Source organism: Sturnus vulgaris, chromosome 12, assembly GCF_052056855.1.
Source record: "Sturnus vulgaris isolate bStuVul1 chromosome 12, bStuVul1.hap1, whole genome shotgun sequence".
NCBI lineage: Eukaryota > Metazoa > Chordata > Aves > Passeriformes > Sturnidae > Sturnus > Sturnus vulgaris.
Window position 1 is genome coordinate 21,638,655 of NC_142254.1, and position 138,943 is coordinate 21,777,597.

General features: G+C 46.0%; 7 protein-coding genes and 6 long non-coding RNA genes across 45 annotated transcripts; 8 read left to right on the forward strand and 5 right to left on the reverse strand.

The window, feature by feature from the left end:
- Positions 1 to 2,331: 2,331 nt before the first annotated feature.
- Positions 2,332 to 4,512, reverse strand: TERF2IP (TERF2 interacting protein). 2 transcript variants are annotated; one of them, XM_014889520.2, is made up of 3 exons: positions 4,013 to 4,512; positions 3,823 to 3,899; positions 2,332 to 3,244 (listed from the first exon to the last, which is right to left on the reverse strand). In XM_014889520.2, exons 1-3 carry the CDS (start codon positions 4,503 to 4,505, stop codon positions 2,807 to 2,809), a joined length of 1,008 nt encoding a protein of 335 aa, XP_014745006.1. In that variant the 5' UTR covers positions 4,506 to 4,512; the 3' UTR covers positions 2,332 to 2,806. The 2 variants fall into 2 exon arrangements, with proteins under 2 accessions (XP_014745006.1, XP_088028335.1); XM_088172209.1 differs by having other exon boundaries at positions 2,332 to 3,240; positions 4,013 to 4,505.
- On the forward strand, positions 4,207 to 12,724 carry KARS1 (lysyl-tRNA synthetase 1). Of its 3 annotated transcripts, none has more exons than XM_014889568.2 (14): positions 4,207 to 4,611; positions 5,272 to 5,416; positions 5,621 to 5,786; positions 6,172 to 6,265; positions 6,556 to 6,742; positions 6,993 to 7,118; positions 7,871 to 7,990; positions 8,196 to 8,358; positions 8,456 to 8,629; positions 9,375 to 9,460; positions 10,256 to 10,341; positions 10,651 to 10,777; positions 12,191 to 12,334; positions 12,570 to 12,724. In XM_014889568.2, the coding sequence occupies exons 1-14, from the start codon at positions 4,550 to 4,552 to the stop codon at positions 12,645 to 12,647; spliced, it is 1,758 nt and encodes a 585-aa protein (XP_014745054.1). In that variant the 5' UTR covers positions 4,207 to 4,549; the 3' UTR covers positions 12,648 to 12,724. The 3 variants fall into 3 exon arrangements, 2 of the variants coding, with proteins under 2 accessions (XP_014745054.1, XP_014745052.1); XM_014889566.2 differs by having other exon boundaries at positions 4,488 to 4,808; XR_015806378.1 differs by having other exon boundaries at positions 4,605 to 4,808; positions 10,191 to 10,341.
- Positions 12,725 to 12,812: 88 nt separating this feature from the next.
- ADAT1 (adenosine deaminase tRNA specific 1) lies at positions 12,813 to 37,339 on the forward strand. Of its 11 annotated transcripts, none has more exons than XR_015806382.1 (11): positions 12,813 to 12,894; positions 13,341 to 13,532; positions 14,226 to 14,294; positions 15,974 to 16,028; positions 16,804 to 16,931; positions 18,489 to 19,107; positions 21,579 to 21,724; positions 23,982 to 24,081; positions 27,610 to 27,848; positions 32,166 to 32,726; positions 32,981 to 37,339. XR_015806382.1 is itself a non-coding variant. In XM_088172194.1 (11 exons), exons 2-10 carry the CDS (start codon positions 13,364 to 13,366, stop codon positions 30,600 to 30,602), a joined length of 1,410 nt encoding a protein of 469 aa, XP_088028320.1. In that variant the 5' UTR covers positions 12,813 to 12,894; positions 13,341 to 13,363; the 3' UTR covers positions 30,603 to 30,649; positions 32,166 to 37,339. The 11 variants fall into 11 exon arrangements, 7 of the variants coding, with proteins under 7 accessions (XP_088028320.1, XP_088028316.1, XP_014745027.2 ...); XM_088172194.1 differs by adding an exon at positions 30,566 to 30,649 and having other exon boundaries at positions 27,610 to 27,696; positions 32,166 to 37,339; XR_015806381.1 differs by having other exon boundaries at positions 32,166 to 37,339.
- On the reverse strand, positions 37,138 to 42,163 carry GABARAPL2 (GABA type A receptor associated protein like 2). The gene is made up of 4 exons (XM_014889545.2): positions 41,727 to 42,163; positions 41,361 to 41,416; positions 39,294 to 39,466; positions 37,138 to 37,721 (listed from the first exon to the last, which is right to left on the reverse strand). The coding sequence occupies exons 1-4, from the start codon at positions 41,758 to 41,760 to the stop codon at positions 37,631 to 37,633; spliced, it is 354 nt and encodes a 117-aa protein (XP_014745031.1). The 5' UTR covers positions 41,761 to 42,163; the 3' UTR covers positions 37,138 to 37,630.
- Positions 41,935 to 47,567, forward strand: TMEM231 (transmembrane protein 231). Its single transcript, XM_014889543.2, has 7 exons — positions 41,935 to 42,436; positions 42,513 to 42,682; positions 43,717 to 43,845; positions 45,203 to 45,346; positions 45,653 to 45,734; positions 45,863 to 45,968; positions 46,874 to 47,567. The coding sequence occupies exons 1-7, from the start codon at positions 42,295 to 42,297 to the stop codon at positions 47,061 to 47,063; spliced, it is 963 nt and encodes a 320-aa protein (XP_014745029.2). The 5' UTR covers positions 41,935 to 42,294; the 3' UTR covers positions 47,064 to 47,567.
- A 3,451-nt stretch (positions 47,568 to 51,018) lies between these two features.
- Positions 51,019 to 59,843, forward strand: LOC106861272 (carbohydrate sulfotransferase 5-like). 5 transcript variants are annotated; one of them, XM_088172211.1, is made up of 3 exons: positions 51,019 to 51,135; positions 51,638 to 51,790; positions 57,892 to 59,843. In XM_088172211.1, exon 3 carries the CDS (start codon positions 57,920 to 57,922, stop codon positions 59,099 to 59,101), a length of 1,182 nt encoding a protein of 393 aa, XP_088028337.1. In that variant the 5' UTR covers positions 51,019 to 51,135; positions 51,638 to 51,790; positions 57,892 to 57,919; the 3' UTR covers positions 59,102 to 59,843. The 5 variants fall into 5 exon arrangements, with proteins under 5 accessions (XP_088028337.1, XP_088028336.1, XP_088028338.1 ...); XM_088172210.1 differs by lacking the exon at positions 51,638 to 51,790 and adding an exon at positions 51,221 to 51,331 and having other exon boundaries at positions 51,020 to 51,135; XM_014889542.2 differs by lacking the exon at positions 51,019 to 51,135 and adding an exon at positions 51,161 to 51,331.
- Positions 59,844 to 59,989: 146 nt separating this feature from the next.
- Positions 59,990 to 69,824, forward strand: LOC106861262 (protein NDRG2-like). 14 transcript variants are annotated; one of them, XM_088172216.1, is made up of 7 exons: positions 60,219 to 61,963; positions 62,113 to 62,248; positions 66,980 to 67,096; positions 67,735 to 67,873; positions 68,577 to 68,770; positions 68,999 to 69,103; positions 69,468 to 69,824. In XM_088172216.1, exons 2-5 carry the CDS (start codon positions 62,186 to 62,188, stop codon positions 68,708 to 68,710), a joined length of 453 nt encoding a protein of 150 aa, XP_088028342.1. In that variant the 5' UTR covers positions 60,219 to 61,963; positions 62,113 to 62,185; the 3' UTR covers positions 68,711 to 68,770; positions 68,999 to 69,103; positions 69,468 to 69,824. The 14 variants fall into 14 exon arrangements, 11 of the variants coding, with proteins under 11 accessions (XP_088028349.1, XP_088028348.1, XP_088028342.1 ...); XM_088172217.1 differs by adding an exon at positions 62,065 to 62,112 and having other exon boundaries at positions 60,221 to 61,963; positions 62,213 to 62,248; positions 68,999 to 69,824; XR_015806388.1 differs by adding an exon at positions 66,780 to 66,886 and having other exon boundaries at positions 61,653 to 61,672; positions 62,213 to 62,248; positions 68,999 to 69,824.
- An 18,803-nt stretch (positions 69,825 to 88,627) lies between these two features.
- On the forward strand, positions 88,628 to 91,708 carry LOC148222436 (uncharacterized). The gene is made up of 3 exons (XR_015806392.1): positions 88,628 to 89,061; positions 89,724 to 89,822; positions 91,341 to 91,708. It is a non-coding gene; the product is annotated as an uncharacterized LOC148222436 (long non-coding RNA).
- Positions 90,165 to 92,845, reverse strand: LOC148222437 (uncharacterized). Of its 2 annotated transcripts, none has more exons than XR_015806390.1 (3): positions 92,255 to 92,845; positions 91,461 to 91,628; positions 90,165 to 91,134 (listed from the first exon to the last, which is right to left on the reverse strand). It is a non-coding gene; the product is annotated as an uncharacterized LOC148222437 (long non-coding RNA). The 2 variants fall into 2 exon arrangements; XR_015806391.1 differs by having other exon boundaries at positions 92,730 to 92,832.
- Positions 92,846 to 108,532: 15,687 nt separating this feature from the next.
- On the forward strand, positions 108,533 to 111,970 carry LOC148222438 (uncharacterized). The gene is made up of 3 exons (XR_015806395.1): positions 108,533 to 109,323; positions 109,986 to 110,084; positions 111,603 to 111,970. It is a non-coding gene; the product is annotated as an uncharacterized LOC148222438 (long non-coding RNA).
- On the reverse strand, positions 110,427 to 113,107 carry LOC148222439 (uncharacterized). 2 transcript variants are annotated; one of them, XR_015806394.1, is made up of 3 exons: positions 112,992 to 113,107; positions 111,723 to 111,890; positions 110,427 to 111,396 (listed from the first exon to the last, which is right to left on the reverse strand). It is a non-coding gene; the product is annotated as an uncharacterized LOC148222439 (long non-coding RNA). The 2 variants fall into 2 exon arrangements; XR_015806393.1 differs by having other exon boundaries at positions 112,517 to 113,107.
- Positions 113,108 to 127,452: 14,345 nt separating this feature from the next.
- LOC148222440 (uncharacterized) lies at positions 127,453 to 130,373 on the forward strand. Its single transcript, XR_015806397.1, has 3 exons — positions 127,453 to 127,886; positions 128,549 to 128,647; positions 130,157 to 130,373. It is a non-coding gene; the product is annotated as an uncharacterized LOC148222440 (long non-coding RNA).
- Positions 128,990 to 131,671, reverse strand: LOC148222441 (uncharacterized). Its single transcript, XR_015806396.1, has 3 exons — positions 131,546 to 131,671; positions 130,277 to 130,444; positions 128,990 to 129,959 (listed from the first exon to the last, which is right to left on the reverse strand). It is a non-coding gene; the product is annotated as an uncharacterized LOC148222441 (long non-coding RNA).
- Positions 131,672 to 138,943: the final 7,272 nt, after the last annotated feature.

Sequence of the window (138,943 nt, forward strand, 5' to 3'; positions counted from 1 at the left end):
AATCCATGCTGAGCAGGCAACACTGGCATCATGGTACTAAGTTCACTGAAAGCAAGGTATCTTCCTTTACACTGTGTTTATGCAAATTTAGGGCAGGCAAGCTGACAAAGGGAAGTGGGAGTTGCACTGTGCCAGTGCAACCGTTACCCTTTACAGTCCCTTTAAAATAGACCTTAATATATTCAGTTAAAGGAAGCTAAAAGCCCATTCTTAATGAAACTATAGTAAAGAGCTTCCTCCTATAAGTGCCAAGAAGCTGGATTCCGAGCAAAAATAGATTCTTTTCAGAACACTGCTAGTTATCTCATTAACCAATGTCAGCTTGAGTGGCTTAAGTTTTACTATGAATCCTTGTTTTCAGTGGATGCAATCAATTCTGTGTATCAAGTGTTTACCTGAATAAAAACTTTCAGTGTTTCCAGTCAGTAAAAAAATGATGTATGAAAAAAGTAACATACGATGCATTTCCCTAATGTACTGTTTGGAAAATTACTTTCATTTCTGCCTCCTAAGCTTAATCAGAGAAAATGCAGGATTGTTGATTTCAGTATATCTTTATTACAGTCCTTTAGGTATGTTTTCTCAATACAACAATTTGTAAAAATTGGAAACAGCAAAGTCTGCTGCCAGTCTGGTCACATGAAAATTTAAAGCTATCTTAATGTGATTAGCAAAGATAACTTAAAATACTTTTTGGAGGAGGAAAAAGAAAACTCAACAAAACCCCCTCCAAAATGTCAAGATGTTGATGATGACATGTAGAACTATGACTATGTCCTTTGGCATATGCAATAAAGATCACAGAAGTCTGTTTAGAAACAAACATTAAGTTTACATTGAACAAATTTAGAAGAGACAACTCTATATCAATGAAATGTAAGATGGAGAAGTCTCCAGTCAAAAGGAAATTTAAAAGCTGAGTCTGGTATTCCTGTTGCTCTTCAAACTGGTGCATACCAGTTTTCCTTAGTAACTCTAGTCGTGAGAGCACAGAAATTAATTGATTTTGATGAATGCTGGCTAACTCTAAAAGGAAGCAAATAGGAAATACCCAATTTCCAGACGATAGTTTGCAGACCCAGAACCTCTGGCTGTAGAATTGTCTTTAACTCAAAGTTCTTGTATGTGCATTGCCACTTTGCTCACTTTTCCAGGTATACAAATATGACTGCTCCAGGCAATACTAGAAAGAAACTTCTTTGAGCTACAAAAAGAACCTTCCTGACCTTTTGTGATAGTACAGAAACCTGATACGAATATGGAAACCCAAACTGTCTCCAGCATGTTGAAAGGAAGATAACTGTGTTGTAGGTAAGACAAAGCACAGAAAACGAGGATTTTTATCATGGGAAAAGATAGAACCAGAAGTAGAACCATATGATAAGGTGTCATCTCTGGGTCCTCCAGGTTTTACCCTGGTAAAGGACACCTAGACCTACGTGCAAGTCAATCTGTGGATAAGCAGTGCCTTTCAGGAGTTTGTAACAGATGAAAGAGGGCAACCTTGAGTAAACTGTGGTCTTTCCTACACCTACGGAGTGCACCAAGCACACATGGAAAGATTCCCAGCGTTAGACAATGCGTCCACATGGCTCTACAAAGGCAGAAACACGGTGTGTGGACTCAGAAGTTGGCACTCCACCTCAGACTAACTGCCCCAGTAAGACAACCTCACTCTTAAAATAAATGTTACTTAGAATTATAAAAGGTAGAGTAAATCTGACAATTTCATATTGCAGCTATTTAATGTGTTCTACCTCTCACTCTGAATTTTAGAGCAGTTTTGCTAAACAAGACCATTGCAACACTATGGTGCTGCTGAGATGTGTACACAGTCCAAGCTAGAAGGGGAATTTTCAGCTGTGAGAGGTGACAGCTGTTCATGAACCTGGTCATCAGCAATCTTGGATATCAAACCAAGCTGGTAACATTTCTAATAAAAAAAAAAAATATTACTTTATTTGCTATGTTGTCTTGCACTCTCTCATTAAGTGCTTGTCTGGCTTCCACATGAATCTCAAATAACTGTTCAAAGTCTGAATAGCATGACTATGTCAAATAATTCTCACTTTTCCAGTCCAGTGAAACACTGCATAGTGCTGTTTTAGCATTTATTTGGCTATGTTGATTAACTCCTCAAATAATCAGTAGGTGTTGCAGTGGCTTCCTAAAACAGTAGTCTCATTATATAGGTTTTATTTTCAGTATAATTTTAATTTGGCTTAACATCAGCCATTTCCCAATTCACCTTCATTTACTGAGTGCCACAGTGCAATATGCTAAAAACCCAAAATGTTAACTCTTTAGAGAGGTTTAAAAAAAAAAAAAATCTTCGTCTTTACCAGGCTATTTTATTTCACCAAAAGAAGGAATTCCAGATTTTGAGAACTCACTTCAAATAATATTAAAATAAGGGCCCAGAGCACAATTCCAGGCTAAAAGTACTGAGTTTTTCAGATTATGATTGTATCCGAGCAATGGTGTTCTTTGTCAACCACAAGTGAGGTGACAGATACATAACCTCTGATCATTCTCTCTTAACTTTCATTTCCTACTTCAGCTATTACTTATAGCCCTGAAAGCTGGTGTACTTTTCCCAACTAGAATATACAGCCTGGTACAAGCGTTACTTTGTTTGGATTAAAGCAGCTGCATCTCTTAGATCTGCAGAAATGCAAAATAGGCCTTTTAATATGAAAAAATTAAAGCATCTCTGAAACTTCAGAACTTTGATCAAATTTTCCCTCGTGTTTCTGAAATGACTATTAGACTCATGCAACTGTACTGGGTCAGTAACGTCCTCTTGTTAACACTCTCTAAACACTATCCGCTTTGCTACATTTTCAACTCCAAATTTGGCTATCAATTTATTTCTGACATGTTCATCATCCTTCTGCAATTCTAAATCATCCTCTCTGCTCCATACAGGGTACCCATCCAAGCGCTGCCCTGTCTGCAGGAAGTGTGAAGTAGCCTCCACATCGCCACTGTTTTTCAGAAAGGCCTGTGTAACAGTGAACAGGTCCACAGCAAACTTCTCCATGAAGTGCTCCATAGTTCTTACTACCTGTCCCACCACACTGGAAGAACAGGTGCTTTTTGGTCTTTCTTGACTTTGTAACTGAGTATCAGGGAAAGCAGAGTCCTCTGGCCCGGTTTTCAGATCAGATGCTGTTTCTCCTGGGGACCTTCCCACTCCATCTTGTGTAGAAAGTTCTGCAACATCTGAAGAGTCACTTTCTGACTAACAGTAAGAGAAGTGGAATCAGCAATTAGACACGGTATTTTTTGAGAAATCTTTTACCACTGCCACCAACCACCTTTTACTCTTACTCTACAGTATATTAAAATATATAATAGATATCAGAAATTACTAGGCATAGTACAAGTTAGTGACTGAGCAAAGCCATATGTGTTAATGAGACTGCACATGATCACAAAAATGCATGAACTATAAGGACAAATTTGAACAAACTAAGCATAAAAGGCGAAAGCGTTGATGCGACGGCAGCAACGTTTTCTGCCTGAGGTGAAAGAATGACTTCCGTTTACCAGTACAGCTTTTAACGTGACAACCCCCATCATATAAACTTCTTCGTGTTACCTTGGACAGGGAATCAAGAAAAAATGAACCAGTGAGGCGCCATTTATCGCAAACCGCGTAGGTGACAGCTCACAGGAAGCTCCAGTTTAGCTACAGCAGAAGATATCGCGGTGCAAACTCATTTCATGTGTTAATCGTGAGTTTCTATTGTGCCATCTGTGATAGCGGGGAAGGCCTGCCCCAAGCTGCGGCTCCCCAGGCTGGCCTCGGTCGCTCACCTCCGTGCTTTCGAACTCCCGATTAGCTGCCGCGAACAGGCCTCTGATCTGCGTGGGATCATCCGTCTGCGGGGGCTCTGCGGAAACACGCGGGCATCGTCTGCCGGGCCTCAGCGGGGCCCGCACCCGCGCGCGTCGCCGCCACCACGCTCCCTCGCAGCCCTGCCCCGCCGCTGAGGTCCCCGCTCACCCCAGAGCCGCGGCCGCAGGTGCCGCAGGTAGCGATCACGCATGGCCTGCCAGCTGTGCCGCGTCAGGCCGCTCCGCTCCAGCTCCATCCACAGCGCACAGCCGCTCACCCGCACCGTGCCCTGGCCGCGCACGGCCCGGAGCAGCGCCGCATCCTCCGCCTCTGTGAAGGCCAGGCGGCCGCGGGCGCCCAGCAGAAAGGGCTCCAGCGGCAGCCGCTGGCTGCGCTCCACGCACTCGGTCACGTACTCGGTTGAGACGGCCCCGTCGGGAGCCGCTTCGCCGGGCTGCGCCAGGAGCACGGCCCCCGGCTCCTGCACCCGGCACAACCGTCCGCCGCCCGCCAGCACTAGGGGCGCCAGGCGCAGCTTGGCCAGGCCGGGACGTAGGTAGAACCGCATAGGACGCCCATCATCCCACAGGAACAGCGATCGAGACCGCGCTGCCCCGGCCTGGCTGCCCGCCATCGCCGGCCCAGCTCCGCCCGCCGCCATCGCCGCGTGCGCAGGCGCACAAGGGCGGTGGCGGCAGCGGGGAGATGGCGGCAGCGGCGGCGCGCGAGTGCGACGCGGCGGAGATTGAGTCTCACCTCAGCAAAAAGTGAGGGTGGGCGGGTGGTCAGGTGGGGCTGGGCCGGGGAGGTGAAGGTGGAGTGTGTCCAGCTGACCCGGTGCGTGTCTCCGTCAAGGCGCCCGTCGGAGCGCCATGCTGAGCCCCGGCGCCGCGCGGCTCCGCAGCTGGGTCTGGAGGGCCGCGCCCGCGCTCCGATGGCAGCAGGCGCTTCATGACCAAAGCAGGTCGGTGCTTTGCGTCTGCCTGGGCCCGCTTCTTTCCCTATGGAGTCGTGCAAGGCGGGGTCAGAAGCGCGGCGGGAGGCCGACGGTCGGGGGGGAATGGACTGGACGGAACCCTTCGTTACTTGGGAGGGAGGTTGCCTTTTTTCACTTACGCTGCCTAGGGCTGATACTCTTACGGATAGAATGGAGTGCATCAAGTCCTTGAGCACGTAGGCGCGCGCCCTCAAGGTCTGTCTAAACTATGTTTAATTTCGCTTTCATTTTCTCTCTGTATCATAGGGGATGAACTGAAGAAGTTCAACGTAGAGAATATTTAAAAGTGTTTAAGAATTATTTTGACTATTGGGAAAAGTAGGAGAGGTGACCGGGTTATTTATAGTTAGATTTTGGTAGAATCCTGCCAGTTGTTTCCCTGTAGAAGTATCCGAGTACTTGTTGCATCCGGTTTCCTTCTCTTTTGCAGTGAGCTGAAGAGACGTCTAAAGGCTGAGAGAAAAACAGCTGAAAAAGAAGCAAAGCAAAAAGAGCAAAGTGAAAAGCATTCAAATAAGCCTTCTGTGACTTCTGAAGATAATGTTGGTACTGATGAGGAGAGCTTGGATCCAAATGTAAGCATCTGATCCCATGCTTATTAGATGTTCCGTGAATAAATCTTACTGACTTGCATTAGATTTTTTTTATTCGTGGATAATTAAATTGTTAAAAGGGGAGAGATGTATATTGCTACATTAGGGCAGCTGCATTTTAATTCACATATTGAATATTTTCAGATTCTAATAAAATCCTTTTATTTTGTTTATTTCTGGTGACAGCAATACTACAAGATCCGTAGCCATGCAGTCCAACAGCTTAAGGGCTCCAATGAAGATCCCTATCCCCACAAGTTCCATGTTGACTTATCTCTCTCAGATTTTATAGACAAGTACAGTCACCTGCAGCCAGGAGATCACCTGACAAACATTAAAGTGAGAGTGGCAGGTAAAAGTTTACCTGGGATACAGAAAAATGCAAAGTCTTAGCTGTTTTTATTGATGGGTTAGCCTTTTTTGAGTTTTGTTGATCTCTTACTCATTTGTGAAGCCTTGCAGCAGTGTTAAACTATTCAGGATGTACTTCTCAGACTGAGTGGGCCTGTGCAACATCCCTTGCAACTATAAGATCAGATTGTAACATGGGTTCCAGGACCCAAAGTTTTTATGGTCTTTTTTGCACTAGTTTTCATTTTGAGACTTAACTGCTTCTCTTTCATGGTTAGTAAATAGTGCAGAGCTGATGATTCTAAGTGATAGTACTGTGGCTTTTGCCCCTGTATCCTTTCTGCGAGGGATTCTTTTCCTGTTGTCTAGCATACTTTGTTATTTAGGTCGAATCCACGCAAAGCGTGCTGCTGGAGGGAAACTGATTTTCTATGATCTTCGTGGTGAAGGAGTCAAGTTGCAGGTCATGGCAAATTCCAGGTAAGTAGAGGTATTGCCAGTAGCATTTTAAACTGCACTGCATTCTGGGGGTCTAGATACCTGTATTTGTATATTGTGTTTCATCTGTGGTTTGGCTTAGGTAGCCAAGTAATGTTTGGCTTCAGATGTTGTGGTTGACTTCCTGTTAAAATAGCTTATATATATATATATATATATATATATATATATATGTTTAAATGGATTTTGTCATGTGAGACACTTGAGGACAGTTTGGAATATTGAATTTTGAATTTTAAACAAACGTGCTTACATTTGTTTTTCAATTCCAGCCTCTACAAATCCGAGGAAGAATATTTCCGTGTTAACAGCAAGCTCCGTCGTGGAGACATTATTGGTGTAGAGGGGAATCCTGGGAAAACAAAGAAAGGGGAACTGAGTATTATTCCTTACGAAATCACTCTCTTGTCTCCATGCCTGCACATGTTGCCTCATCTTCATTTTGGCCTCAAAGATAAGGTATTTGTCATACCTGTCAGTCTTGGAGGCAGTTTGACAGATTATAGAAAGGTTTGGGTTGGAAGGGACCTTCAAGGTAATTTAGTTCCAACACCCCTATCATGGACAAGAATGCCACAGATAGGTCTGAATAGATAGTGTTTGTTTCAGTCAACATCAGTCAACAAAGGAATAACAGTTTTGTTTTTGTATTTTTTCCTTTGACATGACATTTTATCTAGCTTGTTCTAAAGATACATGTTCTTTACAGGAAACCAGATATCGTCAGAGATACTTGGATTTAATTCTTAATGATTACGTGAGGCAGAAATTTATAACCCGTGCAAAGATCATAACTTACCTTCGTAGCTTCCTAGACGAGTTGGGCTTTCTTGAGGTAAGGCATGAGCGTTTGCTTCTCACTGCATACTGAATGTGTTTACAACTTGTTAGCTTCAAGGATGTTTCGTATTCAGGCTCCTGTACAAAGTTCTTACAGAACTGACAATAATTGCCTTGGCATGATGTGTTTTATCAGCTTAACGTATTGAGAGCAGTTCGTTTCCTCTCTTTGTAAAGTTAAGATTATTCATCAGTTGCTGAGTTTATGGCTTGGGAACCTTTTATCAAGGTAATGCTCCAAACTACTGCTATCCTTTCCATATTTCAGTAAATTACGGTGAAAACAACATCTTTGAAATGCTGTTTTGCCTCTGGAGATAAAAGCCAGTTCTATGTGCTGTAGGCAAAATTGGATTTTGTTGACCTAGGTGCAGGAAAATGCACTTGGCCTTGTGGAATTTAATTTCCTGCAGTGTAGAGAGAGGATTTTGTGATAATGCCACAGCACTGTTCCTGGTTTTGGTAACATGAACCCAGAAGGTTCGCATTTGTAGTAAATATGAATGACTCTTCAGAGCAACAGAAGAATTAAGTCATTTGTTATTATTGACTTCATGGAAAAAGTGCAGTTTTGTTCAGTGCACTTTAGTGCAGAATTGTTTTCATATACTGCCGTGCTGAACAATAAGTGAAATACAGATTTTTCATCAGAACTAGGTGTTTTGGTTGGTTTGTTTGTTTGATCCATGCATTTCTGGTTTGGAAGTGGATTTCACGAAAACAGGGAAATTTTTTTTGCTGTTACAGGTTGAAACTCCTATGATGAATGTAATTCCAGGCGGAGCTGTGGCAAAACCATTTATCACATACCACAATGAACTGGATATGAATTTATATATGAGAATTGCTCCAGAACTTTACCATAAGGTAAAATGCAAGTCTCGCATGGCTAAGCCTATATTCTTCAAACTGTATTAAGAAAAGCAAATGTAGCTAAAATGAGGATTATTTTTGAAGAAAGGTGCACTTGTGTCATGAATGAGATTTGTATGATTGTGTTGCAGTTGCATGTGTGTGAGCTCTCTTACATTCTTCTGAGGAAGTGTATTTACTAGAATTTAATTTTGTTTAGATGTTGGTGGTTGGTGGTCTGGACAGAGTATATGAAATTGGGCGTCAGTTCCGGAATGAAGGAATAGATTTGACTCACAACCCTGAGTTCACAACCTGTGAATTTTATATGGCTTATGCAGACTACCATGACTTAATGGAAATTACGGAGAAGTTGCTTTCAGGTGAAGTATGCAGTATTATTAAAAAATGAGTAAATCTCTGGAAGAATTGGCTATTACGTAGCATACTCTTCTTCTAAACACCATGTTCCTTTTGTAGGGATGGTGAAACATATTACTGGGAGTTACAAGATCACTTACCATCCAGATGGTCAAGATGGACAGGCTTATGAGATAGATTTTACTCCTCCCTTCCGGCGAATTAGCATGGTGTATGATCTGGAAAAGGTCCTAGGAGTGAAGTTTCCATCCACTGAGTGTTTTGAAACTGAAGGTTAGATTATAAGTATGAATGTCCTTCAATTCTTCTTTAATGGAAAGTGGCCAAAAGGTTGCAAGTTCTCAGGCTGCAGTTTGCCAGCTGCTTTTTTTGAAGTAGTACTAACACATGGGATTCCTTTTCCTCTGGTTTTATTGGTTTACCTGAGTCCAAAAAGAAGCCTTCATTCCTTGCCATCTTCGGCAGGATCTGACTCTTTTGCCTCTTTCTTTGTTGAGTGTATGTGAAAGGACATACTCAGGAGGCTTGGTGTAGGGAGTTCATGATCTGTTGAAGAGATCCAGGTTTTTGCTTCTTGTTTCTTCTCTCTTGTGCAGTTGAGTTTCCACACCTGCAGTTGTAGCTTGCGTGTATTATTCTTTGGGGCTTTCTTCAAAATGTGATTATGTGCTATTTTATTCTTGGAATTGAGAGACATAAGAAAACAAGTTCATATAATTTATAGTGATTGTTTTTTCTCCCCCAGTTCCCTTTTTTCTCCCCGCACAGCCCCCAAATAATAATGTCCAGCAGTTATGTGGTGTGTGCTTAACTGTTGTCAAATTTCTATTTCTATTGCTATTTTACTGTAAACAGTTAAAGGCAAACACTGTTTTTGTAGATGGACATTTAAGCTCATGTTTTCCATGATGTCAACTGTTGAGATCTTACAAGTCCATTCTAAGAAATGTTGAAGGATCTAGTAAGAACAAAAAATGGTTGTTGGGATGGCTGTTCTGATTTTTGTCTGCAATTTCAGAAACTCGCAGGTTCTTTGATAACCTTTGTGTGGAGAGAAACGTTGAATGTCCACCTCCCAGGACAACAGCCAGGCTTCTTGACAAAGTAAGTAAAGGTGCTATTTTTATAAGATTAATGTCTTTGAGGATCTCTCTTGATCAACAGAAGTCTCTTAGAAGAAAAGGTTTAGCTGCACCAGGAAAAACATGCTGCAATGCGCTTCAGCTTTAGTTGTATTTTGTATATTTTGTGAGAAAACTTGCTGTATCAAAATCTTCTTTCATGTCGTCTACACCAAAATGTAGTTTACTTATGTCTGCTTAACTTGAGCACTAGGGCATTTTAGTTGGATAACTGGTCTCCTTTGGTTAAAACAGATTTGCTTTATCTTAGGTCAGTTTTGTCTGTGACGTGTGCATCTGTATGTAGCTGACCAAAAGGATAGGAGTACCATGTAGTTCTTTCAGCTGTATATTCCTTTGTACCCAAATATGGTCTGGTAGCTGTTCTTTTGATGCTTTTCCTATTGGCCCGTAGTGTAATGTGCAAATTGAATTATTATACAGCTTTTGCTGCATCATTTCTCCTTACTAGGACATACTGTCTGTTGATGAAGACATTACCATAACCAGAAATACTTTGGAAACTCTTCAGATTTTTGGTACCTTCTTCAGTAGCAAAAGCGAGGAAATTAGGGTGCTTGGTGAAGGCAGTGCTAGGAAAGTGCATAATTGTACACTGCATAATCATTTCACTTTTGTTTTCCCAGTTAGTTAGTGAATTCCTGGAAGTCACTTGTATCCACCCTACATTGTTTCGTTTTTGTTTTCCCCAGTTAGTTGGTGAATTTCTGGAAATTACTTGTGTCAACCCTACATTGTTTTGCTTTTGTTTTCCCAGTTAGTTGGTGAATTCCTGGAAGTCACTTGTGTCAACCCTACATTCATCTGTGATCACCCACAGGTCATGAGTCCGCTTGCCAAATGGTAAGAGTATGACACACGGTCAGTGTGTAACTCAAATCTTCTACTTCATTAAAAAAAAAAGTTACATACGTGAAAACAGAGATTTTGATGTTGTGTACTAGTTTGGGAATTCTAGCACAAACCAAGATAGACATACGTTCCTGAGCTGTGAAACCTATCATCCAGGGAAGAGGTGTCGATGCTTAGTACTTTGAAATTTTGACAGCTGTTAGTGCTAAGTGTGAGCAATGCCCCTAAGTAATGTATGTGCTGTTTGCTTCTATAAGTATGATTATTTTAAGGTATGTCTTTTTTGTCTACTTCACATAGGCATCGCTCTCTTCCGGGCCTAACAGAACGCTTTGAGCTCTTTGTAATGAAGAAGGAAGTGTGCAATGCGTACACAGAACTCAACGATCCTTTCCGACAGCGTCAGCTTTTTGAGGATCAGGCCAAGGTATGGTGTCTTGCTGACAGTGAATGTAATACAGGCATGCAAGCAAGGACTACTTCCTATGTCTGTCCCAAATCTGCTGAAAAGAGTTGTTACCACTTTGAGTGTTTCTCACTCAAGTGAAAGCCTCTAATTAAAATGCAATTCCTTTTATAGGAACCTTGCTCTTTAAAGTAAACAACGTCAAACACCACTGTTGATCAGGTATTTTAGTGCAACTTTGTTTTGGAATATCTTCCCTTCTATTCCATTCAAAGTACTAACCTGAGAAAACACAAATGGGCAAAAAGTTTTTTGTGACTTTCCAAGGTTGAAAGGTGGTTTGTTTTTTTTTCCCCTGGTTAAGTATTTATGTAGTCATACAACATTATGTTTCTAGGTTCTTAAACAAATTTTCATGTCCAGTAAAAGTTTTAATGCTGTGTAAGAAATACCTTAATTTCCTGAAGAGAGTACTAATATTTTAGGTTGACTAACAGGATAGAGCTGCACAGTGGGAACTATTAGGCTTGCAGATTTATAATACTAGATTTCTCTATGTAAGCCTCCAAAAGCAGTGACTGAAACTAATTTTGTTACTAATTTGGTATACACATCCATGAATGCATGCTTGGCCACATGACTGAGGTCAAATGATGTGGTCTGCAGAAGTAGAGTTCCTGATCTTCATATTCTTTCTAATGGCTTCACAGTGCCTGAGAGGTTTAAACAATTGTCAAAACCAGGAAAATAAATTTATGTTAACTAACTTCATAGTAAATTTCAAAATGTTCAGTCAGAATTAATAATATTATCGATTTCTTTAATTTTTGGTCTGTTGTATATATGCTTGCTGCAGTTCTCTCATGATTATAGCCAGATTTTGCAGACATATGATTATAGCTATTGAATGAAAATTAGCCTCAAAATTTAATGTTAAGGTGGAGACTGAGATGAAGGATGACAGTTTGCATTTTAGGATTTCATGGAGAAAAATTTGCAGTAACAGTCTTTGCAAAGTCTTCCTTGAACATGTGAACAAAAATGTTTGCTATTGTTTTGACACTTTTTGGGGCTTTTTTTAAAATTCGAGATGGTTGGCTAATCTGTCTTTTCATTGTTAGGACTTTTGTCACTTGGAGGCTGTCAGGGTCAGGTGCATTAGTTACCATCTCAGTGTAGGGTTTTTTAGTCTTTCTACTTGAGGGGGAAAAAAGCCATCTAGAGCTATTTTGGGAGTACAGAGGACCTCCAGAATTCTCTGTGTGCTGAGGTATCTTCGTCTATTACTCATTTACATAGGTCTATCGGGCTTTGGTTTCATCAGTTACAGGGCTGCTACAAATAGCAGTACTCCTCCTTTTTGGTAGGGGTTAGCGGGAGTGCTAGTGTCTAGCTCTGTATAACTCACGTTTTAGTATTGATTTCCTCCTTTAGGCAAAAGCTGCAGGTGATGATGAAGCCATGTTTATTGATGAAAACTTCTGCACCGCACTGGAATACGGTCTTCCACCTACTGCTGGCTGGGGCATGGGAATTGATCGCTTGACCATGTTCCTTACAGATTCCACTAACATCAAGGTAAGGATAAGCAGTGGAAATGGGATTCAGCAAGGCTGGCCGTCTCTTCGACGGAACCAGTGCCTGACAATGCAGCTGTGGGAGATTTTTTAGGACGCAGAATCCCACCTGGGAAAATCTCCTTGGTGCCCGCGCGCAGCGCTGTGAGCGCGCGGCTAGGGCAGCTCTCGCGAGACCTGCGCGCGGGATGTGGTGTTGCTGGTCGGCGCGGCCGCTGACGCTCTCTGGTTTGCAGGAGGTGCTGCTCTTCCCCGCCATGAAACCGGAGGACAGCAAGAAGGAGGCGCAGCCCGCCGAGGGCACCTCTGTGTGAGGCTCCAGACTGCCGCGGGCACCTCCGCTTGAGCTTCGGAGCGGCGCAAACCTTCAATAAAGGCAGCTTTCTCTGCATCCGTCTCCGAGTCTTTGTGCGCTTGCGCAAGAGCTGCCGCTGCCGGCGCCTGCCGCGCGCGAGACGCAGCTGCGCGTGCGCGGGCGCTGGGGAGGCGCTTCCGCGGCCCCGGCGCTTCCGGTGCCGCCGCCCGTCCCAGCGAGGAGCAGCGGCGCCGGTGCCCCGGCGGGTAGGGAGGGGCCTGCAGGAACCGTAGCTGGGGTGGCGGGAGTTGCGCCCGAGCGCGGCGGCAGCGCCCCCGAAGCGTGGGCTGCCTCGGGTCTCGGCAAGGCAGAGGCCTCGAAGGGAGGCGAGTTGTGCCAGGCGCCTCAGGTGTGCTGCGGAAACCGCACCGGGACGGCGGCGTGGTGCATGCGGTTGATTGCTACGGAGTGGGAGCCTTGGGAACTCAGCAGCCCCACCTGCTGCTGTACTTAAGGATTCTGGCATTGTTTTTTTTTATTTCTTGCGATTTGGAAAATGTTATTTCCTATAAGTAGCCCTGAAAGGGATGATGCACTTAGGTCCTTGTTATCGAAAGGTGGTGCGGGAAAGCGTCATGCAGAACAAGATAGCAGGGTTTGAAGAGATGGGGATTGTTATTCAAATATTGTGATGGAATTCAATTCTGTGTAGAACCTGCACTTGAATCGAGAGCCATGTGGTCAGCTGATGAAATCGCTGGGTTATGTTACCTGCATTATAGGACCAGACTTCCTAAGCAGGGAAAGCCAGATCCAAACAGGGAATGGACTTCCCTGGCAGCTGTTGTCAAAGTGGAATCTGGAGCCCAAAGAGAGGTTCTTGATAGTCCAGGAAACTTGCAGGGTAAGAATGAGTTTTGGGGATACGGGAGGGAGATGGGCGGGGCAGAGAAGGTTCTCGATGCTTTCCTTTTATTCTCTTTTTTAAAGATGCCTTTTAAAAAACGCACACCCCTTCCTATTCCATTTCAGTCTCCACCCAAATTCTTAACTCTTTGTGATTGTAAACTTTGTGATTGTTGTGATTCACAACTTCTGTCTGGAAACAGGTAGTTTTAATGAAATGCTGTTCTTCCCAGGCTATAAACAAGACAGTGAAAGCCTTCATTTGGCTGGTCAATGCGTAGTGAAAGTCTACACAGGACCTGAGTTCCTAATATAAACTCTTGAAAAAAACGTGTTTAATTTGATAGCATCCTAGAAAGGTTTGCTTTCCTAGAACAGGTTGTGTTACTACATTTTGTGTTTCTGTTAATTCATCGTTATCTTCATTTCCCTTAGTGGCACTCAGTGTTGTCAGGCAGATTGTATCCCATGTTTATGATTCCTTACGTGCCTGAGGAATGCTATGGCAGTGTCTGCTGCGTGCTGTCTAGCGTATCAAGCCTGTATTAGCATTCCTCCTCTGCTGCCATGGACTTTTCCTAGCACTGATGCTTCTGCCTGCTGTACTCAATTCTCGATCTGATACTGTTTCCTTTCTGTAATTGCATGGTCTGCCTCTCAGTACATTTAGTTAATGTTGTTTCTTTTTCAGTAACTAAGGAAGTTGTTGCTATGGGAACTGGAACAAAATGTATTGGCCAAAACAAAATGCGAAAAACTGGTGAGTACGGTGTAAAATTCAAGAACAGACTGCCTATGCTACCTTCTTTCTTGCTGGTGTCATAGAACCAGTGAAAATGTCCAAGGCATTCTGCTCAGACTGTTCTGGATTGAAGCCAGAAGTGTAAGGCAGACCTTCCTTCATCAACAAGAGAGGAGTTTAGGGAGCCACAGTGGCTGCCAGGAAGCCATGCTGCACTTTCTGCCTCAAAGGTGAATTAAGTTTTTATATCTGGAAATGTATAGTTTAGGCCCTGAGTCTGCATACTCAAAGACTTCATAACTAAAAGCAAAACAAAACATAAGCAAAATAATCGTGCTTTGGTTTCCTGTTGCAGTCTCCTTTTGTTGGGATCTGATCCAAGAGGTACCACTGCTGGAGGTACTGATAGGGATTTTCTTCCTTACTGCATATTACTGCTAGTTAGCTTTAAGTGTTGTACAATAAATGTATGGGATAGATGCATGGCTTCTCACAACTACTGTTTCTTACTATATATTGTAGGAGAATTTTCTTGCTCTGTGTGTCCGTTTTTTAATTCATGATGTATCTGACTCGTCTGCTAGGACAGGGAAGAAGCCATAGTAATGATGAATGCTGAAAAGTGGCTAAGGGGAAAGAGTGTTCCTGCATACATAGGTACGGGGCTTTCTACCCTCTTTAGACTTCAGAGCAGGACTAGACTGAGATATGAGAAAGGGTTTTGCCTCTATCTGGTTTAGGCTGCGTCATGTTCTCTGTAACGTCCCTCATTTTGAAATTAATTAGTGGAGCAAAAGAGAAGAAATTAGATTCTGTATCTTAGATTTTTTTGGATGTTTCTTGTGATTTGGCCATCTCAGAGGAGTTTTGATACAGACATTTTTCTGACTGATTTAGGAGAATTGATTACACTGCTCTACCATTTACAGTCTAGATATTAAGGGGGTAAGTAGAAAATTGACTAGGAAAAAGTAACACTAGTTTGTTTTGCTGTTGTTTGTCTTCAGAGATCTCAAATTTAGAAAACCTTCTCCTCTTATGATGACATTTTTAACTTGCTCGTAGGTCATGTTAATGGTTATCTGTTAGACACTTGTAAACTTTTAAAACTTGTTAAAGAGGATTTCTATCACTTGGCCTTTTATCCCTGAAATAAAAGATGATCTACAGCTTCTGTTCCTTTACACAGCATAACAGGCAGATACTGCAGGAAAGCTGAATATGAGATGTTCAAACTTAGTAAATATCAGAATTATTTGCATGAAAAATAGTTTAAATTGTAGGACACAGTTAAAAAAACCAAAAAGTTCAACCAAAAGCTTAACAAACACTTGAAATTTTCTGGCAGAATGTGTTTAGAGAAATATCAAGGTTTACCCTTGTAAACAAAAGCCAGGAAGTTTCTGAAGGATGGTAGTGTTAATTCAACTCAAAAGGTTTCCAGTATCAGATGAGTTAAAATTGGGTATTCAAACAAATTTCTGACTTGCTGCAGACTGAGTACTTTTATTCTTCCTTTGTGTAGGCTGTTGACCTCCTTCGTGGTGATTAGAAATTTAAATATCTTGCAATACTCTAAGAACAATGGTAAACCTTCAGATACGAGCAAATATGGGGAACTGTCCTGTGTTGAATTCTATTTGTTTTGTCTTTTTTTTTAGTAATGATTTACTATGTGCATGTGGGTTTTGCTTTAGGAGACATTCTGAATGACAGCCATGCTGAAGTTGTGGCCAAGAGGAGCTTCCAGAGGTGAGGTGTGAATGAAGTTTTACTCAATGCTGTAATAGTGCTGTTACTCCATGCCACCTGAGGTTGTTGTGATAAAATCATTTTGATCTATTGCTGAAATAGCCAAATTTTGTAGCTGCAGATATGAGAATGGAGTGAAAGACTGCATTACTTCTGTGTGGGCAGAATCAGGTCCTGATGTCAGCAGTATTTTAGCCTAATTTTTATACTTCTAGGTAGTGTTAAGGCCTTTTCATGAAATCTTATTTCTTCCTTGTTCTTGGGGAGCCTTTGTATGAAGAATTAGGATCTGATTTCGTGGGACATAAATGCAGATCTGATGATCTATTATTCAAGGATAGAATTTTTGCTCTTTCCCACATGTCAGTGCTCTTGTTTACATGGGATAAACTGGTTCAGGGAACTGAGGCAAGAGAACAGTAATTCTGCAGAAATTAGTACGTTTGTAGCAATTTGATGCCACTAAACTGAGTCTCGTAGAATCAGATGAGTTGATAAAAACACACACAGTGGGAGGAGAGGACCTTATCTATACGGTTTGAAATGATTACCATTAACTCTGCTGAATCCAGCTCTTTGAGGTCTGTTATTAAAGTTCCAGTTATGTGTTCATATTTATTATGTTGGATGCCATCTCTCTGTAAAAGCATAACTGATTGGCTCATGATAGACTCCCATCAGGAAAGAACAGGCGCTAGAGGACATGTAAGTTTTTGTTGTTTTCTCGTGCATCAAAAATGAAGTTAATGTTTCATGAAAACTTTCTGCCTAACAGGTATCTTCTCCATCAGCTGTGGCTTGCAGCTTCCCATCAGCAATGTATCTTTAGTCCAGGAACTGAAACTGGGAAATGGAAACTCAAACCAAATATCATATTTATTTTCTTCTCCAGTCATACCCCATGTGAGTATGCTGGAGTGAACCAAGTACATTGCTTCCACTTGTAGAATATTTTCTGCCCCTTGCCTTTCTTTTGTCTCTCTTTGGTCTGGATTGAGAGTGAGGCAGTAATTTATGTTACTGATATGTGCACGAAGATGTGCTTGACTGGTCCTCCACAGATAGACTTGCCATTTTATCTCACTGGATGTGATTCATGAGAACTCAGTAAGTCTGATGTACTGCTCATTATACAGTGGAATGTTTCACTTTAAACAATAATAGCTATTATTTTCCTTTCCTGAAAATTACATACTTGTCAGAGGTCTGCCATATTGCCTAGTTGCTTTGCTTCAACCATTATCTCCTTGGATTAAAATTTTAGTAAAAAATAGTGACATTTACCACCATTCCTAAAAACAACCAAACAAAAGATGCCCCACACCCAACCAACAACCACCCCCAGCCCTGTGAAGTAAACTAAGAAATAAAACCCAAACGAACACCAACAAACAAACAGAAAAACCAAAACCAAGCAAAAAAGAAAAGCCAACAGTGACTCACACAAAACCCCCCAACAAACCAAAACCAAGCAAAAAAGAAAAACAAGGGAGAAAAGCCAACATTGACTCACACAAAACCCCTCAACAAACCAAAACCACACTCCTGAAAAAAAGGGGAAAAAAGCCCCATTCATGAAACGTCACTAGCTCCCCAACACAAAACTTCTTAGGGAATATAATGAAACTTCTGTCATGGAAAACATTGTTCTTGTGTTTAAAAAATCCAGCACCACAAAGATGAAGATTTGTTGACAGAATGAAGGAATGCAGCCTCATGGTCTACCACTGTATTGGGCATCTTGATGTTACCATGCTCTCTCACTGGTGTCTTCTGCAACTTGCTAGTCTGTTACAGAGCAAAGGAGTTTTAAGAACTCTCAAAACATGCCTCATCAGTACTTCACAGAGTGAGTTAGAGAATATGCAATATTATTTTTCCTCATTAGCGCATTTGAGAATAGAAATTACGTCTTCAAATTTAATAGAATAATTTCATCGCTTTCTTTTTCTCACATTGTGAGAAATTTCTCACATAAATCAGTAGGCCTGTCAGGCTTGCTTTACTTTGAACTGAACTTCAGAATTTTGGTTCTGAGCTTGTTTCAGTGATGCAAATTCAAGTTTTCACCGTTACTTGACAGATTTTTCTTTCATTATTCTTTTGAGGTTCATATTGTTTGGTTAGATCTGGCTGGTTTTCCTGTGAGTCTTCAGCACTGCTTGTAGTCTGTCAAATGCCATTGTTACCTTTTGCTTTATAGATCGCAAATGTTGCTGTCTTGATTATTTCTTACATAGAATGCAGAACTTGAAATGAAGCATATATTGGCTCACATTTCAATGAGATTTGATTCAGCATTGCACAGGACAATGTTGTTTCAAAAATGTGTTCTCATAGTTGAGTTTTCCTGAGTGCAGATCTGTGAAAGCTACTAGTAGTTGTAGTATTACTGGTATGGTGTGTTCCAGTCACAAGATGTTCTTTTGGCCAATTTTATGTTTTTTTCTTTTTTCCCAGGTGGAGATGCTTCTATTTTTCCAATCAGTGAACCAGAGAACCAGCTTTCTAAGCCAGTGACTGGAGGTCATGCAACTGGAAAATCAGCAGAATGTAGAAGTAACCATAATCACTTTTGTCCAGAAGATAAAAGGAAATCAGAGAAGATGGCAAGTAATCATCTAATCAAGAGAATGAAAACTGATGATGGTGTTTGTTTTTCCATAATCACTGAAGACCTGGCTGTTCAGCATGAATCTGTGGAACGAGAAGACAACACAAATCAAAAGAGCTGTGAATGTTCTGCAGAGATGCAAACAGCTAATAAGGATACTGGCTTAGTGAGACCAAAGGTAGTAGATGTTCATAGAACTGGAGCAAAATGTGTGCCTGGAGATCTGGACGATGCCCGAATACCTGGGCTGGGGTACCACTGTGTGGGATTATTACGAGTGAAGCCAGGTCGAGGAGACAGAACATGCTCTATGTCCTGCAGTGATAAACTGGCTCGCTGGAATGTGTTAGGGTGTCAAGGAGCACTTCTGATGCATTTTCTGCAGTATCCAGTGTATCTGTCAGCAATTATAGTGGGGAAGTGTCCATATAGCCAAGAAGCTATGCGGAGAGCAGTAATTGAAAGGTAAGTGCTCTCCTCAGATGGTGCATATAGAGACAGTGAGCTTTGGAGGACAACACGTGTCATGCCAATGTAACTTCAGTAAGGTTTTGATGATGTGTCTTGTAAGATCCTGATAGAGAATCTTTTGAAGTGTGAGCTGGATGAGCAGACACGTGGATTGAAAACTATCTCAATGACTGGGGCCAGAAGGTAGTGATCATTGGGCTGTGCAGTTAAAGGTGTAAGTAGCCATGTACCTCAGGGATCAACACTAGGTCCAAACTTATTAAATATCTTCATTAATCGGTCATTTGGATGATGGTGCAGACTGTGTGCCCAGATTGTTTGCTGAAGACTCAAGACTGAGAAGTGGTTGATCGGCCAGGGCGTTGTGCTGCCATCCAGAGTGACCTCAGCAGGCTTGAGAAAAGTAGGAACTTCATGAAATTCAGCAAGGGGAAGTGAAAACCTGCACCTGGGAAAGAACAGTCCCATGCACCGATATGTGCTGGGGGCTGCCTGGTTAGAAAGCAGCTTCACAGAAAAGGACTAGGGGTTCCTGCTAGACATGAAGTTGAAAATGAGCCAGTAGTGTGCTCTAGCAGCAAAGAGGGCTCATTAATGGTATCCTGGGCCACTTTAGGCAAAGTATCACAGCGGGTCCAGGGAGATGATCCTTCCCCTGGATTGACACTGGTAAGGTCACATCTGAAGGGCTGTGTCTAGTTCTGGGCCTCTCAGTACAAGAGGGATATGGACATACTGGAGAGAGGCCAGCACAGGGCCTTGAAGATGCATAATGGAGTTTTAGCATCTCTCATATGAGGAGAGCTGGGACTACTCAACCCGGAGAAGAGAAGGCTTGTGGGCATCTTATCAATTTGTATACGTACCTGAAGGGAGGTGGCAGAGGAAATGGAGCCAGGCTGTTTGCAGTGGTGTTGGTGATAGGACAAGACACAATGGGTACAAACTGAAGCACAGGAGGTTCCCTTGGAACATCAGGAAACACTTGTTTACTGTGAGGGTGATGGAGCACTGGCAGAGGTTGCTCTGAGAGGTTGTGGAATCTCACATCCTTGAGTTACTCAAAAGCGATCTGGATGCTGTCCTGAGCAGGTGGCTGTAGGTTGCCCGGCTTGGAGGAGGGGTAGTTGGACTAGATGACCTACAAGAGGTCCCCTCCCACCTCAGTTATTCTCTGAGTTACTGAGGTAGTTCAGGACATAGTATGCGACAGCTCGTACTGGTCAGCTGACAGAAGAAGACAGTTGTGTTACACTGGAGTGGCAAAGCTTATATGCATTTTCTTGGTGGCAAAAATTTGTCTAAAAATTTCTTTAATCTCAGTTACATCCAAGATCTGATCTTGCTGCTGTGAGTAGTAGAGCTTTCATAACACAGCCTGTCACCTCAGGGAGATGTGTGTGAGAGATGAAGTGCACTGCTGCAAAATGAGGAGTTATCTGTTCTGCACTGGCCTCCTTTCTCCTCAGATTCTTCAGTTGATGGAAACTATCCCAACAACAAGGATAGGAAATGGATACTTTTCTTACTTGGGAGGCTAAATCAGTAGAGTAGAGCAGTAGAGAAGAATAAGTAGATTTGGAGAGAGTGAAGGGAAAGGAGGGAAAGAAGAAAACTAGGGACCTGAGCCATTCTTTTTAAGCGGCAGTTACTAGACCCGTTCATATGAAAGGTTTGACTTTGTTTAGTAACTCCTTTTCTCTATACTCCTTCATCCTTCTAGGATGATTTTAAAAGAGGTCATAAGTCTGTTAATGGAGAAACTCTAGTGAGGTAACTGATGGAGCTTTCTGTGTAATCCTTTCCTCATTCTGAAACACGTAACAAGAATTTCCTAGCCTTGTTAGTCCTAGTGCAGTCAGGCACTTTTTCAGACTATTGGATCTGACAGTGTGAATCTCCTGCTCTCTAAGTCCTGCTCTGTGTAAATATTGTAGAGATTAAACACGTGCTGCTTCTTTCCACATATGACCCTGATGTCATTCAGTATGCAATGGTAATTTAAGGTAACAAAGATAAGATTATAGATGGAACTATAAGTATATTTTTTTATGTTTTTAGGCTTTGATTATAAACCTTTAGGCTTATAAAACAATTCCCGATGTAATGCAGTTGACTATGTAAATACTTTATGATTTTTTTCTTTGTGATTGCAGAAATATATTGCCGGGTTTGTCCTCCATATTTATTTGATTATAATACTAAACTAAACCTTCATCATAGGTTTTTTTCAGGGTGGACAAGGTCCTAATAAACTAGTGTGGCTGTGGGGTTTTATTTAATAAATATTTTTCTGAAGGAAAAAATGCCTCTAAACCTCCTTATCTCACCTATATAACTCATGTTCAGTTTAGTCCGAATATAAAATAAATGTATTTTAGATAATGAAGGAAAATTGTGCAAAATGATCTTGTTTGGGAAGAACATACTGAAAATCACTTGCATTTTTCCTGTGTTTACTTTAGGTGTCAGCACATTTCATCTTTACCAGATGGTTTTCTCACTCAGGAGGTTAAGCTGCTGCAGTCAGAACTTCAATTTGAACATAGCCGTCAGGCAATTCAGGGAGTTCAAACTAACAGCAAAACAAAACTTGTTCCTTGTAGTGCAGGTGAGTTAATTTGGGCTGGTTGCATAACTGTGTGCAAAAGTCCGACTAGAAATGAGATGGGTTTGGTTGTTTGGAATGGAGCATCATTCCTTGCCAGTATACTAGCAGCAAAGTATGAAAAGTATTAAATTAATTTCAGGCCATGACTTAATTGTTAATAATTAATAATATTTGTCTCAGCTCTAGTTTCCAGTAGGGAGTTTTCAGACTGAATAAATGCTTGGTTGATGTCATTAAGAATTTATAATCTAAACATAGACAGAAAATAACCGGGGGAAACAAAAGTTGACTACAAGAAGAAAATAAAAGACTTATTGTTTCAGTTAGTTTTGTATTCTCCTTGGTAATGAACAAAAGACTTGCCATGCTGAGTTATGTTTGTAATTGTTCCAAAAATCTGTGAATCAAGACAGAATACAAAGTAGTGTAATGTAAAAGTTGTATTTATAGATATTTTGGACATGGCAGTTTTTGTCGTGATAATGAATGAATGCTTAAATGTCAATGTGATTTAGTAACATGGTCTCATTTGGAAAAAAAAAAAGAAAAGGAACTGCCACTCTATGTGTATGGCTAAGCAGTTTCTTTAACTTGGATGTGCCTGCCTTCGTCTGTTGTATACTTTTCTGTCTGAACCAGAACTGGAAGGTTTTCTATTGCAATAGAGCTAATGATAAAATAGAATGGAAACAAAGGGTTCCTTCATGGAATGCACGTTCATTGAATTGAAGTTATTTACAAGTGCCAGGAAGGAAAATAATTTTGTGAGATAGGAAACAAATTAACAAATTTAGTCATTGAAAAATACTGCCAGTTGAGTTAGCAGAAAAGGCCTGAAAGCAGCTGTAACTAAATTCAGTGTATGTCTTTCTTGCAGGACACTTCTCAGTTCATTCTGTTAAATAAAGATGAAGGATGCCTTAGCACTTTTTTTTTTTGTGCCATGTGGTTTCTTTCCTTGAAGGAATAAAAATCAGAATAAACTCTAAATTTAGGGCTGTTACACAGAGTATTACAAGATGCTTGATAGGAACATTTCAGCTGTTATTTTAAGAAAATATCTGTTCTGCTTAGTGGTTTGAAGTTTAAGATAATTATGGAAAAGTGAAAGAATGGAAAATATTCTGAGTAACTTTGTATCTGCTTGTCAGAAACTGATATCCTCTAACCAGGTAATTTTTAGATAATTCACATGTGGAGAATTTAATACCAGTCATATGTATCTAATGTTATTTCATGTTACACAGGATTGTAATTTAGTAGAGTGATACAGCATTGTACTTGAAACACTGTGTAAGAATACAATTGTAGCATACAGCTGAACTGGAATACAAGGGTGAGTAGCATAAGCAGTCTTTGAGCATCTTGAATAACAAGATGGTCTTTAGAGCGAATGCACGTGCAACTATTTTGCCTGTTAGGGTCACAGAGAAGAGAGAGAATTTAGAAAACAGAAGCTGTATCATGGTAGTAGAAGTTGAAGAACCTGCTCTTATGCTACTGAGGGATAGATTGGACCTGTCAGTTTCTGTTGACACGCTGCTGATGCTTTGCTCATTACTTAGAAATTGTAAGATATTGTATGCAGAGTTTCAGCATACAATACAGCATACAGCAGAGTTTCAGAAGTTTACAGTCTGAGATGATTATAAAGTTCACAGACTTGGGGTAGCGTTTAAGGCTGTTGGCTGTTGCTATCTCTTTTGACAAATCATTTTTATTTGACTACTAGCTAATAGTGTTTTTCAAGTAAAGTTTCCAAATATTTGGTATATGTCAGTTATCAAACATGAAACTACTTAGAGTACGCAATAAAATAATAGCAGACAATAAAATGAGAAGGAAAACATAGAGTGACTGGTGCAAGTAGTTTAGGGCAGTATTTCAGAGCCTGATATAAAAATAAGCCATCTGACTTGGAAATTTCTTTCTGCATTTTCCAGACAGGATGCACAAAAGAAAGTAGAATGCCCCTAAGAAACAGAGAATTACAATGCTGAAGACCAGATCTTTAGAGGCATGGATTGTTAAATAATCTAGTTGAGATGAAAGCTCTGTGTGGGAGGGTGTGTGTTATCATTTTTTAAAATTAAACATTCTTTTAGATACTGGAATTCTGGGCCTAGAAAAACATGGTCCTCTTTCTAGTTTGAATTATTTTGTGAAGCCACACATGAACAAACAGAATGAAAGGACCTGTCAGGTTCTGCTTTTGTGATAAGAGCATCTGCCTTGTTCATAACAATTTCTTCTACAGCTATCAGTTGGAGTGCGGTCCCTGAGCAGCCTCTGGATGTCACTGCAGATGGCTTCCGCCAGGGAACAACAAAGAAGGGGATTGGGAGCCAGCAGAGCAGGTGCGGGAGTGTTGCAATGTCTGTGCTTTGTTTGTTAGCTTACATGCCTTCGTCAGCTCTTGTGATGTTGTCAGAGCAGGAGGAAATACAGAGAGTGGTGAAGAAGGGGAAAGGTAGAGAGCAGGGGAAGAGTCACTGTATAAGGGAGAGAGGGCAGTTGGAATAATGAAAGTTAAATGAGAATTAACAAGTTTATCCTATTTCTTTGTCACTGTTAAAAACATTGTAGATAATGGTGGTGAGGGACTGTGATTAGTTTTTATTAAAAGGATGTTTACTGTTGGAGGAAACAGAATTTTTGCTTTGTATGTTTTTTTGGTTGGTGACTGTGAAGGAAATGTGTGCATTGCATATTCTCTTTCTAGAGATTTCTTTTTCTTTAATAGTTAAGCCAGCTGTCCTGGATGTACGATCATTAAAAGTGTAGCTTTGAAACATGACTTTCTGCCTTAAAGTTTGAAAATGTGTTGACGTTATGGCAGCACACTCTTAACAGAACATGCCACCTTTCCAGCTGTCATCTTGGCACTGTGCTCTTTAAGAAATCGTCTATCAACAATCACAGTTTAAAGAAATAGTATTTTTCTTGAGGTTGAGAGGAATTACTCATAAGCATCTGCAGACAAATTTCTCCCTCTCTATGTTATCTTCATTTTAGGTGAGGTGGCCAAAATTATCATTGTTCTGTGGAAATTCAGCTTGAGGACTGGGGTTTGTGTTTTAGCTGTTGCCTGTTTTTACTACCAATTTATCAGTGGTCATATTGTTCATGTTTCCCAGACTTTTTGGGAGGATGATGACAATCCTGACAAGAGGTGAATAGCATAATAAGTACAGCTTAGACAATTCTTGTGGAGAATTTATTCACGTGCCTGCAAATTGCACATTCTGAGCTTCCTGAAGTTAGGCCTGATTTGACTGAAGTTTATCCTGTATATCGTAGTATTTCCAAAATTTCAGTGGAAAGAAGAGGACCAGGAACTCTGTGGTTTGTGATCAGCGTTGGTGTCTGGGGTATGGCTAACAGAGGTGACCTAGGTGACTTAGTGCATCTTTTAAGACAGGTTCCCTGTGCACTGTAGAATATTTATTTTTAATATGCAGTATGTAAGTATTCCAGAAGATACGTGAAAGATCAAACAAACCAGCTGACCCCTTTTTCTCAGTAGGCTTAAATTTGTCGCACAGCATTTGTGCATCTGCTCTAAACTTGAGAGTCATCTGCTAGCTGACAGCACTGAAGTGTAAGAACTCAATTATTGTTGAGAGATCCTCTTCTCAACATGTGCTTGAAATTCACTAAAGCTTTCAAAAGTTATTAGAGCCTACAAGACTGTGTGATTACAAACATCTTGTTTCCTTCGGAAATCAGGATTAAAAACAATGTCAAGGAACAAATAAACTATTTATGCCTTTAAAGTAAACAGTTACAAAAGGAGCTTTTATAATGAAAATAAGGAATTTACAGCCTTACTGTGACTGGTGGTACTTAATAATAAGCAAGACTTGTATTTCTACATTCTTTTTCCTCTCAAGGAGTCTCAGGGTGATTGCTGGGACGTGTTGTTTGAGGGTTTTGTCCCCTTTCAATATGCTAGATAACATTAAATATCAGGGAAGGCAAAGCTGACTGACTAAAAGGAATTTGTAGGTAAATATCTGGCATGTGCTTTTGTTAATGCTTAATTAACTAAACCACCAAAACTACAAGATGAAACTTTGACAGATTAACTTTAATATTAAATTTGCATGCCGTCATCATCGGGGGGTTCAGCAGGGCTCTGTTTTAGGGTCAGTGCTTTTCAGCATCCTAGTAAATTACTTGGATGAGGGACTCAAAGGTACACTAAGTAAGTTTGCCAGTGACACTAAATTCGGCGAAGCTGCTGATTCCCTTGAAAGAAGACAGGCCCCTCAGAAAGACCTCGACAAATAACAGGTTTAAGCCATCACCAAGCACATGAAGTTTAACAAAGTTTCTGCACATGGCACAGGGTGACTCTGCATGTATGGACAGGATGGGGGACGAGGGGCTGGAAAGCAGCGCCATGGAAAGGGCCCTATGGGTCCTGGTTAATGGCAAGTTGTGTATGACTCAGCAGTGCCCTGGCAACCAGGAGGGCCACTGACATCCTGGGGGGCATCAGGCCCAGCACTGCTGGCCAGGTGAGGCAGGGAATTGTCACGCTCTGCTCCGGCCTCACCTCCTGGGGGCAGTTTAGGGCACGGGAATATCAAAAGATGAAGCTCTGAGTGTCCACAGGGGTCATCAGGATGATGAAGGGTCTGGAGGGGGAGCCCTACAAGGACAACTGAGGTCGCTTGGTTTGTTTAGCCTGGAGAAGGGGAGACTGAAGGGAGCCCTCACAGCAGGCTACAACTTCCTCGTGAGGTGACCCTGAGGTGCAGGCACCGGTCTCTGCTCTCTCGTGACCACTGACAGGGCCCGAGGAATGGCTGCAGCTGTGTCAGGGGAGGTTTAGGCAGGATATCAGGAAAGGTTCTTCACCCAGAGTGTGGTCGGGTGCTGGAACAGACTCCCCAGAGCAGTGGTCACCGAGCTCAAGGAGCATTTGGACAATGCTCTCAGGCACATGCTGGGATTATTGGGGTTTTCCTGAGCCAGGAGTTGGACTCAATGATCCTTGTGGAGATTCTATGATACTATGCCATTTTTGATGTTCTTAAAATACATGCTAGCAACATAGGAAGATTTTTTTATTATTATTGATTTTGTTTTCAGTGCTTCTGGAGAATCAGCTTGCACTTGTTGGAGAACTTAATCAGTCATTGTTAAGACAAGTATGCAAAGATGATTAAATAGAGGAAACAGCTGGGCCATTCAGAACCAAACTACACCTTATAAACAGTGATTCTTTGGAGAAATAGAAGGGCTCAAAGCTGACTTATATATAGGAAAGCTGGATGTCTATAGTATCTTCTAAAGATCTTTCAAACTTTGACTCACTTTAGTTTTTAATGAGCCTCTTTGTATTTAACTGCCCTGCAGCTGTTGCTGAATGTGTCCTTGTCACCATTGTGAAAACATCAGCATTGTTCCAGATATTTCTGTTCCTTCTTTTATTTGTTTTGAATAATACAAAATTTAACAGTTTGAAAAAGCCTTTGGAGTCCTGTGCTTGTTTGATCTGTTCTGGGTCTACTCCTTCTGGCTAAACCTTACTGCAGTTGTGAACTGATGACAGTGCAGTTTCATGCAGATAACAGTGTGATAATAAAATGTTCGTTCTACAAACTGGTGAGTGCTGGCTGGGAGAATGGGGGCAATGCAGCTCTTTGTCAATATAACATTTAAAACTAAGGGAAAAGGCAAGCGGGCAGCTTGGATGGGGTAGGAAAACTTAAATGATAGGCAAGTTTTTACATTCTTTGAGAAATGAACATAATGCTTTCTATCAAAAATGTTTAGCTGGGATGTACTGCTGTGAGCTGTAAAGTGGAGCGAATTTATGATTTTTTTTTTTTTTTGCATCAGAATTTCTAATTTTTAATTTTTTTTAATATCAGATCCAAAATCTGTAAAGTGGAACTCTTCCATAAATTCCAAAAGCTGGTGACAAGTATTTCACAAGAGGATCTACCGGACACTCTACGGTAAAGACATTATCATTGCCTTTAGAAGAGTGAATTTATCCTAAGGAAACCGGAGAATACTGTGATGATACAGTATCTCATTTTATGGATCTCATTTTACATAAGTCCATTGTTAAACTTTGATACTTGAAAAACGTGGAAAGAGACACAAGGTGAGGAAGTAGTATCTTCTTTGAAGACATGAGCTATTACATCCACTACCTGCAGCTCTCTATCCTTGGTGGTATTCAAACCCAGTATCCCAAAATTCCCATGGAGTTTTTGATATCTAGTTGGTGTTCAGTAATTCTATCAAATTCCACTTCTTCGATTCACAAGAAAGGTTTGAATAAAAATCCCTTTTTTTCTTCTTTTTTTTTTTTTTTTTTAAGTCTAGGTTAAAATCAGTTTTCATCTTAGCATATGGTGGAGTAAGAGCTAGTAAGGTGAGATAGTGCTCTTTTTGCATTTTTCTCTCGTATGGTTAGTAAGGATAGATAGGGCTCTTTCTGCAATGCATATGTTGCATAAACAGAGACCTTCTGGGAAGAAAACAAAGCAGCTTTTGTCTGAGGAAGCCATAATTGGAATTTTCTTTTACATTATTTAAAACAAATTTGGTTTATCAGACTGGAGTTAATTACTTGCAGTAATCATCCAGTATGGTATAGCATTAGATGCATTATGTATTTGGTGGTATACTATAAAGTAAAGCATAGTTTCACATGTACAGAAACTTAGTTCTCTTTGGCTTAGAGACTCTGGGAATCCATTGCCATAGAAGGCTTTTTATCTTTTAGACTTCCTTCTACATACAATTTCACCAGCTTTAGGATGCAGTTATCCCAACTCTTGAGCCAGTTTAACTGTTTGTAGCTGCTGATGGGGATGGTCCCACAGTAGTTCACTGCTGCTACTGGCTGTTGATTCCTGTTTTCTCCTTTGTTTCATTAGCACATCTCCAATGAGCCAGGTCAACTAGGTAATGTGTCTGAAAACAATTTCCTTGTCTTCTGTGTTTTCCCTTGGACTAATGGACTTATTTGGCCAATGGAAATCTGACACAGATAAAACCCCGTGCCAAGGAAGGAGGAGGCATGTGTAACTGGAAGCAGGGGAGATAGGCCATTTCAGCCTTTCATGTTACTAAGGCAGTAGATATAATGAACTTAGCCAAAGTAAGTGCACTTTGTCCTTAAATCAGTTTGAAAGATAAAATTTTTAGCCTCTTTTGGAGGCTTTTTGGGTGGGAGTTTGTCCTCACTTGTTTAGCCATCATGATTTCCTCAAAACAGATCGTGAACTTGTGCACTGTTGTGTAGGTGACTCATGCTGATCACGTGCTGCTTACATAAAGTTACTTCACCTCAGGGCTTTTCTAGACCATTGGCTTTGTTGTTTGACTTTTTTGTCCTCTACTGTTTTTCTGTCTGGGCTTCTCCAGACAAAGTCCAGCTGATTCACAGATGTGACATTGGTTTTACCCTGCACAAACTCCATTTATACAGAGAAGGTTCGAGCTCATTAATCAGCTTGTGCAGCCGACTGCCTTTGAAGTCTTTTGTTTTTCCTCCTCTTCACTAAAAAAGCAAAATTAAAAAGTTTCTTCATGTTGCTGTTTCCTTCATCTTCCCTTTTCCTTTCTACACAGTATTCTGATGTTTTTATTTTTCTTTTCCCCTTGGAGTCTGAGTGAACTTCAGAGGAAATCCTACACTCTCAAATCGTTTATTTAAACTTCTGTGTATTTAACTGTTACCCAGTTTTGTATTTTCTTCACATTCAAATGTATCTTATTATCTCTTCCCACAAATGGTTGGCTCTAAGGCTGTGCTCTCACCCAGTTACCTTTTTCTGCTTTGACCCTAAGTTCCTTCCCTGACTCTTCTAATCCACTTCTGTGTCTCTTGCCTCCCATCTTTTCTGTTCCATCAAGGAATTCTCATTCATTTGCTGAACTGCTTGTTTTGTAGTTGCAGGGTATATTAAGACAAGGGTTATTCTTCACGTAACACTGCCTTTATTTACTGTTGTCCATTGTCAGACTTACGAGCCAGGGAATTTAAAGCTTTACATGGAACGGATTCTGATGTTCTTTTGTCGGTTTTGGGGATTTTTGTGGGATTATTTTGGTTTGGGTTTTTTTTGTTGTTGTTGTTGGTTTTTGGGTTGGTGTTTTTGTGTGTGTGTGTATCTAAAGCTGCTTCTCCTGCCTTTTGTGACTTTCTTATTCATTCTTCACACAGAGGATCTGTGTGGGTGCTGTTAAATTGGAACAGGTAGACAGCCTACTGGGGCCAGAACTTTGCTAGCTCTTCTAAAAGGCAAATTTAGGTAGTTATAGTAGTATAGCTTGTCTAGGATGTTAAGCATGGCATTCATTGATGTGGGTTTTTTTAGGATTTAGTTTATTTGTTTTCAGATGAGACTGAGAAGGAGGTGATGTTAGGCTTGCATGAGCTACTTCACCAGGAACCAGATAGTACTGTATTATGCTCTCCCACCTTCTTTCTTCCTTTGTGATAATTCTTATGATCTGTCTTCTGTGCCTTACTTAAACTCTCACTCATCTCTCTAGGTAGACTAACTCTAATGTTGTTTATTTATTACCTGTTACTGCCACCTATCATATCTAATTTTCTTCTGTTGATTCCCTCTCACATGTTATCATTTTGGAATTATTGCTACATAAGTCCATAATTTTTTTTTTTCTTTTCATGTTTTCCATGCTGACTGCCAAGGGAGTGGTAACACACCATTGGACAGTGCTATGCTATTGCCAATCTGAATTGTAACATAAAATGCTCTGCAGTATTGTTTGCAGATCGCTTGATGGTAATGTGGAAAATGAGATTTTTTGCATTACTGGAGTTTTTTTCCCTGCTGTTAGGAAAAAAATGTGCCTTAGTCACCACCTGGGGAAGTGAAAACCTTCTCTTGTCATACAGTGGCATCCACCATCGAGAGTCTCCAGGTACTGCTGTTTGTACAAGGTGTGTCTGGCTGTATAGCCTTTTGTCTGAATCTGAGGGAGACTTTGTAAAATAAACCTGCCCTGACTTTCTCGCTGGGCTTATTAAATGAATGATTAATCCTCTTTTCTCTTAAATTGAGCCATCACAATTTAAATTGTACTATTATTCTTCCTTCCTGCTCAATTCACAGTATGGAGGATTCCAGTTCCAGATCCAGTACTGATAATGGGATTCTGTGGCTATTCCACTGGCCAGGTGGGGGAGAGTTCTAGTGAGACCCTTACCTGGGACTTTTGAGAGCAGCTCAGAGATTAGTTTCACAGAGTATGATTAATGTGAAAGAGGTGGAGAAAGCAAAATGTACTGGCTGTGATAGGAGTGCAGGGCAGGTTTTTTAAGAGAGAATATATCTCCCATATTCAGCAATGGCATAGACAGGTTCTCTACTCTTGTACCTTTCTGAACACAAGGTTTCAAGGATAGATAATATGGCTTGCTTTGCATGTCACAGTGTTTTAGAAATAAATTTAGAGCAGCATGCTGAGTGCCTCAAACTCAGCTTCTGATGGTCTGCTGTTATGGTGGAGCTGTGGGGGTTTTTTTGGGGGTGTGATCATAATTGCCTTTGATCATGAAAGCCTGTTTTAGAAGTTAGTGCAGTGGCTCTCAGACCTCACAAATTAGGGTTCCTGTAGTAGTTTGGCTCTTCCTCTTTCTTGGTGAAGGTCATGTTGCCAATGATCTTCCCTTCATATTGGGTTTAATGTATAAACGTTGCATATCACATGTGACTGACATATGTTTTCGCAAAGGAAGATGAAAGAGGCTGGGAGTGGAATGCAAGGAAAGGAAAAAGAATCTTGATGAAATTATCTTACAGGCACTTGTATTCAGCTACTCTAGACCTGAATTTCCCTATTTTGAAGATCATTGGTATAATGTACTCAACAGAGTGACCAATTGTTCTGCTGAGCTTGTGGGGCATAGTTGCTACTTGAGGAAGGGGAATAACACCAAAACTGATGAGGTCTCTTTTGCTTTAGGGAAAGAAAAGAGATTATTTTCTCCTTTGTCTCATTCTTCCCTGTCAGTTTTTTTGTTGGAAAAGAAGAACTGTCCAGTTCATTCTGTCCTTTTCCTTTCTAGCCAGTTTTCTAGCACAGTAAGGCTACTTCAACCCAATTCAAAGCACCCTAGCCACCTTTGCAGCTTTGCTTCAGCGGTTTTTGCTGTCATGGAAGTTTTCTGTAACCTGTGGTCACACAGTCAAACACAGTCATTTCTAGTGCTAGAAGAATTGTTTTGCTTTCTTTTGTGAGACTGATGACGGTGTCTAGCTTTAGAGCCTGGGTGTCTCTAAGTCTTGCCTAGAAGAGAATTCCACTAAATAGCATGGAAGAGTTCATTTCATAGGAGATTGTCACGGTCTTAGATGTTTGATTTCTTTTTTCATTTTGTGACTTCATATTCAATAGGATCATACAATTGTTTTCATTTTTGTGCATTTTCTGTCAGGATGAAGACTCTAAAAACCTACTGGGACTACAAGGAAGCTGCATTAAATTATCAAGAAGCCTGGAGAGTGCTGCGTAGCCAAGCTCTGCTGGGTTGGGTCGAAAATGCCAAGGAATATCTGCACTTCACATGACAATCCATGGGACTGTGTGAATCCAGGAATAAGCTTTGGTCCACAGCAGATACCCCTGCAGCTCAAGGGCCAGAAAAAGATGCCCTCTAGTTTATGTGCTGTAAAGAGACAGGACTGAAAAGGAAGGCAATTTAGAGAATAGTTTTATTTTTACTGAGTTGAAGCCCCCTTTTTATTGAAATATAGAAAAGGATCATTGCTGACTTAAAATTCTGAGCTGCATGAAACAATATGCCTTCAAAAGAAAGGAAGCAGTGATGTGCTATCCTAGTATCTGAGGCTATGATCTACCAGCTATAGTCATTGCAGTGAAAGTAATGTCGACTGAAATTGAAGCAGTACTGTGGAAAATTTTCGTGCTGCTTTTTTCTTCCACTTCCCATAGTTTTGTGATTGTTTTTCTGTTGCTGGGACAACCCTCATGTATAGTAAGTAATACTTTCGTAACTCTGAGCTCTTGTTGTCTGGTGCATGTAAAAATTTTCTGTTCCCCCCAGCCCCTTTGCTTCTAACTGGAAAAACTAGTTCCATTAAGTGTCTTTTTTTTTTTCCTGGGAATCCTTCATATATGCTGCTATTTACTAAAAATAACCACAGATATCACCACAGCAGAAGCAAAAGCACTGGGGGGAGTGTGTGTCAAATAATACCACTTATGATATCCTGTGCATCTCAATTTCAGGACTTTTCTTTCCTGCCTACAGAAGCAAAGCAGTTGAAAGGTTATCTGGCAAACTCCTGAATGACTTGGTTCAAATTGGCCCATCCTGTGTAATTACAAGCAAACATTTACCTATTCAGTGTTTTGAGCACTATGTCCATCTCTTTGCCCCCCTGTGGGAAATGGTCAGTTAAAAGCAGAAATGCCTCAGCCATTTATGTCACTGTTCCTTGTGTTCATTAATAGCCTGGCAAAAGTGGAGATGCTTTGGGGAGTACTGAAAGTAGTCTCTGGCATGTCTCTTCTAGTCTCTTGCCATTATGCTTTATTACCAGCTAACATCTGCATGGCAAGACAGTCAACCTTGTGAGCAGTTGTGGGGGAAGCAGTGTGTAATCCTCCTTAAATCTTCTGTCCCACTTACTGCCTTTTGTGAGCAATTTCAGGACTGTGGAACTGCTACTGAGCACATTCCCCTTTTGTATTTTTCTATTGTAAACCACAATTCATAAAATACTTGGAAAAAAAAAGCAATGGGAGGATGAAAGAAGTGGATAATTTAGAACTTGAAGATTCTTTAGTGATTTGATTTTTATTTGTTCTTTGGTATCCTATAGTTTTGGATCTGAAAAATGGGCACAGCAGTTCTCCAAACAGCCTTTGCTGTCAACCTGCTGAGCTCCAAACAGTACACATAACATTCACAGTCTGAGAACTGACAGCAGCAAATCCTTTTTACTTTACACTTAGGTTGACTTGTCAAGTAAGAATAGTTCTCTTGTTGAAGAAATAACAACTTGAATTGTGATTCGCTCAAATCCAGCACTAACATGCAGAAAGACCAGTTGTACTGGTGATGGGGAAGTAAGTTTATGTGTTTGTAGAAGGCAAGGGATTATGGAGATTAGGGACTTGCAGTAGTCATCAGAGGAAAAAAAATGACCAGATGCCATTGCACATGGGCTACAGGGTAAACGGCTGAAGATAAATGGTAGCCGTTCCTGTAACTGAGCAAGTAGCATTCCAAGGGCAGAGTTCTATAGCGTACCTAAAGAGCTATCAGTAGATTTCCAGGTTCCTGAAATTTACCTTTTTTCTTTACTGAAATCTTGCAGAAACTATTAACTTACCATATCTAGCTTCCCACAGTTAATCAACAATGTCTGCAGTGAACCTGCTGACCAGACTGGAATGTTCCCATTTCCTATACAGCTGCAATATTAAAATGGCTTACATAAGACTAGTTTTGTAGTCTTGCATCAGTTTTCAGATAAGCGGTTATATGGTTTAAATTGTTTTAACTCTTTTTCTAAAATTTGAGCCTGGCTGTTAGGATTGTTTCTTGTCAGATTTTTTGTGCATTGCTAAAATACTTGTGAACACTAGACTGCTGGTTTTTTGTGATACTTGCCAGGTTTAAAAGCAGTTTTTGAGGTGCTGAACACTGATTCTAACCTCACTTTTTGGATGGAGTTGAGGACATATTTAAGCCTAGAGCAAGTCAGTAAATATGTGAAGAGAGGGAAGGAACTGAAGCAGAACAGCATTTAAAAGGCTGAGGGGCTAAGCCTGTGGGATCTCATCCTCAACTGATGGCATTTCTGTGATGGAATGACCTGGGATCATTGTCAGCAAGTCTTTCGAAGAATTGCTCCTGGAAAGTAACAGTTGACATGTTCCAAGCCTGTATCACTCCTTTGTGCTGAGATAGCTGACACCCCGAAAAACAAAGATAGGCAAGGCATGGTGAGTACAGTACAATGCAGAGAGACACTGCCACAGGAGAGCAGAGTTAGCAGGGAGGGAAGTAGAAGGAATGAAGTGCCCACTGTGCATGTTTAATGAGGACAAGCAAACAACCGGCAGTGGGAGCAGCAGAGCATAGGAGAGGCACCAAGAGTCCCACCGTGTGTGTAAAACGAGCACATCTTTATTACCCAGATAGGTCCTTGCCTGTCCCAAACTTGTTTGGGGACCAATGGCTCCGAATTGCCAGGACAAAGAAACTGTAATCATTGAGTGGGATGTCTTTAGCAGTGTCACTATTAGAGAGCTCATTCTGTTTTCAATCACAGTAAGAAGGCAGGACAGACTGCCTGCTTATCTTTAAGGAAGTCAAGACCAGAGCATAGAAACAAGTGGTTTTGTCCAAGGGTAGGAGTAATCAATCTGTTTGAGGCTGCAGTTCCATGAAACCAGATGCTAGCATCCCCCTGTTTTTGGAAAAGCAAGGTTTTGAACTTCACAGTGTGCTACCACTGCTCACCTTAACACAGGCTGGAAGGCTTACTTATCTCAATACATTCTGAATAAATTGAAGACTATTTAAGTTACTGTATTTATAGAAAAACAAACCATGAGCCCAAAACAAGATGTAGCCTTTCACTAGGAGTTAAAAGACCTCTGCAATTAATCCACTAAGCACTAGAGGAAAGGATAGAGCTAGGGTTGTGCTGCTGAGGGCAGGAGAATTCTGTTGGCAAGGAGAAGAAAGGTGTTGGAGTTTTCTCTCAGACTATCTGATAATGTCATAAAGAGGGCTGTAGCAATGATAGGTACATAATATATACAATTAACATATATACGTGTAGAAGCAAGATAATTTCTGAGGAAAGACCATCTAAATGGACTAAATCTGGCCTGAATACTCAATATTTACTGAATACTAAATTCATCCAGTGCTGGTTTAGTTATATTGGAGATGACATTTCGATTTAGCTTAAAGATAAGTGACACAGAGGTGTTGCTGTAGGAACGGTGAGGTATTTCTTCATTTCTTGTTCAGTGCATAAATTGAAGGGTTAACAGAAAATGAAGATCATATGGGATCAAATGCTTTATATAATTTTACGAGAGTGTACTATTCAAAGGGATGCATTTCACCGATGCATTTCAAAAGGAAATCTCTGGATGTTTTATTGCCATTTTAAGTGTACCTTCAGATGAAAAGTGAAGTTACTGCTGTAGAATATTTATCCTTACATTCTCTGGAACTACTTGCATGTCTGGGCTCCTAAATCTAAATTAATAAATACAGAGATGATAAAGAGAGCAGTGATGTGGGGGTTTTGGGAGCTTATGAAGGGTAATCCAAAAGTTACCTCAATCTTAACATCTTCTCTTGCTTTTAGATACATCTATTTGCTAGCATGCAATTAACTTTTTCTAGCATTTTAAAGTGTTTCTTACTCCTCTGTGAACAGCTAAGAAAACATATTACTTGATAACTGTAGAAAAACTGTAATGCTCCAGCATAAAAGAAACAGAACACTTTCCAGTCATAAAAGGTAATTTAAAAAATGACAGGTGAAACCACCTCCTTCATTCTGAATCAAAAATTCTGTTAAGAGTAAACATTAATGTGTGAAAAGGGTGTCAGAAGTAATTCAGGATGGAAGCACTGACAGAATGTTTCCTGAAGCAGTGGTTTACAATGCAGTGCTGTTCTGAATAATGAAAGGCTTACTGAGATCAACAGCCCATTTTCTGATGGCAGTAAGCACAGTAAGCACATGCATCACAGTTACTGTGACAAGCCTCAGTAACAGGGTAGTGTCAACATTTCACAGGCGCCTATGTTCACATTTTGGAGTCTTTCTGCCAGTACTTGTGAAGTACTGCAAAGCTAAACAATTCTAGGCAAAATGTATCTTCATGGGGATTTGAGTTAGTATGAATTTGATTTAAGTTTGGAAAGTGGTAAATTTCCACTGTAACTGGAAGCATTTTAAAAACTAAATTCTTAGGCACCATGTAGTGTGAAAACTGAATTAAAACTTTTAATAGGAATCTAAACTGTATTTAGTGTTTCCTTGCTGGCCTAGGAAGATCAAAGTGATGCTACTTCTTGAACTCAGCGTTATCCTTTAATATCAGAGTGTGATATCCAGCTCTGTGCAATTAGGTCAATTAGCTGGTTTTCCCACCCTCTTCCACACAATCCAAGCGTTTGCCTCTTTGTCTGTAAAAAGAAGGAGCTGTGAGATATGGTAGCTCTGAAGTTATTGGTTTTGAAACCTACAGAGAACTCGTTTCTTCCTGGTATCATCAGCCACACACTAAAGTTTGAGAAGCTGTACAATGTCGAGTAAGTAACAGAAGTAGCTGTGTAGCATCTAGTAAATGTGATGGGTAACTTTCTGGTGAAAACAGAGGTAAAGAAATGACAGCATTGCCTGTTTGTGACAGGAATTTTTATTGTACTTGTTTGTTAATTGAGAAAGAGGAACGTACTAGCTCAATTCAACACGATCAGCATCTTGCCCCTGGCTTTGGATAAGCTAGCAAATCTAGTGTTCCCAATAGTAACTTAATGTTTTTATTTTTCTTAAACTGACATCTCAAAACAGAATAAATGTGTGTTCTTCTCTTCCTGTTTTAGTTGCCCAACTACTCTGCTTTATTATTTAATCAATGTCATCAAGTGTATCCCCCCTAAAGAACTGAGGCTCTGGGAAGTCATAGCCATGAGAAAAAAAAATGCACAAAACCAACAAAACTTTCTTCTTATAATTTAACAGTCTAATAAAACAAGACCTAGCAATATATTAAGAAATAAATCCAGTTACAAATGCATGTATATAGAAGGAACTTCTGAGGATGTCAGAACAGAAAATGATCAGCTATTTACAAGATACACAGCAGGATGGTACAGTAGCCAAGACCCACCATTCAGAAACCAAATGTGTTCTCTCCACTGTAGGCAACATACAAGAATCCATCCTCATCCTTTTCCTTCTCATAAAGTTGTCCCATAGTTAAGCTTGAAAGGGAAAAAAGAGAAATGGTTTGCTTGGCTCCTGCAAGTTGCCAATGTTAACAGTTAGAACCTCATATAAACATGGAGTATTAAAAGCTAAAACTTGTAAGTCTGTGTATAGGTTAAAATACAAAAAATGAGGATAAATTAAAAGCAGTTGACACCTAAGTTAGAGAGATGATCCTGGACTTTCTCCAGAGCAAATTTTTTATATTTCTTCACAAATGCCTTTGTCAGAATGCTTCCTTATTTTGTTAGAAATTAGTCTCTATTTTGAAAACAAAAAGAAACCTTAGCAACTACTTTGCTGGTCAACTGCTCCAGCCATCTACTGCAAATGGCTGGAGCAGTAGACATCAGTCAGGTGCACAAATGAAGCTGCCTCAGCTCACCTTTCTCCGACTTCCAAAACTGAGAAAAGGCTAATGAACTGAAAGATGGAGACTGGATATGAGTGACAGGGAAAACAACGATGTCATTCTACCCAGGACAGGAGCTGGGAAGATTTGTAAGCAGTACTTGAAATGGAAGAGAATTGGTGAGTAGTAGGTAGATCACCAACCCTTGACATCCTTCTCTCTTCATACAAAAGTTTATTACATAAACTCAAGCCTGTGAGATAAGCGGAGCAATGAACAGATTGTAGTTTTGTTTATTGGTTAAGAAGTTGCCATTTTTACATTAATATTAAATGATCAAAGCCCTATTTTTCTAGCCGAGATGTGACATCTCATTATGAACACGTGAGAAGAGACAATGGATCTCTCGGTCCTGCTCCTAGCCATTCTATAGTACTGTTAGAAAGATAATATATAGGCAGTCTTAGTACTGTTAGAAAAAAACACGCAGAAAAGGATGGCTCTCGTGGGTCCCTAGTGTGCATCAGGTTACCTGGAGGGACTCTTTCTGTTACAATTAAGTGTGAAGAATAATATCACAGTTCAGGCGTGTAACCACATACTATTTCCTTAAATATTACTAAAGTATCTTGGGTAGAAAATTGTAGCAGCTGCTTCTGCTATACTGTGTATGCAGCAAAACACAATGCAACTTATTCCTATATTAAAGCCATGTAAAAAAACCTTTCTATTGCAATTATTATTTTCTTTATTGAAGAAAATAATTTTAAAAAAAGAACCAGCAACTAGTCTGTAATGTTATAATTTCTTTGTAAACTGACAGGTTACTGGGTTCTTTTCAGAATAATTTATGGCATTTGTTATTGAGTATTTAATGTGCAACTTTTTTTGTTATACTAAGAATCATTGTTTTTTTGACATTGATGATGTATGTGTTTTTGCACTCAACCAAGTGAAAGAAGATTGTAACTGCAAACCTCACCCTTTTGCCATGGAAGTAAATCATAGTATCTTTTTCAGTCACCTTTCCTTACGGCCTAGCTCAAGAAATAAGATGTTTATCAAACTCATGAGGAAAAAAAAAACTTTTAGTGAGATTAAGATGTGACAAACATCTCCTAAAATTACTAAATGAGCCTCAGAGTGGTGCTACTGACCCTCTAATATGCACAGGCTTGCTGATATGATTCTGAGTATCAAACGAATAGCCTCTCACCTGGATTGTGGGACAGTCTTGTCTACAAAGAGGAATATTGCCTTCTCAGATGGCAGTTGAATCCTCTTCCTGATGATCCACATGAACTGGGCCACGGTGATGTCAGACGGAACTAAGTACTTCCTCTTGTCAATATCAACAATCTGAGATCCTGAGACCTTCTCCACTATAACCTGTAAAGTGCAGGTGTGAAGGTCAGGCTGTTCAGGATTGGTATGAACAGACACCTTTGTTAGATCATTTGCTCATACAGGCTTACAATGACTAACAGAGGGGATGAACAAAAAGGGTTCCTGACCACAACCAAATCAGAGCTAGAACTGGCTCGGCACTATAAAACCTGATTTTACTGCTGCACTGAAACCTACAATTCATATACACAATGGCTTGTGCCTATGTTTGGTGCAGTCATGGGGCAAAAAAGGTGCATTATGCCTAAAAGACACTTGTGACAGGAAAGTGCACGCATCACTTAACCTTTTGTACACTGATGACATGAAATTACTGCCATGTGGACCCAAAGTTAAAAATGAACCAGCAGTGTACCGTGGACACAAGTAAGGCTAACAGTGCCCTGGACTGCATCAGGCAAAGGACTGGGAAGTGATCCTTCCCCTGTACTGGTACTGGTGAAGCTACCTTTGTATTCTGCTGAACTGACATTTAGAGCATGTCATCATCGCTTCGGAAATAAGAAATTGACTACAGGAAGGAAAGATAGCAAGACGGCCACAAACAAAACCAAACAAAAAGTAACTGGTATGTGGGGGGAAGGATAATTAAGTATTTCTTGTGAAAAAAACCCGATGCTTATTGTACTACAGACTGATTCTGGCAGGAAAAATAACAGCATGTCAGGAAACAGGGTTTATCAGAGGTTCCAGGATCTCCATTCCTTAGCTCTGCATTCCACTTGAAACATTAAGTTTGAAAAACACCTCTCACTATTAAATTGATACCAACTATTTGGTATCAATGTTACACGGCTCAATTTGAATCATCACAGAAAACACATACCAGTCCAGACAAAGGATTGCTGCAATTTGAGATTTAATTCCTGTATCTGTCTACACCTTGCTGTCCATTCCTGATACAGCAGCAAGTCATTGTGACTCACACTACGGATTCTGGTGTTTCTTTTTCCCCTAAGGTTATCAAGGATATTTTTAAAATGCATAAAGGGAGACTGCAGCGTATGTATGGATATATGGTCATTAAGGATGCTGCAGTCTATGTGTGAGGGGATAGTTAGTCAAGAGAGAACAGCAAGGATCATATCAGCTTGCCAGACTGCAACTGGAGAAAATCTTGTGACTAGGTGCAACTGAACAGCAGAAAAAGTCAATGGGAATGAAGATTCTTCTCTGGGCTGTGCTGATGGAGAAGTTACTTACCAAAAGGTGAGAGGCGGGGGTGGCACTAACTGGCATGTGGTCAGATGGGATGTGCGAAATTTTACACTCAAGCAAGTAAGTTGAGAATATGGACATGTTGCTAGCTGTTAAATAAGGATGTGAACTGTGGTCTTTTCAGAGACTGAAACATGGTAAAAGGGATTGTGGAGAGAAGAAGAGAGGTCATTCACTACTTAGCAGGTTGGTAGGTATTAATGCCGAAAGGAGGGGTCACCACATGCATTGGCTCTTCAAACAGCAGGGTTTGCATGGAGAAATTCACCATGATGAATGGTTATAGGCGTGGAATACATGAAGGATATAATCTAACGCATTTGGCCAAGGTTTCAAGAGTCTTCATAATCTTTCTAAGGATAAGGCACAGTCTTCAAGACAATGAAGGTGTTTGCTGGGATATAATTGCCATTAGAAGAAAGCAGGAGCATATAATAAAAATCCCTGAAAAGTGTTTAGAAAGCTTATCTATCAATGTGCACTGGGGCAGAGGAAGAAATGTTGGAGTAGTTACATGGGTTTGAGGCTTCTTTAAAAACATCTAACGACACAAAAAGAAAAATGAATTTACTTAGTAGAAACTCTGGGTGGGCAGGATGAAAACAATTTATCCACCTTTGCCTCTAAGCACTGTGTTGAAGCTGCCTCGGTTACTCACCGGGACACGATCGGGATATTTGGCTCGGATTTTTGCGGACTCGACACATCTGTGCTCTGTGAACAAAACTCGTAATTAGTCACTGCAGAGTAATAATATTGCCACTGTCCTAGGCCGAGAGGGCAGCGCCGGCAGGGCCGTGAGCCTGTGGGGATCGCGATCATATTGCCGCCTCCGAGTGGGTCTCTAGCTTTTCGGGGCGACCGTCCCCGGGCATCGCACCGCCCTTCGGCGAGGGCCGCCAGCGGCTGTCCGCCCACAGACAAGACGACCGCCTAGGGAAGCCGACCGCGACAGATGGCGACACGGGAGACTGAGGGCAGCGGGGCCGCTGCCAGGCAGCGCCTGGCCCAGACCCACCCTTACCCAGCGCGTGGTCCTCCTTGAACATCCACTTCATGGTGCAGGCGGGCGGGGAGCGAAGCCAGAGGCGGCGAGGCCCGTGTGCGGGGGGCGGGGGCTCGTGCCGGGCCTGTCGCTGTCACGGTCCCTGTCACAACAACAGCCGCGGCTCGGCAGGCGGGACTTCCGGCTCGCCTGTTCCCCGGCAACCGCTTCAGCAGCCGCGCTTCCGGCCAGGGGATGGCGGGCGGGGCTGTGGCATCCGGGCACGAAGTCACCTGCCCGGTGCGAAGCCGCTCGCTGCGCTCCCCGGGCTCTCGAAGCCGCTCCACAGACTTCTCCGCCCCGGCCGATGCCCGCATCCGCCTGTCCCCATCCGTGCGTCGCCATCCCGCTGCCGGACGCGCTCTCGCCGGCGGCCCCGCAAGGCAGCGGTGCGCGGCTATTGGCTGATGTGCCCGTCCCCTCGGCGCTGATTGGCGCGGCGTCTCGTCAGTCCGACGCTCCGCCAGTGCAGCGCTGAAGGCGCGGACGGGGGCGGCTGGTGAGAGTGCGGGGAGCGGTGGTGCTGAGGCACCTGGGGCTGCTCGCCATGGCTGGCGTGGACCTGTTCTCGCATCCCGCGCTGTACACGCGCTACCGGGCTGGGCTCTGCTCCGCCGCTGCACTGGCGCTGTTGCTCATCACGGCGCTCACCTATGTGCCGCCGCTGCTGGTGGCCTACCGCAGCCACGGTGAGCGCTACTGGACCCCACGCGACCTGGCCGGGCCCGGCGCACTCCTGAAACCTCGTGCTGTTTCTGCCCTCAGGTTTCTGGCTGAAGCAGAGCGCGTACCTGGAGCAGCCCACTGTTCGTTTCCGGTACGAGATTCTCTTCGTCGCCACCATGGGGTCCGGCCCGGGCAGCTTCTTGGCGTGGAGCACATTCCCAGCGTTCAACAGGCTCCAGGAGGACCGGCTTCGAGTCCCGCTCCTGTCGGTAGGCCTGCCCGGGGCTGCCCGGCAACAGTGGCGAGCCGCGAGGCTGCAAAATGGGGCCAGCGGACCGGCAGCCGGCTCAGGGCACGAGTGCTGATGGCGTTTTTGAGCGGGTGGCCCGTCAGGCACTGCTGCTTTCAGGTAGCAGCAGCTTTATGTATAACCTTTTGCCTCACATCGGGATTTGCTAGATTTTTAATGAGTCCCGTTTCACTCCCTCTCAGTGCTACTGACTCACAGCATTAATTAGATCGGAAAAAGGCCATAAGACCAAGCCCAGTCATTAACCAAACCCTACCAATTTTGCCACCAAACCGTCCGTAAGCACCGCTGGTGGTTTGCATAACACATCGGTTTACTTTCATCAAATTAGTTGTGCTCCTCTCCTTTGGCCACATGGCTTATCATGATGTGAAGTTTGCAGGGTAGCCTCTAGATTTGGAAGCAGATAAGTGCCTTCAGAAGCACATATTTTCTACCTTGCGGTCACTTTTCTTTCTGAGATTTCACAGTGGCAGTTATTTTTCTGTCTGGCTCTGTTACGAGCCCTGCTGTATCTGCAAGTAGCTGAAGAACTGGACACTCTGGCACACAAGCGTAGCAAGCCTTGGCTTACAGCCAGGAATCAGCACACAGGCCACTTAAGAGGCATGCTGCAGTGACAGGAGGCACAAGCCTGACCATCAGTCATATATTTGTACTGTGTCTTACAGAATATCCAGCACTAAGGCATGCTTTGTAGCATGTAGGGTAGACGGTTGGAATTGGTGTAGGGCAGAAAAGACCGTGAAGTAAAGCTGCCCTCCCTCGAGGGGTATATGAAACATTGTATGACAGACAGCAGTGTAAGCTTCTTGTTTGTCTCTGGTCCTCTGTCTATAGTCAAGTAGCTTTTTATTGCATTCCTAACTATGCAGTTTATTTGCTTCCTTGGTATGTGCGTGCTGCAGTGGTGGAGGTACCCTGGGGTTTTACTTTTTTTTTGTTTTTCTTTCTAACAGAAATTCCTATCTTTAAAAAAACACATTTGTTTAGACTAGAGAAGAAGACAAAAATCAAGATGGCAAAATGGATCAGTTGCATTTTAAATTGGAACTTCCACTACAACCAACAGAGCACGTAGTTGGCATTCAGCTGATTCTACTCTTCTCCTACCAACTTTATGTGAGCATTTCTAATTTTGTTTGTTGTGATGTATAGACCCATTATAATATTCCAGTTGTGGTTATACAAAACATGGAAAAAACTTTCCACATTTGAAATTCCAATCTAAAATATGTATTTTACTAAAAAATATTTAATTTTCTCCTCCTGTGCTGCATCATTCCTAGTCTAGCTCTCTTGGGTATTTTGATACACTTTGTTAGGATTTTTTGTTTTAATTTTTTTTTTAATTTTTAAGTTCTATATTCTCTTGGGCTGTAGTGCACCATACAGAAAAGAAATGCACAGCAGTGAGTATCAGTGTGGGTGGCACCAGGAAATAACTGAGGGACTTGTGATAGGCAGAAGGATGTGCATTCCTACACGCTGTTGTGTCTTGACATAACCAGTTCATTTTCTGAGATGAAGAGTCAGGCTGTTGCAGCAGCCTAAAATGCCTTGGATTTTGCTTAACACCTCTTGAAGCATGGGTAATCATCTGCCAGGATCTTCTGTATCTTGTAACTGGGACATGGAAGAAAGTGTTACAGGAAGACAAGACAATACAATTCCACTGCCATTGTACCTCAAGTGGCAGTGCAATTAATACCTAAAGCAAAGAGTAAAACACCAGTGCACAGAGAACCCAGAATGTGAAAGGAGCAATAATGTAGAGCTGCGTTGGGTGCAGCTGCACAGACAAGAAATTGTTTTCCTAGGGAGATTAGGCTGTTTCTTTTGAGAGTCTTGCTGATTGCAGATGGGCAAGCTTTGCAAGCATAGCTATGTGGTGTAGAAAACATTCTTAAGCCTGAGGTCCAGAATACAGGCTCAACAGTCCTAAATTTGGGCTGAAGTATTTGGTCAGGTATTCATATGACAGAATGACGATAGTCACAACACTTTTTTATTCCATTATAAATGTGGAAATTTTCCTTCCGACTGAGTGGTTGATAAGAACTAAGGACTTACCTTCTTTATTTGGTTCTTGTTGCAGAGTACAAGTCCTTGATTTTGACTGTTGAGTTTTTAAGGTGTATCTCCAATGAATGTGTTTAGTTACCTTGCTGCTTTTTCATGTTATGGCTAGTCAAATCTTCCTGTCATTACCCACAGACATTGTATTTCACTGAATTTCCTGTGGAACTTTGTTGAGTTAATAAAGTTAGCTAACTATTAACTAAGGTAGTTCACTTTTTAAAAAATTGTGTTTTTTATTTGGTGTTCCCTTATTTAGACTAAGGTGATGATCTGAAACTTGGGAGTCGTAGAAAAATCACATCTGTGTAGAAAAATTTGTAGATACCAAGAGGTAGAAAAGTGTGTTGTGTCCCTCCTCCTCCCCCTAAATTTTCCTTTTTTGTGTTCACTATTTCAGAGAATGTCAACATTTGTGATGCAGAGCATGGCTTTTCTTCAGTTTTTTTCTCCTGTGCCAGGGTCTCAACTCTATGTGAATGGAGACTTGAAATTAAACCAGAGGCAATTACTTAACCACTGTGGATTGGACACCAGATACAATGTGAGGAAATGTTTTTCCCTTCCCTTCAAATTCAGCCCCCCGACCTCTTAATCCTCCTAGTGTCATAGGTGACACCCTCATTATTTGTACTACTGCACAGAGTGAACTGTAAGACTTTGGAACTGATGCTTTCTTGTTAGACTACAAGAGGGAAAAGGTTATTCTGCCAGATGTTCACTCTTTTATTTATTTATTTATTTATGATGTTTATTCCTTGAAGGGCATGGTTATTTTGTGTAAGAAACTCAGTAAAATTACTGTCTTGAAGACTGGACAAATAATTAAAGTGTCTCCTTGTTGTAACAGGTGTCTGTGGTCAATGGCACAAGTCCTTTTGCAAGTGACTATGACCTAGCAAATATCATTGCAGCATATTGGGATAGAAATGGTAAGCCTGAATGTGTAGCTACAGGACAGTAGTAGTTAGCATATTGGCAGCTGTTTTGTGAAGTATATGACTTCTGTATTAACACTTTTAAAGCCCCTTAACCTGGATGTTTCCTTTCTCCATTTCAGTGACAACAGTCTTTTCAGATTCCAGCCCTGTTTGGATGACTGGAAGAGCAAGAGATACACCATTTATCATTAATGCCACCATTCATTACCCAGTGGAAGTTATCTTATATCCTTTAAAAACTGCACAAACTGTGACATAACAGGGTTGTATTATTTGAGCCTCCACCACATTAGATATGTTGCTACACTTTTGGGGTTTTTTTTGTTGTTTTTTTTTGTTTGTTTGTTTTGTTTTTTTCTTTTGTTAGCTAAGCAAATGCTACCGTTCTGGAGTTAATGAAATACCTATTTGTCCATTCCTTCAGATGGTTGTGCTTGCATAACCACTTTTTGCTTTTCTTTATTGAGAACCTGTGTTGCTTTTCAGCTTTGCTGAAAAGGCCTTTAAAGCACTTAGTTAGCTATTCTCAGGGAATACCTGTAGTACATCTTGCTTTGGTTCTGCAGTACCTGCTGTCCCGATCTGTCACAGATGCCACGTGCAAAGCACGATACTGTAGTCTGTGATGTAAAGCAAATAATTAGAAATCTGTATGCAAGATCGTCTCACCAAATAATAACTCCTGCAGTGGGAGGTTGTTATATCTGTTCATGTGCAGGCAGACTGGAATTTTTTTCTTTTTTTGACAAAATAATTCTTCGTTATGTTCTTCACTCTTTTTCTTAGACAAGAACAAGTCTGTGTTTAGAAGAATCTGTATGGAGCACATTTCCTATAAGATTTGTTTACCTGCCTGAATATTAACAATAAGTACTTTCTGATGATTCAGGCACAAAGTAGGTCCTTTTCCCAGAATTGGTTTAAATGTCTTTTAAGACAGACAATTTCTCCAGCTTTTGTTACCTACCATGGTAGAAGTCTTTTAGGTGTTTCTATGGTTCAGAGGCTTAGCATTTGTGACATAAACTGCTGTCTTAATAAGATTTGTGCCTTTCTGCCTATGAGTTTGTTTAGATATTGCAGTGGCAGCATCAGAAGCTTCTCTAGTAACATTCCTTGACTTTCTTTAAATATCAGCCAGGATTTTGGGAAATTATTAAATTTGCCTGGATCCAGTATGTCAGCATCCTCCTTATCTTTCTTTGGGTGTTCGGTAGGATTAAGACGTTTTTGTTTCAGAATCAGGTGTTGACTACAATTCCAGTATCACCAGTTCTGCCTGTATCTCCAGTACTATCCTACAAACAGCACCAGTCCTGAAGAGATACCTGAGAACACTTTATAGAAATGCCATTCAAAAATAGTTACCTGATTTTATTCTCTCTACACTTCTTACTTTAGAAGATCAGAATTTTTTAAGTATGTTCCAAGTATGCTCTGTTTGTGCTTCCTTTTTAAAACACAGGTTCATTCATCTTATTTCTTTAGGAACACTGCTTTGGAGCTGGAAATTTTATATTTTTGACAGTTAAAGAAGAGCCTAGGGTTTTTTTTTGCAACTGGAACATGCCTCAAAAAACATCTTGAAAACTGAAAATAATATGCTAAAAGTAACAACATTAACTGTTTTTACTTATTGTAAATCAACTGCAGTCTTAGAGTTGTCAAGAGTTATTTGTACATGCATTTATGTGCACTGTGAGGTGAAAAAAAATGCATGGATGAGTTAAGGTCAGAGATGTGCTTCTGTAACGGTGGCTATACATACTCACCAATTTAATTATTAAATTGGATTATTAATAAATTCAAGGTTGATATGAGAAACCAAGTTTTGGGTGATAGTGTATGCAAAATTTGCACAACCATTTCCTATTGGCATTATTACTGTAGCACCAGACCATTAATTGTGAATTGTGAATAGTAAAACAGAATCCTCGTATCTATTGAAAGAAAACTAGCAAAAAATTGTACCAGGGAAGCCTTAGTTTCAAAGTAAGTGAATAATTTCCTTCAGAACTTAAATAGTTTAGAACACATAAAAATTATAATCACCTGGTAAACACTGAAAAACTGTGTCCCTCATTCTTGATGGTGGTGGTCATAGGGCAGATAATTTTGTCTTGTTTTTCTGGGCTTACTTTTTATGCCAGACAAGCTTTCAAGAGAAAACAACAAAGTCTCCATTATGTTTTCAGTTTTGTATTAAAGGATTAATTCTAGCAAAGCAGTGTTATGGCAGGACAGAATTTAAAAGAATTCTAGATGCTAGAATTCTGCAAAAGATTCCAAGTGTCTTTGATTCTCTTGAATTCTTGAGACACAATGCAGCTATGAAATATGAAAGAGCAGCTTAGCAGTATGCCACCTTTTGGCCATCATCCTCTAGAATTCAACATCCTGGCAGCTGGGAGAGCTACCTTTTCTAGAAGTCTGCAGTTTGCTCTTGGATCTTTGAAGTCTCTATGTGGCAGCGTAGGGTTACTGATAACTGGCTTCGTGTCAGCATCTCCAGAGTCAAAGCAACTGTCTACAGCTTTTTAGGGCTTCTAGCCACTGCACAGCATGAATGAAGGGGACTGTGAGCTTGTTTCCCCCATATCTCAAGCTGATGTACGTTTGGTGTACTCTCCCTTGCAGCAGTAATGGTGCTTGTGTGACTGCATGAGTTAATTCAGGGAGTTCATATGGTGAAGACTGCAGGAGAACAGGTTGTAAGGAGAGAGCAGAAGGCAATCTTTCCCAGTGAATTACAGCTGTACTGATTACCGAGGAGTGGAAACAGCCTTGCCTGCCCAATGAGGATGGGTGTTATAAAAGGGTGGGCCAGCTAGTCAAGAGTTACAGTTGTATTTGTAGTCTGCTGGCTGTGCTGTGAGGATGTAAGGTGGTTGTGCAAGGGATGGACAGGGTTAGGCAGCTGGGTAAGGGACAGCTTGGGGTTAGCCAGTCATGCAGAAGGAAGAAGAAAATCTGCAGAGAGGAGAGGAGTCACTGGTGTGTAGAGCTGCCTGTGAGAAAAGGAGTCAGAGTTGCCTGAGAGAAGGCATGAAAAATTTTAAGTAAAAGACTGGTGATAGTCCCAGTCATGTCCATCTCAACATAATTACTACAGAGGATGATCTTTACCAAATATATAATCACTTTTTCAAACAAGTCAGTTCCCTGACTGAGGAGGCCCTTGAGCCTATCGGGGGAACCTCTAGGGGAATGTCCTGGAAAAGTCTGGCACAGGCTTCAAGAATGCCTCACTGTCTGAAATGAGACAAAACGGCTTCCCTCATGGTCCTCCATGGCAGCACTATGTTAATCGATCCCTATTCCCTATAGCTCACTGCCCTTTGCCCTGCCCTTGTACTGCCCCTGTGCCCTGAGGCCATACTTAACCCAAGACTGCTGTGATTTTTTGCCTTTTGTCCCTGGATTCCTTCAGCGCGGCTTGGCAATAAACCTTGCTGGAGCTCTGTGCAGCAGACCCTTTCCGTCCTGACTGACTTATCACTGTGGTATCTGTGGTGTAACTGTGAATTCAGTGACTGTCTGTACCTGTCAGAGCGGCTTTCTCAGAAGACGCTAGGCGAGGTAAAGCATTCACCATCCAGTTCCACGCTGCCACACCTGACTGAACTTGGTATGTGTCTGCAGAAGCATTAAGGTGAACATGAGCAAGGGGTGGAAATCTCTGGAGAGACCACAGGGCTGCAGTTTAAAGGTTTGAATGTTCTACTTCCACAAAAATGGAATGTGTAAGAGTCTCCCTCCAAATTGAACAGAAGTCTATTTAAGGTAGCAACAGAAGTACGGAAGAGACTAATGCTTGAAAGCACAGTACTAGGAGACTCTGTTAGTCCCTTAATCCCTCTCTCACTTTTCTCTCCTGTTGTAGCCTTTCACATTAAGTTCGAACAAGTGATGCTGCTCAGAGCAACAGTTCAGTGAATGCATGTGAAATAAGAAATGGAGATTAGGTCTTGTTCTGGAAATACAGAGAAAAATATATTTAACCTTTTCTTTGCCCTTAGATGGAGAAAACTGGAAAAAATCCTCTACAGTAATGTAAGCAAAGGACTATATACATTAAAAGAAGGCAATCAAAAGAGATATTTACTTGTAGGTGGCATGTGATTGTTTAATATGACCTGAAGCCATCCCTCCATTTCTTTTCAAAGAGGTGTTTCATGACTGGGACTAATAACTGAATGCAGGGTAAAAGGGGTTGTAAAGGCAGATGTTATGACAAGAGGGAAAAAAACCCTGTGATACCTGTGCTGTGGTCCTGGATCACTTTTTATATTGACAATAGTTCTGACTCCTTTCTCAAGGTTGAAGAGACATTCTACTTTTGTAAGTAACCAAGCAATAGAAAAAAGGCAAGATTTTATAGTTTAAGCAACAAACTGAACTACACAGGAAAATATATACCTGAGGATCCACTGCAACCAGCATTAAAAGAGGTTTAGGAAGGAAGAGCCTTTCTCCGAAAGCTAATCTGCAAGGACTCTTCCTGTAGCTTGCTAAGCAGCACAAAAAGTCAAAACCGCTACCATGCACCGCAGTGCTACTACACAGATCTTTGTACATATGACAGAGTAAATCCAAATGCTCTTCATTAAGGAAAGACATGGTGGCTTGCTAAGGTTAATCGAGGTTCTGTAAGAAGGAAAAAGAAAGTAGCTTTAAGTTTAAAGTCCTATGCATAAGCTGATGTGGAAGCGTGGCCACGTAAGAGCCATGCTTCAGGAGTCCTTTAAGAGGTGGAACTAGGAGAAAGGAAACCACCTCGTTGCTTGTAAACTCACCAAAGCAGCCCGTTTGCAGGGGGCATTATCCTCTCGTTCTGCTCGCACGAGGCGAGCGGGACGCGGCCGCGCCGAGCTCTGTTGGCCCGGGGATGCTGGGCTGGGATGGACGCAGGAGGCGGAGGAGGGGCTGCTGTTGCCACGGGGCGGTGTGGACCCTGCTTGCCGGGATACAGCCCGGCACAGCCCGGCACAGCCCGGTACAGCCCGGTACAGCCCGGTACAGCCCGGCACAGCCCGGCACAGCCAGGCACAGCCCGGCACAGCCCGGCACAGCCCGGTACAGCCCGGCACAGCCAGGTACAGCCCGGTACAGCCCGGCACAGCCCGGTACAGCCCGGTACAGCCCGGCACAGCCCGGTACAGCCCGGCACAGCCCGGTACAGCCCGGCTGCCGCGCCGGTGCCGCTCGTGCTGGGCGGGGCGGGAGAGCGGACCGCCTCTGCCAGGCTGCGCCTTGGCCCGGGATGCTCCGGCAGCGGGGCGGATCGGCTCCTTCTCGGGCTCCTCCCGCTGCCCCGGCGCCTCGGCCACGTCTGAAAGCGCTTCATTGTCGGCAGCTCGGGGCCGTGGCGGTGGCGAGAGGCGGCGACAAGGTACGGCAGGCTGATGCAGGTGGGGGTGCGGTTATTCCACAGGATTGGAAGTCCCGGTCAGACTTTTTTTTTTCCCCTGAATCAGAAAATGGTGCTTTAAAGGAGATGTTTTTGAGCGGGTTACACACGCCCCTGCTTGTGGCGACAGAGTAGCGGTAATACCAGTTGCGGCGGAACCGATGTCGCACCGACTGAGGTAAAGCTGTCGAAAATCAGCCTGTTTTTTTTTTTTTTTTTTAGCTTTGGTGTTTTGTGATTTGGGGTTTTTTTTCCCCTCTCTTTTTTTTTTTTTTTCCTCCCTCTCCCCCCCCGCCCCCCCCCCCCCCCTTCTTTTTCCCTTTTGTTTCCCCTTTTCTTCCTTTTCCCTAGGGAACATGGCTGATTCAGGTTAAGGTGGTTTCGTTTGTTGGAGTTGGATGGTGAAATAAGGTCTTTAGAGAACCCTTCCCATCATTTCAGGAAATCCCTTCCCATTTTTCTGTTGTGTCCTGCCTCTTTCTAGGTGAAGGTGACATGCTTATCGGAAGCATTTGTCAGTATTTCTTAGTTGCAACAGTTGCTTCAACTGAGGCACACAGAGCTCACCTCAGCGCAATCGTCCTCAGTCTGCTTGAATTTGCGGACGCTCTTTGCACCAGTGCAGACAGAGTCTCAAGTAAGTGAATAGCATTCAGTCACTGCGGGTGTCTCTTTGTCACCCCAGTTTTGCCATGGGAAAAAATTCCTAACAAAAATTGCAACTAAGGGGACCTCATTTCTTGAACACCAGTAATTCTAGAAGCTGAAAACACTTTTTGACCTTCAGCTTCAGTACATCGATAAATAGGTGTTGTAGGGCTATGCTTTGACACTGCCATTTGCTTAGGCTGGACAACTTTATCTAATTCTAAAAAATACTTTAAAATATCCCAAATAAAACAGTACCTTTTAGAAAAAGAACTTTTATGATAATGTGATTTAATGTATGGTATGTTTTGTTGTATTATAAAGTGTGTGTGATGATTTCCTAGAAAAAATTCTTCAAATCTCATTTACCACTAGGTTGTAAAAAGAAGTATATCTCCAAAAGCTAAGTTAGCATTATCACCTGAAATGCTAATATAATGTTCTAATTCAGAATTACTACAGTATATTTACTGCATTTTATTATTTTAGTTGCAGTTTCACTATTCTATTTAAAAATATTAGGCAGGCTTATGAGTTTCAACTATTTAGTATTGGAAAGACTTTTAGCTTTTAGGACTACCAGTGGTTCTAGAACACACCCTCCAAACTAACTTTTTCTTTCCCCGTTCAAATATCAAACTTCACATTGTTGTTGATACGGTAAGTTTTTGCCTTATGAAGATGTGTGATTTCTAGCTGCAGAAGAATACTGGAAAGTGATGTTTTGTCAGTAGGGTGAATTACTGCAAGAATTGCTAGTAATATTGTTGAGTATTATTCTTTGACCAGCTTTGTCATGTTCCAGCATTTCACTTTTTTTGAGTAGCAAACTATGTTTCTAATGCTGGCTCATAGAAGCCATTTTGGTGGTGATTGCATTGGTGGTGAAGTATGCAGTGAGTAAATTCCATGAGGAAAAGTAGACCTTCAGGTGATCTTTGCTCTGTTTATCATGGCATGAACGAATGTGTTCCTATTAATTTTATAAAATATAGAATTATGACATTTACCCACTATCATTCTTTTTTCAGTCAGTAAATGCAGTACTGCTGCATTTGGTGAATTTTTAAGTACATAAGTGATACTTACATTCATCTTGTATGATTGCACCGAAAGGTCAGCATACAGGACAACCATTTTTGGGTAACAAAAGGTTGTGCACATTATCCAGCATTAGGTGTTGATTTTTCAGTGGAAAAGATCAATCTGGGAAATCGCAGAATAGAATCGCAGAATATTCTGTGTTGGAAGGGACCTACAACTGAGTACATTATTTGAGGTACTTTCTCTGTAATCTGTAAGTTCTTTGATTTTAAAAATGCTGCATGGACTGTTTAAAATGAAAGTATGCTGGAAATTTTCTCAGACAGAAAATGACCAGGGAAGACTTTGACAGAGACAGCTAAGATTCAGTTTCTCAGAAGTCATTGTAGTGGAACAGGTATTTGTAATTCTTAACTCAAATGTTTTTGCTTTAATCCTGTCTGGTTTTTCAGTCTTCCCACAACAGACCCAGACCTGTTTGTTCTAAGGGAGTCTTTCATCCCAGCCTTTTGTCGAAAGCTCAGAGAGAGAGAGAGCATGTTTCTCGACAGCTCTAATGTGAGACACTCTTTCTGTCTTTCTACAGTCTTTTTAGTAGCCCAGAAAAAAAAAAAAAACAGTTTAATAGAAGGGTCTTTTTTCAGCTATAAAGTTCGTTTTTGCTACTTTATTAAGTCTCTTCAGATTGAATTCTATGCTGAAAGGAAGTTACTAAGAAACTGTGCTCCTTTCAAAGCTGACCTGAAAAGATCTGATTACTCGATTCCAACATTATATGTCTAATGTGACAAACCAAAGTCCCTGGAAGCAAGAGCTAAATGATCATCCAGTGGACAATTTCTTTCCTTTCCTTTCTTTCCTTTCTTTCCTTTCTTTCCTTTCTTTCCTTTCTTTCCTTTCTTCCTTTCTTCCTTTCTTCCTTTCTTCCTTTCTGCGTCTGCTCTCCTTAGAAATGAGATCTTTTTGGGATCAATGCTACTGCTGACTGTATTTTTACCATGCTTGGTAAAACTGGGTACCTTTCTGTAATGTATCTAGTTTCTTGGCATATACTAGTGGCTCTGCAGCTCAGCAGTCTATCACAGACAGTTAAAGTCATGAAGAAAATTATTGCTCTGTTGGCCGGTTTGTATAATTAATTTCCTCTGGACAATATGTAAGAATAGTTATTGTAGAACTGTCCCAGGGTTCATCAAGTCTAGGATCTTGTTTCCATTAGTAGCTGTTAGCAGGGAAGCCCAGGAACAGAGCTTGAATTGGGACTGGCAACTAAACCATATATGCAGATCCTTTTCAGTTCACATTTTGAACATTTGCATTGCCCTGTGAGGAGATGATTGTGCCTCAAGATTTTGAGAGACTTCTGATTATTCTCTTTACCAGAGCTCTCCTTGAAGAAATGGTACCACCAAAGAAGGACTACTACTATCACAGAAAAGGAATAACTGTATCTGTTAGTAAAGTAATTTATACTAAGGAGTATTCATTATTTACAAAAGCACATATTGTGATGTCACCGAGTGTTGCCATACTTTGTACATCTCAGCTGAGAGATGTGAGAGGTGAAGTGCTGTCTGTTGCAACTTGACACCCATTACAGCCTGTTTTTCTGCTTGTTGTAGCTCCCTTGCCACTTGATGTCAGTCTGATTGCATGAGTCATGAGTCAACGAGGAGGTGTTTTCTAGAGCTTTGTCCCTGAGATGGCAGCTGAAGTGGCAGTAATGCTAGAACATCTGGCCCCTCTGCTGCTTCTCCTTTTCCTCTCCCCGTGTTTGCAGTTGGCAGGCGTGCTGTAGTCAGGCAGGTGCAGCTACGAGGAAGCACTTCTGTGGAGCAAAGCAGGAAAAAAGGAGGTGAAACAAACCCCAATTTTGCTTTCTTGAGGGGAGCTTGGGGTAGGCAGGTGGTCCCACTGAGCAGTTGGTGGAGGAGGAGGGCACTCGCAGAAAGAGGTGAGGCAATGCAAAGCGAGTGACAGAGTCGTGTTTCAGCGTGCAGCTGCCGTTTGGGCATATCGCCTTTCTGTGCTGAAAGAGCGAGCACGCCTAACAGCACCATCTGCTGAGTCCTGCGATGGAATAGCTAGGGGATCAGAAGTAGCCTGTATCACAAGGTCGTGTTCCTCACATTTGGAATTGTAGAAACATTTAGGTTAAAAAAGACCTTTAAGATAATGGATTCCAACTGTTAATCCAACAATGCCAAGTCCACAACTAAGGCAACGATATAATGTGTTCTATTCAGTAGATTTATAAATATGTGTATATGTGCATGCATATATAGATCTTCAGCAACTCTGTGAGAAGGTTATTCTATGGGCTCATTTCTGCCTCAGCTAAAGTTTGTCAAAAATCATGAAAGAGCTCGTTGGGTTAACAAAAATTGTACTTTAGGGGAATGTAAGTTTAACGTGGGCTGAAATCACCTTAACTGCAGAATGCAATTGCAAATGGTAAATGATTGTTTATATGAAAATAGAATTACACCTGCCCAACATGATAAGTGCAGAAATAAAAGACACACTTTACAGAGAAAGTGGTGTACTTGGCCTTGGAAACCACTTAAGAGAATACTTTTACAGATGCTATATTTTGCAACTATGCCTTTTCTTGGTGGTGTCTACATGTGTGTATAATCGTTAGAAACGCTCCAACTTTTCCAAAAGGACAGAAAATTAATCTTAAATATAGAAAAATATAAGGTATCTACTTAGTGTTTTACTTTGATATCATACTTTTTTCTTGCAGTTTCTATCATATTGAAGTGTAGAGAAATACTTCAACTATAGTCATTTGACGTTATTTGTATCACTTAAATCTGATTAGTTCAGACACATGTTGTGGACTAATATTCGTGTTATCTTTTTTTTCATTGGCACTGTGTTTTCTGCAGCAGTACTTGGGTGGGAACTGGAGCGAAGAGAGGTTTGAGAGAGAGTCAAGGCAGAAGTGAATTAAAAAAACAGCTTTTGGCTTTTATTCCTCAGTCTCCATACTCTGCTAATAACATGTAAAGAGCAGTTAGTGTTGCAGTTCTGCAGCGTGATTAGAGTGGAGCAACAGTTCTGTGTAGCTAGACTAGAAACACATTAATTCTTTAAAAAGCCTAATTGAGTCTCTAAAAGCTACATAATGGGTGAGTCTGCAAGAAGCTGCAGAACGCAGTTTTAGTGTAGATAATGACTCATGTTTTGCACTCAAGAAAAAGATCTGAGATTGTTGTGTCTGGCTGACTTTCAGGCATAGAGTCTGTTTCAGCAAAAATCTTTTAATTAGCAAATGCAACTTACTTCGACTTCAGCTTAGATTCTTTCATTCGCTCTGTTTGATGAAGTGTCAATGAAGGCTGCTGGATTGCTGGTGATCCTCACAGCCCAGAGAAACTTCTGGATGCTTCTGGAGATGTAATATGCAAAAATTCAGTATTTGAACAAAGTAGATTTTATCTATGAAGAATGGCCAAGCTGAATTAAACTAAGGATTTCTCTATCTGCTCTTGTGCCTGAGAGTAGCAAGTAGTGGACTGCTAAGGAAGTTAAGTAATACAGTAAACCTTATTTCTCCTAGTGTGTCACCACAATACAGGTGCATACCACGGGCTATCCTCACTTTAGGGAATTGCTAAGCCGTGGGCTGTAGCCTCGTTTTTGCCTTTAACAGCCCTTGGAAGGCTTTTCTTCCATTACTTACTTAAAATCAATGTAATTATTTGAACTCTTGAATTGTGAACTCTTGTACACTTTTGCTGCCACAGAATTAAAAAAAAATTCACATTATAATATGTAGTGTACATAAAGGTTTTGTAATGAGTGATCATTTAATTCAATTTATTATGTCAAATGACTGTGTATCTATATTTACTAGTCTGCATGATTTTCAAGAGTTCAGAGTGTGTTGAAAAATGTATCTTTCACTGTAACAAGAAAAAAATTGTAATTGCAAATTGTAAATGCAGCTAGATAGCAAATATGTACATGTAGAACCTTTGAGATGATCTGCATACATGAGGAGTCTTTCCTAACGCCTTGCCTACTAACCCTTATTGACTGCTTACAAGTGGAATCTGCATGAGTGAGAGCACAAAAGGGTAGGTTCCAAAAAATTCTAGTGAAAAGCTGTGAGGAATGCATGTCTTGAACTTTGACTGCAAAGTAAAGCAGAAATCCATTTGGGGTTGACATGCCTAAGATTTTCTAGGAGTTATATGCAGATGAATCTAGCTCCCAAACTTGTTATTCCTTGAATGCAAACTCCATGCACTCCAGACCAAAGATATGTGTCAGCAGCTTTTTCATTTATCATCTGTGGCTAGGTGTGGCTTAGGGTTGTGAGTTTTCATCTATCTTCTGCAGTTTGGAAAACAGGATTATGGACAAGCACCAATTGGTATAGCACCCTATGACCACTGTAGGGTACAGCACTCACATTAAATAAGATTATTTTTATTTCAGCACCCACAGTTACCAATGTTCACATCCACTCCTTTCAGGGGACAGAAATCCTTGTAATGTTAAATTGAAACATAAATACAGTTGAGCGATTCGGAATTTTTTTTCCTTCTTCTTTTTTGAGGACAATATTTACCAGTATTCAAGTTGAGGGCCTTGTGTATTTTGTAGTTTTGGTGGGTTTTTTTGTTGTTGTTGTTGTTTGTTTGTTTGTTTGTTTGTTTTGTTTTGTTTTGTTGTGATTTTTAAATTTGGTTTGGTTTGGGGGGTTTTTTTGGTTTTTTGGGGTTTTTTTGTTTTTTTAATCCAAGGGTTGAGTGGCATCAACCCAAGTTTTTCTTCAACATCAAACATTTACTTATTTGCTTAGTTCTGCAGTGGTCTTATTGTCATACATTACTTCCATTGGGTTTCCCACAGCTGTCACCTGCAGTGATCATCCCCCAGTGCAATTGATTAAGGAAGCAGTTAATGCTGCATACATACATGCACATTTGAAGAAAGGTTTTACTAATGCAAGAGTTCGTATTGTCTAAGTTGTATCGTTATTGTGCCATAGGAGCAATGGTTCACTAGTATTTCCCTTCTGTTTTTCAGCTTTTCTCGTTGCCCTTCCTCAGTGAGAATGGCAAGGATTCGGATTCCTGGCACAATTGTTATAATTTTTGTTACAGTTCAGACTGGATTCTTACTCTTCATGTATGCCCGGTACAGTAGCTTCGTGCCTCAGTCTGAGGAGAAACCATCACAAGTCCACATACTTATTCTCTCCTCTTGGCGGTCGGGGTCTTCTTTTGTTGGTCAACTTTTCAGCCAGCACCCCAGCGTTTTCTACCTGATGGAGCCTGCATGGCACGTGTGGGTTACAATGTACCAGAACAGTGCCAAAGTCTTACACATGGCAGTGCGGGACTTAGTCAGGTCGGTCTTTCTGTGTGACATGTCTGTGTTTGAGGCTTACATGCCTTGGAAAAGAAACTTATCTGATCTTTTCCAGTGGGCTGCAAGTCGGGCTCTGTGTTCAGCTCCTGCTTGTGACTCTTTTCAACGTACTGACATAACCAGTGAATTGGCATGCAAGACTCTTTGTGGACGGTACCCATTCAGCAAGGTAGAGGAAGCCTGTAAAACTTACAGCCATGTTGTCATCAAGGAAGTTCGATTCTTTGACTTGAAGGTCCTATACCCCCTTCTCACTGATCCATCCCTGAATCTCAAAATTATTCACCTGGTCCGTGACCCTAGGGCAGTTGTTAAGTCACGGGAACAATCAGTCAAAGCATTAGCCCGTGACAACGGAATTGTCTTGAGTACCAATGGCACAAAAGTGGAAGATAGTAAATACAAAGTAATGCAAGAGGTATGTAGAAGTCATGTTCAGATTTATGAAACAGCTACTCTAAAACCACCTAATTTCCTGAAAGATCGCTATTTAATGGTCCGTTTTGAAGATCTGGTAAGAGATCCGTTGTCAGAAATCTCAGAAATGTATAAATTTGCAGATCTTAGTTTGACTCCCAGACTCAAAAGCTGGATCTATAATATCACACATGGACAGGGACCAGGAAAAAAAAAAGAAGCCTTCAAAATAACATCTCGAGATGCAGTCAGTGTTTCACAGGCCTGGAGAAATGTTCTTTCCTTTCAGAAAGTTAGGAAAATACAGGAAGTTTGCAAAGGTGCTATAAACATTCTTGGTTATCAGCTGGTGGATTCAGAAAAAGAACAAAGAGATCTGACATTGGATTTGGTGTTGCCAAGACAACAAAATCAATTCAGTTGGTCATCATTTAATCCAAAGCACTGAGACATTTTTGAGAGATGTGGGGAGGTGGAGCAGGGTAGTTGTTTGGATATTTCTCTACTGTGCAGCATATAGTAGTTGGAAAACCCTTTGCTGATGACTTTATCTTTTCGTCTACTCCTTTACTGTTAATGCATGGGGTTTTTTTCTGAGTTTTTTATATGAAAAAAAAAGATAGCAAGATACCTGTCAGCCTATTACTGTGCTGCTCACAGCATTGTTTTAGGAATATAATTTAAGCACTTTCTATTAAAAGATGGATTCTCAAAGATGTCTTTGTTTATTGATAATAGTTCACTGCTTTTTTTTTTCATGCTGTAATTATTTGAGTCACAGTTCTTTATTTGTACATATGGAACAAAGTAGATACTAAATTCCTTCACTTGACTTTCTTCTTTAAAGCTGTTGTGCAGTTGTATATTTTTTTAAAACTTCTTTTGATGTTTTAAATGTCAACATGTAAGTTTTCCAAAAGGTGGGGCAACTGCAGCAACTGTGTTGTAAAAAGCTTGAACGGGGACTTAATTTATTGGTAGATTTCATAGTGGTTTCCTTGGAATAGCAATGTTTACAATCAGATAATTGAATGTGATGTTTGCTTGGAGTGCAAAAACCAAAGGATATGAAGAAACCTTCAGTGGAATCACAGTGGAAATAGCGTTTTAATTCTCTCCCTATTGTGCTATAATGCTGTAATGCTGTGACACAGAATAAATGCACACTTGCTCCTGCCGTGCAATCCATACCTTTATCCTTCAGAACTGTAAGTTATTTATGAAGATCACTCAGAAATTTAGGATACCTTGAAAATTTGCGTATCGACTGCGTATATTGCTACATAGAAGTGATCGGTTCAACCACCTTTGACAGCAGAGACAGATGCTCGTGTACGGTTCACATTCAGTGCCGCGCCCGAGAAACCCGTGCGGGAGCGGAGCTGCTCGGGGGGACGCGCAGCTCGCGGCTGTCACCCGCTGCAGGGCACTGCCGCCGGCGATGTCGCGCATACGCCACGGCTTGCTGGCCCGTGCCAGCTGCTGACCAGAATTCCAGCTAAGAAACCCGCAGCGGCGCAGAAGCCCCGAGTGGCGGGGGCCGCCTACGGATGGAGCCGCGCAGGCGGCAGCGCCTTGCGGTCGCTGTCCTCGGCAGGGGCACAGAACGGGCAAGGCGGCGTTTCACCTCGCTCCGGGAGCTGCAGTACAGGGGACGGAACTTGCTGCTGTACATGTTGAATACCCCAATGTTTATCAAGCTGGAGATGGCGTATTAGCGGGTTCTTGCCTTTGTTAAGCTATGAAATACATGGTTTGAGTCTACATTTGATAGAAAGGACTAGATTTGGTGGCGACAAGAAGCACCTCTAGTTGTAAACGTGCACATGGAGGGCAGCAGACTGTGGTTCGGAGCTGGCTCCCTAAGGAGACTCAGCAGCTGAGTTCCTTCTGACACTGGTGTGGGGGAATTGCTAACATCTCTGTTCCATGTCCCCAGCTCTGCTCCTGTCTCCAGTGAAAAGGAAGTGTACACATGTGAGAAATGGTTGCTTTTCTCCAGGCAAGCACGTGAATTTTAGAACTGGAAGAAGGAAATGCCCTGACCCACCTGGACCGATTCGGGTCTCAGGAGGCACCCGGGAGCCGCCTTCTGTGTCCTGGGTGTGGCCTTGGCTATAAAAGGGGTAAAGGATGGAGCAGGGGGGCTCAGTGCACAGGGAAATGAACCTTTGCGGAATGTTGAAGTTAGTGGGTCCGGAGTCTCTCTGATATTTTTAAAGAGAGATCAGAATGCAGGGATTGAATTGAAGCCTTTAAATAAAATGAGTGAGTAAATGGAGTGTGTGAGAAAGTAAATGGAATAAATGTTAAGTGCTTTTAGTGAGTAAAAAGTCTTAGATGCCTGAGAAGTAGTACATGTTCTAATAAAGGTTAAAAAACGTATTAGTGTTTTTTAGAGGATTGAAGAACTTAGTTTCAGACATAATAAAGTTAAAAAGATTGCTTACATTTTTTAGTTAAAACAAGATAAGCCATGTACATAGTTTATACGTAGCTTGGTGTGTTAAAAAACTAAAATTTTAGTAAGTAATTTTAATATTAAAATTTAATATTAAAATTTTAATAAGTAGCGGTCTAAGTTTGTGTCTTGGCTAATTAAAAAGCTTTTATAAAAAAACCTACACCAGGGAGAGCTGGAGCTCTATGCCATGGCTTTATGCCACGTGCATTTTGTTATTGCAGTTTGCCACTTGCATTTTTCTATTACTTTTATTACTTGTTTTTATGTCGTGCTAATGCTATTGCTTTGCTTTGTTTTTGCCTTTGAGACTGATGTGCTTCTACAATAAATAACTTTATACCAACTATTAGTTGCTTTGCTTTTTAAAAAAGAACATAAGCCCACAGTGTGTGTGCCTAAGAGCACCCGGAGGTCTAGAAAACCTCCCAGGGGAAGTTCTTACGGCTCTACTTAATGCTTTATGAATGATGGTGATGATGATGATTTTCTGGAAGCAGGCTGTCTGTTCTGATCCATTTTCTTTCCTCTCCCTGCAGACTGTGCTGAAAGGCTGAGGTGAGACCAGGATCTGTAAAATCTCTGACTCTCCCACTCTCCGTGTCTCCCCAAGACCGAAGCCGTGTTTGCTGTCAATGGTTACGTAGTGGCAGATGCTTAAGACTGAAAACTTTGGGTTTTTTGCCCTGAAACCCAAGACTCTGCATCTGTGACCTGTATATCTCTTGCTCCCTTGCTGCCTGAGTGACCCCTCAAAGACCCCTGACACCTGAGTGACCCCTTGACCCCTGTCCCAGCTGCCTGGTCCTGCTGGTGGTCGGTGACAACTCCCCCCACGAGGACGCCGTGGTGAGTGGGGGAGGGGTGGTGTGTGGGGGGTCGTGGTCACTCAAGGTGTGGTCACCTGACACCACCCTGATCCCTTGACCCCCCTGGGCCCCTCCCCCAAGGTGGAGTGCAACGCCAAACTGGACCCGACACAAACATCCTTCCTGAAGGTGACGTTTGACTTCCTGATGACCACCGAGTGACCACTGAGTGACCACCGAGTGACCACCGAGTGACCACTCGATGGTCACTCGACGACCTCTCTTGCAGATGGCCGACGGCGGCGGGCAGCCACGGATTGCCCAGGTGAGGGGCCAGAGGTGACGGCAGGGGTCAGTGGGTGTGGGGGGTGGGTGTGGTCACCCAGGGAACATTCGGTGGTCAGTGCTGACCATGCCCCTCCCCCCAGCCCAGCCGGCTGACTGAGGCCATCAAGAACTTCCTGCAGGGCATGGGCTACAGTGAGTAACCCCAATACCGGAGGGGCTCATTAATATGCACTAATATGAGCAGCCTATGGGCTAGAGGGTGTGGATTGGGGAGGGGCTGTGGTTTTGGGACAGGATGTGGCTTTGGATTAAGGGGGGTGTGGTTAACATAAAAGGAAAACACAGGGAATGGGCGTGGTTTGGATGAAATGGGTGTGGTTTACATAAAGGGGTGTGGTCTACTGAGAGACGGGCGTGGATTGGAGGGGAAGGGGTGTGATTTAAGGCCAGTGGCTGTGTCCCCGCAGTGGCCACCTCTGCCATGACGCGCCTGTCCCGCTCCCGCACTGGCTCCATCACTGTGGGGGAGGGGGAGCACGGCCGCAGCCGGACCCTGAGCCGGGGCAGCACTGGGGGAGGGGCTGCTCCTCCCCCCGTCAGCCCCTGAGGGACTCCCCCTTTTCCCCCAAAGTATTCACTGGGAATTTCCCCCTGACCCCTTGGGACCCACCTTGAACCCTCTGGGACCCCCGAATGATCCCCAGGAACCCAAAGACTCCCTGGGTCCACCCATTGGCCCCCAGGACACCCTGGGATGCCCCTGGGACCCCACCCCAGACCGCTGGGACCCCTTTCCATGTGACCCTTGGGACCCCCAAACACTCCAGGCCCCCTCCCAGAATCTTTCTTGGACCTCCAACTTCCCGAGGGACTCCCCTGGGACCCCACACATCCCACCCCACCCTCCCTGGGAAACCTCAGGGATCCTCACGGGCTTCCCGTGGTGGCAATAAAGGGTCAAAGCAGTGATGGAGCCACTTCTGCTGTGTGTCCAGTACTTGCCCTGGGAAAACTGGGAGCACTGGCAGGGACACTGGAAGAACTGTGAGGGAAATGGGAACATTGGAAGGCACGCTGGGAGGAAACTAGGGACACAGGGAGGACACTGGGACTCCTGGGAGTGATCCTGCCATTGAGAAGGACACAAAAATATCAAAGTTATCCCAGTGCTGCAGGACACTCCAGAAACCATGAAGACATGGAACAGGGCCCCCGGGGCCATCCAGGACCACTCCAAGGGCAAGCAGAGTTCTAGGCGGTGCCAGCTTTGGTCTGGGAGAAATCCTGCGTCAATTGGAATTTTAGCAGGCAGAAGCCCAGTTCCTGGAACAGGGACCTGTACACAAACTGTGGTCCTTTTCCCTGAAAAACAAAATTGACCCTCCCAGTTTCCTGATGTCAGTTTGAAGGAGGCAGTTGGCACTCAAACAGCAGGCTAGGTTTGTAAAGGGTGGCAGGATCCTGATACATCACTCTGTGCTCAATTGCTCCTGCCCAGATCCATCTCTCGGTGCTCAATTGCTCCTGTGTTCATCCTTTAATTGGCGTTCGATTGCTAATGCCTGCCGATCGATTAGCTCAGCGAGCGATTGATCGCGCCTGCCGATCGATTATATCGGCGATCGATTGATCGCGCCTGCCGATCGATTAGATCGGCGATCGACTGATCGCGCCTGCCGATCGATTAGATCGGCGATCGATTGCTAATGCCTGCCGATCGATTAGATCGGTGATCTCTTGCTAATGCCTGCCGATCGATTGCTAATGCACACTATTTGCACACTCCTTGCACACCCTTTGCACTCATACAGAGGCAGGAGGTTTCTCAGTTCTGGTCGGGGTTTTTTGGGGCGTTCATTCCGGGGGATTTCCTCAAGGATTGGGACACTCCTTGATTCCATCCCTTGCCTGTCTCCCAAGCGCCACCCTGTGGGCAGAGCGCGGTACTGCGCGCCTGCCTCTCCCAAGATGGCGGCTCGGGTGTCGCTCCCCGACCTTCTAACTCTGGCTGCAAAAGGAGGGTGGCACAGCAAGGAGCCCGCTCGCTCTAGTGGGATGCCTGCGCACGACGCCGACACCGATCCCACGGGTGCGATTTTCGGCGGCGTTTCCAATCGTGCGGACATCTCCTTCAGCCCGCTTCGGCCCGGGGAAGAGGGGCGGGGCCGCCAGCGATGGTCCCGGCGCAGCCCGGGCAGGCTCGGGGCGGAGCCGGGGCTTGGCGAGGCGGGGCACGGCGGTCCCGGGGACGGGACCGGGCGGGGCCGGGGCGGTGCTTTAGGGGCGGTCCCCAGTGGTCCCAGGCGGCACCGGGGGCGGGGCCGGGTGATCCCGGAGCGGTACCGAGCTGTGCTGGGGACGGTGCTGCAGGGGCGGTGCCGGGCCCGCCTCAGGGTGATTGAATGCCCAGAAATCGCCTCCTCTGCCCCGTGCTCACACTGAGCTGCGGGCTGCAGCGTGCTGTCGGAGCTCCGCACACAGCACGGATTTGGGCTTCCCCTCCTCTCAAACCCTCTCCCCCTTCTTCCTCCTCCTCATCTTCCTCTTTTTCCTCTCCCTCCGCCTCGCCCCCCTCCCCGGGCCCCTGACTCCCCCCGGGATCCCCTCCTCCGGAGGCGGCCCTTCCGAACCGACCCCCCCTCCGAGCCCCGGAGCCCGAGACCATTAAGGTAAGCTTTTGAATTGAAATATCAGGATATTCACTCTATCCCACTGGCCTGAATTTTCAGGATTGTACGATTTTTTCTTGAAGCAGTTACCTTTGCTGCAGGATTGTGTGGTCACCAGTCTCCTTTCCTGTGACTCTTGTTGAAATTTGCTGTCAGATAACCGGCTAGTAACGAAATATTTGACAGAAATCAATGCTGTGAACGGACTTCACTGCAGCAGTTGATGAAAGAGCAAAGAAAATGTCTGTCGTGTTTACGCACCCCCCCGAGGCTGAATGAATTCTGATACTGTAATAAATCAGTGCAGTTGGTGCCTGCAAAGGTCTTGACATTGATCAAGAAGATATTACTTTGGATTTTTACTTTTTATCAGTGTTTCTTTAATCTGTACTTCAGCACTCTAGCCTTTCATAAGTCTTCTCCGGTTTCCTCTGGCCCTGCAGAGTAGTCCTCTCTGTTATTGTCTGATCCCAGCTTTGATGCAAGGAGGACTTTTTGTCTTGAAAATTAGCATCCCCCTCTGCATATTTAAATTAGTTATTTGACTTTTGAGAAAAAGCTGGCCAGCTCGAAGTCCACCAGACACCAGAGGCTGCTGTTTTTAGCACCTTATTCAAAGAGGACATCCTTTAGTTACCTAAGTAGGGGTAGAGATTTACCCCTAGGAATAAGGAATAAATGCAAGCAGACTGTCCTGCCAAGAAAAAATCCAGTTACAGTGACTGAATTCGGGTTTAGTTGCCCTTGATCCTTGCAAGGGATTAAAGGCAGGTTCACTTGGTCTCCCAGCAATGAATGTCTCAACCGAAAGCTGCTCAAAATGTGCCGTTTTTCTGATGGTTTTGGATTCTTTTGCCAGGTGGGAACATGGACTGCTTGACTTGTTCCTGTGTCCACTTTCCACTTCAGTCCTTTGCATTTTCTCTGAAGGGAAAGCAGGAACAGGGAAGTTGGGGCAGTTCCGTCAGCAGAAAGGCTGCTAAGAATAGATGGTAAGGACTTACTTTTCTGCACAGTGCCATGTAACTGAAGGCTCGTTTTTGGATTTCACATTCTGTTCCTGCCTGGTTTTGTGAGAGCTGCAGGTGCATTTCTGTTTCCAGACCCTGCCAAAAATAGTCGCTTATATTATAATGAATCCTTTTTCCTTCATGTTTTCTTGCTTTAAATGAATTCCCCTGTCAGATTGATGTGAGCAGCAGTTATTTTTAGATCTGCTGGTGTTGTACACGGAGTAACTGTAGAACAAATGAGTTGTGATGGCTTCCTTGTATTTGATGTGTGGAGAGGAGCAAAGGCACAGATTCATCCTGTGTAATTGCAGTCGTCCAACGTAGGTGCCAGGGTCGGGAAGCTGGGCAAGGTTTCCTCTCTTGCTGGGCCTTAGGGGGAGGGAGCTGAACCATGGTGTCACTCGGATTCCTTCCTCTTCTCCCTCCTCCTTTCTTGCTTGTAGAGCTGGAGCTCGGGGTCACCGAGTTTGGGTGCTCGCAGTCAGGGCCTGAATTTGGAGAGCAGGAAAGCGGGGGGAAGTTTCTAGGCACGTCAAAGCCTGTCTCTAGGGTGTGGGACTTGTTGGTCTTCCTCACCACCCCCAGCAACTTGCACTTCTCTCTGGACCTTGCTGTGGTCACAGCCCACTGCTCATTTATGTGACTGTTCATCCGTCTGCCTGATTGCTTTAAGTACAAGTAGCCTGATTCAGGTTTAATTTAGCAATGATTTTCCTCTGTTTCATCGGTAGTTTTCTAAAACTCCCCTACAGGCTATTTTGAAGGTGCTTTTTTTTTTTTTTTTTTTAACTGCCTGTGATGATAGAAAGCTGTACGGCCCTCTGAAAGCAGTATAACCTGCTTTCCAGAAATTACAGAAGTAGGATTTTTATTGTCCACTATGCAGCTGAAGACCCCCTAGTGAGCCTCTTGAACTGAGGGTGAGGAGAGCGGCAGATACGACTCTTCATCAACCTGCTCTTCTTTTCGTTCCTAAAAGAAGGAAGCATGAAGGTGACTATAGAAAAAGATCTGCATCCCTCGGGGTTTTGTATTTTAGGTGTTTTGAGGTTTATTTACACACCTCCTCCTTTGTTTCCTGGACAGGTTTTACGTGACAGTGGAGCGTTTGAGTACACGTGGAAGGAGCTTTCAATTTGGCTGGAGCACTTGGATAATACAAAAGAAGACCAAAAGGAAGCAGTGATTCAGTTTTTGGAAAAGGTAACGGTGTTCAAATCAGCTGGATAAAAAAATGCAAAGAATAGTGTTAGTGGAAACTGGAGGTCTTGTTGCTATTGTTGAGAAACCTGTCAAAGACCAGCGAATGAATTCTGAGAAAAGCCTTGTTTGGGATTCTTTATACGGAGGTGGCATCCTTCTTGTGTTCAGTGGGAGGGCAGCCAAATGATTTGTAGGAAAATGAAATCCAAAAAGATCAGCTGTTATTACAGCATTGTTGGTGTAAGGGTAGAGTGGTGTAGGTGTGGGTAGCTTTGATCTCCTCTTTAGGTGCCAACATTATCAGAGCTCAGTAGATGGTGGTCCTTGACAAGGAAAGGTGACACTTGCTGTTTACTCTTCAGGATGTTGAATGCCCAGTGCTTTGCCTCCACTGTGGTCTGCCCAGGTACTCGGTGTGTGATCGCAATCTAGGTGCCAAGTTGTGGTGGGTTTTTGTTTTTCCATCAGTGTGGCCTGTAGAGCAGGAACTGTAGACAGAATCCTGCAGAAGTGCTATGGAAGTTGTCCTCATAAAAGCTGCCCAGCTTTCAGCACGTGGTCGTTCTCAGTACCGTGTGGTTCCCCTGCACTTGCCAGCCAGCAGGTGCACTTACCTTTCTCCCCACCTTTGCTGACAGATCCTGCTGAAGCTGGTGGCCAACCCCTGTCCCTACACTGACAAGGCAGCAGACCTGGTTCAGGCAGCCAGCACGCTCCAGGTGGCTCTGTTTAAACAGGACTCTGATAACATCAGCATCCCCGTCTCTCACACTGATGGTATGTGGTAACCTGTCAACATCCCAACTCCATGACTTGGGGATACACTTTCTAGCCCTAATCAGCAAACTGGGGATGGATAACTCTGGCAATCCTGTTAAGTAAGGGCCCTCCAGGATTCAGCTCTCCACGTGTTCTTGGTATCAGAAGTCGAAGTGGAATTGCCAAGTTGCCGCTTTACCTCTGAAAGTAATTTCTGCCGTGGCTGTGCCACTTGAACGGTATTTGAAATCTCTCTTCATGCTCTTGCAGCAGCGTTTTTGAACTCAAATGGAAATCTAGCCCTTCTGCCTGGGACTGTTGACAGAGTCATGGAATCCCAGAGTGGTTTGGCCGGCAAGGCTCCTTAAATCTCATCCAGTTCCAGCCCTGCCATGAACAGGGACACCTTTCAGTAGCCCGGGCTGCTCCAAGCCCCAGTGTCCAGCCTGGCTTTGGACACATCCAGGGATCCAGGAGCAGCCGCAGCTGCTCCGTGCTGGACAGCAGCATTGAAAGGCAGAGTGAAGGTTCAGCTGTAATTTAGGGGTTGCACTTAACGTTGTATTGCGTGACAAATGTGGCTTTCATACTTTTTTTTTTTTTTTTTTTTAATTAAAAAGAATTAAAAAGATGCCTTGTATTCCTGGAGTGTTGCATTCTACGTCTGTTGTTTTTCCTGTTAGTCTGGATTCTTGCTTTGATGTTTTTCTTCACTTATTAGATGTCCTGGATATGGTGGATGTCCTGATCGAGGACAGTGATGGCTTTGATGAAGAAGTTGGGTTCTCTTTAAATGAAGACGTGATAATTTCCCTTCAGTGCTGTTGTCCCTGCTGCATTAGAAGCCAGGAATGAACAAGTCCACGTGGGCCTGGATGCTGATCCCTCTTGCTGGTCCATGACAGCATGTGACAGGTGAGATTTCCAGGTGTCTGATTTAGCAGGAAACTGGTTTGTTCCTTCTTGTGAGGAGGCTCATTGGCTTTGCATGGGCAAAGCCACTCCACGTTTTCCATCTAGGAACAGAGCTGGGGAGCTGTTTTAAAACAGAGTCCCAGAGGTAAACAGCTTGGCTCGGTATTTCTGTGTGGGAATAGAAGAATATCTGTGTCTTCTGATTTTTCTCTCGTCTTTCTTCCACAGGTGTTTTTGTATTCCTGACTTGGGTTTCCATCGGGGACACGTGGCTTGGAGCTCAGGAGCCGGATCTGTTCCTTGCCCACGGCAGATTGGTCTGCACTAGTGCAGGTGACGAATTACAGGATGGCTTGGGAACTCGGAAACAAGGAGAAGCAAGTCTTATGTGTCTTTGCAAAAAGATTTGGCTACCACAGGGCATTAATTCAGGGAGTTAAGACTTCATCTTTAACGTTCTGTGCTCTGCCAGCATCACTGTGAGCCCTGAAAGCCTCCTGAGCTGTTCTCATACAGACCTATCTTGTTTGGTCAAAAAAAAAATCTTAGTTTAGTTTCGTCCAAGAAATGTTACTACTCTGTGCGAGCTCATGGGGGAGCTTTTATTCGGCATCTCTCAGTGGGACATTGAAAGTCCAACTTCCCATTTCTTGCACAGTCTGAGAGGCAGTATTACTTTCTATCATTTTTATCACAGGCATTTTAAACTTTTTGAGGAACCGGCAGGACTGTTTGTGCGGAGGCGTGCGGTTCACAGCCATCCTCTGTCCAACGTAGGATGGGAAAAAAAGGCTGGAGAGCTTCCTACAAGGGGCTGTAAGTGCAAAGGACCAGGAGCCCGGGGTTTAGTCATGATGATTTAGTATTTCTTAAAAGACTCTGATTGATTTCATGATGCCAAAACCAGTATGGATAGAAGACTGAAGTCAGGAATCACGATGGTTTCCTTGGGTTTAAAAAGCTTTAATGGTGTTTCAAGACATTTGTATGAGACCTGGTTTGTTTTTTCTTACCCTTTTATTGAATTAAAAAAAAAAAAAAAAAAAAGCCTTGATCCAGCCTTGCTGCTGTGATGTGTGACAAATGCCTGTCCTCCCTCCACGTGGAACAGGTGAGAGGTGGAACTGAAGCCCAAAGAGTTTTCTGCCCACTGATAATACGTGAGCCGTATTGGGAATTCTCTGCAGAATGGCAACAGTTGTTCTTGAATTTGGCCATGAGGGGAGTGGAACATGGCAGCCCGGGTCTGAGAAGGTGCAGTGCCAGAAGGAGAAGCTTTGAAATGTTAAATCAGGATTGATTCAGGTGACTCGCGGCCGCGTGCTGTGCCCAGGTCCTTGGTAGAAATACTGTGCAGGGAAAAGCCAGAGCTGCCTGTGCTATGAGCTGAATTTTTTATTGGGGGGGGGGGGGGGGGGTGTGAAATAAGAATGAGGTGCAAATGAGGGAATTGCTTGTGTGTGTGAATATTCTTGTCCTAAAGGAGCGCTGCCCGGTGCTCCTCCCTTCCTGTGCCCCTCTCCTGGTGAGCCTCTGTCCTGCTGGCCGTGCCTCTCTGTCTCCGTGCCTGTGCTGCTCCTTGCCCGTCTTTGCCCGCCCCGCACGGGCTGTGCTCGCTTCCTCTCTGGCTCCTGGGTTCCCTCTTTGTCATGGTACCCCTCAGTCCTTGCTGTGTGTTTGGCACTCTCTGTCTTTTCTCCGTCCTTCTCTGTGCCTCTGTGGTGCTCCCTGTGCCGTTGTTTCCCGTGGGATCCTTGTGTCCCGTTCACTGTCCCTGTTCATTTTTAATCCCTCCCTCTTGTGCTGCCCATCCAGCATGCCAGGGGTTTCTTTTCGTTTTTTGGTTATTTTTCGTTTTCATTTTTCTTCTTCTTATTTTTGGGGGGGGGGTTCCATTTCATCGTGCACCTTGATGTTGATTTTCTTCCCGTGTCTTCTCTGCTGCCCCTCCTCCTTTCTGCCCCTTGTCCCCTGTGTCTGCAGGGTTGGGGAGGAACTTCAACCCTTGTGGGGGTTGCCCTCCCTTTTCTGGTGTCAGCAGAGTCACTTTCTGTGGGATGGACACATGGGAGGGGTTGCAGTCAAGTGCCCTGCTGCTGTCCAGGGCAGTTGGAGTCGTTCTGTGCCTTCTTTGGGGTGAGGAAAAAAGGCTGAGGGGGGCTCCGACGTGGTTTGGGGCACCCCAAGGTCCCTGGGAGAGGGAGCCGGGCTGCGCTGGAGGAGCAGGTGAGTCGGGCATGGGGGGGGTCATGGTGGGTGCCAGAACATTGAGAGGGAGGGGTGGGTGTAGAATGCATGAAAAACAGAACCTTAAAAAATAGCTAAATATAGTCTAAAAGGAATGTTTTATTGGTTTGTGTTTGGATAGAGGTAGGGTTTTTTTAATAGATACTGTAAATATAAAAGATAAAGAATAAAAATATAGAAGCAAATATAAGAAACCAATATATAAATATATTACATTACATTATATTTTGTTATGAAAATAGAAATATATAAATATTTAGACTTTAAAAGGAATTTTTTATTGGTTTTTATTTGGTTAGAGGAGGGTTTTTTGAAAATAATATAAATAATATAGGCAAAAATATACAAATATGCAAAAATAGATACTGACATAAAATGATGATAACTATATATGCATATATATATGTAAGTATAAATATATAGAAATAAATATAAATATAAAATACATGTATGTAGTATGTAATACAAATAATTTATCGATTTTAATATGTTATATTAAATAGTATGTTATAATAGAATGTAAATAGCATATAGTATATTAATATACTAGTAAAAAATACATTAAATAGTATATAAATATAGAATACACAATATAGACATATAAATCTACAGATATAAATATGAAAACTAAATAGAAAAATATATTCAAATATAATTTAAAATAATCGAGTTTTTTGTTTCTATTTGGTTAGAGGCAGAGCTTTTAAATAAATAATATTAAAAACAATGAACCTACAAATATAGATGGATATAGATAAAATAGAAATAACATTAGTAATATAAATCTATGTATATAATGAATAATAAAATAATATTGTATATATGATAAATAGAATAGCAATTAAATTGAATATATGAAATATGTATAGATTATGACTATAAATTAAATATTTAAAAATAGATGATTTATATATATAAAAGTTTTTTTTTTCATTTGGTCAGAGGCAGGGCATTTTTAGTTTGGGTCGGGGTTTTTTTGAGGCATTCATTGAGAGGATTTTATGACGGGTGGGGACTCTGGTGCTTGGAACTCTCTCCCTTCTCTGTCTGTGAAAATTGGGGGAAACATCCATGAGAAATGGGGGGGAAAATCTGTGAGAGACGGGGAAAAATCGGGAAAAAATCCACGAAAAATAGGGGGAAAAATCCATGAAAAATGGGGGGAAAATCAGTGAGAAATGGGGAAAAATCAGGAAAAAATCCAGGAAAATTGCGGGAAAAAATACTTGAAAAATTGGGGAAAAAATCATTGAGAAATGGGGAAAAATCAGTCAGAAATGGGTTGTAAATATCAGTGAGAAATGGGGCAAAAATCATTGAGAAATGGGGAAAAAACGAGTGAGAAATGGGGAAAAATCAGTTAGAAATGGGTCGTAAATATCAGTGAGAAATGGGGAAAAAATCATTGAGAAATGGGGAAAAAATCAGTGAGAAATGGAGAAAAATCGGGAAAAATCCAGGAAAATTGCGGGAAAAAATGCATGAAAAATTGGGCAAAAATCAGAATTGGGGAGGAAATGCAGGAAAAATGGGGGGAAAATTTAGAGAGAAATGGGGCCAAAAATCAGTGAGAAATGGGGGGGAAAATGGGGAAATATCCATGAAAATTGGGGGAAACATCCATGAGAAATGGGGGGTAAAAATCAGTGAGAAATGGGGAAAAATCAGGAAAAAATCCAGGAAAATTGCGGGAAAAAATGCTTGAAAAATTGGGGAAAAAATCCGAGAGAAATGGGGAATAAATCAGTGAGAAATGGGGGGAAAAATGCATGAAAAATGGGGGGAAAATCATTGAGAAATGGGGCAAAAATCAGTGATAAATGGGGAGAAAATCAGTGATTAATGGGCGGAAAAATGCATGAAAAATGTTGGAAAAAATCCGAGAGAAATGGGGGCAAAAATCAGTGAGAAATGGGGGGGAAAGTCGGGAAAAAATCCACGCAAAATGTGTGGAAAAATCCATGAAAAATGGGGGAAAAAGAATCAGTGAGAAATGGGGGGGAAAAAATCAGTGAGAAATGGGGGAAAATGGGGGAAATCATCAGTGAGAAACGGGGAAAAAGGAGGAAAAAATCCATGAAAAATGAGGGAAATAATCAGTGAGAAACAGGGGAAAAAATCAATGAGAAATGGGGGGAAATTGGGGACAAAATCAGCGAGAAATGGGTGAAAAATCAATGGTAAATGGGGGTAAAGTCGATGAAAAAAGGGGGAATATTCAGTGAGAAATGGGGGGAAAAAATTCAGTGAGTAATGGGGGAAAAATGGGGAAAAAAATCCATGAAAAATGGGTGGAAAAAATCAGTTAGAAATGGGGGAAAAATCAGTGAGAAATGGGGGGGGAAAATCAGTGAGAAATGGGGGGAAAAAATCGGTGAGAAATGGGGAAAAAATATTTGAAAAATTGGGGAAAAAAAATCATTGAGAAATGGGGGAAAAAAATTAGTGAGAAATGAGGAAAATTTGGGAAAAAATCCACGAAAATTGCGGGGAAAAAATCAGTGAGAAATGGGGGAAAAATGCATGAAAAATGGGGGGAAATATCAGAGAGAAATGGGGAAAAAATCAATGAAAAATGGCGGGAAAAATCAGATCGGTGATCGATAGCTAATGCGTGCCTATGGATTAGATCGGCGATCGATTGATCACGACTACCGATCGATTATATCGGCGATCGATTGCTAATGCCTGCCGATCGATTAGATCGGCGATCGATTGATCGCGCCTGCTGATCGATTAGATCGGCGATCGATTGATCGCGACTACCGATCGATTATATCGGCGATCGATTGCTAATGCCTGCCGATCGATTAGATCGGCGATCGATTGATCGCGCCTGCCGATCGATTAGATCGGCGATCGGTTGATCGCGCCTGCCGATCGATTAGATCGGCGATCGATTGATCGCGCCTGCCGATAGATGGATATAGATAAAATAGAAATAACATCAGTAATATAAATCTATGTATATAATGAATAATAAAATAATATTGTATATATGATAAATAGAATAGCAATTAAATTGAATATATGAAATATGTCTAGATTATGACTAGAAATTAAATATTAAAAAATAGATGATTTATATATATAAAAGGTTTTTTTTTTTCATTTGGTCAGAGGCAGGGCATTTTTAGTTTGGGTCGGGGTTTTTTTGGGGCGTTCATTGAGAGGATTTTATGACGGGTGGGGACTCTGGTGCTTGGAACTCTCTCCCTTCTCTGTCTGTCCCTGACAGGGCGGCAGTGCCGGGCTGAGTTGGGCGGCAGTGCTGCCGCCGTGTGGACACAGGCGGGTACTGCACCGTGCCCCTCTCAGGATGGCGGAAGGGCCCGCGGGCCGGGACCCAGCCGTGCGGCAGCGCTCAAGATGGCGGCCTCTCTAGGACCCCGGCGGATAGGCGTTTACATAAAACGCCTGTCCGCGCTCGCCGGCGCCCTCACGCCCGCGGCACCGCGGACCGCGCGGCCGTTGTCGGCACGCTCTGACACGTCCGGGAAAATTGTCGGCGAGCGGATCGGCGTCGGCGATTTAATCAGGCATCTTATGCCTACACACCGGGGTCCTGATTTTTTCCCGCCCTTTCTGCCGCCATTTTTGGCAGGTCAGCCGGGGTACCGCCCGAGCCGCCATTTTGAGAGTGCGGACACACTCAAGATGGCGGCCTCTCTAGGACCCCGGCGGATAGGCGTTTACATAAAACGCCTGTCCGCGCTCGCCGGCGCCCTCACGCCCGCGGCACCGCGGACCGCGCGGCCGTTGTCGGCACGCTCGGAAACATCCGGAAAAATTGTCGGCGAGCGGATCGGCGTCGGCGATTTAATCACGCATCTTATGCCTACACACCGGGGTCCTGATTTTTTCCCGCCCTTTCTGCCGCCATTTTGGGAAGGTCAGCCGGGGTGCCTCCCGAGTCGCCATTTTAAGAGTGCGGACACACTCAAGATGGCGGCCTCTCTAGGACCCCGGCGGATAGGCGTCTACATAAAACGCCTGCCCGCGCCCGCCGGCGCCCTCACGCCCGCGGCACCGGGGACCGCGCGGCCGTTGTCGGCACGCTCTGACACATCCGGGAAAATTGTCGGCGAGCGGATCGGCGTCGGCGATGTAATCAGGCATCTTTTGCCTACACACCGGGGTCCTGATTTTTTCCCGCCCTTTCTGCCGCCATTTTTGGCAGGTCAGCCGGGGTGCCGCCCGAGGCGCCATTTTGAGAGTGCGGACACACTCAAGATGGCGGCCTCTCTAGGACCCCGGCGGATAGGCGTTTACATAAAACGCCTGCCCGCGCCCGCCGGCGCCCTCACGCCCGCGGCACCGGGGACCGCGCGGCCGTTGTCGGCACGCTCTGACACATCCGGGAAAATTGTCGGCGAGCGGATCGGCGTCGGCGATGTAATCAGGCATCTTTTGCCTACACACCGGGGTCCTGATTTTTTCCCGCCCTTTCTGCCGCCATTTTTGGCAGGTCAGCCGGGGTGCCGCCCGAGGCGCCATTTTGAGAGTGCGGACACACTCAAGATGGCGGCCTCTCTAGGACCCCGGCGGATAGGCGTTTACATAAAACGCCTGCCCGCGTTCGCCGGCATAAAAATAAATATGCATAAATATAAACATAGACATAAACATGCACAAACGTTAACCTGCATAGATATAAACATAAACATAAACATAAACATGCAAAACAATAATAATAAATATAAATATAAACATAAATAGAAATAGTAATACAAACATTAATAAAATCAGTCAGAAATGGGGTAAAATCAGTGAGAAATGGGGGGGGAAAACCATGAAAAATGATGGAAAAATCAGAGAGAAATGGGGGAAAAATCGGTGAGGAATGGGGAAAAAGATCAACGAAAAATTGGGAAAAATCAGTCAGAAGTGGGGGATAAAAATCAGTGAGAAATGGGGGGAAAAGTCGGTGAGAAATGGGGAAAAAAATCAGTGATTAATGGGCGGGAAAATGCACGAAAAATGGGGGGAATAATTCAGAGAGAAATGGAGGCAAATATCAGTGAGAAATGGGGGGGAAAATCAGGAAATATCCATGAAAATTGGGGGAAACATCCATGAAAAATGGCGGAAAAAATCAGTGAGAAATGGGGAAAAAATGGGGAAAAAGGAGTGATAAATGGGGGAAAAAATCAGTGAGAAATGGGGAAAAATGGGGAAAAAAATCCACGAAAAATGGGTGGAAAAATCCATGAAAAATCAACGGAAAAATCAGTGAGAAATGGGGAAAACATCATGGTGAAATGGGGAAAAATTATTGAAAAATGGGGGATAAAAATCAGTGAGAAATGGGGGGAAAATGGGGAAAAACATCAGCGAGAAATGGGGAAAAAAAATCTTTGATAAATTGGGGCAAAAATCATTGAGAAATGGGGAAAAAAAATCAGTGAGAAATGGGGAAAATTTGGGAAAAATCCACGAAAATTGCGGGGAAAAATGCATGAAAAATTGGGGAAAAATCCGAGAGAAAATCCCCGGGAATCCCCGGGAAAATCCCCCCGGAATCCCCGAGAAAATCCCCCGGAATTCCCCGGGAAAATCCCCCCGGAATCCCCTGGAAAATCCCCCTGAATTCCCCGAGAAACTCATCCCGGAATCCCCGTGATAATCCGTCCGCTATCCCCGAGAAAATCCCCCAGGAATCCCCCAGAAAATCTCCCCGAAATCCCCGGGATAATCTCACCGGAATCCCCGAGAAAATCCGCCCCGAATCCCCTGGAAGATTCCCCCGGAATCCCCGAGAAAATCCCTCGGAATTCCCCGGGAAAATCAACCCGGAATCCCCGAGAAAATCCCCCGGAATCCCCGGGAAAATCCCCCAGAAAAATCCCCGGGATAATCACCCCGGAATCCCCTGGAAAATCCCCTAGGAATCCCCGAGAAAATCCCCCCAGATTCCCCGGAATATCCCCCCGGAATCCCCTGGATAATCCCCCCGGAATCCCCGATAAAATCCCCCTGGAATCTCCAGGAAAATGCCCCGGGAATACGCGAGAAAATCTCCCCGGAATCCCCGAGAAAATCCCCCCGGAATCCCCTGGAAAATCCCCCCGGAATCCCCGAGAAAATCCCCCCGGATTCCCCTGAAAATCCCTCGGAATTCCCCGGGAAAATCCTCCCGGAATCCACGAGAAAATCCGCCCGGAATCCCCGGGAAAATCCTCCAGAAATCCCCGAGAAAATCCCCCGGAGTCCCCGGGAAAATCCCCCCGGAATCCCCGAGAAAATCCCCCGGAGTTCCCCTGGAAAATCCCCCCGGACTCCCCGAGAAATTCCTCCCGGAATCCCCGGGAAAATCCCCCCGGAATCCAGGCGAAAATCCCCCAGAAATCCCCGTGAAAGCCCCCCCGGAATCCCCAAGAAAATCTCCCCGGAATCCCCGAGAAAATTCGCCCGGAATCCCCTGGAAAATCCCCCCGGAATCCCCGGAAAATGCCCCCCGAATCCCCGGGATACTCACCCCGAGATCCCCGGGAAAATCCCCTGGAATTACCAGGGAAAATCCCCCCGCAATCCCTGGGAAAATCCCCCCAGAATCCCCGCGAAAATCGGCCCCGAATCCCCTGGAAAATTCCCCCGGAATCCCCGGAAAATCCCCCCGGAATCCCCGAGAAAATCCCCCCGGAATTCCCCGGGAAAATCCCCCGGGAATCCCCGAGAAAATCCCCCCGGAATCCACGAGGAAATTCCCCCCGGAATCCCCGAGAAAATGCCCCCGGAATTCCTCGGGAAAATCCCCCGTAATGCCCTGGAAAATCCCCCTGAATTCCCCGAGAAAATCCCCCGGAATCCCGGGGAAATTCCCCCCGGAATCCCCGGGAAAATCCCCCCGGAATCCCCGAGAAAATCCCCCAGGAATCCCCGAGAAAATCCCCCCGGAATTCCTCGGGAAAATCGTCCCGGAATCCACGAGAAAATCCCCCGGAAATCACCGACAAAATCCTCCCGGAATACTCGGGAAAATCCCCCCGGAATCCCCGGGGAAATCCCCACGGAATCCCCGAGAAAATCCACCCGATATCTCCGGGAAAATCCTCCCGAAATCCTCGACAAAATCCCCCCGGAATCCACGTGAAAATCCCCCCGGAATACTCGGGAAAATCCCCCCGGAATCCCCGAGAAAATCCCCCCGAAATCCCCGGAAAATGCCCACCGGAATCCCGCGGGAAATCCCCCCACAATCCCGGGGAAAATCTCCCCGGAATTCCCGAGAAAATCCGCCCCGAATCCCCGGAAAATCTCCACGGAATCCCCGGAAAATCCCCCCGGAATCCCCTGGATAATCCCCCCGGAATCCCCGATAAAATCCCGCTGGAATCGCCGAGAAAATCCCCCAGGAATCCCCTGGATAATCCCCCCGTATTCCTCGGGAAAATCCAACCGGAATCCCCGGAAATATCCCCCCGGATTCCCCGAGAAAATCCCGCCGGAATTCCCCGGGAAATGCCCCCGGAATCCCCGGGATAATGCCCCCGGAATCCCCGAGAAAATATGCCCCAGACTCCCCGGCATAATCCCCACGAAATCCCCTGGAAAATCCCCCCGGAATTCCCCGGGAAAATCCCCCGGAAAATCCCCCCGGAATCCCCGGGCAAATCTCCCCGGACTCCCCGAGAAAATCCCCCCGGAATTCCGCGGGAAAATCCCCCCGGAATCCCCGAGAAAAACCTCCCGGAATCCCCGCGAAAATAGCCCCAGACTCCCCGGCATAATCCCCACGAAATCCCCTGGAAAATCCCCCCGGAATTCCCCGGGAAAATCCCCCCGGAATCCCCGAGAAAATCCCCTAGAATTCCCCGGGAAAATCATCCCGGAATCCGCGAGAATATCCCCCCGGTATCGGCGAGAAAACCCCCCCGGAATCCCCGGGATAATCCCCCGGAATTCCCCGGGAATATCCCCCCGGAATCCCCGGGAAAATCCCCCGGAATTCCTCGTACAATCCCCCTGGAATCCCCGGGAAAATCCCTCCGGACTCCCCGAAAAAATCCCCCCGGAATACTCGGGAAAATCCCCCCGGAATTTCCCGGGAAAATCACCCCGGAATCCCCGAGAAAATCCCCCGGAATTTCCCGGGAAAATCACCCCGGAATCCCCGAGAAAATCCCCCGGAATTCCTCGTAAAATCCCCCCGGATTCCCCGGGAAAATCCCTCCGGACTCCCCGAAAAAATCCCCCGGAATACTCGGGAAAATCCCCCGGGAATCCCCGAGAAAATCCCCCGGAATTTCCCGGGAAAATCACCCCGGAATCCCCGAGAAAATTCTCCCGAAATACTCGGCAAAATCCCCCAGGAATCCAGGAGAAAATACCCCAGAATCCCCATGAAAATCCCCCCGGAATCTGCGAGAAAATCCCCCGGAATCCCCGCGAATATCCCCCCGGAATCCCCGGGAAAATCCCCATGAATTCCCCGGGAAAATAATCTCGGAATCCCCGAGAAAATCTCCCCGGAATCACCGAGATAATGGCCCCGGAATACCCGAGAACATCCCCCGGAATTGCCCGAGAAAATCATCCCGTAATCCCCGAGGAAATCCCCCCGGAACACTCGGGAAAATCCCCCCGGAATTCCTCGTAAAATCACCCCGGATACCCTGGGAAAATCCCTCCGGACTCCCCGAAAAATTCCCCCCGGAATACTCGGGAAAATCCCCCCGGAATCCCCGAGAAAATCCACCCGGAATCCCCTGGAAAATCCACCGGGAATTCCCCGGGAAATTCCTCGCTGAAACCCCTGGAAAATCCCCCCGGAATCCCGGAGAAAATCCCCCCGGAATTCCCCGGGAATATCCCCTCGGAATCCCCGGGAAAATCCCCCCGGACTCCCCGAAAAAATCCCCCCGGAATACTCGGGAAAATCCCCCCGGAATACTCCTGAAAATCCTCCCGGAATTCCCGAGAAAATCCCCCGGAATTCCCTGAGAAAATCGCCCCGGAATCCCAGTGAAAATCCCCCCGGAATCCCCGGGAAAATCCCCCAAGAATCCCCTGGAAAATCCCCCAGGTATCCCCGATAAAATCCCCCTGGAATCCCCTGGATAATCCCCATGGAATCCCCTGGAAAATCCCCCAGGAATCCCCGAGAAAATATGCCCGGAATCCCCTGGAAAATCCCCCTGGAATCGCGGGGAAAAATCCCCCCGGATTTCCCGGGAAAAATCCCCCCGGAATCCCCGATAAAATCTCCCAGGAATCCCTGAGAAAATCCCCCCGGAATCCGCGAGAAAATATGCCCAGAATCCCCGATAAAATCCCCCCGGAATCCCCGGGAATATCCCCCAGGAATCCCCGATAAAATCCCCCCGGAATCCCCCAGAAATTCCCCCCGGAATCCCCGGCAAAATCCCCCCGGAATTCCCGACAAAATCCTCCCGGAATCCCCAGAAAATCCCCCCGGAATCCCCGGAAAATCCCCGCGGAATTCCGGTCCATTTCTGTAGGAGAATAGTTTGTAAGGATAGTGCAGAAGGCACTAGTTGCCAACGAGTTACAGCTGTACTGATTAGCAAGGAGTGGAAACAGCCTTGCCTGCCCAGTGAGGCTGGTTGTTATAAAAGCGTGGGTCAGCTGGCTGCCAGTTTCACTAAGCACAGCTCCAGCTGGAGGTGCAGAGCCTGCTGCAGTGTGGGCTGGAGCCTGCTGGCTGTGCTGCGAGGAGGAAGGGACACGTGGCCGTGCAAGGGATGGACAAGGTGAGAGGATGCTGTGTGTGGGACAGACAGGCTCAGGTGGCTGGGGAAGGGACAGGCTGGGGTTTAGCCAGTCGTACAGAGGAGAGGAGGAGTCGGTGCTGTGTGGAGCTGCCTGTGAGAAAAGGAGTCAGAGTTGCCTCAAAGAAATCTGTGGAGAGAAGGCATGAAAAGTGTGTAATGAAAGACTCATGTTGGTGCCTGTCATGTCTGTCTTGATATAATTGCTACACGTTTTCTCGGAATGCTTGAATTTAGACATAAAATGAAAACTTTATTGTAAGAAAGGAATGCATTTCTCACCAAAGTGGTGTAGGGTGGGGGATCACAACTCACAGATGGCCTGGAAGCGGAACGGCCACAGGGGTTACTGTAACTGGGCCTCCAGTACCAAAGCCCCAGTGGGTTTAAAGGCTAGAGCTGGGCTGGGATTAGCATGGGCTATGCAGCTGGGCTCATGCACAGGTCTGTCAGCACTCCTACCTGAGGACAGTCCCTCACCTAGGGAGAGGTTCTAGGCCTGGAGATGAGGCTGAGTTTGGGAAGGGTGATGAGGACATGGTTAGGGAGGGATGTAAATGCATATCAAAAGACTTAATTTTGAGGGGTGGCAAGCATTAGCTATAAAACAGTAAGTATTTACAGCTAAAGGCTGGAGTGGGGGCTGTCTGAGGAGGACAGGACTGTTTAAGGCTGAAGTTGGAAGAGAAACCTTGGTGAAGCTTTTGCGTTAGAAACGGCCTCACCTGCCAAATCAGATTTTTGTCTTCAGGATTGCATGAGTGAGGATGCCACAGCCAAGGAAAGGGTTCAGGTTTGGGAGGCAAAGGCGAGTTAGGCAGGGCTGCAGGGCTGGGGCTTGGCTGTTTCCATACTGCTCAGGGCAGCAAAGGGTAGCTGGCTCACTGGGCCTTGGATCTAGAACTCTTTCTGGAACAAGGTGGAGAGCTGAGGTTCATGCAAGGAAGGGGCCAGGAATTCTTTGTCTGACTGGAAAATGCCAGAGGGGCAGTGTGTGACTCGGATAGGATGATATGTTCGTCTGGCGAGAGTCACAAAAGAATATTTTGGTTTACTGATAACTGGGCAGCTCAGAAGTTACTACTTGACTTAGTTGCTGCTCCCATCTGTTGCACACATAAACAGAGCAAAGCAGACGAATTCTCTCGGAGCCTGAGGTCTTTGACTGGCCCTCCAAAAATGCTGCCCGCTAAAAAACAGACGTGGGGGAGGAAAGTTGTCAGATACAATAGAGCAAGAAAAGGACACGGGCTTCAAAGTGCCCTCCAGCAGACCATGGAAGTGACGTGTCTGGAAGTGAAACCAGCAGTCTGCTTCCCCAGCCTCCTGGAAGCCTCTAACAGCTACACAGGCAGTGAGGGGAGAGAACAATTCAACCTAAAAATAATTTTCAGTAGCGTTCTGCACTGCTGTTAAAAATACTGCAACCAGGGAATGTGGTGTGGTGATAACTATTAGGCCTGTAAGTCTGGTAACTGGGGCTTTTAGCTCAAACATCTCGGTATGGCTACTTTGAGCCTTGTAAAAGCTGCGTTAAGTCCAATTTCTTGGGTAGTTCTACTAGCTCTAGCCTTGCTTTTCATCCCCTCAGTAACAAAGCAACTCCCTCTCGAGAATGTTATTTACTTTCCATATTATGTGCCTACCGATTTCTGGAATTGCAAATGTCTTTGGATACATGCGTAAATTTAAGTTTCAAGAAAGCTGTCAAGCTAAAACAAAGGCTTGCCATAATGCAGAAGAAAATGTTTTATGGAAGAACTGAGAGGTCCCTACCTGGGCATAGAATTTGCTATACGAAGGTGTGTTCCAAACGGATCTGCCATCTAAACAAGCAGAAAAATAGTTGGAATGTAGTGAGTTCAATTTAACTATTGCTAGAAATAGGAATTATTAGCAGAGCTTGGAGCATGATATCACTAGCAGCAGTAAGACGCTTTTAGCTTGCTTCTCATAAATTACTTGTAAAAAGCATTTGTACCTAGTGTGTAGCAATTAATATTTCCCCATTTTCTTCCCCCCCGCCCCCCAGTCTCAGGTACTCCTTTTATTTTACCCTTTTCTGTCTTGTAACATCACCTTCCTTTATTTTATTCTATCTTCTGTTCTCAGAACATCGCAGCATCCTCTGTCAATGTGAAAGCATTTGTTCATCCTGTCTTGGAATGGCTGTCAATGTTGCCCTCTTCTGGATCACTTTTTTTTTTTTTTTTTTTTTTTTTTTTTAACAATATGTTGCTAAATGTCAGGAAAATTAATCCACAAACACCAGCGGTTTATGTCCAAAAAGGAAACGGAGGAGTCCTTTTTGCTTTATTCGAATAAAGGGAGAGGCCATGGGACATTCCCCTGGGATCTCTCAAATTTTTGGAGGACGCAGCCTCCTTTTTATCCTATTTTCCCGGCCGCATTTCCCTCTCTCTTTTCCCATTGGCTGAGGTACTTGAGAGGCACAGACTTCCCGGAACGCCTGATACCTGAAATTCCCCTCTAATGTATAACCCTCCCTTTTAATTTTTAATTCTTATAGAATTCATAGTTTCCCCCCGTTGCTTCTTTCATCTTTCGATATCCAATTTCATTTATCAGCAGCCCTGCAGTTTGTTTGTAAAGGCAAATATCTCTTTCCATTCATCAATCAGTGGAATCCATCCCATTGTTTCTTTTATCTCTCAGTGCTAGCCTTATCTACAGGCTGATCCACAGCTCATTTGTAAAGACAAATTCAACATTCCTCTCAGCTAATAAATGAGAAGTTAGCTGAAAAAAGTAAAAACTGGATTTTTTTTCCGGTGTGTGTCGGACAATACAGTGGAGAGAATTTGCGGGAGGATGATCGAGGATATCCTATTATAATATCGTTCTCGGACATTTTACTATTTTAGATCATCAGTTGTATTCTGAAAGAAATCTATTTTAATGATATGTGTACGTTTGCACGAAGTTATAGTTAAATATAGCTTGCGGCTGGGCTCTTTAATGAATAGGGGTATTTTTGGTTTTAATTCAATATTTTATGCTTGTGGTGTGTTGTGTGCTGATTTATTTTTTAATGTTATTTACTACGTGCGCTTTTGTTTTTGAGTGAAGGTAACTTTCTGGATGGCTTTGTATTTGAGGCAGAATGAATTGAAGTAGGTTTTTAAAACTGATTTTTCATATGTACGATGGGGAGTTTAGTAGGGGCAGCTCTGATGGTGGGGGCTTGGTTGTTAATTTTATCAGACGGCTTTTGTTAGATACAGCTTTTAATTCTGGAAAGTTTTTTTTTCTAATGTCGTGCTTTGAAGGTGGTTTTCGAGGATGTATGGTATAGCTTTATTTTGTTTGTAGATGGTGTATGATAAGGGCTATGGTCTATTTATCTAATGCCATGTTTTTTCATTCAGGTGTTGATAAGGGAGTTCTTGAATGGCGTTTTGTGTTGTTTTTGTTTTTGGTGGGGCGTTGTTTTTAAAGGATACCTTGATAAGGTTTGCCGATGGCGTTCTAGCCTGTAGCATAAGGCATAGGGTAGTTTTTGAATTATTTTGTGGTGGCTTTGATTCTTGCCAGTATGTAGTGTTTGTTTGAGGTAATGCTGTGTAGCTAATTTCTGTTTTCTTATTAATATTAGAATTGGAGTGTTGTAGTATATGGGCTGTTATTATATCCTAGGGGTTCTATTTATTTGGTTTGATTGTTTTCTAGTTATGGATAATTTTTCTCAAAAAACCATTTTCAGGATTTCAGGCGTGACACAAAAGAACACTCAGATTGCTGGAAGGGAAACGTGTGCCCAGATTGTCTCGAAGCAGTGCTGCTGTCGGTTCTCGTTCAGTTGTGTCTTCTGAAAATGAGACTGTTGTATTCATTGCGCTGTGCTAAACACTTGTCATTCTCCCAATGCCAGGAAACAGATGAAGCTTGAAGAAAGAGGAAGGAATTTGGAAGCGTACAAACAAGCTGAGAAGAGGTTCAGAGATCAGGGTGCTCACTGGCAGCAGGGGCTGGGGTTAGGGCTGAGCAGGAGCAAAGCCGGAGCACATCAACCTCACCTCGTGTTTTCTCGGGGGCTTTATGGCCCTGGCAAGAGAGAGATGTTCACTGATGAGTCCCAGGCCGAGCCGTGAGCACAGCATGTTGTGTTGGAGCTGGGGGGTTTTTTTGAGACGTTCAGCAGCCACACTCTCTAGTCAAGAGTCCTGAGGTTTGTTGCTGCTCCACTTTCATCCTCATATCCAGCTTCCAGCCCTTTTCTTCTCTCTGTCCAGTGTGTCTTTTGTGTTCCTTTCTTGTCCTGTGTGCTCCCCATCCCATTCCCGTTCCCTACGGAGGGGGAGGGTGTGGAGACTGGGGGCTCCGACGTGGTTTGGGGCACCCCAAGGTCCCTGGGAAAGGGAGCCGGGCTGCGCTGGAGGAGCGGGTGAGTCGGGCATGGGGGGGGGGGGGGGGGGGGGGTCATGCTGGGTGCCAGAACATTGAGAGGGAGGGGTGGGTGTAGAATGCATGAAAAACAGAACCATAAAAAATAGCTAAATATAGTCTAAAAGGAATGTTTAAATGCTTTTTATTTGGGTAGAGGCACGGTTTTTATAGCTAATATAAAAATAAAATATAAAGAATAGAACTAGATTGGTATACATGTAAAATATAATGAAATATAAGTAGCAAATATCTATGAAAAATCTAGTGTATAACAGAAATAATGCAAATATAAGAATATGTATAAATATAAAATAGAGCTATGAGAATGGTAATAAGAATGGGGTAAAACATCAGTGAGAAATGGAAAAAAACCACATGAAAAATGGTGGGAAAATCAGTGAGAAATGGAGAAAAATCAGTGAAAAACGGGGGGGGGGAATCTTTGAAAAATGGGGAAAAAAATCCGTGAGAAATGGGGGAAAAAAAATCCATGAAAAATGGGGGAATAAATCAGTGAGAAACGGGGAAAAGTGGGGGAAAAAATAATTGAGAAATGGGGAAAAAATCAGTGAGAAATGGGGGAAAAAATCCGTGACGAATGGCGGGAAAAGTCATTAAGAAATGGGGGAAAAATCAGTGAGAAACAGGGAAAAAAATCAATGAGAAATGGGGGAAAATTTGGGACAAAATCAGCGAGAAATGGGGGAAAAAGCAGTGGTAAATGGGGGAAAAGTCGATGAAAAATGGGGGAATATTCAGTGAGAAATGGGGGGGGGGGGGAAATCAGTGAGAAATGGGGAAAAAATCCATGGAAAACAGGCAAACAATCCATGGGCAATGGCGGGAACAGAGCGAGCTGTTGTCGCTCGTGCTGTGGTGGCCGATGCTGTGGGGAAAAAATAAGTGAAAAATGGGGGCAATAATCAGTGATAAATGGGGAGAAAATCAGTGATTAATGGGCGGAAAAATGCATGAAAAATGGAAGGAAAAATTCAGAGAGAAATGGGGGCAAATATCAGTGATAAATGGGGAAAAAAATCAGTGATTAATGGGGGGAAAAATGCATGGAAAATGGGGGGAAAATTCAGAGAGAAATGGGGGCAAAAATCAGTGAGCAATGGGGGGGGAAATCGGGAAATATCCATGGAAAAATGGGGGGAAAAAAATCAGTGAGAAATGGGGGAAACATCATGGTGAAATGGGGAAAAAAAATCTTTGATAAATTGGGGAAACAAATCATTGAGAAATGGGGGAAAAAAATCAGTGAGAAATGGGGAAAATATGGGAAAAAAATCCACGAAAATTGCGGGAAAAATGCTTGAAAAATTGGGGAAAAATCAGTAAGAAATGGGGGAAAAAAATCCATGAAAAATGGCGGGAAAAATCAGATCGGCGATCGATAGCTAATGCGTGCCTATGGATTAGATCGGCGATCGATTGATCACGACTACCGATCGATTATATCGGCGATCGATTGCTAATGCCTGCCGATCGATTAGATCGGCGATCGATTGATCGCGCCTGCCGATCGATTAGATCGGCGATCGATTGCTAATGCCTGCCGATCGATTAGATCGGCGATCGATTGATCGCGCCTGCCGATCGATTAGATCGGCGATCGATTGCTAATGCCTGTCGATCGATTAGATCGGCGATCGATTGATCGCGCCTGCCGATCGATTAGATCGGCGATCGATTGTTAATGCCTGCCGATCGATTAGATCGGCGATCGATTGTTAATGCCTGCCGATCGATTAGATCGGCGATCGATTGATCGCGCCTGCCGATCGATTAGATCGGCGATCGATTGCTAATGCCTGCCGATCGATTAGATCGGCGATCGATTGATCGCGCCTGCCGATCGATTAGATCGGCGATCGATTGATCGCGCCTGCCGATCGATTAGATCGGCGTTCGATTGCTAATGCCTGCCGATCGATTAGCTCGGCGATCGATTGATCGCGCCTGCCGATCGATTAGATCGGCGATCGATTGCTAATGCCTGCCGATCGATTAGATCGGCGATCGATTGTTAATGCCTGCCGATCGATTAGATCGGCGATCGATTGATCGCGCCTGCCGATCGATTATATCGGCGATCGATTGCTAATGCCTGCCGATCGATTAGATCGGCGATCGATTGATCGCGCCTGCCGATCGATTAGATCGGCGATCGATTGCTAATGCCTGCCGATCGATTAGATCGGCGATCGATTGATCGCGCCTGCCGATCGATTAGATCGGCGATCGATTGTTAATGCCTGCCGATCGATTAGATCGGCGATCGATTGATCGCGCCTGCCGATCGATTAGATCGGCGATCGATTGCTAATGCCTGCCGATCGATTAGATCGGCGATCGATTGATCGCGCCTGCCGATCGATTAGATCGGCGATCGATTGTTAATGCCTGCCGATCGATTAGATCGGCGATCGATTGATCGCGCCTGCCGATCGATTAGATCGGCGATCGATTGCTAATGCCTGCCGATCGATTAGATCGGCGATCGATTGATCGCGCCTGCCGATCGATTAGATCGGCGATCGATTGTTAATGCCTGCCGATCGATTAGATCGGCGATCGATTGATCGCGCCTGCCGATCGATTAGATCGGCGATCGATTGCTAATGCCTGCCGATCGATTAGATCGGCGATCGATTGTTAATGCCTGCCGATCGATTAGATCGGCGATCGATTGATCGCGCCTGCCGATCGATTAGATCGGCGATCGATTGATCGCGCCTGCCGATCGATTAGATCGGCGATCGATTGATCGCGCCTGCCGATCGATTAGATCGGCGATCGATTGATCGCGCCTGCCGATCGATTAGATCGGCGATCGATTGATCGCGCCTGCCGATCGATTAGATCGGCGATCGATTGCTAATGCCTGCCGATCGATTAGATCGGCGATCGATTGCTAATGCCTGCCGATCGATTGCTAATGCACACTATTTGCACACTCCTTGCACACCCTTTGCACTCATACAGAGGCAGGAGGTTTCTCAGTTCTGGTCGGGGTTTTTTGGGGCGTTCATTCCGGGGGATTTCCTCAAGGATTGGGACACTCCTTGATTCCATCCCTTGCCTGTCTCCCAAGCGCCACCCTGTGGGCAGAGCGCGGTACTGCGCGCCTGCCTCTCCCAAGATGGCGGCTCGGGTGTCGCTCCCCGACCTTCTAACTCTGGCTGCAAAAGGAGGGTGGCACAGCAAGGAGCCCGCTCGCTCTAGTGGGATGCCTGCGCACGACGCCGACACCGATCCCACGGGTGCGATTTTCGGCGGCGTTTCCAATCGTGCGGACATCTCCTTCAGCCCGCTTCGGCCCGGGGAAGAGGGGCGGGGCCGCCAGCGATGGTCCCGGCGCAGCCCGGGCAGGCTCGGGGCGGAGCCGGGGCTTGGCGAGGCGGGGCACGGAGGTCCCGGGGACGGGACCGGGCGGGGCCGGGGCGGTGCTTTAGGGGCGGTCCCCAGTGGTCCCGGGCGGCACCGGGGGCGGGGCCGGGTGATCCCGGAGCGGTACCGAGCTGTGCTGGGGACGGTGCTGCAGGGGCGGTGCCGGGCCCGCCTCAGGGTGATTGAATGCCCAGAAATCGCCTCCTCTGCCCCGTGCTCACACTGAGCTGCGGGCTGCAGCGTGCTGTCGGAGCTCCGCACACAGCACGGATTTGGGCTTCCCCTCCTCTCAAACCCTCTCCCCCTTCTTCCTCCTCCTCATCTTCCTCTTTGTCCTCTGTCACTGCTGAGGCTCTGGAAAGAACTGAAATTCTGCAGGGAGAGATGTCCTCTCGTGGCCCCAGGGACTGCCTCGGCACGGGCCACGAGCGCCTCCGGCCCCTGCCTTCTCCTGCTTGAAAAGATCACCTGGAGCCCGAGCTCGGGGGGGTGAAATCAGCTGAAATCCAGGTAACTCTGTCAAGTGCCCCCCAGGGACATCGGCGGGGCTGGGGGATGAGGGTTTGAAACAGGAAATTCTTTGGAATATACACCTGTCCCTGTGCCGATGCTGCTGAGCTTCCTGCCACAGTATATCCCCACTCCATGAGGCGCTGTGAGGTTATGGCAGTGGGAATTGAGCAGGGAATTCGGGGCTATGGGCATAATTCACGGGAGCTAGCAAAGCTGACAGCCAACCCCAAATCGGGGCACAGCACAGAGAACAATCTGTGTGCTGCCCTGTCAGCTCAAGCTCCTGGGCTGGGAAGTATTGGGAGTTAAATGTATGGAATTACACAAATCACAGCAACTGGCATCACCCAGAGGGACAATCCAAGGCCCAAACAATTCCTCCACAGTCCACTCTGGGAAAAACACCCTGTGCCTGCCAGGAGCTCTGACCCTGCTTTTCCTACCAGCTCCTGAGCAGTGTCAGGGCCACCACGACGCCTTTAAAATCCAGATAAATCCCAAATCCTATACAGTGAATAATCCAAAGAAAGTACTGAATTGTTGTCATTAAAAGCTCAAAACTCATTAAGAATTCTATGACAACAGTGTAATGGACTCCCAGGAACCTCATGAATGCTCTCGGTTTCATTTTTGTGTATTTTTACTCCCTCATTCGGCAGCTTGTAAAACTTATCCTGGAATTCAGAGGTCAAGCAGGATCGACTTTGGATTGACCTTCACCTCTGTTCCCACTTTGTGCAAACACAACTCGTGCCCAGGTGGGTGAACTCATCACCTCAGCTTTTCACTCCAGAGTATCCCCTCCTTATTTCCCTGTAGATGAACTCAGATCCACTCCTCACCTCCACTGGTCATCCAAGCGTCCATTCTGTTCCCCACAGGCCCTGGTGGCCCCAGGGAGCTCCCTTGGCCTTTCTCCTGCCCCTCTGCAGCCCGAGGTCGCTACACAAACAGTTCTTGTGTCCCCTCTAAATGACCCCGGGTTTTCTGCTCAATGAATGGCATGACCCGTGCCCACTGCTCATGATTCACCCAACCAAAATCAAGAGCAAATGTTGCTTGGGCTTTAAGAACTTGAAATAACTCTGAAGCAAAAGAAATCACCTTTTTCTTCTGGTTTTTATTTTTATTTTTTCATTTAAGATGCTGGACTTGCCTCTGTGGATGTGTGCTGAGCTCTCACTGCAGGGGACTGTCAGGCCTGAATGGCTGTGAGTTCGTGTTCTTCTCAGTAGGGAATCAGAAATTATTCTTAGACCATAGAATTGTTTTCTGAAACCTTTCCCCTTTCCTCTTTGTGCCTTTGAATTTTTCAGCTGTTCCCTGTTGTCACTTCCCCTGCCTGACTTCTGTGCAGCTCCTAGCTGGGAAAAACTGGGAAAACTTAGGGGGTACAGAGGTGAAATTTTGGGCTGGATTTTCCTAACATTTCTAATTTTGCTGAACTTATTTCCCCAGTGAGAAGAGCACGAACTCACAGCCATGCAGGCCTGACAGTCACTGCGGGAAATCTGACACAGTATTAATAAGTAACCTTTCCTGAGAGCAGTCACCACCCCAGTCCTCCAGCCTTGTCAAATGTTTGCAATGAATGGACCCAAGTTCTAATCCTTAATCTAAATTTATGTCAGCTTTTGTTAGAAAGATACCGGACAGTAAATCATACAAGAGAATTTTAAAATTGCACAAAGAATAACAGGCCCAGGCCAAACCCAACCACCCCCATCACCGCTCCACCCCAATTTTGGGAGAAACAGTGATACAGTTTATAAATACTCTCCTTCCACACTATTCAGTCCTTCACCGCACATCCCCAGAGAGGAGTCCCTCAGACCTTGCTCCCCTGAACACCAGGAGAGCTGGAGTTTCACCCAGATCCCACATTCCCATGGCAGTTAATCCCAGCAGGGAGGCAAAGAGGAAGCCTGCATCCTCTGACATAGCCCACAGCACGGGCAGCACCAGGAGCCCTCCAGGCTCAGACCTCTGGTGCTGAAGCCTCTGGGCTTTGGCTGATCAAACACCACAGCTCTTGGCAAAGATGCCAGGAGAGTCGTGATTCTTCCTGTCCTGAAAGAGAGGAGGAAAAGAAAATTAAGTCGACTGCAGAAGGATTCCAGCTCTCAACTTCTGCTCTGATTCCTCACTCTGGGGTTTTATCCATGACAAGTGACACCAATTCAGAGTGCCCTTTTCCAGCATTTTTATTCCTAACTATTTCAGACATTAAAAGGATGCTCATTTCTCTTATTGTATTCTTTGCTTAATTTTATTAGAGGCATTTTCATCCCAGACCCCACTTGTCAGTTCTTCAATCCTTTAGCACTGGACTTGGCACAAAGGGATACCCGTGGTGCTGCATCACAAGAAATCCCAAAGAGAAACCCCTTCCAAACCTGACGGAGAAAGCTTTCAAGGCACTCCAGAACACAGACAGCTTTTCCTGCCTTGTCAGGCCACACCAATTCTGTCCCATCCACCTGAACTGTGCAGGTGAGGAAAAGGCTTTCCTTGCTCCTCGGGAATCACTGTCTGAGACCACAGATGTCCATCCTGGGCAGCACCTGGAAACAACGTGGGAAAGGCAAAATGAGAGTGTTTTCTATCAGAAAATTACTACTACTAATAAAAATAACAATCAGAACTTCTGGACAAATTTAGTAACATCACTTTGATATGAGAAATACAGGCCATGCCCATCCTTCTAGCCCAGGTGAAAACAGGAAGGAGAACTAGAGGAAAAGCAGAGTCCCTTATTTGATCTCTGGACACAAACGGAGGCCTTTTCCCTGTGAAACCAAACTCACCCTTCCAGGGTTCCTGAGATCAGCTACGAGGAGGCTTTTGGCACTCCAAGAGCAGCTGGGTCACAGCTGGATGCGGCTTGGGTCTGGGAGACACCGTGCTCCTTCTGGAATTATAGCACGCAAATGCCTGCTCCTGGCCCCAGGCCCGGAGATAAAATCTGTGGGGTTTTTCCCTGTGCAACATTGTTCACCCCTCCCAGGTTCCTGAGATCTGCACAGAGGAGGCTTTGGGCACCCCAAAGGCAGCCAGGGTTACAGGTGGGGGCAGCTTGGGGCTGGGAGAAATCCTCATCCATTTGGAATTTTATCAGGCAGAAACCTGGCTGGGTGCACAGGTCTCTGGACACGACCAGTGGCCCTTTCCCCTGTGAAACAAAACTCACCCTGCCAGGCTCCTGAGACCACTTAGGAGGAGGGGTTTGACTCTCCAAGAGCAGTCGCAACGAGAGATGCTCACACAGAAGGCCATGCAGAAGAGGAAACGAGCGCACCCGCAGCCCCCCAAGGCGCGCCCCAACGCCCCAGACCCGGCACTGCCAGCTCGGGCAGTCCCATAAAGCATCCCCCGCCTCCGCAGCGGCGGGACAGGCGGGGCCCGGGGTCCCGAGGAAACCGAGCGTGCCCGGAGGCGCGGCAGGACGGCAGCGCAGCGCCGCCTGGCGGCGGAGCAGGAGAGCAGCGCCGGGCCCCATGGCAGTATCGGTACCCGTGCGCCCCCTGCTGTCCGCGGCGATGCAGCGCCCGATGCCGAGTTCCACGCCCGTGTCGCCGAGGGAGAGGGGCACCGCTGGCTGGGGCCTCCCCGCCGACACGGACAGAAGCCGAAGCAGAAGCCCCGGTGCCATTGGCGGCCCCTACCCAGCGGGCCGGGCTCCGCCGGGCCCGCGGCCCCGCGCGGTATCGGGTCGTCCCGCTCCCGTCTTCGTCGCACCCGGGCCCTGCTCCTGGCATGAAGCGCGTCACCGCCCCGCGCCGTCCCGCCCCCCGCGCGTCATCGCGTGCGTTCGGCGGCCCGCCCCGGGGGCGGTGCCGGGGGCGCTACCCGGGGCGGTGCCGGGGCAGTGCCGGGGGCGGCACCGGGGGCGGTGCCGGGGCGGTGCCGGGGGCGTTCCCGGTCGCCGTGCCGGGGTAGCCCGGGGAGCGGTTCCGGGAGCGGTTCGGGGGGCGGTGCCGATTGCAGTCCCGGTCACTGTCCCCAGTCCCCGTCCCCAGTCCTGGTCCCGGTCCCAGTCCCCGGTTCCGGTCCCCGATCCTGGTCCCAGTCCCAGTTCCCCGTCCCGGAACCCGATCACGGTCCTGGTCCCAGTCCCCAATCCCGGTCCCGGTCCCTGTCCCAGGTCCCCGTCCGCGATCCCGGTCCCTGTCCCATTTCCCCGTCCCGGTCCCCGATCCCAGTCCCGGTCCACGTCCCCGATCCCGATTTTTCCCCCCCTTTCACACTGATTTTTCCCCCGATTTATCAATGACTTTTTTCCCCATTTTTTCCCATTTCTCACTGATATTTTCCCCCATTTTTCAGGGATTTTTTTCCCCATTTCTCACTGATTTTTTTCCCCATTCTTCATGGAGTTTTCCCCCCGTTTTTCACTGATTTTTCCCCATTTCTCACTGACTTTTTCCCCATTTTCCCCCATTTCTCACTGATATTTTCCCCCATTTTTCATGGATTTTTTCCAGATTTATCCCCATTTCCCACTGATTTTTCCCCATTTTTCATGGACTTTTCCCCCCCGTTTCTTACTTATGTTTTTCCCCGATTTCTCATTGATTTCCCCCCCCCCCCCCCCCCCATTTCGCACTGATTTTTTACCCATTTTTCCCCATTTCTCACTGATTTCTTTCGCCATTTTTCATGGAATTTCCCCACCCATTTCTAACGGATTTTTTCCCCACTTTTCCCCATTTCTCACTGATTTTTCCCCCCATTCTTCAGGGATTTTTTTCCCCATTTCTCACTGATTTTTTCCCGCCATTCTTCATGATTTACAGGATACTCTATCGTGAATGGAAAGCAATTAAAGGAAGGGGGGAGGTTACCAGCCACCTGGTCAGCTCAGACAGCAGAGCTGCACACGCTTGTGAGAGCCTGTGAATTATAGCAGGACAAGACATTAAATATATTTACTGATTCTAAATATGCATATGCGGTAATACATGCATTTGGAAAACTATGGGGAAAAAAAGAGGTTTATTAAGCTGCAGAAGAAAGAAGAAAAAAATTGGTTTACAAGGGATGGCAAGCAGTGGATACCAAAAGCTCTAGCCTTACAATTGTTAAAACAACTTCATTAAAGGAGTCGTTCTGTGCCTTCTTTGGGGTGAGGAAAAAAGGCTGAGGGGGGCTCCGACGTGGTTTGGGGCACCCCAAGGTCCCTGGGAGAGGGAGCCGGGCTGCGCTGGAGGAGCAGGTGAGTCGGGCATGGGGGGGGGGTCATGGTGGGTGCCAGAACATTGAGAGGGAGGGGTGGGTGTAGAATGCATGAAAAACAGAACCTTAAAAAATAGCTAAATATAGTCTAAAAGGAATGTTTTATTGGCTTGTGTTTGGCTAGAGGTAGGGTTTTTTTATAGATACTGTAAATAGAAAAGATAAAGAATAAAAATATAGAAGCAAATATAAGAAACCAATATATAAATATATTACATTACATTATATTATGTTATGAAAATAGAAATATATAAATATTCAGACTTTAAAAGGAATGTTTTATTGGTTTTTATTTGGTTAGAGGAGGGTTTTTTGAAAATAATATAGGCAAAAATATACAAATATGCAAAAATAGATACTGACATAAAATGATGATAACTATATATGCATATATATATGTAAGTATAAATCTATAGAAATAAATATAAATATAAAATACATGTATGTAGTATGTAATAGAAATAATTTATCGATTTTAATATGTTCTATTAAATAGTATGTTATAATAGAATGTAAATAGCATCTAGTATATTAATATACTAGTAAAAACTACATGAAATAGTATATAAATATAGAATACACAATATAGACATATAAATCTACAGATATAAATATGAAAACTAAATAGAAAAATATATTCAAATATAATTTAAAATAATCGAGTTTTTTGTTTCTATTTGGTTAGAGGCAGAGCTTTTAAAGAAATAATATTAAAAACTATGAACCTCCAAATATAGATGGATATAGATAAAATAGAAATAACATTAGTAATATAAATCTATGTATATAATGAATAATAAAATAATATTGTATATATGATAAATAGAATAGCAATTAAATTGAATATATGAAATATGTCTAGATTATGACTAGAAATTAAATATTAAAAAATAGATGCTTTATATATATAAAAGGTTTTTTTTTCATTTGGTCAGAGGCAGGGCATTTTTAGTTTGGGTCGGGGTTTTTTTGGGGCGTTCATTGAGAGGATTTTATGACGGGTGGGGACTCTGGTGCTTGGAACTCTCTCCCTTCTCTGTCTGTCCCTGACAGGGCGGCAGTGCCGGGCTGAGTTGGGCGGCAGTGCTGCCGCCGTGTGGACACAGGCGGGTACTGCACCGTGCCCCTCTCAGGATGGCGGAAGGGCCCGCGGGCCGGGACCCAGCCGTGCGGCAGCGCTCAAGATGGCGGCCTCTCTAGGACCCCGGCGGATAGGCGTTTACATAAAACGCCTGTCCGCGCCCGCCGGCGCCCTCACGCCCGCGGCACCGGGGACCGCGCGGCCGTTGTCGGCACGCTCTGACACGTCCGGGAAAATTGTCGGCGAGCGGATCGGCGTCGGCGATGTAATCAGGCATCTTATGCCTACACACCGGGGTCCTGATTTTTTCCCGCCCTTTCTGCCGCCATTTTTGGCAGGTCAGGCGGGGTGCCGCCCGAGCCGCCATTTTGAGAGTGCGGACACACTCAAGATGGCGGCCTCTCTAGGACCCCGGCGGATAGGCGTCTACATGAAACGCCTGTCCGCGCCCGCCGGCGCCCTCACGCCCGCGGCACCGGGGACCGCGCGGCCGTTGTCGGCACGCTCTGACACGTCCGGGAAAATTGTCGGCGAGCGGATCGGCGTCGGCGATGTAATCAGGCATCTTATGCCTACACACCGGGGTCCTGATTTTTTCCCGCCCTTTCTGCCGCCATTTTTGGCAGGTCAGGCGGGGTGCCGCCCGAGCCGCCATTTTGAGAGTGCGGACACACTCAAGATGGCGGCCTCTCTAGGACCCCGGCGGATAGGCGTCTACATGAAACGCCTGTCCGCGCCCGCCGGCGCCCTCACGCCCGCGGCACCGGGGACCGCGCGGCCGTTGTCGGCACGCTCTGACACGTCCGGGAAAATTGTCGGCGAGCGGATCGGCGTCGGCGATTTAATCAGGCATCTTATGCCTACACACCGGGGTCCTGATTTTTCCCGCCCTTTCTGCCGCCATTTTTGGCAGGTCAGGCGGGGTGCCGCCCGAGCCGCCATTTTGAGAGTGCGGACACACTCAAGATGGCGGCCTCTCTAGGACCCCGGCGGATAGGCGTTTACATAAAACGCCTGTCCGCGCCCGCCGGCGCCCTCACGCCCGCGGCACCGGGGACCGCGCGGCCGTTGTCGGCACGCTCTGAAACGTCCGGGAAAATTGTCGGTGAGCGGATCGGCGTCGGCGATGTAATCAGGCATCTTATGCCTACACACCGGGGTCCTGATTTTTTCCCGCCCTTTCTGCCGCCATTTTTGGCAGGTCAGGCGGGGTGCCGCCCGAGCCGCCATTTTGAGAGTGCGGACACACTCAAGATGGCGGCCTCTCTAGGACCCCGGCGGATAGGCGTTTACATAAAACGCCTGTCCGCGCCCGCCGGCGCCCTCACGCCCGCGGCACCGGGGACCGCGCGGCCGTTGTCGGCACGCTCTGAAACATCCGGGAAAATTGTCGGCGAGCGGATCGGCGTCGGCGATGTAATCAGGCATCTTTTGCCTACACACCGGGGTCCTGATTTTTTCCCGCCCTTTCTGCCGCCATTTTTGGCAGGTCAGGCGGGGTGCCGCCCGAGGCGCCATTTTGAGAGTCCCGACACGCTCAAGATGGCGGCCTCTCTAGGACCCCGGCGGATAGGCGTTTACATAAAACGCCTGTCCGCGCCCGCCGGCGCCCTCACGCCCGCGGCACCGGGGACCGCGCGGCCGTTGTCGGCACGCTCTGAAACGTCCGGGAAAATTGTCGGCGAGCGGATCGGCGTCGGCGATGTAATCAGGCATCTTATGCCTACACACCGGGGTCCTGATTTTTTCCCGCCCTTTCTGCCGCCATTTTTGGCAGGTCAGGCGAGGTGCCGCCCGAGCCGCCATTTTGAGAGTGCGGACACACTCAAGATGGCGGCCTCTCTAGGACCCCGGCGGATAGGCGTTTACATAAAACGCCTGTCCGCGCCCGCCGGCGCCCTCACGCCCGCGGCACCGGGGACCGCGCGGCCGTTGTCGGCACGCTCTGAAACATCCGGGAAAATTGGCGGCGAGCGGATCGGCGTCGGCGATGTAATCAGGCATCTTATGCCTACACACCGGGGTCCTGATTTTTTCCCGCCCTTTCTGCCGCCATTTTTGGCAGGTCAGGCGGGGTGCCGCCCGAGGCGCCATTTTGAGAGTGCGGACACGCTCAAGATGGCGGCCTCTCTAGGACCCCGGCGGATAGGCGTTTACATAAAACGCCTGCCCGCGTTCGCCGGCATAAAAATAAATATGCATAAATATAAACATAGACATAAACATGCACAAACGTTAACCTGCATAGATAGAAACATAAACATAAACATAAACATAAACATAAACATAAACATAAACATAAACATGCAAAACAATAATAATAAATATAAATAGAAATAGAAATAGAAATACAAACATTAATAAAATCAGTGAGAAAGGGGGTAAAATCAGTGAGAAATGGGGGGGAAAAACCATGAAAAATGATGGAAAAATCAGAGAGAAATGGGGGAAAAATCGGTGAGGAATGGGGAAAAAGATCAACGAAAAATTGGGAAAAATCAGTCAGAAGTGGGGGATAAAAATCAGTGAGAAATGGGGGGAAAAGTCGATGAGAAATGGGGAAAAACATCAGTGAGAAATGGGGAAAAAAAACTTTGATAAATTGGGGCAAAAATCATTGAGAAATGGGGAAAATAATCAGTGAGAAATGGGGAAAATTTGGGAAAAATCCAGGAAAATTGCGGGAAAAAATGCTTGAAAAATTGGGGAAAAAATCCGAGAGAAAATCCCCGGGAATCCCCGGGAAAAACCCCCCGGAATCCCCGAGAAAATCCCCCGGAATTCCCCGGGAAAATCCCCCCGGAATCCCCTGGAAAATCCCCCTGAATTCCCCGAGAAACTCATCCCGGAATCCCCGTGATAATCCGTCCGCTATCCCCGAGAAAATCCCCCAGGAATCCCCCAGAAAATCTCCCCGAAATCCCCGGGATCATCTCCCCGGAATCCCCGAGAAAATCCGCCCAGAATCCCCTGGAAGATTCCCCCGGAATCCCCGAGAAAATCCCTCGGAATTCCCCGGGAAAATCAACCCGGAATCCCCGAGAAAATCCCCCGGAATCCCCGGGAAAATCCCCCAGGAAAATCCCCGGGATAATCACCCCGGAATCCCCTGGAAAATCCCCTAGGAATCCCCGAGAAAATCCCCCCGGAATTCGCCGGGAAAATCCCCCCGGAATCCCCCAGAAAATCCCCCCGGAATACTCTGCAATATCCCCCCGGAATCCCCTGGATAATCCCCCCGGAATCCCCGATAAAATCCCCCTGGAATCTCCAGGAAAATGCCCCGGGAATACGTGAGAAAATCTCCCCGGAATCCCCGAGAAAATCCCCCCTGAATCCCCGAGAAAATCCCCCCGGAATCCCCGAGAAAATCCCCCCGGATTCCCCTGAAAATTCCTCGGAATTCCCCGGGAAAATCCTCCCGGAATCCAAGAGAAAATCCTCCCGGAATCCACGAGAAAATCCGCCCGGAATCCCCGGGAAAATCCTCCAGAAATCCCCGAGAAAATCCCCCGGAGTCCCCGGGAAAATCAACCCGGAATCGCCGGGAAAATCCCCCCAGAATCCCCGAGAAAATCCCCCGGAATTCCCCTAGAAAATCCCCCCGGATTCCCCGAGAAATTTCCCCCGGAATCCCCGGGAAAATAGCCCCCGGAATCCGCGAGAAAATCCCCCCGGAATCCACGCGAAAATCCCCCAGAAATCCCTGTGAAAGCCCCCCCGGAATCCCCAAGAAAATCTCCCCGGAATCCCCGAGAAAATTCGCCCGTAATACTCGGGAAAATATGCCCGGAATCCCCTGGAAAAACCCCCCGGAATCCCCTGGATAATCCCCCCGGAATCCCCGATAAAATCCCCCTGGAATCTCCAGGAAAATGCCCCGGGAATACGCGAGAAAATCCCCCCGGAATCCCCTGGAAAATCCCCCCTGAATCCCCGAGAAAAACCCCCCTGAATCCCCGAGAAAATCCCCCCGGATTCCCCTGAAAATCCCCCGGACTCCCCGAGAAAATCTCCCCGGACTCCCCGAGAAAATCCCCCCGGAATTCCCCGGGATAATCCCCCCGGAATCCCCGAGAAAATCCCCCCGCAATCGCCGAGAAAATCCCCCCGGAATCGCCGGAATAATCCCCTGGAATTCCCCGGGAAAATCATCCCGGAATCCCCGAGAATATCCCCCCGGTATCGCCGAGAAACCCCCCCCGGAATTCCTCGTAAAATCCCCCCGGAATCCCCGGGAAAATCCCTCCGGACTCCCCGAAAAAATCCCCCGGAATCCCCGAGAAAATCCCCCGGAATTTCCCGGGAAAATCACCCCGGAATCCCCGAGAAAATTCTCCCGAAATACTCGGCAAAATCCCCCAGGAATCCACGGAAAATTCCCCGGAATCCAGGAGAAAATACCCCGGAATCCCCGCGAATATCCCCCCGGAATCCCCGGGAAAATCCCCATGAATTCCCCGGGAAAATAATCTCGGAATCCCCGAGAAAATCTCCCCGGAATCACCGAGATAATGGCCCCGGAATACCCGAGAACATCCCCCGGAATTGCCCGAGAAAATCATCCCGTAATCCCCGAGGAAATCCCCCCGGAACACTCGGGAAAATCCCCCCGGAATTCCTCGTAAAATCACCCCGGATACCCCGGGAAAATCCCTCCGGACTCCCCGAAAAATTCCCCCCGGAATACTCGGGAAAATCCCCCCGGAATCCCCGAGAAAATCCACCCGGAATCCCCTGGAAAATCCACCGGGAATTCCCCGGGAAATTCCTCGCTGAAACCCCTGGAAAATCCCCCCGGAATCCCGGAGAAAATCCCCCCGGAATTCCCCGGGAATATCCCCTCGGAATCCCCGGGAAAATCCCCCCGGAATACTCGGGAAAATCACCCCGGAATTCCCGAGAAAATCCCCCGGAATTCCCTGAGAAAATCGCCCCGGAATCCCAGTGAAAATCCCCCCGGAATCCCCGTGAAAATCCCCCCGGAATCCCCGGGAAAATCCCCCAGGAATCCCCTGGAAAATCCCCCAGGTATCCCCGATAAAATCCCCCTGGAATCCCCTGGAAAATCCCCCTGGAATCGCGGGGAAAAAGCCCCCCGCATTTCCCGGGAAAAATCCCCCCGGAATCCCCGATAAAATCTCCCCGGAATCCCTGAGAAAATCCCCCCGGAATCCGCGAGAAAATATGCCCAGAATCCCCGATAAAATCCCCCCGGAATCCCCGGGAATATCCCCCAGGAATCCCCGATAAAATCCCCCCGGAATCCCCCAGAAATTCCCCCCGGAATCCCCGGCAAAATCCCCCCGGAATTCCCGACAAAATCCTCCCGGAATCCCCAGAAAATCCCCCCGGAATCCCCGGAAAATCCCCGCGGAATTCCGGTCCATTTCTGTAGGAGAATAGTTTGTAAGGATAGTGCAGAAGGCACTAGTTGCCAACGAGTTACAGCTGTACTGATTAGCAAGGAGTGGAAACAGCCTTGCCTGCCCAGTGAGGCTGGTTGTTATAAAAGCGTGGGTCAGCTGGCTGCCAGTTTCACTAAGCACAGCTCCAGCTGGAGGTGCAGAGCCTGCTGCAGTGTGGGCTGGAGCCTGCTGGCTGTGCTGCGAGGAGGAAGGGACACGTGGCCGTGCAAGGGATGGACAAGGTGAGAGGATGCTGTGTGTGGGACAGACAGGCTCAGGTGGCTGGGGAAGGGACAGGCTGGGGTTTAGCCAGTCGTACAGAGGAGAGGAGGAGTCGGTGCTGTGTGGAGCTGCCTGTGAGAAAAGGAGTCAGAGTTGCCTCAAAGAAATCTGTGGAGAGAAGGCATGAAAAGTGTGTAATGAAAGACTCATGTTGGTGCCTGTCATGTCTGTCTTGATATAATTGCTACACGTTTTCTCGGAATGCTTGAATTTAGACATAAAATGAAAACTTTATTGTAAGAAAGGAATGCATTTCTCACCAAAGTGGTGTAGGGTGGGGGATCACAACTCACAGATGGCCTGGAAGCGGAACGGCCACAGGGGTTACTGTAACTGGGCCTCCAGTACCAAAGCCCCAGTGGGTTTAAAGGCTAGAGCTGGGCTGGGATTAGCACGGGCTATGCAGCTGGGCTCATGCACAGGTCTGTCAGCACTCCTACCTGAGGACAGTCCCTCACCTAGGGAGAGGTTCTAGGCCTGGAGATGAGGCTGAGTTTGGGAAGGGTGATGAGGACATGGTTAGGGAGGGATGTAAATGCATATCAAAAGACTTAATTTTGAGGGGTGGCAAGCATTAGCTATAAAACAGTAAGTATTTACAGCTAAAGGCTGGAGTGGGGGCTGTCTGAGGAGGACAGGACTGTTTAAGGCTGAAGTTGGAAGAGAAACCTTGGTGAAGCTTTTGCGTTAGAAACGGCCTCACCTGCCAAATCAGATTTTTGTCTTCAGGATTGCATGAGTGAGGATGCCACAGCCAAGGAAAGGGTTCAGGTTTGGGAGGCAAAGGCGAGTTAGGCAGGGCTGCAGGGCTGGGGCTTGGCTGTTTCCATACTGCTCAGGGCAGCAAAGGGTAGCTGGCTCACTGGGCCTTGGATCTAGAACTCTTTCTGGAACAAGGTGGAGAGCTGAGGTTCATGCAAGGAAGGGGCCAGGAATTCTTTGTCTGACTGGAAAATGCCAGAGGGGCAGTGTGTGACTCGGATAGGATGATATGTTCGTCTGGCGAGAGTCACAAAAGAATATTTTGGTTTACTGATAACTGGGCAGCTCAGAAGTTACTACTTGACTTAGTTGCTGCTCCCATCTGTTGCACACATAAACAGAGCAAAGCAGACGAATTCTCTCGGAGCCTGAGGTCTTTGACTGGCCCTCCAAAAATGCTGCCCGCTAAAAAACAGACGTGGGGGAGGAAAGTTGTCAGATACAATAGAGCAAGAAAAGGACACGGGCTTCAAAGTGCCCTCCAGCAGACCATGGAAGTGACGTGTCTGGAAGTGAAACCAGCAGTCTGCTTCCCCAGCCTCCTGGAAGCCTCTAACAGCTACACAGGCAGTGAGGGGAGAGAACAATTCAACCTAAAAATAATTTTCAGTAGCGTTCTGCACTGCTGTTAAAAATACTGCAACCAGGGAATGTGGTGTGGTGATAACTATTAGGCCTGTAAGTCTGGTAACTGGGGCTTTTAGCTCAAACATCTCGGTATGGCTACTTTGAGCCTTGTAAAAGCTGCGTTAAGTCCAATTTCTTGGGTAGTTCTACTAGCTCTAGCCTTGCTTTTCATCCCCTCAGTAACAAAGCAACTCCCTCTCGAGAATGTTATTTACTTTCCATATTATGTGCCTACCGATTTCTGGAATTGCAAATGTCTTTGGATACATGCGTAAATTTAAGTTTCAAGAAAGCTGTCAAGCTAAAACAAAGGCTTGCCATAATGCAGAAGAAAATGTTTTATGGAAGAACTGAGAGGTCCCTACCTGGGCATAGAATTTGCTATACGAAGGTGTGTTCCAAACGGATCTGCCATCTAAACAAGCAGAAAAATAGTTGGAATGTAGTGAGTTCAATTTAACTATTGCTAGAAATAGGAATTATTAGCAGAGCTTGGAGCATGATATCACTAGCAGCAGTAAGACGCTTTTAGCTTGCTTCTCATAAATTACTTGTAAAAAGCATTTGTACCTAGTGTGTAGCAATTAATATTTCCCCATTTTCTTCCCCCCCGCCCCCCAGTCTCAGGTACTCCTTTTATTTTACCCTTTTCTGTCTTGTAACATCATCTTCCTTTATTTTATTCTATCTTCTGTTCTCAGAACATCGCAGCATCCTCTGTCAATGTGAAAGCATTTGTTCATCCTGTCTTGGAATGGCTGTCAATGTTGCCCTCTTCTGGATCACTTTTTTTTTTTTTTTTTTTTTTTTTTTTTAACAATATGTTGCTAAATGTCAGGAAAATTAATCCACAAACACCAGCGGTTTATGTCCAAAAAGGAAACGGAGGAGTCCTTTTTGCTTTATTCGAATAAAGGGAGAGGCCATGGGACATTCCCCTGGGATCTCTCAAATTTTTGGAGGACGCAGCCTCCTTTTTATCCTATTTTCCCGGCCGCATTTCCCTCTCTCTTTTCCCATTGGCTGAGGTACTTGAGAGGCACAGACTTCCCGGAACGCCTGATACCTGAAATTCCCCTCTAATGTATAACCCTCCCTTTTAATTTTTAATTCTTATAGAATTCATAGTTTCCCCCCGTTGCTTCTTTCATCTTTCGATATCCAATTTCATTTATCAGCAGCCCTGCAGTTTGTTTGTAAAGGCAAATATCTCTTTCCATTCATCAATCAGTGGAATCCATCCCATTGTTTCTTTTATCTCTCAGTGCTAGCCTTATCTACAGGCTGATCCACAGCTCATTTGTAAAGACAAATTCAACATTCCTCTCAGCTAATAAATGAGAAGTTAGCTGAAAAAAGTAAAAACTGGATTTTTTTTCCGGTGTGTGTCGGACAATACAGTGGAGAGAATTTGCGGGAGGATGATCGAGGATATCCTATTATAATATCGTTCTCGGACATTTTACTATTTTAGATCATCAGTTGTATTCTGAAAGAAATCTATTTTAATGATATGTGTACGTTTGCACGAAGTTATAGTTAAATATAGCTTGCGGCTGGGCTCTTTAATGAATAGGGGTATTTTTGGTTTTAATTCAATATTTTATGCTTGTGGTGTGTTGTGTGCTGATTTATTTTTTAATGTTATTTACTACGTGCGCTTTTGTTTTTGAGTGAAGGTAACTTTCTGGATGGCTTTGTATTTGAGGCAGAATGAATTGAAGTAGGTTTTTAAAACTGATTTTTCATATGTACGATGGGGAGTTTAGTAGGGGCAGCTCTGATGGTGGGGGCTTGGTTGTTAATTTTATCAGACGGCTTTTGTTAGATACAGCTTTTAATTCTGGAAAGTTTTTTTTTCTAATGTCGTGCTTTGAAGGTGGTTTTCGAGGATGTATGGTATAGCTTTATTTTGTTTGTAGATGGTGTATGATAAGGGCTATGGTCTATTTATCTAATGCCATGTTTTTTCATTCAGGTGTTGATAAGGGAGTTCTTGAATGGCGTTTTGTGTTGTTTTTGTTTTTGGTGGGGCGTTGTTTTTAAAGGATACCTTGATAAGGTTTGCCGATGGCGTTCTAGCCTGTAGCATAAGGCATAGGGTAGTTTTTGAATTATTTTGTGGTGGCTTTGATTCTTGCCAGTATGTAGTGTTTGTTTGAGGTAATGCTGTGTAGCTAATTTCTGTTTTCTTATTAATATTAGAATTGGAGTGTTGTAGTATATGGGCTGTTATTATATCCTAGGGGTTCTATTTATTTGGTTTGATTGTTTTCTAGTTATGGATAATTTTTCTCAAAAAACCATTTTCAGGATTTCAGGCGTGACACAAAAGAACACTCAGATTGCTGGAAGGGAAACGTGTGCCCAGATTGTCTCGAAGCAGTGCTGCTGTCGGTTCTCGTTCAGTTGTGTCTTCTGAAAATGAGACTGTTGTATTCATTGCGCTGTGCTAAACACTTGTCATTCTCCCAATGCCAGGAAACAGATGAAGCTTGAAGAAAGAGGAAGGAATTTGGAAGCGTACAAACAAGCTGAGAAGAGGTTCAGAGATCAGGGTGCTCACTGGCAGCAGGGGCTGGGGTTAGGGCTGAGCAGGAGCAAAGCCGGAGCACATCAACCTCACCTCGTGTTTTCTCGGGGGCTTTATGGCCCTGGCAAGAGAGAGACGTTCACTGACGAGTCCCAGGCCGAGCCGTGAGCACAGCATGTTGTGTTGGAGCTGGGGGGTTTTTTTGAGACGTTCAGCAGCCACACTCTCTAGTCAAGAGTCCTGAGGTTTGTTGCTGCTCCACTTTCATCCTCATATCCAGCTTCCAGCCCTTTTCTTCTCTCTGTCCAGTGTGTCTTTTGTGTTCCTTTCTTGTCCTGTGTGCTCCCCATCCCATTCCCGTTCCCTACGGAGGGGGAGGGTGTGGAGACTGGGGGCTCCGACGTGGTTTGGGGCACCCCAAGGTCCCTGGGAAAGGGAGCCGGGCTGCGCTGGAGGAGCAGGTGAGTCGGGCATGGGGGGGGGGGGGGGGGGGGGGTCATGCTGGGTGCCAGAACATTGAGAGGGAGGGGTGGGTGTAGAATGCATGAAAAACAGAACCATAAAAAATAGCTAAATATAGTCTAAAAGGAATGTTTAAATGCTTTTTATTTGGGTAGAGGCACGGTTTTTATAGCTAATATAAAAATAAAATATAAAGAATAGAACTAGATTGGTATACATGTAAAATATAATGAAATATAAGTAGCAAATATCTATGAAAAATCTAGTGTATAACAGAAATAATGCAAATATAAGAATATGTATAAATATAAAATAGAGCTATGAGAATGGTAATAAGAATGGGGTAAAACATCAGTGAGAAATGGAAAAAAACCACATGAAAAATGGTGGGAAAATCAGTGAGAAATGGAGAAAAATCAGTGAAAAACGGGGGGGGGGAATCTTTGAAAAATGGGGAAAAAAATCCGTGAGAAATGGGGGAAAAAAAATCCATGAAAAATGGGGGAATAAATCAGTGAGAAACGGGGAAAAGTGGGGGAAAAAATAATTGAGAAATGGGGAAAAAATCAGTGAGAAATGGGGGAAAAAATCCGTGACGAATGGCGGGAAAAGTCATTAAGAAATGGGGGAAAAATCAGTGAGAAACAGGGAAAAAAATCAATGAGAAATGGGGGAAAATTTGGGACAAAATCAGCGAGAAATGGGGGAAAAAGCAGTGGTAAATGGGGGAAAAGTCGATGAAAAATGGGGGAATATTCAGTGAGAAATGGGGGGGGGGGGAAATCAGTGAGAAATGGGGAAAAAATCCATGGAAAACAGGCAAACAATCCATGGGCAATGGCGGGAACAGAGCGAGCTGTTGTCGCTCGTGCTGTGGTGGCCGATGCTGTGGGGAAAAAATAAGTGAAAAATGGGGGCAATAATCAGTGATAAATGGGGAGAAAATCAGTGATTAATGGGCGGAAAAATGCATGAAAAATGGAAGGAAAAATTCAGAGAGAAATGGGGGCAAATATCAGTGATAAATGGGGAAAAAAATCAGTGATTAATGGGGGGAAAAATGCATGGAAAATGGGGGGAAAATTCAGAGAGAAATGGGGGCAAAAATCAGTGAGCAATGGGGGGGGAAATCGGGAAATATCCATGGAAAAATGGGGGGAAAAAAATCAGTGAGAAATGGGGGAAACATCATGGTGAAATGGGGAAAAAAAATCTTTGATAAATTGGGGAAACAAATCATTGAGAAATGGGGGAAAAAAATCAGTGAGAAATGGGGAAAATATGGGAAAAAAATCCACGAAAATTGCGGGAAAAATGCTTGAAAAATTGGGGAAAAATCAGTAAGAAATGGGGGAAAAAAATCCATGAAAAATGGCGGGAAAAATCAGATCGGCGATCGATAGCTAATGCGTGCCTATGGATTAGATCGGCGATCGATTGATCACGACTACCGATCGATTATATCGGCGATCGATTGCTAATGCCTGCCGATCGATTAGATCGGCGATCGATTGATCGCGCCTGCCGATCGATTAGATCGGCGATCGATTGCTAATGCCTGCCGATCGATTAGATCGGCGATCGATTGATCGCGCCTGCCGATCGATTAGATCGGCGATCGATTGCTAATGCCTGTCGATCGATTAGATCGGCGATCGATTGATCGCGCCTGCCGATCGATTAGATCGGCGATCGATTGCTAATGCCTGCCGATCGATTAGATCGGCGATCGATTGTTAATGCCTGCCGATCGATTAGATCGGCGATCGATTGATCGCGCCTGCCGATCGATTAGATCGGCGATCGATTGCTAATGCCTGCCGATCGATTAGATCGGCGATCGATTGATCGCGCCTGCCGATCGATTAGATCGGCGATCGATTGATCGCGCCTGCCGATCGATTAGATCGGCGTTCGATTGCTAATGCCTGCCGATCGATTAGCTCGGCGATCGATTGATCGCGCCTGCCGATCGATTAGATCGGCGATCGATTGCTAATGCCTGCCGATCGATTAGATCGGCGATCGATTGTTAATGCCTGCCGATCGATTAGATCGGCGATCGATTGATCGCGCCTGCCGATCGATTATATCGGCGATCGATTGCTAATGCCTGCCGATCGATTAGATCGGCGATCGATTGATCGCGCCTGCCGATCGATTAGATCGGCGATCGATTGCTAATGCCTGCCGATCGATTAGATCGGCGATCGATTGATCGCGCCTGCCGATCGATTAGATCGGCGATCGATTGTTAATGCCTGCCGATCGATTAGATCGGCGATCGATTGATCGCGCCTGCCGATCGATTAGATCGGCGATCGATTGCTAATGCCTGCCGATCGATTAGATCGGCGATCGATTGCTAATGCCTGCCGATCGATTAGATCGGCGATCGATTGTTAATGCCTGCCGATCGATTAGATCGGCGATCGATTGATCGCGCCTGCCGATCGATTAGATCGGCGATCGATTGCTAATGCCTGCCGATCGATTAGATCGGCGATCGATTGTTAATGCCTGCCGATCGATTAGATCGGCGATCGATTGATCGCGCCTGCCGATCGATTAGATCGGCGATCGATTGCTAATGCCTGCCGATCGATTAGATCGGCGATCGATTGATCGCGCCTGCCGATCGATTAGATCGGCGATCGATTGATCGCGCCTGCCGATCGATTAGATCGGCGATCGATTGATCGCGCCTGCCGATCGATTAGATCGGCGTTCGATTGCTAATGCCTGCCGATCGATTAGCTCGGCGATCGATTGATCGCGCCTGCCGATCGATTAGATCGGCGATCGATTGCTAATGCCTGTCGATCGATTAGATCGGCGATCGATTGCTAATGCCTGCCGATCGATTAGATCGGCGATCGATTGCTAATGCCTGCCGATCGATTGCTAATGCACACTATTTGCACACTCCTTGCACACCCTTTGCACTCATACAGAGGCAGGAGGTTTCTCAGTTCTGGTCGGGGTTTTTTGGGGCGTTCATTCCGGGGGATTTCCTCAAGGATTGGGACACTCCTTGATTCCATCCCTTGCCTGTCTCCCAAGCGCCACCCTGTGGGCAGAGCGCGGTACTGCGCGCCTGCCTCTCCCAAGATGGCGGCTCGGGTGTCGCTCCCCGACCTTCTAACTCTGGCTGCAAAAGGAGGGTGGCACAGCAAGGAGCCCGCTCGCTCTAGTGGGATGCCTGCGCACGACGCCGACACCGATCCCACGGGTGCGATTTTCGGCGGCGTTTCCAATCGTGCGGACATCTCCTTCAGCCCGCTTCGGCCCGGGGAAGAGGGGCGGGGCCGCCAGCGATGGTCCCGGCGCAGCCCGGGCAGGCTCGGGGCGGAGCCGGGGCTTGGCGAGGCGGGGCACGGAGGTCCCGGGGACGGGACCGGGCGGGGCCGGGGCGGTGCTTTAGGGGCGGTCCCCAGTGGTCCCGGGCGGCACCGGGGGCGGGGCCGGGTGATCCCGGAGCGGTACCGAGCTGTGCTGGGGACGGTGCTGCAGGGGCGGTGCCGGGCCCGCCTCAGGGTGATTGAATGCCCAGAAATCGCCTCCTCTGCCCCGTGCTCACACTGAGCTGCGGGCTGCAGCGTGCTGTCGGAGCTCCGCACACAGCACGGATTTGGGCTTCCCCTCCTCTCAAACCCTCTCCCCCTTCTTCCTCCTCCTCATCTTCCTCTTTGTCCTCTGTCACTGCTGAGGCTCTGGAAAGAACTGAAATTCTGCAGGGAGAGATGTCCTCTCGTGGCCCCAGGGACTGCCTCGGCACGGGCCACGAGCGCCTCCGGCCCCTGCCTTCTCCTGCTTGAAAAGATCACCTGGAGCCCGAGCTCGGGGGGGTGAAATCAGCTGAAATCCAGGTAACTCTGTCAAGTGCCCCCCAGGGACATCGGCGGGGCTGGGGGATGAGGGTTTGAAACAGGAAATTCTTTGGAATATACACCTGTCCCTGTGCCGATGCTGCTGAGCTTCCTGCCACAGTATATCCCCACTCCATGAGGCGCTGTGAGGTTATGGCAGTGGGAATTGAGCAGGGAATTCGGGGCTATGGGCATAATTCACGGGAGCTAGCAAAGCTGACAGCCAACCCCAAATCGGGGCACAGCACAGAGAACAATCTGTGTGCTGCCCTGTCAGCTCAAGCTCCTGGGCTGGGAAGTATTGGGAGTTAAATGTATGGAATTACACAAATCACAGCAACTGGCATCACCCAGAGGGACAATCCAAGGCCCAAACAATTCCTCCACAGTCCACTCTGGGAAAAACACCCTGTGCCTGCCAGGAGCTCTGACCCTGCTTTTCCTACCAGCTCCTGAGCAGTGTCAGGGCCACCACGACGCCTTTAAAATCCAGATAAATCCCAAATCCTATACAGTGAATAATCCAAAGAAAGTACTGAATTGTTGTCATTAAAAGCTCAAAACTCATTAAGAATTCTATGACAACAGTGTAATGGACTCCCAGGAACCTCATGAATGCTCTCGGTTTCATTTTTGTGTATTTTTACTCCCTCATTCGGCAGCTTGTAAAACTTATCCTGGAATTCAGAGGTCAAGCAGGATCGACTTTGGATTGACCTTCACCTCTGTTCCCACTTTGTGCAAACACAACTCGTGCCCAGGTGGGTGAACTCATCACCTCAGCTTTTCACTCCAGAGTATCCCCTCCTTATTTCCCTGTAGATGAACTCAGATCCACTCCTCACCTCCACTGGTCATCCAAGCGTCCATTCTGTTCCCCACAGGCCCTGGTGGCCCCAGGGAGCTCCCTTGGCCTTTCTCCTGCCCCTCTGCAGCCCGAGGTCGCTACACAAACAGTTCTTGTGTCCCCTCTAAATGACCCCGGGTTTTCTGCTCAATGAATGGCATGACCCGTGCCCACTGCTCATGATTCACCCAACCAAAATCAAGAGCAAATGTTGCTTGGGCTTTAAGAACTTGAAATAACTCTGAAGCAAAAGAAATCACCTTTTTCTTCTGGTTTTTATTTTTATTTTTTCATTTAAGATGCTGGACTTGCCTCTGTGGATGTGTGCTGAGCTCTCACTGCAGGGGACTGTCAGGCCTGAATGGCTGTGAGTTCGTGTTCTTCTCAGTAGGGAATCAGAAATTATTCTTAGACCATAGAATTGTTTTCTGAAACCTTTCCCCTTTCCTCTTTGTGCCTTTGAATTTTTCAGCTGTTCCCTGTTGTCACTTCCCCTGCCTGACTTCTGTGCAGCTCCTAGCTGGGAAAAACTGGGAAAACTTAGGGGGTACAGAGGTGAAATTTTGGGCTGGATTTTCCTAACATTTCTAATTTTGCTGAACTTATTTCCCCAGTGAGAAGAGCACGAACTCACAGCCATGCAGGCCTGACAGTCACTGCGGGAAATCTGACACAGTATTAATAAGTAACCTTTCCTGAGAGCAGTCACCACCCCAGTCCTCCAGCCTTGTCAAATGTTTGCAATGAATGGACCCAAGTTCTAATCCTTAATCTAAATTTATGTCAGCTTTTGTTAGAAAGATACCGGACAGTAAATCATACAAGAGAATTTTAAAATTGCACAAAGAATAACAGGCCCAGGCCAAACCCAACCACCCCCATCACCGCTCCACCCCAATTTTGGGAGAAACAGTGATACAGTTTATAAATACTCTCCTTCCACACTATTCAGTCCTTCACCGCACATCCCCAGAGAGGAGTCCCTCAGACCTTGCTCCCCTGAACACCAGGAGAGCTGGAGTTTCACCCAGATCCCACATTCCCATGGCAGTTAATCCCAGCAGGGAGGCAAAGAGGAAGCCTGCATCCTCTGACATAGCCCACAGCACGGGCAGCACCAGGAGCCCTCCAGGCTCAGACCTCTGGTGCTGAAGCCTCTGGGCTTTGGCTGATCAAACACCACAGCTCTTGGCAAAGATGCCAGGAGAGTCGTGATTCTTCCTGTCCTGAAAGAGAGGAGGAAAAGAAAATTAAGTCGACTGCAGAAGGATTCCAGCTCTCAACTTCTGCTCTGATTCCTCACTCTGGGGTTTTATCCATGACAAGTGACACCAATTCAGAGTGCCCTTTTCCAGCATTTTTATTCCTAACTATTTCAGACATTAAAAGGATGCTCATTTCTCTTATTGTATTCTTTGCTTAATTTTATTAGAGGCATTTTCATCCCAGACCCCACTTGTCAGTTCTTCAATCCTTTAGCACTGGACTTGGCACAAAGGGATACCCGTGGTGCTGCATCACAAGAAATCCCAAAGAGAAACCCCTTCCAAACCTGACGGAGAAAGCTTTCAAGGCACTCCAGAACACAGACAGCTTTTCCTGCCTTGTCAGGCCACACCAATTCTGTCCCATCCACCTGAACTGTGCAGGTGAGGAAAAGGCTTTCCTTGCTCCTCGGGAATCACTGTCTGAGACCACAGATGTCCATCCTGGGCAGCACCTGGAAACAACGTGGGAAAGGCAAAATGAGAGTGTTTTCTATCAGAAAATTACTACTACTAATAAAAATAACAATCAGAACTTCTGGACAAATTTAGTAACATCACTTTGATATGAGAAATACAGGCCATGCCCATCCTTCTAGCCCAGGTGAAAACAGGAAGGAGAACTAGAGGAAAAGCAGAGTCCCTTATTTGATCTCTGGACACAAACGGAGGCCTTTTCCCTGTGAAACCAAACTCACCCTTCCAGGGTTCCTGAGATCAGCTACGAGGAGGCTTTTGGCACTCCAAGAGCAGCTGGGTCACAGCTGGATGCGGCTTGGGTCTGGGAGACACCGTGCTCCTTCTGGAATTATAGCACGCAAATGCCTGCTCCTGGCCCCAGGCCCGGAGATAAAATCTGTGGGGTTTTTCCCTGTGCAACATTGTTCACCCCTCCCAGGTTCCTGAGATCTGCACAGAGGAGGCTTTGGGCACCCCAAAGGCAGCCAGGGTTACAGGTGGGGGCAGCTTGGGGCTGGGAGAAATCCTCATCCATTTGGAATTTTATCAGGCAGAAACCTGGCTGGGTGCACAGGTCTCTGGACACGACCAGTGGCCCTTTCCCCTGTGAAACAAAACTCACCCTGCCAGGCTCCTGAGACCACTTAGGAGGAGGGGTTTGACTCTCCAAGAGCAGTCGCAACGAGAGATGCTCACACAGAAGGCCATGCAGAAGAGGAAACGAGCGCACCCGCAGCCCCCCAAGGCGCGCCCCAACGCCCCAGACCCGGCACTGCCAGCTCGGGCAGTCCCATAAAGCATCCCCCGCCTCCGCAGCGGCGGGACAGGCGGGGCCCGGGGTCCCGAGGAAACCGAGCGTGCCCGGAGGCGCGGCAGGACGGCAGCGCAGCGCCGCCTGGCGGCGGAGCAGGAGAGCAGCGCCGGGCCCCATGGCAGTATCGGTACCCGTGCGCCCCCTGCTGTCCGCGGCGATGCAGCGCCCGATGCCGAGTTCCACGCCCGTGTCGCCGAGGGAGAGGGGCACCGCTGGCTGGGGCCTCCCCGCCGACACGGACAGAAGCCGAAGCAGAAGCCCCGGTGCCATTGGCGGCCCCTACCCAGCGGGCCGGGCTCCGCCGGGCCCGCGGCCCCGCGCGGTATCGGGTCGTCCCGCTCCCGTCTTCGTCGCACCCGGGCCCTGCTCCTGGCATGAAGCGCGTCACCGCCCCGCGCCGTCCCGCCCCCCGCGCGTCATCGCGTGCGTTCGGCGGCCCGCCCCGGGGGCGGTGCCGGGGGCGCTACCCGGGGCGGTGCCGGGGCAGTGCCGGGGGCGGCACCGGGGGCGGTGCCGGGGCGGTGCCGGGGGCGTTCCCGGTCGCCGTGCCGGGGTAGCCCGGGGAGCGGTTCCGGGAGCGGTTCGGGGGGCGGTGCCGATTGCAGTCCCGGTCACTGTCCCCAGTCCCCGTCCCCAGTCCTGGTCCCGGTCCCAGTCCCCGGTTCCGGTCCCCGATCCTGGTCCCAGTCCCAGTTCCCCGTCCCGGAACCCGATCACGGTCCTGGTCCCAGTCCCCAATCCCGGTCCCGGTCCCTGTCCCAGGTCCCCGTCCGCGATCCCGGTCCCTGTCCCATTTCCCCGTCCCGGTCCCCGATCCCAGTCCCGGTCCACGTCCCCGATCCCGATTTTTCCCCCCCTTTCACACTGATTTTTCCCCCGATTTATCAATGACTTTTTTCCCCATTTTTTCCCATTTCTCACTGATATTTTCCCCCATTTTTCAGGGATTTTTTTCCCCATTTCTCACTGATTTTTTTCCCCATTCTTCATGGAGTTTTCCCCCCGTTTTTCACTGATTTTTCCCCATTTCTCACTGACTTTTTCCCCATTTTCCCCCATTTCTCACTGATATTTTCCCCCATTTTTCATGGATTTTTTCCAGATTTATCCCCATTTCCCACTGATTTTTCCCCATTTTTCATGGACTTTTCCCCCCCGTTTCTTACTTATGTTTTTCCCCGATTTCTCATTGATTTCCCCCCCCCCCCCCCCCCCATTTCGCACTGATTTTTTACCCATTTTTCCCCATTTCTCACTGATTTCTTTCGCCATTTTTCATGGAATTTCCCCACCCATTTCTAACGGATTTTTTCCCCACTTTTCCCCATTTCTCACTGATTTTTCCCCCCATTCTTCAGGGATTTTTTTCCCCATTTCTCACTGATTTTTTCCCGCCATTCTTCATGATTTACAGGATACTCTATCGTGAATGGAAAGCAATTAAAGGAAGGGGGGAGGTTACCAGCCACCTGGTCAGCTCAGACAGCAGAGCTGCACACGCTTGTGAGAGCCTGTGAATTATAGCAGGACAAGACATTAAATATATTTACTGATTCTAAATATGCATATGCGGTAATACATGCATTTGGAAAACTATGGGGAAAAAAAGAGGTTTATTAAGCTGCAGAAGAAAGAAGAAAAAAATTGGTTTACAAGGGATGGCAAGCAGTGGATACCAAAAGCTCTAGCCTTACAATTGTTAAAACAACTTCATTAAAGGAGTCGTTCTGTGCCTTCTTTGGGGTGAGGAAAAAAGGCTGAGGGGGGCTCCGACGTGGTTTGGGGCACCCCAAGGTCCCTGGGAGAGGGAGCCGGGCTGCGCTGGAGGAGCAGGTGAGTCGGGCATGGGGGGGGGGTCATGGTGGGTGCCAGAACATTGAGAGGGAGGGGTGGGTGTAGAATGCATGAAAAACAGAACCTTAAAAAATAGCTAAATATAGTCTAAAAGGAATGTTTTATTGGCTTGTGTTTGGCTAGAGGTAGGGTTTTTTTATAGATACTGTAAATAGAAAAGATAAAGAATAAAAATATAGAAGCAAATATAAGAAACCAATATATAAATATATTACATTACATTATATTATGTTATGAAAATAGAAATATATAAATATTCAGACTTTAAAAGGAATGTTTTATTGGTTTTTATTTGGTTAGAGGAGGGTTTTTTGAAAATAATATAGGCAAAAATATACAAATATGCAAAAATAGATACTGACATAAAATGATGATAACTATATATGCATATATATATGTAAGTATAAATCTATAGAAATAAATATAAATATAAAATACATGTATGTAGTATGTAATAGAAATAATTTATCGATTTTAATATGTTCTATTAAATAGTATGTTATAATAGAATGTAAATAGCATCTAGTATATTAATATACTAGTAAAAACTACATGAAATAGTATATAAATATAGAATACACAATATAGACATATAAATCTACAGATATAAATATGAAAACTAAATAGAAAAATATATTCAAATATAATTTAAAATAATCGAGTTTTTTGTTTCTATTTGGTTAGAGGCAGAGCTTTTAAAGAAATAATATTAAAAACTATGAACCTCCAAATATAGATGGATATAGATAAAATAGAAATAACATTAGTAATATAAATCTATGTATATAATGAATAATAAAATAATATTGTATATATGATAAATAGAATAGCAATTAAATTGAATATATGAAATATGTCTAGATTATGACTAGAAATTAAATATTAAAAAATAGATGCTTTATATATATAAAAGGTTTTTTTTTCATTTGGTCAGAGGCAGGGCATTTTTAGTTTGGGTCGGGGTTTTTTTGGGGCGTTCATTGAGAGGATTTTATGACGGGTGGGGACTCTGGTGCTTGGAACTCTCTCCCTTCTCTGTCTGTCCCTGACAGGGCGGCAGTGCCGGGCTGAGTTGGGCGGCAGTGCTGCCGCCGTGTGGACACAGGCGGGTACTGCACCGTGCCCCTCTCAGGATGGCGGAAGGGCCCGCGGGCCGGGACCCAGCCCTGCGGCAGCGCTCAAGATGGCGGCCTCTCTAGGACCCCGGCGGATAGGCGTTTACATAAAACGCCTGTCCGCGCTCGCCGGCGCCCTCACGCCCGCGGCACCGGGGACCGCGCGGCCGTTGTCGGCACGCTCTGACACGTCCGGGAAAATTGTCGGCGAGCGGATCGGCGTCGGCGATGTAATCAGGCATCTTATGCCTACACACCGGGGTCCTGATTTTTTCCCGCCCTTTCTGCCGCCATTTTTGGCAGGTCAGCCGGAGTGCCTCCCGAGGCGCCATTTTGAGAGTGCGGACACACTCAAGATGGCGGCCTCTCTAGGACCCCGGCGGATAGGCGTTTACATAAAACGCCTGTCCGCGCCCGCCGGCGCCCTCACGCCCGCGGCACCGCGGACCGCGCGGCCGTTGTCGGCACGCTCTGAAACATCCGGGAAAATTGTCGGCGAGCGGATCGGCGTCGGCGATGTAATCAGGCATCTTATGCCTACACACCGGGGTCCTGATTTTTTCCCGCCCTTTCTGCCGCCATTTTTGGCAGGTCAGCCGGGGTGCCGCCCGAGCCGCCATTTTGAGAGTGCGGACACACTCAAGATGGCGGCCTCTCTAGGACCCCGGCGGATAGGCGTTTACATAAAACGCCTGCCCGCGCCCGCCGGCGCCCTCACGCCCGCGGCACCGCGGACCGCGCGGCCGTTGTCGGCACGCTCTGAAACATCCGGGAAAATTGTCGGCGAGCGGATCGGCGTCGGCGATGTAATCAGGCATCTTATGCCTACACACCGGGGTCCTGATTTTTTCCCGCCCTTTCTGCCGCCATTTTTGGCAGGTCAGCCGGGGTGCCGCCCGAGGCGCCATTTTGAGAGTCCCGACACGCTCAAGATGGCGGCCTCTCTAGGACCCCGGCGGATAGGCGTTTACATAAAACGCCTGCCCGCGTTCGCCGGCATAAAAATAAATATGCATAAATATAAACATAGACATAAACATGCACAAACGTTAACCTGCATAGATATAAACATAAACATAAACATAAACATAAACATAAACATAAACATAAACATAAACATGCAAAACAATAATAATAAATAGAAATAGAAATAGAAATACAAACATTAATAAAATCAGTGAGAAAGGGGGTAAAATCAGTGAGAAATGGGGGGGAAAAACCATGAAAAATGATGGAAAAATCAGAGAGAAATGGGGGAAAAATCGGTGAGGAATGGGGAAAAAGATCAACGAAAAATTGGGAAAAATCAGTCAGAAGTGGGGGATAAAAATCAGTGAGAAATGGGGGGAAAAGTCGGTGAGAAATGGGGAAAAAATCAGTGATTAATGGGCGGGAAAATGCATGAAAAATGGGGGGAATAATTCAGAGAGAAATGGGGGCAAATATCAGTGAGAAATGGGGGGGAAAATCAGGAAATATCCATGAAAATTGGGGGAAACATCCATGAAAAATGGCGGAAAAAATCAATGAAAAATGGCGGAAAAAATCAATGAAAAATGGCGGAAAAAATCAGTGAGAAATGGGGAAAAATGGGGAAAAAGGAGTGATAAATGGGGGAAAAAATCAGTGAGAAATGGGGAAAAATGGGGAAAAAATCCACGAAAAATGGGTGGAAAAATCCATGAAAAATCAACGGAAAAATCAGTGAGAAATGGGGAAAACATCATGGTGAAATGGGGCAAAAATCAGAGAGAAATGGGGAAAAATCATTGAAAAATGGGGGATAAAAATCAGTGAGAAATGGGGGGAAAATGGGGAAAAACATCAGTGAGAAATGGGGAAAAAAAATCTTTGATAAATTGGGGCAAAAATCATTGAGAAATGGGGAAAATAATCAGTGAGAAATGGGGAAAATTTGGGAAAAATCCAGGAAAATTGCGGGAAAAAATGCTTGAAAAATTGGGGAAAAAATCCGAGAGAAAATCCCCGGGAATCCCCGGGAAAAACCCCCCGGAATCCCCGAGAAAATCCCCCGGAATTCCCCGGGAAAATCCCCCCGGAATCCCCTGGAAAATCCCCCTGAATTCCCCGAGAAACTCATCCCGGAATCCCCGTGATAATCCGTCCGCTATCCCCGAGAAAATCCCCCAGGAATCCCCCAGAAAATCTCCCCGAAATCCCCGGGATAATCTCCCCGGAATCCCCGAGAAAATCCCTCGGAATTCCCCGGGAAAATCCTCCCGGAATCCAAGAGAAAATCCTCCCGGAATCCACGAGAAAATCCGCCCGGAATCCCCGGGAAAATCCCCCCGGAATCCACGCGAAAATCCCCCAGAAATCCCTGTGAAAGCCCCCCCGGAATCCCCAAGAAAATCTCCCCGGAATCCCCGAGAAAATTCGCCCGTAATACTCGGGAAAATATGCCCGGAATCCCCTGGAAAAACCCCCCGGAATCCCCTGGATAATCCCCCCGGAATCCCCGATAAAATCCCCCTGGAATCTCCAGGAAAATGCCCCGGGAATACGCGAGAAAATCCCCCCGGAATCCCCTGGAAAATCCCCCCTGAATCCCCGAGAAAAACCCCCCTGAATCCCCGAGAAAATCCCCCCGGATTCCCCTGAAAATCCCTCGGAATCCCCGGGCAAATCTCCCCGGACTCCCCGAGAAAATCCCCCCGGAATTCCCCGGGAAAATCCCCCCGGAATCCCCGAGAAAATCCCCTAGAATTCCCCGGGATAATCCCCCCGGAATCCCCGAGAAAATCCCCCCGCAATCGCCGAGAAAATCCCCCCGGAATCGCCGGAATCATCCCCTGGAATTCCCCGGGAAAATCATCCCGGAATCCCCGAGAATATCCCCCCGGTATCGCCGAGAAAACCCCCCCGGAATCCCCGGGAAAATCCCTCCGGACTCCCCGAAAAAATCCCCCGGAATCCCCGAGAAAATCCCCCGGAATTTCCCGGGAAAATCACCCCGGAATCCCCGAGAAAATTCTCCCGAAATACTCGGCAAAATCCCCCAGGAATCCACGGAAAATTCCCCGGAATCCAGGATAAAATACCCCGGAATCCCCATGAAAATCCCCCGGAATCCCCGCGAATATCCCCCCGGAATCCCCGGGAAAATCCCCATGAATTCCCCGGGAAAATAATCTCGGAATCCCCGAGAAAATCTCCCCGGAATCACCGAGATAATGGCCCCGGAATACCCGAGAACATCCCCCGGAATTGCCCGAGAAAATCATCCCGTAATCCCCGAGGAAATCCCCCGGAACACTCGGGAAAATCCCCCCGGAATTCCTCGTAAAATCACCCCGGATACCCCGGGAAAATCCCTCCGGACTCCCCGAAAAATTCCCCCCGGAATACTCGGGAAAATCCCCCCGGAATCCCCGAGAAAATCCACCCGGAATCCCCTGGAAAATCCACCGGGAATTCCCCTGGAAATTCCTCGCTGAAACCCCTGGAAAATCCCCCCGGAATTCCCCGGGAATATCCCCTCGGAATCCCCGGGAAAATCCCCCCGGACTCCCCGAAAAAATCCCCCCGGAATACTCGGGAAAATCCCCCCGGAATACTCGGGAAAATCCTCCCGGAATTCCCGAGAAAATCCCCCGGAATTCCCTGAGAAAATCGCCCCGGAATCCCAGTGAAAATCCCCCCGGAATCCCCGGGAAAATCCCCCAGGAATCCCCTAGAAAATCCCCCAGGTATCCCCGATAAAATCCCCCTGGAATCCCCTGGAAAATCCCCCTGGAATCGCGGGGAAAAAGCCCCCCGCATTTCCCGGGAAAAATCCCCCCGGAATCCCCGATAAAATCTCCCCGGAATCCCTGAGAAAATCCCCCCGGAATCCGCGAGAAAATATGCCCAGAATCCCCGATAAAATCCCCCCGGAATCCCCGGGAATATCCCCCAGGAATCCCCGATAAAATCCCCCCGGAATCCCCCAGAAATTCCCCCCGGAATCCCCGACAAAATCCCCCCGGAATTCCCGACAAAATCCTCCCGGAATCCCCGGAAAATCCCCCCGGAATCCCCGGAAAATCCCCGCGGAATTCCGGTCCATTTCTGTAGGAGAATAGTTTGTAAGGATAGTGCAGAAGGCACTAGTTGCCAACGAGTTACAGCTGTACTGATTAGCAAGGAGTGCAAACAGCCTTGCCTGCCCAGTGAGGCTGGTTGTTATAAAAGCGTGGGTCAGCTGGCTGCCAGTTTCACTAAGCACAGCTCCAGCTGGAGGTGCAGAGCCTGCTGCAGTGTGGGCTGGAGCCTGCTGGCTGTGCTGCGAGGAGGAAGGGACACGTGGCCGTGCAAGGGATGGACAAGGTGAGAGGATGCTGTGTGTGGGACAGACAGGCTCAGGTGGCTGGGGAAGGGACAGGCTGGGGTTTAGCCAGTCGTACAGAGGAGAGGAGGAGTCGGTGCTGTGTGGAGCTGCCTGTGAGAAAAGGAGTCAGAGTTGCCTCAAAGAAATCTGTGGAGAGAAGGCATGAAAAGTGTGTAATGAAAGACTCATGTTGGTGCCTGTCATGTCTGTCTTGATATAATTGCTACACGTTTTCTCGGAATGCTTGAATTTAGACATAAAATGAAAACTTTATTGTAAGAAAGGAATGCATTTCTCACCAAAGTGGTGTAGGGTGGGGGATCACAACTCACAGATGGCCTGGAAGCGGAACGGCCACAGGGGTTACTGTAACTGGGCCTCCAGTACCAAAGCCCCAGTGGGTTTAAAGGCTAGAGCTGGGCTGGGATTAGCACGGGCTCTGCAGCTGGGCTCATGCACAGGTCTGTCAGCACTCCTACCCGAGGACAGTCCCTCACCTAGGGAGAGGTTCTAGGCCTGGAGATGAGGCTGAGTTTGGGAAGGGTGATGAGGACATGGTTAGGGAGGGATGTAAATGCATATCAAAAGACTTAATTTTGAGGGGTGGCAAGCATTAGCTATAAACCAGTAAGTATTTACAGCTAAAGGCTGGAGGTGGGGGCTGTCTGAGGAGGACAGGACTGTTTAAGGCTGAAGTTGGAAGAGAAACCTTGGTGAAGCTTTTGCGTTAGAAACGGCCTCACCTGCCAAATCAGATTTTTGTCTTCAGGATTGCATGAGTGAGGATGCCACAGCCAAGGAAAAGGTTCAGGTTTGGGAGGCAAAGGCGAGTTAGGCAGGGCTGCAGGGCTGGGGCTTGGCTGTTTCCATACTGCTCAGGGCAGCAAAGGGTAGCTGGCTCACTGGGCCTTGGATCTAGAACTCTTTCTGGAACAAGGTGGAGAGCTGAGGTTCATGCAAGGAAGGGGCCAGGAATTCTTTGTCTGACTGGAAAATGCCAGAGGGGCAGTGTGTGACTCGGATAGGATGATATGTTCGTCTGGCGAGAGTCACAAAAGAATATTTTGGTTTACTGATAACTGGGCAGCTCAGAAGTTACTACTTGACTTAGTTGCTGCTCCCATCTGTTGCACACATAAACAGAGCAAAGCAGACGAATTCTCTCGGAGCCTGAGGTCTTTGACTGGCCCTCCAAAAATGCTGCCCGCTAAAAAACAGACGTGGGGGAGGAAAGTTGTCAGATACAATAGAGCAAGAAAAGGACACGGGCTTCAAAGTGCCCTCCAGCAGACCACGGAAGTGACCTGTCTGGAAGTGAAACCAGCAGTCTGCTTCCCCAGCCTCCTGGAAGCCTCTAACAGCTACACAGGCAGTGAGGGGAGAGAACAATTCAACCTAAAAATAATTTTCAGTAGCGTTCTGCACTGCTGTTAAAAATACTGCAACCAGGGAATGTGGTGTGGTGATAACTATTAGGCCTGTAAGTCTGGTAACTGGGGCTTTTAGCTCAAACATCTCGGTATGGCTACTTTGAGCCTTGTAAAAGCTGCGTTAAGTCCAATTTCTTGGGTAGTTCTACTAGCTCTAGCCTTGCTTTTCATCCCCTCAGTAACAAAGCAACTCCCTCTCGAGAATGTTATTTACTTTCCATATGATGTGCCTACCGATTTCTGGAATTGCAAATGTCTTTGGATACATGCGTAAATTTAAGTTTCAAGAAAGCTGTCAAGCTAAAACAAAGGCTTGCCATAATGCAGAAGAAAATGTTTTATGGAAGAACTGAGAGGTCCCTACCTGGGCATAGAATTTGCTATACGAAGGTGTGTTCCAAACGGATCTGCCATCTAAACAAGCAGAAAAATAGTTGGAATGTAGTGAGTTCAATTTAACTATTGCTAGAAATAGGAATTATTAGCAGAGCTTGGAGCATGATATCACTAGCAGCAGTAAGACGCTTTTAGTTTGCTTCTCATAAATTACTTGTAAAAAGCATTTGTACCTAGTGTGTAGCAATTAATATTTCCCCATTTTCTTCCCCCCCGCCCCCCAGTCTCAGGTACTCCTTTTATTTTACCCTTTTCTGTCTTGTAACATCACCTTCCTTTATTTTATTCTATCTTCTGTTCTCAGAACATCGCAGCATCCTCTGTCAATGTGAAAGCATTTGTTCATCCTGTCTTGGAATGGCTGTCAATGTTGCCCTCTTCTGGATCACTTTTTTTTTTTTTTTTTTTTTTAACAATATGTTGCTAAATGTCAGGAAAATTAATCCACAAACACCAGCGGTTTATGTCCAAAAAGGAAACAGAGGAGTCCTTTTTGCTTTATTCGAATAAAGGGAGAGGCCATCGGACATTCCCCTGGGATCTCTCAAATTTTTGGAGGACGCAGCCTCCTTTTTATCCTATTTTCCCGGCCGCATTTCCCTCTCTCTTTTCCCATTGGCTGAGGTACTTGAGAGGCACAGACTTCCCGGAACGCCTGATACCTGAAATTCCCCTCTAATGTATAACCCTCCCTTTTAATTTTTAATTCTTATAGAATTCATAGCTTCCCCCCGTTGCTTCTTTCATCTTTCGATATCCAATTTCATTTATCAGCAGCCCTGCAGTTTGTTTGTAAAGGCAACTATCTCTTTCCATTCATCAATCAGTGGAATCCATCCCATTGTTTCTTTTATCTCTCAGTGCTAGCCTTATCTACAGGCTGATCCACAGCTCATTTGTAAAGACAAATTCAACATTCCTCTCAGCTAATAAATGAGAAGTTAGCTGAAAAAAGTAAAAACTGGATTTTTTTTTCCGGTGTGTGTCGGACAATACAGTGGAGAGAATTTGCGGGAGGATGATCGAGGATATCCTATTATAATATCGTTCTCGGACATTTTACTATTTTAGATCATCAGTTGTATTCTGAAAGAAATCTATTTTAATGATATGTGTACGTTTGCACGAAGTTATAGTTAAATATAGCTTGCGGCTGGGCTCTTTAATGAATAGGGGTATTTTTGGTTTTAATTCAATATTTTATGCTTGTGGTGTGTAGTGTGCTGATTTATTTTTTAATGTTATTTACTACGTGCGCTTTTGTTTTTGAGTGAAGGTAACTTTCTGGATGGCTTTGTATTTGAGGCAGAATGAATTGAAGTAGGTTTTTAAAACTGATTTTTCATATGTACGATGGGGAGTTTAGTAGGGGCAGCTCTGATGGTGGGGGCTTGGTTGTTAATTTTATCAGACGGCTTTTGTTAGATACAGCTTTTAATTCTGGAAAGTTTTTTTTTCTAATGTCGTGCTTTGAAGGTGGTTTTCGAGGATGTATGGTATAGCTTTATTTTGTTTGTAGATGGTGTATGATAAGGGCTATGGTCTATTTATCTAATGCCATGTTTTTTCATTCAGGTGTTGATAAGGGAGTTCTTGAATGGCGTTTTGTGTTGTTTTTGTTTTTGGTGGGGCGTTGTTTTTAAAGGATACCTTGATAAGGTTTGCCGATGGCATTCTAGCCTGTAGCATAAGGCATAGGGTAGTTTTTGAATTATTTTGTGGTGGCTTTGATTCTTGCCAGTATGTAGTGTTTGTTTGAGGTAATGCTGTGTAGCTAATTTCTGTTTTCTTATTAATATTAGAATTGGAGTGTTGTAGTATATGGGCTGTTATTATATCATAGGGGTTCTATTTATTTGGTTTGATTGTTTTCTAGTTATGGATAATTTTTCTCAAAAAACCATTTTCAGGATTTCAGGCGTGACACAAAAGAACGCTCAGATTGCTGGAAGGGAAACGTGTGCCCAGATTGTCTCGAAGCAGTGCTGCTGTCGGTTCTCGTTCAGTTGTGTCTTCTGAAAATGAGACTGTTGTATTCATTGCGCTGTGCTAAACACTTGTCATTCTCCCAATGCCAGGAAACAGATGAAGCTTGAAGAAAGAGGAAGGAATTTGGAAGCGTACAAACAAGCTGAGAAGAGGTTCAGAGATCAGGGTGCTCACTGGCAGCAGGGGCTGGGGTTAGGGCTGAGCAGGAGCAAAGCCGGAGCACATCAACCTCACCTCGTGTTTTCTCGGGGGCTTTATGGCCCTGGCAAGAGAGAGATGTTCACTGACGAGTCCCAGGCCGAGCCGTGAGCACAGCATGTTGTGTTGGAGCTGGGGTTTTTTTTTGAGACGTTCAGCAGCCACACTCTCTAGTCAAGAGTCCTGAGGTTTGTTGCTGCTCCACTTTCATCCTCATATCCAGCTTCCAGCCCTTTTCTTCTCTCTGTCCAGTGTGTCTTTTGTGTTCCTTTCTTGTCCTGTGTGCTCCCCATCCCATTCCCGTTCCCTACGGAGGGGGAGGGTGTGGAGACTGGGGGCTCCGACGTGGTTTGGGGCACCCCAAGGTCCCTGGGAAAGGGAGCCGGGCTGCGCTGGAGGAGCAGGTGAGTCGGGCATGGGGGGGGGGGGGGGGGGGGGGGGTCATGGTGGGTGCCAGAACATTGACAGGGAGGGGTGGGTGTAGAATGCATGAAAAACAGAACCATAAAAAATACCTAAATATAGTCTAAAAGGAATGTTTAAATGCTTTTTATTTGGGTAGAGGCACGGTTTTTATAGCTAATATAAAAATAAAATATAAAGAATAGAAATAGATTGGTATACATGTAAAATATAATGAAATATAAGTAGCAAATATCTATGAAAAATCTAGTGTATAACAGAAATAATGCAAATATAAGAATATGTATAAATATAAAATAGAGCTATGAGAATGGGAATAAGAATGGGGTAAAACATCAGTGAGAAATGGAAAAAAACCACATGAAAAATGGTGGGAAAATCAGTGAGAAATGGAGAAAAATCAGTGAAAAACGGGGGGGGAATCTTTGAAAAATGGGGAAAAAAATCAGTGAGAAATGGGGGAAAAAAAATCCATGAAAAATGGGGGAATAAATCAGTGAGAAACGGGGAAAAGTGGGGGAAAAAATAATTGAGAAATGGGGGAAAAAATCCGTGACGAATGGCGGGAAAAGTCATTAAGAAATGGGGGAAAAATCAGTGAGAAACAGGGAAAAAAATCAATGAGAAATGGGGGAAAATTTGGGACAAAATCAGCGAGAAATGGGGGAAAAATCAGTGGTAAATGGGGGAAAAGTCGATGAAAAATGGGGGAATATTCAGTGAGAAATGGGGGGGGGGGAAATCAGTGAGAAATGGGGAAAAAATCCATGGAAAACAGGCAAACAATCCATGGGCAATGGCGGGAACAGAGCGAGCTGTTGTTGCTCGTGCTGTGGTGGCCGATGCTGTGGGGAAAAAATAAGTGAAAAATGGGGGCAATAATCAGTGATAAATGGGGAGAAAATCAGTGATTAATGGGCGGAAAAATGCATGAAAAATGGAAGGAAAAATTCAGAGAGAAATGGGGGCAAATATCAGTGATAAATGGGGAAAAAAAATCAGTGATTAATGGGGGGAAAAATGCATGGAAAATGGGGGGAAAATTCAGAGAGAAATGGGGGCAAAAATCAGTGAGCAATGGGGGGGAAAATCGGGAAATATCCATGGAAAAATGGGGGGAAAAAATCAGTGAGAAATGGGGGAAAAAATCAGTGAGAAATTGGGGAAACATCATGGTGAAATGGGAAAAAAAAAATCTTTGATAATATGGGAAACAAATCATTGAGAAATGGGGGAAAAAAATCAGTGAGAAATGGGGAAAATATGGGAAAAAATCCACGAAAATTGCGGGAAAAAATGCATGAAAAATTGGGGAAAAATCAGTAAGAAATGGGGGAAAAAATCCATGAAAAATGGCGGGAAAAATCAGATCGGCGATCGATAGCTAATGCGTGCCGATCGATTAGATCGGCGATCGATTGATCACGACTACCGATCGATTATATCGGCGATCGATTGCTAATGCCTGCAGATCGATTAGATCGGCGATAGATTGATCGCGCCTGCCGATCGATTAGATCGGCGATCGATTGCTAATGCCTGCCGATCGATTAGATCGGCGATCGATTGATCGCGCCTGCCGATCGATTAGATCGGTGATCGATTGCTAATGCCTGCCGATCGATTAGATCGGCGATCGATTGATGGCGCCTGCCGATCGATTAGATCGGCGATCGATTGGTAATGCCTGCCGATCGATTAGATCGGCGATCGATTGATCGCGCCTGCCGATCGATTAGATCGGCGATCGATTGCTAATGCCTGCCGATCGATTAGATCGGCGATCGATTGATCGCGCCTGCCGATCGATTAGATCGGCGATCGATTGCTAATGCCTGCCGATCGATTAGATCGGCGATCGATTGATGGCGCCTGCCGATCGATTAGATCGGCGATCGATTGCTAATGCCTGCTGATCGATTAGATCGGCGATCGATTGATCGCGCCTGCCGATCGATTAGATCGGCGATCGATTGCTAATGCCTGCCGATCGATTAGATCGGCGATCGATTGCTAATGCCTGCCGATCGATTAGATCGGCGATCGATTGATCGCGCCTGCCGATCGATTAGATCGGCGATCGATTGATGGCGCCTGCCGATCGATTAGATCGGCGATCGATTGATCGCGCCTGCCGATCGATTAGATCGGCGATCGATTGCTAATGCCTGCCGATCGATTAGATCGGCGATCGATTGATCGCGCCTGCCGATCGATTAGATCGGCGATCGATTGCTAATGCCTGCCGATCGATTAGATCGGCGATCGATTGATCGCGCCTGCCGATCGATTAGATCGGCGATCGATTGCTAATGCCTGCCGATCGATTAGATCGGCGATCGATTGATCGCGCCTGCCGATCGATTAGATCGGCGATCGATTGCTAATGCCTGCCGATCGATTAGCTCGGCGATCGATTGATCGCGCCTGCCGATCGATTAGATCGGCGATCGCTTTCCAATGCCTGCCGATCGATTGCTAATGCACACTATTTGCACACTCCTTGCACACCCTTTGCACTCGTACAGAGGCAGGAGGTTTGTCAGTTCTGGTCGGGGTTTTTTGGGGCGTTCATTCCGGGGGATTTCCTCAAGGATTGGGACACTCCTTGATTCCATCCCTTGCCTGTCTCCCAAGCGCCACCCTGTGGGCAGAGCGCGGTACTGCGCGCCTGCCTCTCCCAAGATGGCGGCTCGGGTGTCGCTCCCCGACCTTCTAACTCTGGCTGCAAAAGGAGGGGGGCACAGCAAGGAGCCCGCTCGCTCTAGTGGGATGCCTGCGCACGACGCCGACACCGATGCCACGGGTGCGATTTTCGGCGGCGTTTCCAATCGTGCGGACATCTCCTTCAGCCCGCTTCGGCCCGGGGGAGAGGGGCGGGGCCGCCAGCGATGGTCCCGGCGCAGCCCGGGCAGGCTCGGGGCGGAGCCGGGGCTTGGCGAGGCGGGGCACGGAGGTCCCGGGGACGGGACCGGGCGGGGCCGGGGCGGTGCTTTAGGGGCGGTCCCCAGTGGTCCCGGGCGGCACCGGGGGCGGGGCCGGGTGATCCCGGAGCGGTACCGAGCTGTGCTGGGGACGGTGCTGCAGGGGCGGTGCCGGGCCCGCCTCAGGGTGATTGAATGCCCAGAAATCGCCTCCTCTGCCCCGTGCTCACACTGAGCTGCGGGCTGCAGCGTGCTGTCGGAGCTCCGCACACAGCACGGATTTGGGCTTCCCCTCCTCTCAAACCCTCTCCCCCTTCTTCCTCCTCCTCATCTTCCTCTTTGTCCTCTGTCACTGCTGAGGCTCTGGAAAGAACTGAAATTCTGCAGGGAGAGATGTCCTCTCGTGGCCCCAGGGACTGCCTCGGCACGGGCCACGAGCGCCTCCGGCCCCTGCCTTCTCCTGCTTGAAAAGATCACCTGGAGCCCGAGCTCGGGGGGGTGAAATCAGCTGAAATCCAGGTAACTCTGTCAAGTGCCCCCCAGGGACATCGGCGGGGCTGGGGGATGAGGGTTTGAAACAGCAAATTCTTTGGAATATACACCTGTCCCTGTGCCGATGCTGCTGAGCTTCCTGCCACAGTATATCCCCACTCCATGAGGCGCTGTGAGGTTATGGCAGTGGGAATTGAGCAGGGAATTCGGGGCTATGGGCATAATTCACGGGAGCTAGCAAAGCTGACAGCCAACCCCAAATCGGGGCACAGCACAGAGAACAATCTGTGTGCTGCCCTGTCAGCTCAAGCTCCTGGGCTGGGAAGTATTGGGAGTTAAATGTATGGAATTACACAAATCACAGCAACTGGCATCACCCAGAGGGACAATCCAAGGCCCAAACAATTCCTCCACAGTCCACTCTGGGAAAAACACCCTGTGCCTGCCAGGAGCTCTGACCCTGCTTTTCCTACCAGCTCCTGAGCAGTGTCAGGGCCACCACGACGCCTTTAAAATCCAGATAAACCCCAAATCCTACACAGTGAATAATCCAAAGAAAGTACTGAATTGTTGTCATTAAAAGCTCAAAACTCATTAAGAATTCTATGACAACAGTGTAATGGACTCCCAGGAACCTCATGAATGCTCTCGGTTTCATTTTTGTGTATTTTTACTCCCTCATTTGGCAGCTTGTAAAACTTATCCTGGAATTCAGAGGTCAAGCAGGATCGACTTTGGATTGACCTTCACCTCTGGTCCCACTTTGTGCAAACACAACTCGTGCCCAGGTGGGTGAACTCATCACCTCAGCTTTTCACTCCAGAGTATCCCCTCCTTATTTCCCTGTAGATGAACTCAGATCCACTCCTCACCTCCACTGGTCATCCAAGCGTCCATTCTGTTCCCCACAGGCCCTGGTGGCCCCAGGGAGCTCCCTTGGCCTTTCTCCTGCCCCTCTGCAGCCCGAGGTCGCTACACAAACAGTTCTTGTGTCCCCTCTAAATGACCCCGGGTTTTCTGCTCAATGAATGGCATGACCCGTGCCCACTGCTCATGATTCACCCAACCAAAATCAAGAGCAAATGTTGCTTGGGCTTTAAGAACTTGAAATAACTCTGAAGCAAAAGAAATCACCTTTTTCTTCTGGTTTTTATTTTTATTTTTTCATTTAAGATGCTGGACTTGCCTCTGTGGATGTGTGCTGAGCTCTCACTGCAGGGGACTGTCAGGCCTGAATGGCTGTGAGTTCGTGTTCTTCTCAGTAGGGAATCAGAAATTATTCTTAGACCATAGAATTGTTTTCTGAAACCTTTCCCCTTTCCTCTTTGTGCCTTTGAATTTTTCAGCTGTTCCCTGTTGTCACTTCCCCTGCCTGACTTCTGTGCAGCTCCTAGCTGGGAAAAACTGGGAAAACTTAGGGGGTACAGAGGTGGAATTTTTGGCTGGATTTTTCTAACATTTCTAATTTTGCTGAACTTATTTCCCCAGTGAGAAGAGCACGAACTCACAGCCATGCAGGCCTGACAGTCACTGCGGGAAATCTGACACAGTATTAATAAGTAACCTTTCCTGAGAGCAGTCACCACCCCAGTCCTCCAGCCTTGTCAAATGTTTGCAATGAATGGACCCAAGTTCTAATCCTTAATCTAAATTTATGTCAGCTTTTGTTAGAAAGATACCGGACAGTAAATCATACAAGAGAATTTAAAAATTGCACAAAGAATAACCGGCCCAGACCAAACCCAACCGCCCCCATCAGTGCTCCACCCCAATTTTGGGAGAAACAGTGATACAGTTTATAAATACTCTCCTTCCACACTATTCAGTCCTTCACCGCACATCCCCAGAGAGGAGTCCCTCAGACCTTGCTCCCCTGAACACCAGGAGAGCTGGAGTTTCACCCAGATCCCACATTCCCATGGCAGTTAATCCCAGCAGGGAGGCAAAGAGGAACCCTGCATCCTCTGACATAGCCCACAGCACGGGCAGCACCAGGAGCCCTCCAGGCTCAGACCTCTGGTGCTGAAGCCTCTGGGCTTTGGCTGATCAAACACCACAGCTCTTGGCAAAGATGCCAGGAGAGTCGTGATTCTTCCTGTCCTGAAAGAGAGGAGGAAAAGAAAATTAAGTCGACTGCAGAAGGATTCCAGCTCTCAACTTCTGCTCTGATTCCTCACTCTGGGGTTTTATCCATGACAAGTGACACCAATTCAGAGTGCCCTTTTCCAGCATTTTTATTCCTAACTATTAAAAGGATGCTCATTTCTCTTATTGTATTCTTTGCTTAATTTTATTAGAGGCATTTTCATCCCAGACCCCACTTGTCAGTTCTTCAATCCTTTAGCACTGGACTTGGCACAAAGGGATACCCGTGGTGCTGCATCACAAGAAATCCCAAAGAGAAACCCCTTCCAAACCTGACGGAGAAAGCTTTCAAGGCACTCCAGAACACAGACAGCTTTTCCTGCCTTGTCAGGCCACACCAATTCTGTCCCATCCACCTGAACTGTGCAGGTGAGGAAAAGGCTTTCCTTGCTCCTCGGGAATCACTGTCTGAGACCACAGATGTCCATCCTGGGCAGCACCTGGAAACAACGTGGGAAAGGCAAAATGAGAGTGTTTTCTATCAGAAAATTACTACTACTAATAAAAATAACAATCAGAACTTCTGGACAAATTTAGTAACATCACTTTGATATGAGAAATACAGGCCATGCCCATCCTTGTAGCCCAGGTGAAAACAGGAAGGAGAACTAGAGGAAAAGCAGAGTCCCTTATTTGATCTCTGGACACAAACTGAGGCCTTTTCCCTGTGAAACCAAACTCACCCTTCCAGGGTTCCTGAGATCAGCTACGAGGAGGCTTTTGGCACTCCAAGAGCAGCTGGGTCACAGCTGGATGCGGCTTGGGTCTGGGAGACACCGTGCTCCTTCTGGAATTATAGCACGCAAATGCCTGCTCCTGGCCCCAGGCCCGGAGATAAAATCTGTGGGGTTTTTCCCTGTGCAACATTGTTCACCCCTCCCAGGTTCCTGAGATCTGCACAGAGGAGGCTTTGGGCACCCCAAAGGCAGCCAGGGTTACAGGTGGGGGCAGCTTGGGGCTGGGAGAAATCCTCATCCATTTGGAATTTTATCAGGCAGAAACCTGGCTGGGTGCACAGGTCTCTGGACACGACCAGTGGCCCTTTCCCCTGTGAAACAAAACTCACCCTGCCAGGCTCCTGAGACCACTTAGGAGGAGGGGTTTGACTCTCCAAGAGCAGTCGCAACGAGAGATGCTCACACAGAAGGCCATGCAGAAGAGGAAACGAGCGCACCCGCAGCCCCCCAAGGCGCGCCCCAACGCCCCAGACCCGGCACTGCCAGCTCGGGCAGTCCCATAAAGCATCCCCCGCCTCCGCAGCGGCGGGACAGGCGGGGCCCGGGGTCCCGAGGAAACCGAGCGTGCCCGGAGGCGCGGCAGGACGGCAGCGCAGCGCCGCCTGGCGGCGGAGCAGGAGAGCAGCGCCGGGCCCCATGGCAGTATCGGTACCCGTGCGCCCCCTGCTGTCCGCGGCGATGCAGCGCCCGATGCCGAGTTCCACGCCCGTGTCGCCGAGGGAGAGGGGCACCGCTGGCTGGGGCCTCCCCGCCGACACGGACAGAAGCCGAAGCAGAAGCCCCGGTGCCATTGGCGGCCCCTACCCAGCGGGCCGGGCTCCGCCGGGCCCGCGGCCCCGCGCGGTATCGGGTCGGCCCGCTCCCGTCTTCGTCGCACCCGGGCCCTGCTCCTGGCATGAAGCGCGTCACCGCCCCGCGCCGTCCCGCCCCCCCGCGCGTCATCGCGTGCGTTCGGCGGCCCGCCCCGGGGGCGGTGCCGGGGGCGCTACCCGGGGCGGTGCCGGGGCAGTGCCGGGGGCGGCACCGGGGGCGGTGCCGGGGGCGTTCCCGGTCGCCGTGCCGGGGTAGCCCGGGGAGCGGTTCCGGGAGCGGTTCGGGGGGCGGTGCCGATTGCAGTCCCGGTCCCTGTCTCCAGTCCCCGTCCCCGATCCCGGTTCCGGTCCCTGTCCCAGGTCCCCGTCCGCGATCCCGGTCCCTGTCCCATTTCCCCGTCCCGGTCCCCGATCCCAGTCCCGGTCCACGTCCCCGATCCCGATTTTCCCCCCCCTTTCACACTGATTTTTCCCCCGATTTATCAATGATTTTTTTCCCCATTTTTTCCCATTTCTCACTGATATTTTCCCCCATTTTTCAGGGATTTTTTTCCCCATTTCTCACTGATTTTTTTCCCCATTCTTCATGGAGTTTTGCCCCCGTTTTTCACTGATTTTTCCCCATTTCTCACTGACTTTTTCCCCATTTTCCCCCATTTCTCACTGATATTTTCCCCCATTTTTCATGGATTTTTTCCAGATTTATCCCCATTTCCCACTGATTTTTCCCCATTTTTCATGGACTTTTCCCCCCCGTTTCTTACTTATGTTTTTCCCCGATTTCTCATTGATTTCCCCCCCCCCCCCCCATTTCGCACTGATTTTTTACCCATTTTTCCCCATTTCTCACTGATTTCTTTCGCCATTTTTCATGGAATTTCCCCACCCATTTCTAACGGATTTTTCCCCCACTTTTCCCCATTTCTCACTGATTTTTCCCCCCATTCTTCAGGGATTTTTTTCCCCATTTCTCACTGATTTTTCCCCCCATTCTTCATGATTTACAGGATACTCTATCGTGAATGGAAAGCAATTAAAGGAAGGGGGGAGGTTACCAGCCACCTGGTCAGCTCAGACAGCAGAGCTGCACACGCTTGTGAGAGCCTGTGAATTATAGCAGGACAAGACATTAAATATATTTACTGATTCTAAATATGCATATGCGGTAATACATGCATTTGGAAAACTATGGGGAAAAAAAGAGGTTTATTAAGCTGCAGAAGAAAGAAGAAAAAAATTGGTTTACAAGGGATGGCAAGCAGTGGATACCAAAAGCTCTAGCCTTACAATTGTTAAAACAACTTCATTAAAGGAGTCGTTCTGTGCCTTCTTTGGGGTGAGGAAAAAAGGCTGAGGGGGGCTCCGACGTGGTTTGGGGCACCCCAAGGTCCCTGGGAGAGGGAGCCGGGCTGCGCTGGAGGAGCAGGTGAGTCGGGCATGGGGGGGGGGTCATGGTGGGTGCCAGAACATTGAGAGGGAGGGGTGGGTGTAGAATGCATGAAAAACAGAACCTTAAAAAATAGCTAAATATAGTCTAAAAGGAATGTTTTATTGGCTTGTGTTTGGATAGAGGTAGGGTTTTTTTATAGATACTGTAAATAGAAAAGATAAAGAATAAAAATATAGAAGCAAATATAAGAAACCAATATATAAATATATTACATTACATTATATTATGTTATGAAAATAGAAATATATAAATATTCAGACTTTAAAAGGAATGTTTTATTGGTTTTTATTTGGTTAGAGGAGGGTTTTTTGAAAATAATATAGGCAAAAATATACAAATATGCAAAAATAGATACTGACATAAAATTATTATAACTATATATGCATATATATATGTAAGTATAAATATATAGAAAAAATATAAATATAAAATACATGTATGTAGTATGTAATAGAAATAATTTATCGATTTTAATATGTTATATTAAATAGTATGTTATAATAGAATGTAAATAGCATCTAGTATATTAATATACTAGTAAAAACTACATTAAATAGTATATAAATATAGAATACACAATATAGACATATAAATCTACAGATATAAATATGAAAACTAAATAGAAAAATATATTCAAATAGAATTTAAAATAATCGAGTTTTTTGTTTCTATTTGGTTAGAGGCAGAGCTTTTAAAGAAATAATATTAAAAACTATGAACCTCCAAATATAGATGGATATAGATAAAATAGAAATAACATTAGTAATATAAATCTATGTATATAATGAATAATAAAATAATATTGTATATATGATAAATAGAATAGCAATTAAATTGAATATATGAAATATGTCTAGATTATGACTAGAAATTAAATATTAAAAAATAGATGATTTCTATATATAAAAGGTTTTTTTTTTCATTTGGTCAGAGGCAGGGCATTTTTAGTTTGGGTCGGGGTTTTTTTGGGGCGTTCATTGAGAGGATTTTATGACGGGTGGGGACTCTGGTGCTTGGAACTCTCTCCCTTCTCTGTCTGTCCCTGACAGGGCGGCAGTGCCGGGCTGAGTTGGGCGGCAGTGCTGCCGCCGTGTGGACACGGGCGGGTACTGCACCGTGCCCCTCTCAGGATGGCGGAAGGGCCCGCGGGCCGGGACCCAGCCGTGCGGCAGCGCTCAAGATGGCGGCCTCTCTAGGACCCCGGCGGATAGGCGTTTACATAAAACGCCTGTCCGCGCCCGCCGGCGCCCTCACGCCCGCGGCACCGGGGACCGCGCGGCCGTTGTCGGCACGCTCTGAAACATCCGGGAAAATTGTCGGCGAGCGGATCGGCGTCGGCGATGTAATCAGGCATCTTATGCCTACACACCGGGGTCCTGATTTTTTCCCGCCCTTTCTGCCGCCATTTTTGGCAGGTCAGCCGGGGTGCCGCCCGAGCCGCCATTTTGAGAGTGCGGACACACTCAAGATGGCGGCCTCTCTAGGACCCCGGCGGATAGGCGTTTACATAAAACGCCTGCCCGCGCCCGCCGGCGCCCTCACGCCCGCGGCACCGCGGACCGCGCGGCCGTTGTCGGCACGCTCTGACACATCCGGGAAAATTGTCGGCGAGCGGATCGGCGTCGGCGATGTAATCAGGCATCTTATGCCTACACACCGGGGTCCTGATTTTTTCCCGCCCTTTCTGCCGCCATTTTTGGCAGGTCAGCCGGGGTGCCGCCCGAGGCGCCATTTTGAGAGTCCCGACACGCTCAAGATGGCGGCCTCTCTAGGACCCCGGCGGATAGGCGTTTACATAAAACGCCTGCCCGCGTTCGCCGGCATAAAAATAAATATGCATAAATATAAACATAGACATAAACATGCACAAACGTTAACCTGCATAGATATAAACATAAACATAAACATAAACATAAACATAAACATAAACATAAACATAAACATAAACATAAACATAAACATAAACATAAACATGCAAAACAATAATAATAAATATAAATAGAAATAGAAATACAAACATTAATAAAATCAGTGAGAAAGGGGGTAAAATCAGTGAGAAATGGGGGGGAAAAACCATGAAAAATGATGGAAAAATCAGAGAGAAATGGGGGAAAAATCGGTGAGGAATGGGGAAAAAGATCAACGAAAAATTGGGAAAAATCAGTCAGAAGTGGGGGATAAAAATCAGTGAGAAATGGGGGGAAAAGTCGGTGAGAAATGGGGAAAAAATCAGTGATTAATGGGCGGGAAAATGCATGAAAAATGGGGGGAATAATTCAGAGAGAAATGGGGGCAAATATCAGTGAGAAATGGGGGGGAAAATCAGGAAATATCCATGAAAATTGGGGGAAACATCCATGAAAAATGGCGGAAAAAATCAATGAAAAATGGCGGAAAAAATCAGTGAGAAATGGGGAAAAATGGGGAAAAAGGAGTGATAAATGGGGGAAAAAATCAGTGAGAAATGGGGAAAAATGGGGAAAAAATCCACGAAAAATGGGTGGAAAAATCCATGAAAAATCAACGGAAAAATCAGTGAGAAATGGGGAAAACATCATGGTGAAATGGGGCAAAAATCAGAGAGAAATGGGGAAAAATCATTGAAAAATGGGGGATAAAAATCAGTGAGAAATGGGGGGAAAATGGGGAAAAACATCAGTGAGAAATGGGGAAAAAAAATCTTTGATAAATTGGGGCAAAAATCATTGAGAAATGGGGAAAATAATCAGTGAGAAATGGGGAAAATTTGGGAAAAATCCAGGAAAATTGCGGGAAAAAATGCTTGAAAAATTGGGGAAAAAATCCGAGAGAAAATCCCCGGGAATCCCCGGGAAAAACCCCCCGGAATCCCCGAGAAAATCCCCCGGAATTCCCCGGGAAAATCCCCCCGGAATCCCCTGGAAAATCCCCCTGAATTCCCCGAGAAACTCATCCCGGAATCCCCGTGATAATCCGTCCGCTATCCCCGAGAAAATCCCCCAGGAATCCCCCAGAAAATCTCCCCGAAATCCCCGGGATAATCTCCCCGGAATCCCCGAGAAAATCCCTCGGAATTCCCCGGGAAAATCCTCCCGGAATCCAAGAGAAAATCCTCCCGGAATCCACGAGAAAATCCGCCCGGAATCCCCGGGAAAATCCTCCAGAAATCCCCGAGAAAATCCCCCGGAGTCCCCGGGAAAATCAACCCGGAATCGCCGGGAAAATCCCCCCAGAATCCCCGAGAAAATCCCCCGGAATTCCCCTAGAAAATCCCCCCGGACTCCCCGAGAAATTTCCCCCGGAATCCCCGGGAAAATAGCCCCCGGAATCCGCGAGAAAATCCCCCCGGAATCCACGCGAAAATCCCCCAGAAATCCCTGTGAAAGCCCCCCCGGAATCCCCAAGAAAATCTCCCCGGAATCCCCGAGAAAATTCGCCCGTAATACTCGGGAAAATATGCCCGGAATCCCCTGGAAAAACCCCCCGGAATCCCCTGGATAATCCCCCCGGAATCCCCGATAAAATCCCCCTGGAATCTCCAGGAAAATGCCCCGGGAATACGCGAGAAAATCCCCCCGGAATCCCCTGGAAAATCCCCCCTGAATCCCCGAGAAAAACCCCCCTGAATCCCCGAGAAAATCCCCCCGGATTCCCCTGAAAATCCCTCGGAATCCCCGGGCAAATCTCCCCGGACTCCCCGAGAAAATCCCCCCGGAATTCCCCGGGAAAATCCCCCCGGAATCCCCGAGAAAATCCCCTAGAATTCCCCGGGATAATCCCCCCGGAATCCCCGAGAAAATCCCCCCGCAATCGCCGAGAAAATCCCCCCGGAATCGCCGGAATCATCCCCTGGAATTCCCCGGGAAAATCATCCCGGAATCCCCGAGAATATCCCCCCGGTATCGCCGAGAAAACCCCCCCGGAATCCCCGGGAAAATCCCTCCGGACTCCCCGAAAAAATCCCCCGGAATCCCCGAGAAAATCCCCCGGAATTTCCCGGGAAAATCACCCCGGAATCCCCGAGAAAATTCTCCCGAAATACTCGGCAAAATCCCCCAGGAATCCACGGAAAATTCCCCGGAATCCAGGATAAAATACCCCGGAATCCCCATGAAAATCCCCCGGAATCCCCGCGAATATCCCCCCGGAATCCCCGGGAAAATCCCCATGAATTCCCCGGGAAAATAATCTCGGAATCCCCGAGAAAATCTCCCCGGAATCACCGAGATAATGGCCCCGGAATACCCGAGAACATCCCCCGGAATTGCCCGAGAAAATCATCCCGTAATCCCCGAGGAAATCCCCCGGAACACTCGGGAAAATCCCCCCGGAATTCCTCGTAAAATCACCCCGGATACCCCGGGAAAATCCCTCCGGACTCCCCGAAAAATTCCCCCCGGAATACTCGGGAAAATCCCCCCGGAATCCCCGAGAAAATCCACCCGGAATCCCCTGGAAAATCCACCGGGAATTCCCCTGGAAATTCCTCGCTGAAACCCCTGGAAAATCCCCCCGGAATTCCCCGGGAATATCCCCTCGGAATCCCCGGGAAAATCCCCCCGGACTCCCCGAAAAAATCCCCCCGGAATACTCGGGAAAATCCCCCCGGAATACTCGGGAAAATCCTCCCGGAATTCCCGAGAAAATCCCCCGGAATTCCCTGAGAAAATCGCCCCGGAATCCCAGTGAAAATCCCCCCGGAATCCCCGGGAAAATCCCCCAGGAATCCCCTAGAAAATCCCCCAGGTATCCCCGATAAAATCCCCCTGGAATCCCCTGGAAAATCCCCCTGGAATCGCGGGGAAAAAGCCCCCCGCATTTCCCGGGAAAAATCCCCCCGGAATCCCCGATAAAATCTCCCCGGAATCCCTGAGAAAATCCCCCCGGAATCCGCGAGAAAATATGCCCAGAATCCCCGATAAAATCCCCCCGGAATCCCCGGGAATATCCCCCAGGAATCCCCGATAAAATCCCCCCGGAATCCCCCAGAAATTCCCCCCGGAATCCCCGACAAAATCCCCCCGGAATTCCCGACAAAATCCTCCCGGAATCCCCGGAAAATCCCCCCGGAATCCCCGGAAAATCCCCGCGGAATTCCGGTCCATTTCTGTAGGAGAATAGTTTGTAAGGATAGTGCAGAAGGCACTAGTTGCCAACGAGTTACAGCTGTACTGATTAGCAAGGAGTGGAAACAGCCTTGCCTGCCCAGTGAGGCTGGTTGTTATAAAAGCGTGGGTCAGCTGGCTGCCAGTTTCACTAAGCACAGCTCCAGCTGGAGGTGCAGAGCCTGCTGCAGTGTGGGCTGGAGCCTGCTGGCTGTGCTGCGAGGAGGAAGGGACACGTGGCCGTGCAAGGGATGGACAAGGTGAGAGGATGCTGTGTGTGGGACAGACAGGCTCAGGTGGCTGGGGAAGGGACAGGCTGGGGTTTAGCCAGTCGTACAGAGGAGAGGAGGAGTCGGTGCTGTGTGGAGCTGCCTGTGAGAAAAGGAGTCAGAGTTGCCTCAAAGAAATCTGTGGAGAGAAGGCATGAAAAGTGTGTAATGAAAGACTCATGTTGGTGCCTGTCATGTCTGTCTTGATATAATTGCTACACGTTTTCTCGGAATGCTTGAATTTAGACATAAAATGAAAACTTTATTGTAAGAAAGGAATGCATTTCTCACCAAAGTGGTGTAGGGTGGGGGATCACAACTCACAGATGGCCTGGAAGCGGAACGGCCACAGGGGTTACTGTAACTGGGCCTCCAGTACCAAAGCCCCAGTGGGTTTAAAGGCTAGAGCTGGGCTGGGATTAGCACGGGCTCTGCAGCTGGGCTCATGCACAGGTCTGTCAGCACTCCTACCCGAGGACAGTCCCTCACCTAGGGAGAGGTTCTAGGCCTGGAGATGAGGCTGAGTTTGGGAAGGGTGCTGAGGACATGGTTAGGGAGGGATGTAAATGCATATCAAAAGACTTAAT

Coding starts and splice junctions, on each gene's coding strand:
- TERF2IP (XM_014889520.2), bottom strand. CDS start 4,505: ATGGCGGCGGGCGGAGCTGGGCCGGCGATGGCGGGCAGCCAGGCCGGG. Junction 3,900..4,012: donor CCTGCGGCCGCGGCTCTGGG/GTGAGCGGGGAC, acceptor GTGTTTCCGCAG/AGCCCCCGCAGACGGATGAT. Junction 3,245..3,822: donor GGGAGTTCGAAAGCACGGAG/GTGAGCGACCGA, acceptor TCTTACTGTTAG/TCAGAAAGTGACTCTTCAGA.
- KARS1 (XM_014889566.2), top strand. CDS start 4,717: ATGCTGAGCCCCGGCGCCGCGCGGCTCCGCAGCTGGGTCTGGAGGGCC. Junction 6,266..6,555: donor CAGGTCATGGCAAATTCCAG/GTAAGTAGAGGT, acceptor TTTCAATTCCAG/CCTCTACAAATCCGAGGAAG. Junction 9,461..10,255: donor CAGCCAGGCTTCTTGACAAA/GTAAGTAAAGGT, acceptor TTGTTTTCCCAG/TTAGTTGGTGAATTCCTGGA.
- ADAT1 (XM_088172190.1), top strand. CDS start 13,364: ATGTGGTCAGCTGATGAAATCGCTGGGTTATGTTACCTGCATTATAGG. Junction 13,533..14,225: donor TAGTCCAGGAAACTTGCAGG/GTAAGAATGAGT, acceptor TTTCTTTTTCAG/TAACTAAGGAAGTTGTTGCT. Junction 27,697..32,165: donor GATCTACCGGACACTCTACG/GTAAAGACATTA, acceptor ATTTTCTGTCAG/GATGAAGACTCTAAAAACCT.
- GABARAPL2 (XM_014889545.2), bottom strand. CDS start 41,760: ATGAAGTGGATGTTCAAGGAGGACCACGCGCTGG. Junction 39,467..41,360: donor AATATCCCGATCGTGTCCCG/GTGAGTAACCGA, acceptor TGCACTTTACAG/GTTATAGTGGAGAAGGTCTC. Junction 37,722..39,293: donor AAGACTGTCCCACAATCCAG/GTGAGAGGCTAT, acceptor TTCCCTTTCAAG/CTTAACTATGGGACAACTTT.
- TMEM231 (XM_014889543.2), top strand. CDS start 42,295: ATGGCTGGCGTGGACCTGTTCTCGCATCCCGCGCTGTACACGCGCTAC. Junction 42,437..42,512: donor GGTGGCCTACCGCAGCCACG/GTGAGCGCTACT, acceptor TTCTGCCCTCAG/GTTTCTGGCTGAAGCAGAGC. Junction 45,347..45,652: donor GATTGGACACCAGATACAAT/GTGAGGAAATGT, acceptor TTGTTGTAACAG/GTGTCTGTGGTCAATGGCAC.
- LOC106861262 (XM_088172214.1), top strand. CDS start 62,186: ATGGTCACTCGACGACCTCTCTTGCAGATGGCCGACGGCGGCGGGCAG. Junction 62,249..66,979: donor GGCAGCCACGGATTGCCCAG/GTGAGGGGCCAG, acceptor TTTCCTGGACAG/GTTTTACGTGACAGTGGAGC. Junction 67,097..67,734: donor TGATTCAGTTTTTGGAAAAG/GTAACGGTGTTC, acceptor CTTTGCTGACAG/ATCCTGCTGAAGCTGGTGGC.